Source organism: Galleria mellonella, unplaced genomic scaffold, assembly GCF_026898425.1.
Source record: "Galleria mellonella isolate WM207_F2 unplaced genomic scaffold, CSIRO_AGI_GalMel_v1 utg158, whole genome shotgun sequence".
Lineage (NCBI taxonomy): Eukaryota > Metazoa > Arthropoda > Insecta > Lepidoptera > Pyralidae > Galleria > Galleria mellonella.
The window spans coordinates 2838876-2983054 of record NW_026442003.1 but is presented as its reverse complement, the minus strand read 5'-3'; the positions used below and the strand labels follow the sequence as shown (position 1 = coordinate 2983054).

At 40.3% G+C, this 144179-nt stretch overlaps 11 protein-coding genes across 15 annotated transcripts in view; 3 read left to right on the top strand and 8 right to left on the bottom strand.

The window, feature by feature from the left end:
• LOC128200120 (Kv channel-interacting protein 1-like) overlaps nucleotides 1-10713 on the bottom strand; it is a 129781-nt gene extending 119068 nt beyond the window's left edge. Inside the window, exons 1-2 of the mRNA XM_052892412.1 lie at nucleotides 10666-10713; nucleotides 4485-4562 (exon numbers count right to left, since the gene is read on the bottom strand). Coding sequence (XP_052748372.1) covers nucleotides 4485-4562; nucleotides 10666-10698 — 111 coding nt within the window. The 5' untranslated portion in view covers nucleotides 10699-10713. The remainder of the gene's footprint in view (nucleotides 1-4484; nucleotides 4563-10665) is intronic.
• A 7224-nt stretch (nucleotides 10714-17937) lies between these two features.
• LOC128200133 (serine/threonine-protein kinase ULK3) lies at nucleotides 17938-30903 on the top strand. Its single transcript, XM_052892461.1, has 13 exons — nucleotides 17938-18124; nucleotides 18831-18988; nucleotides 19470-19554; nucleotides 20112-20166; nucleotides 20756-20843; nucleotides 21882-21997; nucleotides 23060-23157; nucleotides 24255-24407; nucleotides 25224-25381; nucleotides 26676-26797; nucleotides 27368-27501; nucleotides 28653-28739; nucleotides 29872-30903. Exons 1-13 carry the CDS (start codon nucleotides 18038-18040, stop codon nucleotides 29953-29955), a joined length of 1425 nt encoding a protein of 474 aa, XP_052748421.1. The 5' UTR covers nucleotides 17938-18037; the 3' UTR covers nucleotides 29956-30903.
• Nucleotides 30904-37110: 6207 nt separating this feature from the next.
• Nucleotides 37111-67098, bottom strand: LOC116412956 (U1 small nuclear ribonucleoprotein 70 kDa). Its single transcript, XM_052892410.1, has 9 exons — nucleotides 66718-67098; nucleotides 57710-57904; nucleotides 56574-56636; nucleotides 55239-55320; nucleotides 49057-49158; nucleotides 47465-47599; nucleotides 46510-46615; nucleotides 42456-42604; nucleotides 37111-37399 (listed from the first exon to the last, which is right to left on the bottom strand). The coding sequence occupies exons 1-9, from the start codon at nucleotides 66859-66861 to the stop codon at nucleotides 37287-37289; spliced, it is 1089 nt and encodes a 362-aa protein (XP_052748370.1). The 5' UTR covers nucleotides 66862-67098; the 3' UTR covers nucleotides 37111-37286.
• On the bottom strand, nucleotides 58146-66711 carry LOC128200118 (uncharacterized). The gene is made up of 2 exons (XM_052892396.1): nucleotides 61967-66711; nucleotides 58146-61442 (listed from the first exon to the last, which is right to left on the bottom strand). The coding sequence occupies exon 2, from the start codon at nucleotides 61435-61437 to the stop codon at nucleotides 59566-59568; it is 1872 nt and encodes a 623-aa protein (XP_052748356.1). The 5' UTR covers nucleotides 61438-61442; nucleotides 61967-66711; the 3' UTR covers nucleotides 58146-59565.
• Nucleotides 67099-70325: 3227 nt separating the features above from the next.
• On the bottom strand, nucleotides 70326-83987 carry LOC113514054 (uncharacterized). Of its 4 annotated transcripts, XM_052892398.1 has the most exons (7): nucleotides 83834-83984; nucleotides 83547-83725; nucleotides 82769-82930; nucleotides 74816-74932; nucleotides 74382-74413; nucleotides 72533-72947; nucleotides 70326-72120 (listed from the first exon to the last, which is right to left on the bottom strand). In XM_052892398.1, exons 2-7 carry the CDS (start codon nucleotides 83709-83711, stop codon nucleotides 72007-72009), a joined length of 1005 nt encoding a protein of 334 aa, XP_052748358.1. In that variant the 5' UTR covers nucleotides 83712-83725; nucleotides 83834-83984; the 3' UTR covers nucleotides 70326-72006. The 4 variants fall into 4 exon arrangements, 3 of the variants coding, with proteins under 3 accessions (XP_052748358.1, XP_052748357.1, XP_052748359.1); XM_052892397.1 differs by having other exon boundaries at nucleotides 83547-83987; XM_052892399.1 differs by lacking the exon at nucleotides 82769-82930 and having other exon boundaries at nucleotides 83547-83987.
• Nucleotides 83988-85452: 1465 nt separating this feature from the next.
• LOC113522065 (zinc finger protein 680-like) lies at nucleotides 85453-89997 on the bottom strand. The gene is made up of 3 exons (XM_052892411.1): nucleotides 89766-89997; nucleotides 88521-89119; nucleotides 85453-86656 (listed from the first exon to the last, which is right to left on the bottom strand). Exons 1-3 carry the CDS (start codon nucleotides 89879-89881, stop codon nucleotides 86460-86462), a joined length of 912 nt encoding a protein of 303 aa, XP_052748371.1. The 5' UTR covers nucleotides 89882-89997; the 3' UTR covers nucleotides 85453-86459.
• Nucleotides 89998-91014: 1017 nt separating this feature from the next.
• LOC113522063 (RNA pseudouridylate synthase domain-containing protein 1-like) lies at nucleotides 91015-93674 on the bottom strand. Its single transcript, XM_026907744.3, has 5 exons — nucleotides 93529-93674; nucleotides 92487-92724; nucleotides 92077-92241; nucleotides 91564-91681; nucleotides 91015-91242 (listed from the first exon to the last, which is right to left on the bottom strand). The coding sequence occupies exons 1-5, from the start codon at nucleotides 93619-93621 to the stop codon at nucleotides 91032-91034; spliced, it is 825 nt and encodes a 274-aa protein (XP_026763545.2). The 5' UTR covers nucleotides 93622-93674; the 3' UTR covers nucleotides 91015-91031.
• Nucleotides 93675-94196: 522 nt separating this feature from the next.
• Nucleotides 94197-101633, top strand: LOC113522064 (dentin sialophosphoprotein). The gene is made up of 5 exons (XM_052892394.1): nucleotides 94197-94551; nucleotides 95326-95502; nucleotides 95856-96069; nucleotides 97179-97316; nucleotides 98322-101633. The coding sequence occupies exons 1-5, from the start codon at nucleotides 94327-94329 to the stop codon at nucleotides 100484-100486; spliced, it is 2919 nt and encodes a 972-aa protein (XP_052748354.1). The 5' UTR covers nucleotides 94197-94326; the 3' UTR covers nucleotides 100487-101633.
• A 1747-nt stretch (nucleotides 101634-103380) lies between these two features.
• LOC113513915 (zinc finger protein 41-like) lies at nucleotides 103381-113663 on the top strand. Of its 2 annotated transcripts, XM_052892401.1 has the most exons (11): nucleotides 103381-103625; nucleotides 104637-104759; nucleotides 106036-106299; nucleotides 107443-107760; nucleotides 108629-108777; nucleotides 109082-109178; nucleotides 109731-109846; nucleotides 111524-111635; nucleotides 111970-112068; nucleotides 112622-112753; nucleotides 113447-113663. In XM_052892401.1, the coding sequence occupies exons 1-11, from the start codon at nucleotides 103521-103523 to the stop codon at nucleotides 113525-113527; spliced, it is 1596 nt and encodes a 531-aa protein (XP_052748361.1). In that variant the 5' UTR covers nucleotides 103381-103520; the 3' UTR covers nucleotides 113528-113663. The 2 variants fall into 2 exon arrangements, with proteins under 2 accessions (XP_052748361.1, XP_052748362.1); XM_052892402.1 differs by lacking the exon at nucleotides 111970-112068 and having other exon boundaries at nucleotides 103387-103625.
• Nucleotides 113664-115055: 1392 nt separating this feature from the next.
• LOC128200119 (mitochondrial ribosome-associated GTPase 2) lies at nucleotides 115056-124614 on the bottom strand. Its single transcript, XM_052892409.1, has 6 exons — nucleotides 124234-124614; nucleotides 121295-121421; nucleotides 121074-121201; nucleotides 120149-120335; nucleotides 118016-118102; nucleotides 115056-116635 (listed from the first exon to the last, which is right to left on the bottom strand). The coding sequence occupies exons 1-6, from the start codon at nucleotides 124501-124503 to the stop codon at nucleotides 116319-116321; spliced, it is 1116 nt and encodes a 371-aa protein (XP_052748369.1). The 5' UTR covers nucleotides 124504-124614; the 3' UTR covers nucleotides 115056-116318.
• An 853-nt stretch (nucleotides 124615-125467) lies between these two features.
• Nucleotides 125468-139722, bottom strand: LOC113516489 (zinc finger protein 311-like). The gene is made up of 14 exons (XM_052892395.1): nucleotides 139465-139722; nucleotides 138766-138879; nucleotides 137154-137486; nucleotides 136249-136429; nucleotides 135988-136139; nucleotides 134768-134896; nucleotides 133472-133560; nucleotides 132093-132215; nucleotides 131672-131779; nucleotides 130705-130825; nucleotides 130164-130364; nucleotides 129025-129129; nucleotides 125938-126072; nucleotides 125468-125698 (listed from the first exon to the last, which is right to left on the bottom strand). Exons 1-14 carry the CDS (start codon nucleotides 139591-139593, stop codon nucleotides 125552-125554), a joined length of 2067 nt encoding a protein of 688 aa, XP_052748355.1. The 5' UTR covers nucleotides 139594-139722; the 3' UTR covers nucleotides 125468-125551.
• Between the last annotated feature and the right edge of the window lie 4457 nt (nucleotides 139723-144179).

Below are 144179 nucleotides of genomic sequence, written 5' to 3'. Positions count from 1 at the left end.
ATATATACAATATACCAGAGGTAATATCAGAGGTATTACGCGCCCTGAAGAAACCTCTTTACCCACTTATTGAAGAACCCTACGCTGATACGCTACGATATAAATACTTCGCTAATAATTTCAATACTTTAAAATTGTTATATTTTTTATGTCACGATGGTGGCAAACAAGCGTACAGCCCGTCTGATGGTAAACGGTCACTGTAGCCTATGGACGCTTGCAACACTAGGGGTGTCAAGTGCGCGTTGCCCACCCTGAACAAACCTTATATACCCTTTTTGAAGAACCCCATACTGTAAACCTCGGCAGGGAGCTCGCTCCACAGCCTGAGCGTCCGTGAAAGAAATTTCCTCTGGAACCGCACTGCACGTGACTATTTAGGAATGTGTGAAGGATAAGCAAGCTGAAGTGGTGATGTGCTGGTCACAAGCTCGAAGAGCCGACAACCGATGGGGAAGGAAGTCTCTAGAGTGGCGACATCGACCCACTAAATGGAGTGATGACTTTAAATGCATTGCAGGGAGTCAATGGATGCAGGTGGCTCAGGACCGTTCCTTATGGCAGTCTATGGTGGAGTCCTATGTCCAGCAGTGGACGGATAGTGGCTGAAATGATGGTGATGGTGATAAAGATTGTGTTCCACGAAAATAAACGACAAAATGAGTTATTTTAATTCCAAAACCAAACTATGGAATTGATTTTATTAAAATTTCTTTAAAACTAATCTGTAAGTATGTCCTTTTAGATAGACAAAGAATTTTCCAAATCGATTCACAACTGACTGAGTTATGGAGGTGACAAACATAACTTTTTGAAGTTGGTTTAACCATTCATTGCGTAATGGTGGAAATTTCCATCATAACATTGAATGTCCAAAAATTATATAAAAGAACATGGTGGGTTTTATTGGAGACAAATCTAGGTGTGGCAGAGATAACAAAAAGGATGTAAGGACTCGCCGTCTTGTCGGGGGCTATCATACGATGTCCTGTGCGGGCGCCTTGATTCCTTCCGTCACTTTATCACCAATGTACACACACAATATTGTCTACAAACACAGCACTTCAAATTATGAAAGCGGTAACCACATTTACAGCACAACAATGTTATTAATATTTTTTTCTACGTAGTTGCTTGTTGATTGCGGACGTCACATTGACGGTTAAGATTGAAGACAGCTCTGACGTTCCTTACAAGCTTCCGGCGTCCTCATTGGTTGTTGTAACTCGGAGGTTGTTTAGTTAATAACTGGTATATTAACTCTTTGTAGGCCCTTTATACAAAAAAAAATGTTTTTTATCTAGCACTCTCGATTGTGACGTTCTTGTACAAATTTAATAAACACATTCAAGATCAAGATTCGACTTTATTTTTGTTCAGAGGTAAAGACGATGACGGTGATTGGAGAGGATAGGATCAAGGGAGATGAATTTAGCACTAGGTACCGATTATTATCATTATTTTTGAACTAGCATACATACCATTATTAATAAGAATAAATTTATAATAATATTATTTAAAAAGTATATAAAATTAAGGAAACGCGCGAACAGAACAAGTTTTACCAGAGGGAGACTTTGTACAGAAGTCGATTGCTTGGGTACCTCTGTCCAATTCGTGTTTCAACCGTGAAGCAGTTGTGTTTGCATGGCTGCGTTTCAGTTTGAAGGGTGTGATATGGCGTGAATTTACAGGGTACAGAGGAATAACACCTGAGTCCTCAGGAATGACAACGCATGGGGAATATCATGGGCGAAACAGTATACTCTGTTATGTGCATGGTACTACTCATATCTATAGGCGACGGTTACCACTTTCCATCAGATGGGCCGTCAGCTTGTTTGGCATTCTAAGTTGTATAAAAAAAAATATTTTCATCTGAAAGGAAATACAGATTGATCTCACAGGAATGTTATTTAAAACTGTTCATTAGTTAAATTTTTAGTTCAAAATAACTGCTTTAGTCATAAGTAAGATTGGTTTATTTTGTGGGACGCAATCTTTAATTAATATACCTTGTATGTAGCCGCGCGGCGCCCGGGGCGGTGAGCTAGTAACGCATATTTTCAATCATGTTATCTCCCATAGACTCCTCGACTTCTTCGCCATCTAATTACCATAGTGCACCGCCTTTTCGTTGTTTCCATCGCATCGTCAAATCGCTGTGAGCTATGATCACTCGATACCGCCCAGACGATCTGACAAAGAGGGCCTACCACTAATATTTATTTTGAAAACTAGCCGTTTCCCGCTGCGCTGCCCTTATATAATATCTTATGAGTTAAAATATAATATATTCGGTTTAAAGGATGGGATATGGTAGTAAATTTACAGGGTACAGAGGAATAACACCTGAGTCCTCAGGAATGGCAACACATGCGGAGTATCATGGGCGAAACAGTATACTCTGTTATGTGCATGGTACTGCTCATGTCTATAGGCGACGGTTACCACTTTCCATCAGGTGGGCCGTCAGCTTGTTTGCCATTCTAAGTTGTATAAAACAAAATAAAACAATGGTAACCCCGCCTGCGCTATCGGTATACACTGGCGGGACACCAGTGAGAGACGATAGGTGACGATGAAAGCAGGTCAGTTAGCTCATCGTGACGAATTCCTCTAGAATTAACCATGATGGTTTCCAGGGGGAACCGCGTGGAGGTCGACCTGACAGAGTGTATTGCTAGCAATGAGGTTGTCAGGAGTTGTCAGATTTTTTAATGGATGATAATGGAATGGTAACCCCGCCTGCGCTATCGGTATAAACTAGCGGGGCACCAGTAAGGGATGATAGGTGAGGATGAAAGCTGGTCAATTTTTAAATGGATGATAATGTAATGGTTACCCCACCCGCGCTATCGGTATACACCGGCGGGGCACCAGTGAAGAATGATAGGTGAAGATGAAACAGGTCAGTTAGCCCACCGTGACGAATTCAACAGGAATTGTTCACGATGGTCTCCAGGGGGAACCACGTGGAGGTCGACCTGATAGGGCATATTGCTAGCAATGTCGAACTCCATTGCTAACAATCCCTTTCCCCCCCGTGCTACCGGGTTAGCGCCTACTACAGTCAACATCCTATGGGACCCTTCACATTTATCACTCTCTGTTTGTACAGAGTAACTTTTAGAATTATATATATATATATATATATCTCATCACCATCACCAGCCGTTAACTGTCCACAGCTGAACATAAGCCTTGGTGGGTTTTACCGATAGTTGCCACGCTCGACAGGCAGTTTGCAAACAGTAGTTAGGCTTTAGAGATGTCTTAAGAAGTACGCTGCTGGCCATCCTTCGTCCTCCCTTAGTCGCCTTTTTTTTAATACAACTTAGAATGGCAAACAAGCTGACGGCCCACCTGATGGAAAGTGGTAACCGTCACCTATAGACATGAGCAGTACCATGGACATAACAAAGTATACTGTTTCGCCCATGATACCTCCCATGCGTTGCCATTCCTGGGGACTCAGGTGTTATTCCTCTGTACCCAGTAAATTCACGCCATATCCCACCCTTCAAACCGAAACACAGCCATGCAAACACAACTGCTTTACGGTTGAAACACGAATGAGACAGAGGTACCCAAGCAATCGGCTTTTGTACAAAGTCTCCCTCTGATGACACCCACGGGCCTATTCTATGCCGGGACCGCATGCCAAATTAATAAATACCCAAATTCAATATTCCTAACGTTATATTTTTGAAAGACGAGTCACGTTAAGGATTCTCATAAATAATACGCGAATAAATAACTCAAACATTATCCGCTGCGGCAAAAATTCGACGCGCGCTCTCTTTAAATTATGATTTGGCCGCGACACGTTCCGCGGCGAAATGAAACGCTGCCGCGTACTGAGCGTGCCGCAGACTGGGTGGTGTGCGGTAGTTCGATTATTTTTTCAACCAATTTTTTTAATCGGTGAAAATTTAATTTCATTTCATTTCATTTCATTTCGCTTCATTTCGCTTCATTTCGCTTCATTTCGCTTCATTTCGCTTCATTTCACTTCATTTCGCTTCATTTCGCTTCATTTCGCTTCATTTCGCTTCATTTCGCTTCATTTCGCTTCATTTCGCTTCATTTCACTTCATTTCATTTACTCTGATTCGATACATATAACACGATTCAAGTGTACACATAGATCTTACACAACGTGATGGCTTAACAACTAGAACATACTAAATCTTAAGATCAGACCAGAAAAATAAAGAAAGCACACTTGTTATTCTGTGAAACAAATAAGTGACAATAGCCACGTAGCAAAGTTAGTTTTTTACATCAAAATAGACAGTACAAAGTGAAATTAAATGTATCCACTTTGTAACACCAACGCCAAGTAATGTGAGGGCAGTTTAGGCAACGCAAAAGTATTATGAATATATTTTATATTTATCGTAACAACTCATAAAGATAAATGGTAGAAGAGAATGGTAATCCTGTTCGCGTAAGTATGACGATTAAAAAGAACTCCTCACCTGGTCGTGCCGCTGCGCCCTCTTGCCCCTGCTGTGCTTCTGGCCAGCCACCACGCCGTACATACTGGCCAGCTCCACCTACACACCCACACACACTGAAAACTACACTTACACTGTCTCTTTAACAGTTCTAACGCTCACTTTACGGATGGCATTATATTTGACTGGCTGTTTTAATGCTCCAACCGATATAAAGGAAAACTTATAAAACAAAGGAAGGAAGGAAAAAATAAAAGAAAAATTCCTTCTTATTTCGAGTTAATACGTAACCTGAGTGGGAAAAGGGATTGTCAGTGATGGAGACAGAATCCCATTGCTAGCAATATACCCAACCAGGTCGACCTCCTGGCGGTTCCCCCTGGAAACTATCATAGTTAATTCATGATGAATTCATCATGATGTGGTAACTGGCCTGTTTTCATTCTCACCTATCACCCTTCACTGGTGCTCCGCCAGCGTATTCCGTTAGCGCAGGCGGGCGTACCATACCATTTTCACCCATAAAAAAAAATACATAGCCTGAATGTATTTTTAAACTGAGCAACTTTTACAGCACAGTTCGTTGACCTATTCATAATTCTATTTAAATAAACTGCAATTAAGCATTTTTAAATAATAACTTTTCATTATTTTAGCGCCCATTTGGAATGCAATTTTAGCTGTAAGCGACGGCCGAGAACTCGACTGTTCTCAAAAAGTTATAATAGAAATAATTTCTCACTATATATATATATATATATATATATATATATATATATATATATTGTTATTGTAAGTAGTTTAATAAATTATATATATTTGATATTTTTGTGCACTACAGGTTTTTGTATTTTATCCACGTAAAAATTATTAATTCCCTCTCGCGCCACCTGCACACTTCTATCTGTTCTCCTTTAACCAAAGGTTGTCTGTAAGAGATCGCCCTAGCGATAACACCGCCTCTTGTACCTTTATGTGTATATTTCAATCTGTATTTATGTTACTGTATTTCACTTGAATTATTCACTTGTCATTGTATATTTTTATTTATGGTGCAATAAAGAGGTCAATAAATAAATAAAAATAAATAAATTATTCAATAAAATTTTCTACATAGATATCTATTTCGATGATAATAATTTAAAATTGCGGTTCACTAAAAAAAACTCGACATCAATTATTTTATTCCATCGTTTTATTTTATTTTTTAAAACTATTGAATCCATTTCAATTAAATTTCCATCAGAAAATATATCTTTCCAGATAAAGAAATAATTTTCCAAATAAGTTTATAAATGACTGAATTATGAGGAAACGAACATAAAACTATATCTCTGAATTTTGAACCTCCGTTTTTTGCAGTTGATTGAATTCCTTAAGTCAATTATTGATTTGCACAAACATAAGTTACATAGATCTTCACCAAAATTGTTAAATACAGTACTAATCATTAATTCAAGAAACACAACTGTTGCTGCACACAACAAATGCACTACCAAAAGGAGACTTTGTACAAAAGTCGTTTACTTGTGTACCTCTGTCACATTCGTGTTTCAACCGTGAAGCTGTTGTATTTGCATGGCTGTGTTTCGGTTTGAAGGGTGCGATATGGCGTGATTGTGCTTAGAAGAATTGTTCAGTATGATGGCCACAGCCACTTTCTATCATCGTACGGCTCGCCATCGACAGGGAGTTTATCTTCATACCCTACAGCCTAAATAGTCTTCTTTCTTCAGGGTCGGCAACGTGCGCGTAATACCTCTGGTATTGCAGGCGTCCATAGGCTACGGTAATCGCTTACCATCAGGAAGGCCGTATGCTTGTTTGCCACCTCAGTGGTATGAAAAAAATATTTTTCACATTTTGATAAAAGTAATACATTCTTTCATCAAGTTCTGCTCAAACCTAGTGTAGGTATGACTCGTTACTCGCCTGTAGTTCGCCAGTACACGCTCTCAAGGGCGTTGAAAATATCTATAATTATCAAGCCAAGATCCAATCGACGCGACCGTATTACGTTGTCTTACCAATATAAAGATTGTGTTTCACAGAAAAAACTGACTTCATTTATGACAAAACCAAAATATTTTGATTTAAAAACTAACTATTCAGGCTGAACCTCCACATATTCCTTGGTTTTGTGGAATTAGAATCAATAGGTACTGTATTAAATTAGCTGTTAGTCTATGATCTGGTCATTATCCGTAAAAAAAATTTGCACATATGATGGGAAAGTCCTTGTCACCCCATTGTCAAACTTGTAATACCATCGATGATGTGCATCATATCCTATTAGAGTGTCGTATTAACACGAAGGAAAGAGAAGAACTCATGCGTCACTTTAACTTAAATAAATTTAATGTTGGTCTTATTCAGTCTATGTTAGCTGAACTTAAACCAGAAATGTTTGAACTTCTCTGTAAACTATCGATGCCCATTAATTCTTCTCTTTCCGCGTCTAGGGAAGGTAGATAAAGTTTTGTTTGAGAAATCAGTTCAGGGTACGATAGGACAGATATACCTGAAGAAGGTAAATGACCTTTAAAAAATTAAAAAAAAAAACTAAACTATTGAATCTATTTTGATAAAATTTCCATGGAACCAATCGGTAAGTATATCTTTTCAAATGGAAAAAGGAATTTTCCAAATCGGTTTACAATTGACGCAGTTATAATTTGGCAAACGTAAAAAAAAATATAAGCGAATTGAGAGCATACTTCTTTTTGAGATCGGTTGAAAATTGTAGCTAAACTATGTAGCTGACGTAAACGTTGTTTTACCATATTACATTATTTCGAGAACTATACATGAAAATTTATCGTACTACAATTATTATATTCGATTGCCGTCTTGTAACCCTATTGCGGCATATAAAAATCGCGATTAAAAAACAGGGGTTGATCGTAAAACGGTGAAAATTTGAAGTTGTATGTATTTTTCAATGCTAAATCATAATAAACTAATTTTTTTTTTTGTTAAAAAGATTAAATAAAATATATTTAGGAGTGGGTCACCCTTATCATTGAGGGGTATGAAAAATAGATGTTGGCCGATTCTCAGACGTAGCCGATATGCGCACAAAATTTCATAAAAATCGGTAAAGTCATTTCGGAGGAGTTTGGTAACAAACACCGCGATTCGAGAGTTGTATATATTAGATTTATTTATTATATTTATTTATTTTATTTGTGGTGTAGTTAAATTTGATAGTTCTCCTACTATTAGGTGTAACAGACGCTTCCACTGTACTTACTATATTTGAGAAATAATTAATTATTTTAAAACAACAAACAACTACTGCCAGCCGCCTGGAATGGCGTCTCGCTTGTGCCACAGACAAAACTATAACAGTACCTAAATTATAATGGTACGGTCAGCATCAAAATTCGATGTACTTTAATACTTCGTCACGTATCATTTATTTATTTATTTAACTCTTTATTGTAACATAAATAAAAATATACAATGACAAGTGAATAATTCAAGTGAAATACAGTAACATAAATACAGATTGAAATATACACATAAAGGTACAAGAGGCGGTGTTATCGCTAGGGCGATCTCTTACAGACAACATTTGATTGTTTGCCATTCTAAGTTATATAAAAAAAATATAAAAAAAAAGGAATATGCTCATTTCTTAAAGGTTATGATGTCCTATCGGTTCGGAAATACTGCTGCTGGATATTGTCTTCAAAGCGCGGTTGTGCGTGGGAGAAAGTGACTTGAAAAACGCACGGTGGAGGACCGCCACTCGTCCAGATGGTTAAAATGAAACTTTAGTTTATGGCGGGTTGTGCTGTAGCGAAAATCAGCAGCAGGTAATCCGAACAATTGCTCAAGACACTCCCCATGGTAAATTCGATAAAAAAATGTGATGGGAGATAAAGAGAAATCTGTTAGTATTCTATGGTTATTGTTGACCGTACCTGTTTGAGGCACTGTGCTGTGGCGTAGCCAAGCAATTCCGGTGTTCTTGTAAGAGTAAGGAACGTTCCAGCGACGCTTAAGAGATAGTTTTTAAAATTATAACATTTCGTGGACTGTGTGTGTTTTGGTGTAATTAAAAAATAACTAAAAGTGTTTAAGATTTTTTAATATAATAATCTGTAATGCTGAATTTTATTAATGTATTAACAATTAAAAATGCAACAACATTATAAATTTGTATTACTTTTAAACAATATTATTATTATGTAAAACAAATATATATAAAAAAAAAAAAACTTAGAATGGCAAACAAGCTGATCGCCCCCCTGATGGAAAGTGGTAACCGTCGCCTATAAACACGAGCAGTACCATGGACATAACAGAATGTACTGTTTCGCCCATGATACCCCCCATGCGTTGCCATTCCTGAGGACTCAGGTGTTATTCCTCTGTACCCAGTAAATTCACGCCATATCCCACCCTTCAAACCGAAACACAGCCATGCAAACACAACTGCTTCACGGTAGAAACATATAACCGTAAAGCTATTGTTTACGCTGTCGAGTTTAGCTTAGATACTGTTTACAATACTATAACTACAAACATATCCTATCTAGGACATAAATTTATAATCTGTGTACACAGGATAATTTAAACACCAATAAAGGCGGGAAATTATATGGTAGGATAGTTAAATACACTGTTAGGTACATATCTTACAGGTTAAATAGATAGTACTCTTTATAGTGCTTACTCTGTGGATACTATCTTGTGTCATTTTAAATCTAAGAACAAGTTCTTTATTGCAATTAAAACATAGAGTAATAACAGTTAGGGTATATTGATAGTAATGACAATGTTAGACCCAATTACTAACAATTCTTTTTCCCTTCATAAAGTTCTTTTTTTTTATGGATAAAAATGGTATGGTAACCTCGCCTGCGCTAACGGAATACGCTGGCGGAGCACCAGTGAAGGGTGATAGATGAGAATGAAAACAGGCCAGTTAGCCTATCATGATGAATTCATCAGGAATTAACTGTGATAGTTTCCAGGGAGAACCGCGAGGAGGTCGACTTGGTTGGGTATATTGTTAGCAATAGGATTCTCAATCTCCATTACTAAAAATCCCTTTCCCCCCATAAAGATGTTTCGTTGTATGTTACTAACCTTAAATGAAACATACAGGATACTTTGTATTCTAATTCAAGCGAGCAATACCGCGGGATATAGTTAGGTTATATAAATCGTTAATCCCAATTTCACTATCTTTTTAGAATTCCGTAGGAAAATAACTATAACGGAACCTCTTAATTATTGCGTATAATAGGTATGTTTTTTTACACCACTGGTGTGGCAAACAAGCATACGGCCCCCCTGATGGTATGTGGTTACCGTAGCCTATGAACGGCTGCAATACCATGAACATTACGCGTGCGTTACCGACCCTAAATAAACCTTTTTATCCCTTTTTTTTAAGAACCCCACGCTGTAGTCTCTTAGAAAACCCTTTACTAACTTATTATTGTATATTTTATACCTATTACATACATACATACATATCTGTCACGCCTGTCTCCCATTAGGGTAGGCAGAAACAATGGAACGCCAAATGCTTCGATTCAAACAAACCTCTTTCGCTTCCTCCACATTCATCAGTCTTGTCATACACGCTCGCCGGTTACCTATTACCTTCAGATATTTATTCTTTAATCTTTATTGTACACAAAAGCTTATTGAAATGTAAAAACAAACATAATAGTGCACAATGGCGAGGATATCTCCAATAGAGATTTCTTCCAGCAAACCTAATATGAGAAAACTGACAGTTCATTAGTGGTTACAGTCACACATGTGTACCGATCGACTTAAATGTCATAGTTACAAATAAATAAATAAAATGTTAAAATACCATAAAAATTAACGAATCTTAAAAAGGAGAGACAAAGAGTACTGGAATGAGTAGATATGTCTGTGACAACGTTACGGTAACCATAGCCTGTCAAAAATTAACTTAAAACCATAGAAAGTTAAACTTTGTACCTTTGCCTTTCCCGTTATGGATAAACTATTAATAGGTACAACAATTTTTTTTTTATTTTTTTTTTTTTAATTTCATCGCATCTACAACTGTCGCAAAGTCGCAACTAAGATATCCGCTCTAGAAGTTTCCGCGCTAATACGATTTGAATTTCGATTAAAAAGATATTATTTTGCTGTTTTGAATTTTTTAATTATTTAATGTACATAATACAAAAACTTATTTACGTACTTTTAGAACGCTATCATTTTGTGATCCGAGCATAAATTTTAACGCGTATTAAAAAAAAATTATCGAAAATGTATCTGTTGGTTTCCTTTGTGTATTATAAATTAAAAATAAAATTTAAAATATTTGAATTTATTAAATTCGTAGTTTTCTTTTTTTTAATTTTCAATTACCTACTTCTCTTAAGCGCAATGATTAATCTGTACAAATTAATGTTGCCACATTAAAAAATAACGGAATACCAATCAATAGATATCACTGGCTGCGGTTTCCCGCGCTCTACGCGTAAGCGCGCGCTTACACACTGACCGTTCCATTGCAGCATCCCGCAATGGATACGTGAAGTGGAAACACACGGACATATATTGTAGCTTAAATTATAAGAACGGTTCGTATTGATACCTGCTGCTTATTTTCGCCACAGTACAACCCGCCATAAACTAAAACTTCATCCCAATCATCTGGACGAGTGGCGGTCCTCCACCGTGCGTTTTTCAAGGCACTTTCTTCCACGAACAACCACTCTTTGGAATCAACTTCCAGCAGCAGTATTTCCGAACCGATACGACAACATAACCTTCAAGAAAAGAGCATATCACTTTTTAAAAGGCCGGCAGCACACCTGCAATGCCGCTGGTGTTGTGGGTGATCATGGGCGGCGGTAGTCACTTACCATCAGGTGAGCCGCATTCTCGTTTGCCCCCTGTGTTGTGAAAAAAGTATATATATTTTTTTATACAACTTAGAATGGCAAACAAGCTGATGGCCCACCTGATGGAAGGTTGCCATTCAGGAATGGAAAGGAATGGTACAGAGGAATAACACCTGAGTCCTCAGGAGGGCTCAGGTGTTATTCCTCTGTACCCTCTAAATTCACGCCATATCCCACTCTTTAAACCAAAACACAGCCATGCAAACACAACTGCTTTACGGTTGAAACACGAATGGGACAGAGGTACCCAAGCAAACGACTTTTGTACAAAAGTCACCCTCTGGTGAAAATATCATCACATTGAGTTAAATACGTCATTCGATAAAGGTTTAAAAAACGTCAATGAAAATGTTTAAATCATTCACTCCTTTCTATCGCGTAGATGTCATAAGGCGATTAAAGGAAACGGACTTTTAAAGAGTTTTTTTTTAATAGATAGAGTAATTCAAGAGGAAGGTTTATATATATAATACATGCATAATATTGTAGAGAAACACTGATAAATTTAGAGGTTTCTAATGTGATGTGATGTAACATGAACCCATGCGAAGCCGGAGCGGGTCACTAGTAACATATAATAATAATCCACGCGGGCAAAAACGTTGGAAACAGCAAAAAATTTTATATACTTATGAGCACGTTACCGCTCCAAATACCATCCCGTGTGTACACACTGTACAGTAACAAGGCACAGCACGTTAATAAAACTTATTGCGAGGCAGCAAGGTTCAATTTTGAACTGAAACTGTTTATTCTTGCAGGATATAATGAACACGGCTCCTGGGAGCGTGGTGCGATAAAAACCATTGTGCTCAAGTTACGTACATAAGCGAAGTGTGACTAGTTTTACCCGACTGCGACGCGGGAAGAGGTGTGCTGTGTTTCCACGAGACTTTAATAAGGAGTACTATGGACGACACAGTGTGTTCTTGTGTGCCCATGGAACTACTCATACTAGAGGGAGACTGTATAAAAGTCGTCCGCTTGGGTACCTCTGTCCCATTCGTGTTTCTACCGTGAAGCAGTTGTGTTTGCATGGCTGTGTTTCGGTTTGAAGGGTGGGATATGGCGTGAATTTACAGGGTACAGAGGAATAACACCTGAGTCCTCAGGAATGGCAACGCATGGGGGGTATCATGGGCGAAATAGTGTACTCTGTTATATCCATGGTACTGCTCATGTCTATAGGCGACGGTTACCACTTTCCATCCTGAGCCCCGCTGCCATTGCTAGCCAATGAGATTTATTATTTATATTCCAGCCGTTAACTGTCCAGTGCTGAAAATAAGCCTTCCGCATTACGGAAATTTTTCTAGTAGTTGCCATGCTTAGCAGGCGGATTGGCAATCGCAGTTAGGCTTTAGAGATGTTTTAAATGGGACGCTGCTGCCCATCCCTCGCGCTCCCTTAGTCGTCTCTTACGACACCCACGGGAAAGGAAGGGGTGGTCCATTCTATGGCGGGACCACACGGTGATAGCAATGGGATTGCTCATCTCCATTACTAACAATCCCTCCCCGGGGAAAGGGATTGTTAGCAATGGAGTTTGACAGCCACATTGTTAGCAATATGCCTTATTAGGTCGACCTGCACGTGGTTCCCCCTGGAAACCATCGTGAACAATTCATGTTGAATTCGTCACGACGGGCTAACTGACCTGCTTCATCCTCACCTATCATCCTTCACTGGTGCCCCACCGGTTAATACCGATAGCGCAGGTGGGGTTACCATTCCATTATCATCCATTAAAAAAAACCCTCCTTCCCCCCTCCCAATGTGGTGTACGCTTCATCCTGATACGCCATCTAGTGGTCCACTCTATTCGTTTACTTACTTCTGTAATCCACGACGGACAAAGCAGCGGGCTAAAAGCTAGTATATCAATAAACGTGTCCACCCCATCAAACCACAATTCGAAAAGTCATTCTTTGCCCTTTTTTTGTCTTTTTTGCAGTGACCTGGAGGGTCTACCATGAGTTTGTCTTACATTATATAGACAGAGAATAGATTTGATCGTTTGTTTGTTATAGATAAAGTTAAAAACTTGTATGTATGTATATGTATTTGTATATGTGTTAGTATGTATATAATCTTATATATAAAATTCTCGTGTCGCGGTGTTTGTTACCAAACTCCTCCGAAACGGCTTTACCGATTTTTATGAAATTTTGTGTGCATATTGGGCAGGTCTGAGAATCGGCCGACATCTATTTTTCATACCCCTCAATGACAAGGGTGACCGTCCCCAAAAAAAAAAAATATTTTTTGACAAATTTTTCTATTTTTATTTTATTATGATTTAGCATTGAAAAATACATACAACCTCAAATTTTCACCGTTTCATGATCAACCCCTGTTTTTCGCGCTCTTATATAGCGCAATATGGTTGCAAGATGGCAATCGAATATAATAATTGTAGTACGATAAATTTTCATGTATAGTTCTCGAAATAATGTAATATGGTAAAACAACGTTTGCCGAGTCAGCTAGTATATATATATATATATATATATATATATATATATATATATATATATATATATATATATATATGTGTGTGTGTGTGTGTGTAGTGTGTATGTATATAAATATAATAATGAATAGGGATAATATTTATATTATTACACGTATCACATCTCCCATATTTAGAACTAACGGCATGGGAGGTATCACAGGCATCATTATACTCTGTTATGTCCACGGTACTGCTCATGTCTACAGGCGACGGTTACCACTTTCCATCAGGTGGGCCGTCAGCTTGTTTGCCATTCTAAGTTGTATAAAAAAAAACATGAAATAAAATTCCGTTTTTTTTGTTCGTACCAAAATCGGTCCAGGAAATGGAGCTTCGCATTTCATTCGTCATAAATTCTACAATAACAGTCCAAAGGAACGTTATTTTAGCATTTTTTTTTTTTTTATATTTATAAATGGTATGCATCATGTTTTTTTTTCTTTTTTTTTACAACGCAGTAGGCAAACGAGCATGCGTCTCACCTGATGGTAAGTGACTACCGCCGCCCATGATCACCCACAACACCAGCGGCATTGCAGGTGTGCTGCCGGCCTTTTAAAAAGGAATATACTCTTTTCTTGAAGGTTATGTTGTCGTATCGGTTCGGAAATACTGCTGCTGGAAGTTGATTCCAACAATTTGTAATTTTAACATCGAATTTGCGTTTCGTTCGGACCCGAAAATTCGGAAAACATATCATGGTAGACCCTCTGCACACAATAAAGTCCCATTATAATTGATCTCTCTGCGGGTAATGCGGTATCATTCGAACAACAATGGCCTGCAGTGGTTAGCTAAATCGATTAACAATCAAGTGGACTCCTATATGGGTATATTTAGAGAGACCAGTTAATGGTTTTCACGATGCGACCTTAAAATGACTTAATATTGACGTCATTACACCGTCACCGTACGACCTTAGGGTTCTTCAAAGGGGGGGGGGGGGGGGGGGTAAAGAGGTTTCTTCAGAGTGGGCAACGCGCGCGTAATACCTCTGGTATTGCAGGCGTTCATAGGCTGCGGTAACCGCTTACCATCAGGTGGGCCGTATGCTTGTTTGCCACCTCAGTGGTATAAAAAAAACCTAGTATACTGAATTTATTTATCAAGGCACACAAACAGTACATATATCTTTTTTTTTGTAATGGACGATAATGGAATGGTAACCCCGCCTGCACTATCGGTATACACCGGCGGGGCACCGGTGAGGGATGATAGGTGAGGATGAAAAGGCAGGTCGGTTAGCCCATCGTGATGAATACACTTGGAATTCAGCACGATGGTTTCCAGAGGGAACCGCGGGGAGGTCGACCTGGTTGGGTACATTGCTAACAATAGGGTCCTTAGTCTCCATTACTAACAATCCCGTCCCCCCACAGTACTTGTGTCATCTTCAAATACATATACAAAAAAAATTGCCAGTAGTTGCCACGCCTGGCAACGGATTGACCACAGTTAGGCTTTGGAGATGTTTTAACAGGGCCACTGCTGCCCATCCATCCATATATATATATATATATATATATATATATATATATATATATATATATATATATATATATATATATATATATATATATATATATATGAAATAGATTTAAAAAAAATCTATATAAAATTATATCAGACATAATTACCAATAAAAGGCGAGCGTAACATTTATAATTTGACTGGCGTACTTTAACTGCTTAATTAACTCACACACAGTACATAATATCGTTTTCTCAAACATGCTTGGAAATATAAGCATTATTTTGACAATCTTCTTAGAGATAAATCAAAATTGCCGTACTGGCCAGATACACGCGGGCAGCGGCCGGCAAAAGTTGTATGAAAATCCATATCTGTCGTGTTTTGCGGCCAGATAAATTACTATGTAAACTCATATCTGTCCTGCAATTTAAAAATGGAATGACCTTTAACTTCGAAACACGGCTACCAAGGAGTTAACTACTACAAGGTTTTATTTAAATTTCGAACTGGCTTGGAAATAGAAAGCTGTTTATTGAAAAAAAAATACAAAGGAACATTATGGCGCGTGAAAAATTATTATTGTTAGTTATTCGTCATTGAACTTAAAAAGTAAAATTGTGTTTTTGATTTCCGCGCATCGTTTGAGAAAAGTACTATACAAGCCTCGGCCATAACTAGGCATTGATGGACTCACGTATGTGTGCCCCGGCTACGCCTCGGCCCACATTTGCACGTTCGTCCATCAATGCCTCAGTTGCTGGCCGCTGCAGTAATGTACTAATTAATTCGATAGTTACTTCCTTAATTATACAATACTATCATACCTACTTGTACAACAATTACTCCATTACTCTAAAGTTGTCTTGAAGAGATTGCTCTCAGCAATAAGACCGCCTCACTGTACATCTACAACTGTATCGTTACATTTATTAATTGTCTTGCTCATTACCTATATTGTATAATGCAAATAAAGTATACTTGTTCATTCATAATATAAATATGTGTCAATAAAAACTTCCCAAACTCGACACACCGGCCGCCATGTTAATTTGCCGTAACACGAGCACGGGCGCGCCCGCGGGACCCCTTGTGGAAGTTGGAAACTACCGCGCTCAAACTTACTTTATCTACTTATACCATACAGTATTATAAACTCTTTACTAACACTGTATATATTCCTTTTTAAAAGGCCGGCAGCACACCTGCAATGCCGCTGGTGTTGTGGGTGATCATGGGCGGCCGTCACTTACCATCAAGTGATCCGCATACACGTTTGCCCCCTGTGTTGTAAAAAAAAAAATAACAAAAAAAACTTATTATTTTAAATCTATAGCCGTCATTCTTTTAATGTATATAATATCGAATGTTATGCAGAGCAGTTGTTGGAGCGAATTTAATGCTGTTTAATGTAATAGCGGCCCGTCCCGGCTTCGCACGGGTGGACATTTTTACGACATTTTAAAAAGTAGTTACTATGACATAACTATAATAGTTGGACATATATTGGTATTTTCTTCAATATTGTAGAACACACTTTTGTTCTATCACCAATAGTTTCCGCAGCGCACGCGACCAAAGATATTTTATAGCATTTTTTTTACACCTCGAGTTACGTTACTAAAGTTTTAGTAAGGATCCCTAATCTTTTCTAGCAATAAATGTAGCCTATGTCACTCAGGGTGAATGTAGCTTTCTAACGGTGAAAGAATTTTTGAAATCGACAAAGTAGTTTTTGAGTTTATTCATTACAAACATACATACACACAAAAATACAAATCTTTCCTCTTTATAATATTAGTGTAGATGTAGATTTATTTTACTAATGTATTAATCTGTAATCTATTGCCTTGCTATAAATAAAGAACTATAATTTTGTTATAACTCTTCGTCTATATCAGGGGGTCTCCAAACTTTGAAGCCATAATATTTTTTTCAGTATGTTCCAAGAGCCAAAATAGTTTTAAAAATAATGGATATAGTAACAACTATAAGACATTGAATGTCGCGGGCCGGCTTTGGTCCGCGGGTCGTACTTTACAGACCCCTGATCTATACAATAAAAGCGTATATTTCCTATTTTTTTCTCTGCAAAAAAACTAACTTTAAATAAAAAAAAATGAAAATGTGTATTTGAATTTTAAACGAGGAATCGTGTATTTACTTAGGTGTAAATTTTAATTCAAAATAAGCATTTTTTAGTCTACAAAGATAAATGACTGTATTTTTTCGTTACAAAATTAAAATGGGACCAACACAGGAGACCAATAGAGGTTCTATTGATCGCAAAAAAAAATTATACAAATCGATTCGGTAATGACGACGTAATTGTCTATCGTATCAAATCTCCTTCTTTGAAAATCGTTTAAAAAATAACTTACCGCCAGTATTTGACTGATCATTTATAATACTCGACGCTCCATCTAAATATTAATGAGCTAGAGGTAATTAAAATATAAATAATTAAACATTTAAAATTTTTATTTTTTTAAACATTAGATAAAATTGAACGCAACTAATTTACATTTTTTAATAATGCAACATCAGTAGCTGTCAAAAAACTGTCAAACCAAAAGTCAAAACAAAACATGACATTTCTTCTATGCCATGAGAAAATTCTTATCTTTTAATAAAATTAATTAATTTCTTTCACAATAAATGGCTTTAAAATTACGATAATGTCTTTTCCGAAAATAGAGGGTTATGTGGTGACCGAGAAACTCGGTTCGGGGAGCTATTCCACTGTATACAAAGCTTATACGAAGGTTTGTTCAAACCACAATCTATTTCGACACTGTTTACTATTTATTTTAAGATTATAACATTAATATACCAGTTAAAAAAATAATTAAGTCTTCTGTACACACTTTAAAATTGTAGTTATGTAATTATCAAGTCGATTATTCTGAGAAATTAGCACTTACATTAAAGTCTTTTGTTTCCTTTTTTTGTATTTTCTTATGTACACTGGTTTAAAAAAATACTATTTTGGTCAACTAGGGTATTGGATTAATATATAATTTTGTTTTAAGCAGGGTTGCTCACTGGCTCTTGTTTTGGTATTTTTTTTTAATAAGAGAAAATACCCTCCATGTGAAGAAGTCACTAGTCCCCAAAAAAGAGAGGGATGATAGGTGGGGATAAAGTCAGTTAACTGATCGTGATGAATTCAACAATAATCAACCACCTACAATTCCAGAGGGAACTGCATGAAGGTTGACCCAATAGGATATATTGCCAGCAATGGGCTTGCTAGTCCCCATTACTAACAATTCCACCCCCCTCCCCCCCTGTTTTCATTTTCATCTATCACCCTTCACTGGTGCTCCGCCAGCGTATCCCGTTAGCGCAGGCGGGGTTATCATATCATTTTTACCCATCAAAAAAAAAAAAAATAGGATATTAGTAATTAGTAGCCTCCATTACTTTTCAATTCCTTTTGCTCTCAAATATTGTATGGTTATTGCGTAGGTTGGTGCCCGCTCAGTAGTGGCGGTGAAATGTGTTGACAAGTGCAAGGTGAAGCAGTCGGGCACGGCGGTGGACAACCTCATCACGGAGATACGCCTGCTGAAGACCCTCGCGCACCCGCACATCGTGCAGATGAAGGAGTTCACATGGGACGACAAGTTGGTGCACTTATATTTACGGACGTTTAAAAGAAATAGATATAAAATTAAAAACAAGTCAATTTTATTACACAAATAAAAAATACTGTCTTATAAGTCATGGCAAAACCAGTTTGTTTTGTTTTAAAAACGAGGCTATTGAACTGCTTTTGAGAAAATTTCTATCAATCTATCAATCAATTTATCAATTGACTTCAAAAAGAAGGAGTTCTTAATTAGATTGTTTTTTTAATGTGTGCGGCACCGGTGGGGCACCAGTGAGGGACGATAGGTGAGGATGAAGCAGGTCAGTCAGGTCAGTTTTCCAGGAATACTGTTTATATACATATATACATACAACAAAATTACAAAACAATTCAAACATATTTAGAACTTGCTTCTTTTGAAAGCTTAAAAGTAAAGAAAATTAATTTTTTTTATTGAAAATAATTGTTTAAATAGAAAGAGTGGCTTGATGATTCACAAACTGATGATGTTTCAGAAACATCTACATTATAATGGAGTATTGCTGCGGCGGCGACCTCTCCAAATACATACACCGATATGGCAGGGTGCCGGAAATGCAGGTGACTACCTTGTTTCCTTTTTCTTATTGCACAACATCTGTACCACATGAATGTCCACACTATTCTGAGCTAACGTAGACTACATGGTCTATGAATACGATCAACAGAGAAAAGAGAAAAACGTCTGTGTGTGTGTGTGTGTGTGTGTGTGTGTGTGTGTGTGTGTGTGTGTGTGTGTGTGTGTGTGTGTGTGTGTGTGTGTGTGTGTGTGTGTGTGTTTTGTGTGTGTGTGTGTGTGTGTGTGTGTGTGTGTGTGTGTGTGTGTGTGTGTGTGTGTGTGTGTGTGTGTGTGTGTGTGTGTGTGTGTGTGTGTGTGTGTGTGTGTGTGTGTGTGTGTGTGTGTGTGTGTGTGTGTGTGTGTGTGTGTGTGTTGTGTGTGTGTGTGTGTGTGTGTGTGTGTGTGTGTGTGTGTGTGTGTGTGCGCGTGTGTGTGTACAACAGTATTTTCATGTATATGATTAACAGCAGCATGTTTTCAGTATCGTCATAATTCACGTCACGTCATACATAACAGAAGCGACATATTGTTTTCACTTGTCTCCTCTTGTTGTGTCCAGGTGTTATACTTCCTGCAGCAGTTGGCGTCTGCGCTCAAGTTTCTCAGAGAAAAAGGTGAACTGTACTTAATTTATTTACTAGCATCCCGTCCCGGCTTCGCACGGCTGGACATTTTTACAACATTTTAAAAAGTGGTTATTGTGACATAACGATAATAGCCGGACATATAGTATCGCGAAGTTTTTTGTAGTTATTGATATTTTCTTCAATATTGTAGAACATACTTTTGTTCTATCACCAATAGTTTCCGCAGCGCACGCGACCAAAGATATTTTATAGCATTTTTTTAATACCTTGAGTTACGTTATTAAAGTTTTAGTAATCTTTTCTAGCAATAAATATAGCCTATGTCACTCAGGGTGAATGTAGCTTTCTAATGGTGAAAGAATTTTTGAAATCGGCAAAAAAATATTCATTACAAACATACATACACACAAAAATACAAATCTTTCCTCTTTATAATATTAATGCAGATTTATTTTATTATTATAATATATGTGTATATTCAATTTTATAATGTTAGTTACAAACAAACAGACTGTAACATTTATAGTATTAGTAAGGTTTTATTTCTCTATTGAAATGTGGTAAAATAAAAAAAAATATATCCATTTTGAAACTCGACTACATATCTTTTCCGCAGGCGTCGTGCACATGGATCTCAAGCCTCACAACCTGTTGCTACACAAGGGATCGGACGGGAAATACATACTGAAAGTTGCCGATTTTGGGTGAGTATAGCGAACAGCTCCCGTCATTATATTGAACAATTGGCAACCGCAGTTAGGCTTTGGAGATGTCTTAAGAGGGACGCAGCTGCCTATCTCTCGCCTTAGTCCACCTTCACGACACCCACGGGAAAAGAAGGGGGGGGCCTAATCTATGGTGGGACTATACAGCCACTATAATTAGCATTGAGTTTTATTTATATGTATTTATTATACAAGAACAGAGTTGGTCAAGCAAACTCCCCTATCTTTTGCATTGAAACTAATCAATGGTATTTTGGAACGGTATCTGAACAAACCCTTGTTAACATGCGTTTAGTTACGTTCTAATTTAGTTTCCAATAAATAAATACATCCTTGAACCGTACCAGATGAGATTTATTGTAATTATGCAATATACTCTCGAGCTTATATAGACAGGTGAGAAATCTTAATATCGCGTTGTAGCACACACATACTAAAATAACAACTCCATCTAGTGGTCAACGTGAGGATTATTTCTGTTGTTGCCATGGTTACAGCGTTTAACTCAATACGGATCATACAGTATCCATAACTGGATGTCTTGAATGCTGGTACTTGCTGGAGTCTCGTCGAGTGACCACATAGTGTTTGTGTGCAGAAATTTAGAATTTTTTAATATTTTTTTTTCTTATACAACTAAGAATGGCAAACATGCTGACGGCCCACCTGATGGAAAGTGGCAACTGTCGCCTATAGACATGAGCAGTACCGTGGACATAACAGAGTATACTGTTTCGCCCATGATACCCCCCATGCGTTGCCATTCCTGAGGACTCAGGTGTTATTCCCCTGTACTCAGTAAACTCACGCCATATCCCACCCTTCAAACCGAAACACAGCCATGCAAACACAACTGCTTCACGGTTGAAACACGATGAAATATATGTTATTGTACTGATGGTTCCCTGGGTGAGAGTATTGGAAGACTGTAAAGCTCACCCAGTAGATGTAATGTAATAAATAAATAAATAATTAAATGTGAAATAAGGAAGCAATATTAAAGGAAGCGTTTCCCAGTTTCGCGCAGCACCTGTCGCTAGAGGGCGCGCGGTCGGTCCGCGGGTCGCCGCTGTACATGGCGCCCGAGATGCTCGCCGGCCGCTACGACGCCCGCGTCGACCTCTGGAGCGTCGGTGAGTCGCACGCACACGACGGCAAACCAGCTGCCGGCCCGCCTCGTCCACACTGCCACTCGTGAACCCTCGCCTGTAGGGGGGAAGGGATTGTTAGTAATGGCAATCGCTGACAATATACCTTGTCAGGTCGACCTCCACGCGGTACCACATGGAAACTATCGTGTCTAATTTATCGTTGAATTCGTCACGATGGGCCAACTGACCTGCCTTTCCATCCTCACCTATCATCCTTCACTGGTGCCCCGCCAGTGTATACCGATTATCACCCATTAAAAAAATACCGTTGCCTATAGACATGAACAGCACCATGGATGTGTCAGAGTAAACTGTACCTGCGTTCTGTACCTCTCATGCGTTACCATTCAGACTACAAGTCTGAATTGTTATAATAATTATAGTACAATTTTGATTTTCCGAATCAAATAAAATCAGCGGTGTTCCGGATAATCGAAAACCCGGATAATCAATCTCAAAGCCAAATAAAACAATACGTAATTAAATTTTAATATTTTTTTTTTTTATTATGTCATACGTGATTTAGACAATACGATATAAAAAAAAAATACGAGATATAAAGATAATACCATTTATATAATATAATACCATAATACCACTTCTAAATTGTTAACTAGAGCCGTGAATAATAAGTCCGGATAATCGAATATCCGGATAATGGAGATTGTACGATATGTAGCTGTACTGTAAGCAAACTAGCTATATTGCTTACTCCGTCCAGTGCGAAGGGATATAATAAGCTACAATGATAATTTATATAGTATAATATATGTATGTATGTATTGTATGTTTATATTTTACGAATATATCAAGTATTGCTTCATTTTTTTGATGAACTACTACTTATTTTTATGATGGACTCACGTATGTGTGCCTCGGCTACGCGTCGGCCCACATTTGCACGTTCGTCCATCAATGCCTCAGTTGCTGGCCGTCGCAGTAATGTACTATAATATTATTATTATTAGTATAATAAATTATCTATTATCGCACAATGGATTAGCGTATGTATGTTCACCAATAGTTTCGGTCGCCGTCCGCCAGGTGTCATCATGTACGAGTGCCTGTTCGGCCGCGCGCCGTACTCGTCCGCCACGCTGCGGGAGCTCGTCGACAAGATACAGCGGAAAGCGCCCATAGAGGTCAGTGCAGTAGCGTTAGAACCGACCACAATAACATTACAACACATTACGTTGTACTTTTTTTTATGTTTGTCACCTCAGTGTTTTTTTTTTTTTGATGGGTGAAAATGGTATGGTAACCCCGCCTGCGCTAACGGGATACGCTGGCGGAGCACCAGTGAAGGGTGATAGATGAGAATGAAAACAGGCCAGTTAGCCCATCGTGATGAATTCGTCAGGAATTAACCATGATAGTTTCCAAGGGGAACCGCGAGGAGGTCGACCTGGTTGGGTATATTGCTAGCAATGGGATTCTCAGTCTCCATTACTAACAATCCCTTTACCGTCTAACTCCATCAGTTGCAGACCTATTTGAAAAATTCCCTTTTTGTCTAAAAAGATATATTTACAGATTGGCCCTATAGATTTTAAAAAAATCGATACAGTAGTTTGATCTTTAAATTGAAATAACTGGTTTTGCTACTACTTTGTACAAAAGTCAATTGCTTGGGTACCTCTGTCCCAGACTAAAATTTTATCCCAACCATCTGGACGAGTGGCGGTCCTCCACCGTGCGTTTTTCAAGGCACTTTCTCCCACGCACAACCACTCTTTGGAATCAACTTGCAGCAGCACTATTTCCGAACCGATACGGCAACATAACCTTAAAAAAAAGAGCATATTCCTTTTTAAGAGGCCGGCAGCACACCTGCAATGCCGCTGGTGTTGTGGGTGATCATGGGCGGCGGTAGTCACTTACCATCAGGTGAGCCGCATGCTCGTTTGCCCTGTGTTTAAAAAAAAAACCGTGTTACTACCGTGAAGCAGTTATGTTTGCATGGCTGTGTTTCGGTTTGAAGGGCGGGATATGGCGTGAATTTACTGGGTACAGAGGAATAACACCTAAGTCCTCAGGAATGGCAACGCATGGGGGGTATCATGGGCGAAACAGTACACTCTGTTATGTCCACGGTACTGCTCATGTGTATAGGCGACGGTTACCACTTTCCATCAGGTGGGCCGTCAGCTGGTTTGCCATTCTAAGTTGTATAAAAAAACATCAAAGTGGGTGTTCTAACTTTTTTCTGTTGGTTTAACAAATGGTGTGTTTGGCGCAGATCCCTCGCAACTCGTCGGTGTCGGCGGGCTGCGTGCAGCTGCTGACGCGGCTGCTGCAGCACGACCCCGACACCAGGATCAGCTACGAGGAGTTCTTCGCGCACGAGTACCTCGACCTGGACCACATGCCCTCCAGGGAGAACTACGACAAGGTACTGTCTTAACTAGTCGATTACCTATATACACATAGAGAAGGCCAGCTTTAGCCTACCTCCAGCCCTTTAATTTTTTTTTTCAACGGATGACAATAGAATGGTAACCCCGCCTGCGCTATCGAGATACGCTGACGGAATACCAGTGAGGGGTGGTGATTGGTGAGAATGAAAAGGCAGGTCAGTTGGCCCATAGTGATGAATTCATAAAAAACAATCAAGATGGTTTCCAGAGAGAACCGCGTGGACGTCGACCTGATAAGATTTATTGTTAGCAATGGGACCTCTAGTTCCATTACTAACAATTCCTTCCCCCCCCCCCTCCCGCAGTCGCTGAGTTAAAAAAGTAGTTTAAAGATGAATTTAAACGTAGTATAGATAATATACTTACATGTAATAATGCCGTGTGGTCCCGGCATAGAATGGGCTACCCCTTCCCTTCTAGTGGGTGTCGTAAGAGGTGACTAAGGGAGCGCAAGGGATGGACAGCAGCGTACCAAATTGGCATAAGTGTTACCAACCTGCAAGCGTAACCACCATAACCATAAACCCCCCCCCCCCCTCCTCTTATGTTCAGCAATGGACAGTTAACGGCTATAATTATAATAAAAAAAAAATGTTTACCCTTGAGCATTTTATTTAAATAACAGCTTGTTACTCGCTGATAATGTAGCTTTCTGTAGGTGAAAGAATTTTGAAAATCGGTTGTATAGTTTTGGAGTTTATCGCAAACAAACAAACATACAAGAAATTAAATTTTTCCTTTTAGTAATATTAGTTCACATATATTGAGCCTCCGTCTCTGTTTGTCCGAAGGCGGTGGGCCTGATCAAGCAAGCGATCGAGCTGGACGCGGGCGGGCAGCTGCGCGCCGCGCTGCAGGCATACAGTGCCGCCCTGCAGCTGCTGGTGCCGGCCGCGCGGGTGCAGACCGACGCGTTACGCAAGGAGGCGCTCACCGCCAAGCTCACCAGGTCGGTGCACGAGGCGGCTATTTGGCACAAACTCGTCAAGTTGTGAAGAACTTGCCAAGATGTTACGAACTTGTCATGTTGTTACGAACTTGTCATGTTGTAACGAACTTGTCATGTTGTGGCGAACTCTTCATGTTGTGACAATCTCGTCAACTTGCTACGGATCTGATTATTTTCTTTTAACATTGCGCTGGTATTTGCCTGTAATGTTTTCTTATATACTTGGTATATATATTAAAAAATGTAATTCTTTCGCCGAAATACTAGTATACTAGCGATGGGCCCCGGCTTATCTTATTTTTATATTAGCTTTATTTATTTATTTATACTTAATTGTACATAAAAATTCTATAGTTAGTCTATCTATACTAATATTGTAAACAGGAAAGATTTGTATTTTTGTGTGTATGTATGTTTGTAATGAATAAACTCAAAAACTACTTTGCCGATATCAAAAATTCTTTCACCATTAGAAAGCTACATTCACCCTGAGTGACATAGGCTATATTTATTGCTAGAAAAGACTAGGGATCCTTACTAAAACTTTAGTAACGTAACTTGAGGTGTAAAAAAAAATGCTATAAAATATCTTTCGCCGCGTGCGCTGCGGAAACTATTGGTGATCCCTTAGTCGGTTTTCACGACACTTACGGAAAAGGAACGGGTGGTCCATTCTATGCCGGGACCACAAGGCATAGAATGGACCACATCATGTATATGTCGTATAAAAGACATGAAATAACGCAATCGTTGAGATTTCGCCTGATTACCTCCACGTGTCGACTAAGTCACACAATCTACACGCGACCATGACCGGTGTTTTTTTTTATACCACTGAGGTGGCAAACAAGCATGCAGCCCACCTGATGGTAAGCGGTTACCGCAGCCTATGAACGCCTGCAATACCAGAGGTATTACGCGCGCGTTGCCGGCCCTGAAGAAACCTCTTTATCCCCCTTTTTAAGAACCCCATGCTATAGTTTTTATGTGTTAATAAATTTGATATTTCATTTTATAAGTAAAAATGTATTAAATATTATGTGTGGGGGGAAAGGGATTGTTAGTAATGGAGACTGAGAATCCCATTGCTAGCAATATACCCAACCAGGTCGACCGCCTCGCGGTTCTCCCTGGAAACTATCATGGTAAATTCCTGATGAATTCATCATGATGGGCTAACTGGCCTGTTTTCATTCTCACCTATCACTCTTCACTGGTGCTCCGCCAGCGTATCCCGTTAGCGCAGGCGGGGTTGCCATACCATTTTCATCCAATAAAAAAAAATTATGTGTAGGTACATGGAACGCGCGGAGGAGATAAAGCAATATTTGAAGTACTGCGAGGACGGCGTCCCGCCGGCCGCGGCCCACCGGCCCACGCGTGGGAACGCCGCCAGCGACGGCACGCAAGAGTTGCGTAAGTCCAGAAGGCAACATTATATCGTCATCGTGACCACCCTTGAGGGAACACTAGGAATTAACCATGTCGGTTTCCAGGGTATACCTTACATGTTATATTGCTAGCAATGGGGCTGATAAATCTTATTAGTAACAATCCCTTTCCCACCAGAAAAGGCAGGTCAGTCTTTTTTTTTGATGGGTGAAAATGGTATGGTAACCCCGCCTGCGCTAACGGGATACGCTGGCGGAGCACCAGTGAAGGGTGATAGATGAGAATGAAAACAGACCAGTTAGCCCATCATGATGAATTCATCAGGAATTAACCATGATAGTTGACCAGGGGGAACCGCGAGGAGGTCGACCTGGTTGGGTATATTGCTAGCAATGGGATTCTCAGTCCCCATTACTAACAATCCCTTTCCCCCAAGACAGGTCAGTTAGCCCATTGTGGTGAATACATCTGGAATTCAGCACGGTGGTTTCCAGGTGGGACCACGTGGAGGTTGACCTGATAGCAGGCTACATTACCAGCAATGAAACTTGTCCACATTACTGACAATCCCTTCCTCCCACTCATTACTTGCAGCTCAGGCACCAAGTGAGTGCGGCCCCAGCAACAGCAAGTCGGCTGATGGCACAGCAAGTGGGGCCTACACGTGTGGGACAGACGGACAGACAGCCGCGCGGAATGGAAGCGAGCCCACTGTGTCCGAACACGAGGTGAGAACTTATGTAGATCGAGATAGACTTGGTATATAATTATATATAGCCGCGTGGTCCCGGCATAGAATAAGCCACCCCTTCCTTTCCCGTGGGTGTCGTAAGAGGCCACTAAGGGAGCGTGAGGGATGGGCAGCAGCGTCCCACTTAAAACATGTCTAAAAGCCTAACTGCGGTTGCCAATCCGCCTGCTTAGTTGCTGCTTGGGTTAGATTTAGGTTATTTAGTTAACATGGTAATCTCCCAGTTTACCATTGGCGGATAACCATGTTCCGTTCTATGGGAAGGCTCTTGTTTAATAGTGGTTTTTTTATACAACTTAGAATGGCAAACAAGCAGACGGCCCACCTGATGTAAAGTGGTAACCGTCGCCTATAGACATGAGCAGTACCATGGACATAACAGAGTATACTGTTTCGCCCATGATACCCCCCATGCGTTGCCATTCCTGAGGACTCAGGCGTTATTCCTCTGTACCCTGTAAATTCACGCCATATCCCACCCTTCAAACCGAAACACAGCCATGCAAATACAACTGCTTCACGGTTGAAACACGAATGGTACAGAGGTACCCAAGCAATCGACTTTTGTACAAAGTCTCCCTCTGGTAATTAATAATTAATAATAATTTGTCTTTCTACCTGCCCATGCGAAGCCGGGGCTCATTGCCAGTGTATTTATAAAAAGAAATGATTGAAGTATGTACATCAAGGCCACTAGACAAGTGGCAAGCGAATTCGTCGATAGAATCGACATCGCTAGCGAGTCCGTGAGACAGAATGAGATAGCAACGCCGGGTGACTCATTCCAACTCACGGACTCGCTAGCTATGTTGATTCCATCGACGAATTCTCTTGCCACTTGTCTAGAGGCCCAGTTATCTTAGACGATATAGCCAGGGGGAAGGGACCGTTAGTAATGGGGAGATTAGTCCCCATTGCTTTCAAAATATCCTATCAAATCGACCGCCACACGGTTCCCCCTGGAAACCATCGTGACTAATTTATCGTTGAATTCGTCACGATGGGCTAACTGACCTGCCTTTTCATCCTCACCTATCATCCCTCACTGGTGCCCCGCCGGTGTATACCGATAGTGCAGGCGGGGTTACCATTCCATTATCATCTATTTAAAAAAAAACGATTTTTCAGCCGCGGGCTGCGCGGGGCGGCACAGACAGCAAGCGACGCGGGCTGCGGCGGCTGCTGAGCCGCGCCGCCTCACACTCACCGCCCGCCGTGAGTATACCCTCGATACTCGACACTTCAACACTCTCACTTCTAATAAATAAATAGCCCATCAATTGTGCATATCGACTGTAAAGAGAACAACAAAAATCTAAATAGATTTGTTATTCAACGATCTCATCAAACTATGGTTTTGTCACTCAGCCATCTCGTCACTCCACAATTTCGTCACTCGGCCATCTCGTCTCTCCACAGTTTCGTCACTCTACAGTTTTGTCACTCAGCTATCTCGTCACTCCACAGTTTCGTCACTTAGTCATCTCGTCACTTCACAGTTTTGTTACTCAGCCATCTCGTCACTCCACAGTTTCGTCACTCTACAGTTTTGTCACTCAGCTATCTCGTCACTCCACAGTTTCGTCACTCAGCCATCTCGTCACTCCACAGTTTCGTCACTCAGCCATCTCGTCACTCCACAGTTTCGTCACTCAGCCATCTCGTCACTCCACAGTTTCGTCACTCAGCCATCTCGTCACTCCACAGATTCATCACTCAGCCATCTCGTCACTCCACAGTTTTGTCACTCAGCCATCTCGTCACTCCACAGTTTCGTCACTCAGCCGTCTCAACACTCCACAGTTTCTTCACTCATACATCTCGTCACTCCACAGTTTCGTCATTTAACAATATTGTCACTAGCAGACAACTCACCTGGTGGAAAATGATAAACGTTACCTATACACATGAACAGTGCAAATCGCAGAGTACACTGTGACGCCCACGGTACCTCTCATACATTCCCATTATTGAGAACTATGATGTTATACTCCCGTACCGTGTAACTTCACTGCCATATTCTAATATGGCAATCAAGTTACAGGGTAGTCACTAGAGTGGGCTCCTAGTATACCAAACCGTTCGGCCTCGGGGGAAAGGGATTGTTAGCAATAGAGTTTGACAGCCCCATTGCTAGCAATATGCCCTATTAGGTCGACTTCCACGTGGTTCTCCCAAGAAACCATCGTGAACAATTCCTGTTGAATTCGTCACGATGGGCTAACTGGCCTGCTTCATCCTCACCTATCGTCCTTCACTGGTGCCCCGCCGGTGTATACCGATAGCGCGGTTGAGGTTGCTATTTCATTATCATCCATTGAAGAAAAAACCGTCCGGCCTATTGCAGGGCGGCAGGGACGTCCCGCCGCTGCAGGGCGAGAGCGCGCTGCCGGTGGCCGCCGACGCGAACGACATCTGTCGCATTACGTGAGCACAATCACGTTTAGTGAACCTGTTGGCTTTCCATTGAAAAGTATTTAATTAGGAATACTGTTGAAAGGAATTTATTGCTGTTTGATTGAACATGTGGAAGCGGTCGGAGTTGGAACACTCACTCTTGCTAAGCTACTGTCTTGTTGAACAGCCGCTTTGATGTTACCGATCTAATGTGTTTACCTATATAATAATTAGCAGAATTAAACATATGTAGCTATAGTAAATTGGATTGTGTCCTATACAGGGTAAAAGGGACAGATTGGTCAAAACGAAAACGGCTGATTCAGATCAATGGTCTGAAACAGATGGCTGGTTATTTTCCCACCGGAAATGCACCGCAGCCGTATAATTACCGATTGTTAGTTTCGATGACGCGCAATGTATTTGAAACTGTACGATCCACGCGACGCGTGATGCCTACAACGCGCGCTCAGTGCTGCTTCCTCGTAGGTAGTTTCCGTACGCTCGTGGCGTTGACTTTACACAGCTGGTTCCGCGCGTCGCGGTAGAATTTTCATACGTATATTACATTGCTGTTTTTTTTTGGTATTTCATAATGTTTCACTATAGAATAATATTATTTCTTCATATTATGACATATCGTAGATTACATGGTTTTAAAGGAAAAATAAATAAATTTTCCGGAAATAATTTCCACTGTATTTCAGTTCAGAATAATGGTCTGAATTCACTGTTTCACTTTTTGCCAACCTGTCCCCTCCACCCTGTATAGAAAGCTAGGTTTAAACGTAATTGGGCGCGCAAATATTGTTAATATTTTTTATTTATACAACTTAGAATGGCAAACAAGCTGACGGCCCACCTGATGAAAAGTGGTAACCGTCGCCTATAGACTGATAAAATAATAATAATAAAAAATTATAAGAATTAAGTTAGTGTTCCCATCTGTTGAAGTTTTGTTACATAATATTTTTAATTTATATATATATATATATATATATATATATATATATATATATATATATATATATATATATATATATATATACACCAAATGATTATTAATTAATAATTAATTAAAATATTTTAAATAATTAATAAAATTATATCAATTTCTACAAGATTTCTGTCTTTAACAATGGCCCATCCGTTGGTTTTCGTCCAACGTCCAATACGTTGGTTTTTGTAGTTGCAGCGTACGGTGGGTCGTCTTACTTAAGACGACCTTTAACAATTAACTTATGGCCTATTTTTGGTATTGCACACTTAGAGTTCTCTCGCACTAGTATGTCGTGGGTTATTCTCTCAGTTTACAACATACTGGGGATGGAAAGGGCAAAGGCGATGAACGCTGTAGGGAGATCCGTGCCTAGTAGTGGAGTATTGATAAGTGATAGTGAGTCTAGTGGATAGAGATATTGTGATACATTTATTATTAGGTATAAACCGAGGCCTTTGAGAGTTAGTGTTGATTGACTTAGAATGGCAAACAAACTGACGGCCCACCTGATGTATAGTGGTAACCGTCGCCTATAGACATGAGCAGTACCATGGACATAACAGAGTATACTGTTTCGCCCGTGATACCCCCCATGCGTTGCCATTCCTGAGGACTCAGGTGTTATTCCTCTGTACCCAGTAAATTCACGCCATATCCCACCCTTCAAACCGAAACACAGCCATGCAAACACAACTGCTTCACGGTTGAAACACGAATGGGACAGAAGTGGTCTAGCAAACGACTTTTGTACAAAGTCTCCCTCTGGTAAGTATCAAATTGGAATATTAATTTTAGAAATGCTGCCCACATTTGATTCCATATATTTAATCCTTTAATTTCTTCGTGCAATACGTCATAAAGTTAATAAAGTACGATACTGAAGTCTGATTATATTATGTGTGTGTGTTAATTTCAAATATTTTTCATAAAAAAAAATGCTTATCGAATTGTAACGTTCGTATCAGCTCGATTGTTCCTACGTGGCCTTGATTGTTCATATTGTAAATTATATTTTTAATAGAAAATATTGTTTTTATACCACATTTCTCGTTTCATTTTATAATTGTATCTCCTGAATTATTTATAATTATTGTGTCCACAAAAAAAAACTGACTTCAATTGTGAGAAAACCGTTTATTTTGATAAAAAAAACTAAACTGCTGAAGTGAATTTGCTAAAATCTCTTTGAAACCAACCTGTAAGTATATCCTCTCAGATAAAAAAGATATTTTCCAAACAGGTTTTTTTTTACAACGCAGGGGGCAAACGAGCATGCGGCTCACCTGATGGTAAGTGACTACCGCCGCCCATGATCACCCACAACACCATTGCAACAGCGGCATTGCAGGTGTGCTGCCGGCCTTTTAAAAAGGAATATACTCTTTTCTTGAAGGTTATGTTGTCGTATCGGTTCGGAAATACTGCTGCTGGAAGTTGATTCCAAAGAGTGGTTGTGCGTGGAAGAAAGTGCCTTGAAAAACGCACGGTGGAGAACCGCCACTGGTACAGATGGTTGGGATGAAACTTTAGTTTGTGTCCGAAGAATTCCTCAGAACACTCTCCATGATAAATTCGGTAGAAATGATGGAGTTATGAGGTGGCAAACATAAAAATACAACTACATCGAAGAATTCCTTTTTAAAGTCGATTGAAAGAACACAATTATACATAGAGAAAGTATATTTACTGGATGCAGTACACTGTACACACATCGCAGTGACTTCACCATCGTATCGATCGTAACCTGTCCACTGCTGCTCACAGAGCTCTTCAAACCACCCGCATCCACCGTGTCCCTGCAATGCATTTGAAATTGTCACTCCATTCTAGTGGTGGGTCTATAAAGTGACACCATATCAGCCGTAAATTGTCCACTGCTAAACATAGGCATTTCCAGGGGGGTTTGTCGGCAGTTGCCACGCTTGACAGGCGGGTTGGCAACCGCAGTTAGTCTTTGGAGTGTTAAGAGGGACGCTACTGCCCATCTCTCGCCATCCCTTAGTCGCCTCTTACGACACCCACGGGAAAGGAAGGGACGGCCCATTCCATGCCGGGACCACACGGCACTTTACGTAAACGAGGTCCAATAGAACATGCTTCTGGTCAACCCATTGCGGATTGTAGTCGTGAACATATTAATGTTGACATCCTCATTCAACCGGACCTTGGCGCGGCGATTAACCTTCGAAACAGACAAACATATTATGGGAAATGATCGATACAAAACCCATCACCGGACTCGAACAATGATCGATGATGTTTTAAGAGAGACGCTGCTTGTTATACACGTATAGTGACTAGAAATGTGTTATAGCTCATACTGCGTAATCAATGGTTGCTGCGAGGATCGAGAAGTGCGGAGCAAATTGCGACGACTTACCAATCAGCAGCTATGTTCACGTCAATCGCCATATTTTGATGATTCTATCTAGATGCGTTATACCGTCGCCTCTTTTTCCAATATATACAAACATATCGTGAATTCATATATACAGTGGTCGCTCGACATGCGAGTTTAATTCGTACCGTAACCTTGCTTGTATCTCAAAACAATTTCCCCCATTGAAATGCCATTAATCCGTTCTAGCTCCCATAAAATCACGTCAGTTGTTTTTGTTAAGTGTTAGCCTGAGGTGGGAGCAACTGTTAGACACCACCATCCACTCCGCATGTTGTGGGGCTCGTGTGCAGCGGTGTAGCGTGCGATTCCTCGCATCTCAAACCTTGCTCTCATCTCGAAGCAAAATATCGCTCGCTCGGCGGCTCGTGTCTCAATACACTTGTATATCGAGGTACCACTGCATTTCATCGTTTCCGTATTAAAACCGCACGCGTATCAAGAACAATATCGTCATTACTGCAAACACAGTAAACTTGGAATTATCCAATCTGCAAGGGCAAGGCAACACACATTTTTTTTTATACAACTTAGAATGGCAAACAAGCTGACGGCCCACCTGATGGAAAGTGGTAACCGTCGCCTATAGACATGAGCAGTACCATGGACATAACAGAGTATACTGTTTCACACATGATACCCCCCATGCGTTGCCATTCCTGAAGACTCATGCGTTTTTCCTCTGTACTCAGTAAATTCACGCCATATCCCACCCTTCAAACCGAAACACAGCCATGCAAACACAACTGCTTCACAGTAGAAACACGTTTGGAACAGAGGTACCCAAGCAATAAACTTTTGTACAAAGTCTCCCTCTGGTGAGACTTTGTACACTCCCCCTACATACCCAGACAGTAGCTACTTATGGCATATTGTTTATAAAGGTAAATAAATGTGGGTTGAAAGGGATTGTTAGTAATGGAGACTAAGAATCCCATTGCTAGCAATATACCCAACCGGGTCGACCTCCTCGCGGTTTCCCCTGGAAACTATCATGGTTAATTCCTGATGAATTCATCATGATGGGCTAACTGGCCTGTTTTCATTCTCATCGATCACCCTTCCCTGATGCTCCGCCAGCGTATCCCGTTAGTACCCGTTAAGTACTAGTAAAAAAGGATTGGTTTTAGTTCGCAATAAACCAGTCTTAAGTCATTTAAAAAAAAAAATTCTGAGCCTGAAATGCCACACCACAGTATAAAGGTAAGTCTGTTTGTTTACCTTAACCTCTCAACCATACATACATACATACATATCTGTCACGCCTGCCTCCCATTAGGGTAGGCAGAAACAATGGAACGCCAAATGCTTCGATTCAAACAAACCTCTTTCGCTTCCTCCACATTCATCAATCTTTTCACACACGCTCGCCGGTTACGGGTACTTTTAATTTGGCCCTTCTTCAGCACGTCGCCTATTTGGTCGACATCCGTACGTCCAGGGCGGCCCCTACCGACATCTCCATTCATTCTTGCTCGATAAATCTCTTTCGTAATTCTTCTTTCATCCATCCTCTCCAAATGACCACACCAATCCTTAATTTGACAAGTAGTAAGAATTCATCATGATGGGCTGACTGACCTGCCTCTTCATCACTCACCTATCATCCCTCACTGGTGCCCCGCCAGCGTATACCGATAGCACACACGGGGTTACCATGCCATTATCATACATTTAAAAAGTCCCTTCCCCCACTATAAACCGGTTATTTCCTAGTCAGAGTTATCTCCTTTGGGAAACACACTCTATACCTTGGGGAGACAAAAAAACATAGCTACAAAGAACATCTTAAAGTTCCTATCACAGATGGGAATTAGCGGCGAACAAAAGATCACGGGAAGGTCGCAGTGTCATGGGTTTTTCTGCCTTAACGAGCCCGTCTTACAGTAAAAACAATAATCGAAGATGGAATGAAACACTTATATTTTATGTATATATTTATTTATTATATTTATTTAACTTAAGTTACAAACAGCCAGACCGTGGACGGCGGACACAACTGTACCTGTCACCTGTCACCTGTCAGCGACTCGCATTCTATATTGCAATATGAACTACCAATTTACAATTATAGACACTTAAATACCGCATACAACCGTATTTAGAGGGGGCCGAGTAGGCCGTGCCCACCTCAGCATCGTCCTGTGCCCACCCCCGAATGAATGAAAGTACATACAAAGGGGCCATCTCTGATCGATGCAGCAAGTGACAAATATAAATAAATCCAATGCAATATATATAATAAAACTAGGTAAAGCAAATAATTTTAGGTTTTTTTTTTAAATACATAAAAACCGGATAATAAATTCAGTAGAAAACCAACTACAGATACGAAAGGCGAAAGGATGCCTGCAAGAGGTCGCTCCTAGCGATAAGGTCGCCCATTGTTCTCTCACTGTGATTTCTTGTAATTGTTTGTATCTATAATAAGTTTACTATTGTAATCTTATGGAGGGAACAATAAAGAGTATCTATCTAGAGGTCTCCGTTACCACGACGCGTCCCTCCAACTGTCTGTGTGGTGCGAGGAGTCGTCCCCAGCTGCAGTCCGCCTGGAGGAACGTTCCACTACTCGGTCGAAGCCTTGTCAATATTTCTAGTTACACAATTGTAACATATTGTACTGTGGAGGGGCGTGACATGTTATCGTAGAAAATGTATGTATATATACATACGCAATACTTTAATTTTACCTTCTTTAAAAACCTAAATCCTCGTTCTAATAGCTGAACGAGGATTTAGGTTTTTAAAGAAGGTAAAATTATCCATTCGATTATCTTCTTTTAAATAGAAAAAAAATAACTAAATAGATGGAGACAGAATACTTTTTGTAGCTGTAATGTTACACTTTTAATATGTTTTTATAAATAAGAGACTTTTTAGTACATTTTGCCTAAAAAAAAGATTCATTAAAATCGGTTTACAAACGCCACTATTCCGTATCGTACACAAAAACACAGTCGACACTAGAAGCGAAATTTTGATGATGGTTAAAATATTCAAAAAAAAAAACATTGTAAAATATTACAGTAGTAAAGAAAAAAAAATCATTTAAATTAAATTTTTAAACCCTTCAATTCGTAACTCTCTGATGATGGGGGGGACACCGTTAACAAACCAGTGCCAGCGGTGAGGCACGTTGCATTCTAATACGCCCGCCAAAATGTAAGTATATCGAGTGCATAAGCATATTTAGAGGAGGACGGGGCCTCGTGGGCCCATGCCCTGCCATGCCATCTCTCGGAGAGGTTAATTAATTATACTTCCATATATTTTTTTTTTCGATACCATACCAATTTCATTCAGTGATGTTCAGACACTTGACACAGAGTATAGTACAATCAGAACAGCAGAACTAAACAAAATAATACAAAACATCGCAGTCGTACTGAATTGGGGAGGAGTGGTCCGTGCCCACCTCAGGGTCGCCTCGTGCCCACCTCGGGACTCGAGTGGAACTTACAGATACGCGCGAAAACAACTCCGAGAGTACACAGTACGCGACGCTTATTAAGAGGGCCCTTGACCTCTTGTCAAATGACCTACTATTATATATATATATATATATATATATATATATATATATATATGTATGTATGTATGTATGTATATATATATATATATATATATATATATATATATATATATATGTATATATATATATATATATATATATATATATATATATATATATATATATATATATATATATATATATAAATGCGCAAGTTTACCCTTACATTATACAGATACGAGAGTCCTCCATACAGATACTTCGAGAAAAACGTAAACTCTCATTTTTTGTTTATTAAATAATTAAACATAGGTACACGTCAAGGTACATCGCGTGAAGTATATAGAACACTGATAGAAAAAGCCGAGCTGGTGCAATGTTGAGCCGCTTTTGCCAGTGGCCGCTGTATCCATATAATGTAAGCATAGAGCGTCCATGGTCGGCGGCCGCCGCTCAGTACGCGTAGTCGTCTCCGTTCGCCTCCTCCGGGTTGTACTTGTTCTCGTCGTCGTGCGGCTCCTGCTTGATCTGCACGTCCAGCGGCTGCAGGCTGAACACCGGGTAGTCTGCCAACCAATGTTACACACACTTACATTACAATACGATTATTTATTTATTTATTTATATGCTTTTATACATTCACTTATAGATCTTAGGGTTATAACAGAAATGTACACAGGCCGACTTGACCCTTGATGGGATCTCTTCCAGTCAACCTTGAGAAGCCGAAAGGAGCAAGTGTCTGTAGGGTTTTTTATGCAACTTGGAATGGCAAGCTGACTGCCCACCTGATGGATTCTCCATCTAGGTAACCGTCGCCTATAGACATGAGCAGTGTCATGGACATAACAGAGTATACTGTTTCGCCCATGATACCCCCCATGCGTTGCCATTCCTGAGGGCTCAGGTGTTGTCCCTCTGTACCGTGTAAATTCACCGCCATATATACCCACCCTTCAAACCGAAACACAGCCATGCAAACACAACTGCTTCACGGTTGAAACACGAATGGGACAGAGGTATCCAAGCAATCGACTTTTGCACAAAGTCTCCCTCTGGTAAGTGAGCTACCTAATAATATGGAAAATTACGTCTAATACAGCATAATGGGTTCGAAACTCGGCGGAACAAAAATCGGGATGACAGGCAAAGAAATTTGCGATCATAAACGAACCGATTCCGGACAGATTTGTACTATCCGCTTTAACATAGCTTGACTCCATTTCGAGAAACTCTTTACACAGCACATATTGGAGTATTTGAGCGATTTTTCTCCACTTTTTTTCAACAAACTATAGGACAAATGACTCGAGAGTACTTAGCGACGTTTTGTTTACTGTATTATGACGTCATGTACGCTCGCATCGATCATGGCCGCTCCATGTCAACCACAGATAAAAAAACTTTAATTAATTTTGCAAAAATAAAATATTTTAATACATTACTGCAGCGGCCGGCAAGAGAGGCATTGATGGACGAACGTGTGAATGTGGGCCGAGGGGAACCCGAGGCACACATACGTGAGTCTATCAATGCCTAAGGCTTGTATAGTACTTTTCTCAAATAATGCGCGGAAATTATTCAAATTCACGTTATGTTTCATTAAAATTGTGCATTTTAGCATTGAATAGATGACCCAAAGCGTTGTAGGCTTCACTTTGTTGGCGAGTTCGCCGAAATAAGCCAGAAAAACATTTTCGGATAAGGATTTCGATTTTCTTTCATTCTTCCATTGAACAAAATCTTCATAGATTTTCAAATATTTTTCTTTAGATTTTGGCGGCAACAAGTTTTCTACTACGGCTCTTGCTGCTTCTTGAATTTCAGGTGGCGTTAAAATAATTTCATTACACTCATTGTCTTCACTTGAACTCATTTTGTCAAATACAAAAGTATTTAAAACCAATGACGAAGTTGACGAACAACTAATAACAATAGTTTTTTACGCGCCAAAAAAAAATTTTTTTTTCACTAAACAGCTTTCTATGTGCAAGCCAGTTCGAAATTTAAATTAAACCTTTGATAAGTTGCCTCTTTGATCGCCATGTTGCGGAGTAGAAGATCGTTCCATTTTTAAATTACACGACAAATATGATTTTACATAGTAATTCATTTGGCCGCTAAACACGACAGATATGGATTTTCATACAACTATTGCCGGCCGCTGCTCGACCAGTACCGCAAGTTCGATTTATCTCGAAGAAGGTTGTCAAAATAATGCTCAAATTTCCAAGCATGTTTGAGAAAATATTTTTTTAATGCGAAATACATACTGTACGATTATTGTTTACTTAAAAGCTACTATAAAAAATATATTTAATATTTTATTGCTTCGACTGTCAAATAGCGAACTGTGATATGTACAGATAGCACGAGTGGTTTACTTTATACAAGATGGATTCCTAGTTTGGACAGCGCGCAATGTATTTGAAACTTTACGATGTACACGACGCGTGATATCAACAACGCGCGCTCAGTGGTACTTTTTCGTAGGTAGTTCTCGTACGCTAGTGACGTCGACCTCGCACAGCTGACTCCGCGCGTAACGGTAGAATTTTAACACGAATATTGTATTACTGTGTTTTGGTATTTCATAGTATTTCGTTATATTATAGATTGCATGATTTTTAATGAAAAAAAAAAAACTAAGAAAAGAAATTATATTTTCCGGCAAATATCTATTTTCCGGAAATCCGGTTTTCAGTTGCGAACAACGGTTTGTATTGACTGTTTCATGGTCGATATAAGTGAAGGTGGTACAGAGTGTGAGAGCGAGTGTATAGTGTATAGTGTACAGTGTACAGTGTATGTAGTGGCGTACCGTCGAGCGGCTCCTGCTTGACCTTGACGTGCTCGGGCTTGAGCTTGTGGTCGCGGCGCTCGCGGTCGATATAAGTGAAGGTGGTACAGAGTGTGAGAGCGAGTGTATAGTGTATAGTGTACAGTGTACAGTGTATGTAGTGGCGTACCGTCGAGCGGCTCCTGCTTGACCTTGACGTGCTCGGGCTTGAGCTTGTGGTCGCGGCGCTCGCGGTCGATATAAGTGAAGGTGGTACAGAGTGTGAGAGCGAGTGTATAGTGTATAGTGTACAGTGTACAGTGTATGTAGTGGCGTACCGTCGAGCGGCTCCTGCTTGACCTTGACGTGCTCGGGCTTGAGCTTGTGGTCGCGGCGCTCGCGGTCGATATAAGTGAAGGTGGTACAGAGTGTGAGAGCGAGTGTATAGTGTATAGTGTACAGTGTACAGTGTATGTAGTGGCGTACCGTCGAGCGGCTCCTGCTTGACCTTGACGTGCTCGGGCTTGAGCTTGTGGTCGCGGCGCTCGCGGTCGATATAAGTGAAGGTGGTACAGAGTGTGAGAGCGAGTGTATAGTGTATAGTGTACAGTGTACAGTGTATGTAGTGGCGTACCGTCGAGCGGCTCCTGCTTGACCTTGACGTGCTCGGGCTTGAGCTTGTGGTCGCGGCGCTCGCGGTCGATATAAGTGAAGGTGGTACAGAGTGTGAGAGCGAGTGTATAGTGTATAGTGTACAGTGTACAGTGTATGTAGTGGCGTACCGTCGAGCGGCTCCTGCTTGACCTTGACGTGCTCGGGCTTGAGCTTGTGGTCGCGGCGCTCGCGGTCGATATAAGTGAAGGTGGTACAGAGTGTGAGAGCGAGTGTATAGTGTACAGTGTACAGTGTATGTAGTGGCGTACCGTCGAGCGGCTCCTGCTTGACCTTGACGTGCTCGGGCTTGAGCTTGTGGTCGCGGCGCTCGCGGTCGATATAAGTGAAGGTGGTACAGAGTGTGAGAGCGAGTGTATAGTGTATAGTGTACAGTGTACAGTGTATGTAGTGGCGTACCGTCGAGCGGCTCCTGCTTGACCTTGACGTGCTCGGGCTTGAGCTTGTGGTCGCGGCGCTCGCGGTCGATATAAGTGAAGGTGGTACAGAGTGTGAGAGCGAGTGTATAGTGTATAGTGTACAGTGTACAGTGTATGTAGTGGCGTACCGTCGAGCGGCTCCTGCTTGACCTTGACGTGCTCGGGCTTGAGCTTGTGGTCGCGGCGCTCGCGGTCGATATAAGTGAAGGTGGTACAGAGTGTGAGAGCGAGTGTATAGTGTATAGTGTACAGTGTACAGTGTATGTAGTGGCGTACCGTCGAGCGGCTCCTGCTTGACCTTGACGTGCTCGGGCTTGAGCTTGTGGTCGCGGCGCTCGCGGTCGATATAAGTGAAGGTGGTACAGAGTGTGAGAGCGAGTGTATAGTGTATAGTGTACAGTGTACAGTGTATGTAGTGGCGTACCGTCGAGCGGCTCCTGCTTGACCTTGACGTGCTCGGGCTTGAGCTTGTGGTCGCGGCGCTCGCGGTCGATATAAGTGAAGGTGGTACAGAGTGTGAGAGCGAGTGTATAGTGTATAGTGTACAGTGTACAGTGTATGTAGTGGCGTACCGTCGAGCGGCTCCTGCTTGACCTTGACGTGCTCGGGCTTGAGCTTGTGGTCGCGGCGCTCGCGGTCGATATAAGTGAAGGTGGTACAGAGTGTGAGAGCGAGTGTATAGTGTACAGTGTACAGTGTATGTAGTGGCGTACCGTCGAGCGGCTCCTGCTTGACCTTGACGTGCTCGGGCTTGAGCTTGTGGTCGCGGCGCTCGCGGTCGATATAAGTGAAGGTGGTACAGAGTGTGAGAGCGAGTGTATAGTGTATAGTGTACAGTGTACAGTGTATGTAGTGGCGTACCGTCGAGCGGCTCCTGCTTGACCTTGACGTGCTCGGGCTTGAGCTTGTGGTCGCGGCGCTCGCGGTCGATATAAGTGAAGGTGGTACAGAGTGTGAGAGCGAGTGTATAGTGTATAGTGTACAGTGTACAGTGTATGTAGTGGCGTACCGTCGAGCGGCTCCTGCTTGACCTTGACGTGCTCGGGCTTGAGCTTGTGGTCGCGGCGCTCGCGGTCGATATAAGTGAAGGTGGTACAGAGTGTGAGAGCGAGTGTATAGTGTATAGTGTACAGTGTACAGTGTATGTAGTGGCGTACCGTCGAGCGGCTCCTGCTTGACCTTGACGTGCTCGGGCTTGAGCTTGTGGTCGCGGCGCTCGCGGTCGATATAAGTGAAGGTGGTACAGAGTGTGAGAGCGAGTGTATAGTGTATAGTGTACAGTGTACAGTGTATGTAGTGGCGTACCGTCGAGCGGCTCCTGCTTGACCTTGACGTGCTCGGGCTTGAGCTTGTGGTCGCGGCGCTCGCGGTCGATATAAGTGAAGGTGGTACAGAGTGTGAGAGCGAGTGTATAGTGCCGTATAGTGTACAGTGTACAGTGTATGTAGTGGCGTACCGTCGAGCGGCTCCTGCTTGACCTTGACGTGCTCGGGCTTGAGCTTGTGGTCGCGGCGCTCGCGGTCGATATAAGTGAAGGTGGTACAGAGTGTGAGAGCGAGTGTATAGTGTATAGTGTACAGTGTACAGTGTATGTAGTGGCGTACCGTCGAGCGGCTCCTGCTTGACCTTGACGTGCTCGGGCTTGAGCTTGTGGTCGCGGCGCTCGCGGTCGATATAAGTGAAGGTGGTACAGAGTGTGAGAGCGAGTGTATAGTGTATAGTGTACAGTGTACAGTGTATGTAGTGGCGTACCGTCGAGCGGCTCCTGCTTGACCTTGACGTGCTCGGGCTTGAGCTTGTGGTCGCGGCGCTCGCGGTCGCGGCGCGCGCGCCTCTTGTCGCGCTCCTGGTCGCGCCGCGCGCGCCGCCGCTCCGACCGCGAGCGCGAGCGCCGTCGCCGTCTGCGTCACATGCAAACGTGGGACTATGTTATAAAGGAAACAAACGATGTGCATATCACGTCCAAGTCGGATAGGGAGCCACTTCAACTAGTTGCGAGAGGCAGACACGTGATCGTGTTTACGAAGACCCAAGATGAACCTAATAGCTAGATCATGTTTATTTACCACACCCAATCAACGTCTCCACCTCCGATTTTGTTGAGTCTCCATCGATTCTCATGAAAATTGGTGAGTACGGGGGAAATAACTTTTTTTTTTATACAACTTAGAATGGCAAACAAACTGACGGTCCACCTGATGGAAAGTGGTAACCGTCGCCTATAGACACGAACAGTACCGTGGACATAACAGAGTATACTGTTTCGCTCATGATACCCCTCATGCGTTGCCATTCCCGAGGACTCAGATGTTATTCTTTTTTTTTTATACCACTGAGGTGGCAAACAAGCATACGGCCCACCTGATGGTAAGTGGTTACCGTAGCCTATGAACACCTGCAATACCAGAGGTATTACGCGTGCGTTGCCGACCCTGAAGAAACCTCTTTACCCCCCTTTTGAAGAACCCCACGCTGTAGTCTCTTGGGAAAATCTCAGCAGGGAGCTCATTCCATAACCTGAGTGTTCGTGGGAGGAAACATCTCTGAAACCGCGCAGTACGCGACCATTGAGGCTATAGGACATGAGGATGAACTCCCTGTCGATGGCGAGCCGTACGATGGTAGAAAGTGGCTATAGGCATCATATTGAACAATTCCTCTGAGCACAATCCATTGTACAGGCGGTAGAACACGCAGAGTGAGGCAAAATCTCTCCTAAGATTTAAGGGTTCGATACCGCCTGTGAGCCTGGGATCATCGACAATTCTCATAGCTCGTCGTTGCAACGAGTCAAAAGGTTCAAGCTGGTATTTAGGTGCTCCGGCCCATAAGTGACAGCAATACTCCATGTGGGGCCGGATCTGCGATTTGTACAGCATTAATCGCTGATCCGGCGTGAAGTAATACTTCGCTCTATTGAGCACACCGAGTTTTTTAGATGCCAGCTTCACCTTACCTTCGAGATGGCCTCGGAACTGTACATCACTAGAGATGTCGACACCAAGGATCCCAATGCTTTTAGAGATGGTAAGAGACGTGCCTTGGAACTGTGGAACCACAGCAAATGGGGTTTTCTTAGCGATGAACGCGCAAGCTTGTGTCTTAGCGGGGTTAAACTGGACTAAGTTTTGTCGGCCCCAATCGGAGACTCTAGTTAACGTTCTCTCGATTTTAGACACAAGCTGTTCACGACTGTCCTCCACGATGGAACGAGGGACATTGGTACGACCCGTATAATGGGCATCCCCAGTACTGTCATCCGCATAACAATGAATGTCACCTAAGGACAACATATCATTAATATGCAGCAGGAACAACGTCGGGGATAGCACAGAGCCCTGCGGGACGCCAGCGTTAATGTCCATGCTTTCGGAGCAGCAACCATCAACAGCGGTTTTTATGCATCTGCCGGACAAAAAACTGGCAAACCCATTCGCAAAGGCTGTCGGGAAGTCCATAGTAGGGCAATTTCGATAGAAGACCCCGATGCCAGACCCGGTCAAAAGCTTTTGCAATATCAAGACTAACAGCGAGCGCCTCATCCTGATTCTCAATGGCTGACGCCCATCGGTGCGTAAGATGTACCAAGAGGTCACCAGTTGAGCGACTATGGCGAAAGCCGTATTTGCGGTCACTCAATAAATCGTGATCCTCTAGGTATCTTAAAAGCTGTGCGTTAACTATACGCTCCATCACCTTAGAGAGAAGGGAGGCGATCGCTATCGGCCTGTAATTTGAAGGGTCCGACTTATCGCCCTTTTTAGGTACAGGATGTACAAGGGTGGTCTTCCATGTCGAAGGAAATTGTCTTGTGGAGTACGAAATCGTGAAGAGACACGTTAATGCAGGACATAGTTCCGGAGCACACTGCTTTAGGACCACTGCCGGTATACCGTCTGGCCCACTCGACTTATGAACATCTAAGGATAGTAACTCCCGCCGGACTTTACATTGTGTTATGGAAATTTCCGGCATAGAGCTTCCACAGTACGGGATGGTAGGTGGTGTAGAATTACCTTCGTCCATAGTCGAGTTAGAGGCAAAGAGATTACCTAATAGATCGGCTATCTCTTTAGCACTGTAGGCCAAGTTACCATTCGGTTTCCGAAGTGGTGGAAAAGACGTCTGACAAAAGTTTCCTTGGGCGGCTTTGGCAAGCGACCAGAAAGCACGATTACCAGAAGGTAGGCTTGATAGTCGCCTACCAATTTCGCCCACAAATTCAAATTTAGCTCTGGCAATAACTCTCTTACTCTGCCTCGAAGCAGCGTTTAATTTCCGCTTTGCATCAGTGATCCCAGGATCCGAGTTAGTGCGAGCCGTAGTCCAAGCCTTGTATGCAGATTGTAGAGCAAATCTAGCTTCCTTACAAGACCGGTTAAACCACGGACGTTTCTTTGATCCCATTGCCACCAGCGGGTTGGGGATAAAAATCTCCATTCCTTCAATGATTGCCTCGCTAACGGCAATTGCACAGACGTTAGGATCATATGATGCAAAACAGAGCCGCTTCCATGGGTACGACGCATAAAATTGTCGCAATCCATCTGTCTGCTGACTTATAGTGCCACACACGATGTCGTCCAATAGGACGAGGTGGATCAAGTCGAGTGTTGGAGACGTCAGCCCGGATGAGACAATGGTCGGATGTGCCAATTGGCGCATCCACTCTGACGGTATATCCATTCGGGTGTGTTGTCAGCAGAAGGTCCAGTAAGGAGCTTGTATGGTTCTCTATATCTGGTATTCTCGTTGGAGAATGAACCAGCTGAGAGAATCCATAGGTCAGAGCAAATTCATGAGCAGCTTTCCCCGCGCAGTCAGTGGACCGAGAACGAAGCCACTCGGAGTGGTGAGCATTAAAGTCTCCAAGTATCACTAACTCCGCAGATGAGTACTGCTCGAGAACTTTGTCAGTCGTCGTTTGCAGGTGCTCAAAAAGACGGAAAGTGTCCAAATCACCGCTGTGAGACTTGTAAAGACACGCATAAATACGAGTGTGGCTCCCATAATCCACACGCGTCCATAATACCGACAGGTCTTCAAGGCCATGGAGACGGCGATAACAGATGTCGGTCCGGATATACATACAAACCCCGACATGACGAGCAAATTTATGCTCGAGTTTGTAACCGGGGTATAGTAAGTAAGATGTATCAGCCGGACATGAGATCTGTGTCTCGGTGAGGAATAACAGAGTCGGCTCCGCAGTTTCGAGATGGTGGTGAATTGCGTTGATATTAGAATGGATCCCTCTGATATTGCAGAAGTCCACTTTAAATGTGGATGAGGGTGCCGCTGTGTATGGTCTATTTTTTTTCTATATCTGGCCATAAAGTAAAAGGGGTATTTGGAGGTTAATAGGGAAAGATTGTGCCGATATCAAAGGAACAAAGTGGTGTCTACTCTGTCCCCGCGCTAAACAAGTTGTGCAAATTGCCAACACGGCGGCCGGAAGGGCCCACGGTCCCCCCCACTGATGCAGTAGCCGGGTCCACTCCGGTCTCCTCCTCCGGCACGACCACTACACACACAACGCTATTAAAACAGCGTTGTTTGGCTGCGAACTTCTGCAAGGTGGAGGTCCTTCCCCAGGCGGGCGTTTCCATTTATGAGCGAGAGTCCCGCTGTGCCCTACCTCTCTTAAATTCCTCTGTACCCTGTAACTTCACTGCCATATCCCACCCTTCAAACCGAAACATAGCCACGCAAACACAACTGCTTCACGGTAGAAACACGAATGTGACAGAGGTGCGCAAGCAATCAAGTTTTGTACAAAGCGTCCCTGTGGTAACGGCGTACTCACCTGTCGTCGTCGGCGTCCCGCGGCCGCTCGCGGCGCCGCGAGCGCGAGCGCGAACGCTTGCGGGAGCGCGAGCGAGACCGCCGCCGAGCGCCGCCAGCGCCTGCGCCTGCGCAAGTACACAACAATACAATAACTGTAATAATACTACCACAAATGTACTTTCAATCGTTTATACATCTACCATTTATTAGTTTAACCCAATTTTTCTTTGACATTAATCGTCAACATTCGTGCTATATCCTTGTTTAATTAATACATTAAGTTTGCACGCATACAATTATAAAACAATTAGAGCAAATGTCAATAAATTCTGTCGCATGGCGTTTATTATGTTAAATTAACTCTTAAATGAAAAAAAGCGAAGAAATGTGAATGGGTGTTGATAATAACAAAAAATAAAGCAAAATAAGCGCTAATTAAGGATTGCTGTTTGTTTGTGTCCTGTGTCTTGTTTACAATATCGTGTCTTATTATTGTTAAAAAAAAAAGCTAATTGTTATGTGTATTTTTGTGTGCGGCAACATTATTCTATTTCGCGCGCTTTTTCACGGCGTCTGTCATTGTATCTATTGTTTATTGCAGAGGTAGCTAACCGGTTGTTCGCGACTATTAGTACAGTTGATCGTGGCAAGGCAAAAAGTATAAATTATTCTGCGCTGACGCTGTGATATATTTCTAAAAACAAGATCAGCTCTAGATTTCTGAGTATTTGGTTTCCAACGAGACATTGCAACTAATTATTGTAAATTATTGTTTTGTTCGTTTTGTAAAGTGCGTGGTGCGTGGTGCGTGTGGTGCGTGTGGTGCGTGTGGTGCGTGTGGTGCGTGTGGTGCGTGTGGTGCGTGTGGTGCGTGTGGTGCGTGTGGTGCGTGTGGTGCGTGTGGTGCGTGTGGTGCGTGTGGTGCGTGTGGTGCGTGTGGTGCGTGTGGTGCGTGTGGTGCGACGTGTACTGACGGTCGGCGCGGTGATGGTGGTCGCGGTCGCGCTGCTCGAGGCGGTAGCGCTCGCGCTCGCGCTCGTTGTCCTCGCGGCCCGAGTGCTTGATGTTCACGTCCGCGCCGCCGCGCCGCGTGCCGCCCAGCCCGCCGCCTGCACCGACAACCAAAACACCCTTATGCCAGTGGCCACTTCCCAAAACAATAACGTCCGCGCCCGACAGCCAACCTCCTATAATAATGGGGTCAAATAGCCCCATTATTAGCAACATACCCTGTCAAGTCAACCTCCACGTGGTTCTCCCTAGAAACCATCGTGGCTAATTCTAATTGATTTCGTCAGGATGGGCTAACTGACGTGCTTTCATCCTCACCTATCCTTCACTGGTGCCCCGCCAGTGTATACCGACAACGCGGGTGGCGCTACCACTCCATTATCACCCATTAAAAAAAAAAACCTCCTGTAATACATTTCCAATTACAGTAGAATCTCGATTATCCGGAAATTCGATTATCCGGACTTAGTATTCACGCCTCTAATTATCAATTTAGAATTGATATTATGTATTAATTATGTAAATAAGTATTATGTAGCCCATTCTCTTTACAGCTCATAATTCCTTTATATCGTATTGTATAAACGACGTATATAAAACATTGTACGTAATAATAAAATATTAAAATTTAATTACGCATTGTTCGATTCGACTTCGAATTCGATTATCCGGATTTTCGATTATCCGGAACACCATCACGTTTTATTTGATTCTCATAATCGAAATTCTACTGTATATGGTTCAATCGTTTTATTTTTATTAATATTACAAATATAAAAATAAAAAGGTTGGGGAGATAAGGGATTGTTAAAAATGGGAATCAATAGCCCCATTGCAAGCGTGGGGAAAGGGATTGTTAGTAATGGAGACTAAAAATCTACTAACTATCATGGTTAATTCCTGATGAATTCATCATGATGGGCTAACTGGCCTGTTTTCATTCTCATCTATCACGCTTCACTGGTGCTCCGCCAGCGTATACCGTTAGCGCAGGCGGGGTTACCAATCCATTTTCATCCAACAAAAAAAAAGCCCCATTTCAAGCAATACTCCCTCTGTCAAGTCGACCTCCACGTGATCCCCTTCTGAAAACCATGGTGCGCTGTTCTACTCCAGGTGTATTCATCACGATGGACTAACTGACCTGCCTTTTTATCCTCACCTATCATCCCTCACTGGTGCATCGCCAGCGTATACCGATAGCGCAGACGGAGTTACCATTCTATTACCACCCATTAAAAAATAAAACAAACTGGAAAATAAATCTAGGGAGGAAGGGATTGTTAGTAACGGAAACTGAGGGCCCCATTGCTAGCAATATACCCCCCAAGCAGGTTGACCTCCACGCGGTCCCACCTGGAAAACATCGTGCTGAATTCCAAGTGTATTCATCACGATGGGCTAACTGACCTGCCTTTTCATCCTTTACTGGTGCCCCGCCAGCGTACACCGTTAGCACAAGCGGGGTAACCATTCCATTATCATCTATTTAAAAAAAAAAACCACAAACGGTTTAGAGACCAAACATCTACTATACAAGTACATCGAAACTCACCAAGTCTCCGCGGCAGCCAGCCCTTCACGGTCCTCGCGCGCTCCACGTCCACCAGCACACGCTTGCCGTCGATTTTCTTACCGTCCGCGTGTTTGTATGCCGCTGCAAGTGTTGAGATACGATTAGAAGAATAGATATACACATTTTGTGCAAGTCTGAATTCGTACAGTTGTCACGATGGGTAAATATAGTTACCCCCACTCAACAACAACAACGGCCATGTCAGATTTTATTATTAACCACCGAATATGTGTAAACGCGGATGAATGTACAAATTTATAATAATTAATTAAAATATACACAGTGAGACAGAAATCAAATGGCATCCTTTCAACACTATTCTATGTCAAAAATTGAAATTTTTCAAAAAGAAACCCATGTTAATAATCGACAAATGTTTAGCCCTTAATAGGCACATTTCTTTGTCGTTCACCAGCCTGTGTTTTCCTTTGGGAAAATATACAATTTTCCTAGTAGAGCATTCGTTTAAAAGTACTTCACCTGATTTACATTTCACCTTACAGAATGATTACTCGTTAAAATAAAAAAAAAAATAAAAAACATTTATTTTAATAAACGTATCAGACATAAGTGTCTGGTATTCAGACACTTTTACACTAATGTATTCTAAGCGTAGAATACAAGTGCGCATTGTATAACGTTTGTTGTACACGTGTGTATTCAGACAAATTGTATTAGTGTGGAATTATATTTTATTAAATCGATTCAGACTCGCACAATTTTAATAATAATAACAATAATATTTAATAAATAAATTTACATGCACTATTTTGTCACTAATGTAGTGACGCACTTGTATTCTAGTATTATTTATTTGTTTTAATTATAAATCTCTCGAACCATAGTGCGTGTAAACAGACTTTGTAACTTACTGTCTTTCGAAGTTCAAATACGATAACCATTATAAATATAAATACTTTATGATAAACAAAAAAAAAAATAATCAAATTTGAAAACACTAAAATTCATGACATTTTCCTTTTAAAAAAAAAAACAACATAAATTATAGTATTTCTAATCTGTCACATTTAATTTCCAAGTCGACTCGGCCGCATTTGTTTTTCTATAATTAAAAAAAAAAATAGAGAAACAAACGTGGCAAAGTACGCATCGTATAAAGCTGTATACATACATACATATATATATATATATATATATATATATATATATATATATATATATATATATATATATATATATATATATATATATATATATATATATATATTTGTTTCATGAATAACTAAATATATAATAATAACATTGATAAATATACATGTAAATGATAAATATACCTACCGACCGAGCCGAGAGAGACCAACAAATTTTATAAACATAATTCAATTTGTATACCCACCATTGTTCGTACCTACCTTTTTTTATTAACTACCACAAACAAAATGGCGTGTTTTACTTACTTTTTAATTTCACATATATAACCGTTACTATCCGTGATTCGAGTGGACTTTACCTGGTGCGCTTTACTTACTTATCCGATGCGCTACTCTTTTTTTTTATATATATATATAATTATAATAATTAAAGGAAAAAGGAATACTAGTAATCGGTGTACTGATAAACCATCAACACTACACTAGTGGCGTCCTTGTCGGGTGACGCGCGTGCGAGGGGGACGGCGACGGTGCTAGTTTAGTACAATGGCGTCAGGTACGTCTCTTACTAGTACGTAAACCACCCGAATTTAAAAGTGGCCCACCGTGGTAGTGTAGCGGCGTCGAAGGCACGCCCTAATTTATATATTACTATAATTAACATATATATATATATATTCAATATTTCATTAAACTAAAATTAATAGCTAATTAATTAATTCTAAAATTTAATCTTTTAGAATTTTTGTTATAGAATAAAATTGCATCCAATTGTATATATTTTTATATATATATATTTATATATATAAAGCTTAAATTCTAAGAATTTATATAATGAAAAAAAAAATCACATGTTTTAAGGTTAAAAAATCTGGTCTAATAGTTTTCAAGAATGTCGTGAATGTGTAATAACTGAATTATTAAATTATGTACACCAAAGCCAACCTAACATACAAGAGCAATGAAATACTGGTTTAAAATTAAAAAAAATAAATAATCATATCACGTTATACGATTACAAATGATCTGATATTTATTTAGATAGAGAAATAATAAATTTAGGAGTTAAATAATTTGCCTCGCTGTTATGTTAACGTGAAACAATCGCTACTTACGAACAGTGTAATACAGTAGAAGTGTAATTTATTAATTTGCCGTGTGATTCAGAAATAGGATAGGTCCCTTCCTTTCCCGTGAGTGCCGTAAGAGGCGACTAAGGCAACTAAACGGTCGAGGGACGGGCAGGAGCGTACCTCTTAAAACAAAGCCTAACTGCGATTGCCAAACCGCCTGTTATGCGTGGCAATTACTGGTAAAACCCCCCAATAGGGGGAGGCCTGTGTGTGTGTAAGCCTGTTATAAACACTCCTAGTCATACCGGCCAGTTTAAATGTAAAATGTCAATTTAAAGCTTTCGTAAACAAATCTTTAAGCTCATTCTCGTTGGAGAACTCTCACGACGTTTGAGAACTATCACTTACGCAGGAGCAAAACTGCTTGATTTCATTTTATTTTATACATTTCAATAGTTTATTTGTTACCTCTCGCTACATTAGTGACTCAACTATTGTAATTTATCTATTAACATTTTTATCTCAGTTAATAACTATAACCCGCAATAACAGACAAAAAGACCCACAAGTATCGGCAAAAAAAAATCCTACACCTACACAAATTGGGGGCAGAATTACCTATGTCCTACTACAGTAGCCTCTCGGGTCGACTTGATAATACGTCACGATATGCCAACTGGCCCGCCTCGATCCTCACCTATCGTCCCTAGCTGGTGGCCCGCGTACCCCCACGTAACAGTTCCAACACCGCCCGACTACCACAGCTGTCGTGTGAGAAAGAAATTTATATACGACACTACTGTCACATTGGTCATTATATTTTAGTTGTATGTTGGCATCTTACCACATACAAACCTATTCAGAATGGCCGGTTTACTCGTTTGTGGCTCATTATGGCTGGGTCTGTGGTGTGAAATAGAAAAAAAACCACTTATTAATTATTAGATAATGTATCCACTATATACTATACCGACGGGAGGTCTACGCCTCGTGTGTAGACCTTTCTGGAGGTGAGCGACTAGTACAGCGTTGTCTATGGTATGTACTTTTGACGTTTGCAATTAACGGCGGACGCGGTAGTCTGTAGATGTTTTACTCGTTGTTTAATTAGTAAGTTAGTAATAACTTTATAACAAAGGGTAAGTGGGAGGGTCATCAGTTGCTCGAATGGATACCTGAGCACCAGATGAAGAAAGGCCATGTTCTTCTAATGTATGGATGATGATTCGAATTTTTAGGGGATTTTAACAGCTTCATTGATAGAATGACATCCACACGTATATAGTATTAAATTAATATTCAAAAAATTTTGAATTTAAACAATTGGGGTTTTATTAACTATCATTGTAAGTCCCCTTGTTTGACCAGAAATGTCATAAACAAGGACCATGGGTCCTGGCTAACCAGGATCATTGTTATCATAGATTAGTAGCTATGGTCTTAAATATACCGATTAAAACAGTGAAGATTTGTGACAGCTGCACCAGTCACATTTGAAAGTTAATTTTATCTGTATTTGTATGTAAACATTTTTTAATGTACACTCAAATATTGCACTAATACATACATTTTAATCAAACTTTCATTAATTAAACATATAAACATTGTTAGTTCCCCAAAAAAAAAGCACTAAGGAAGTTTCAAAGGCCTGTTTTTTTTCACTTTCTAATTATGCTATAGGAGTGAGTAATATATACCACATAATTATAGTATATTGGCCCAATAACAGATATATTGAAATTGAGGGAAATTAAAAAGGAACGTTGCGTTGGTTTGGTCATTTGGAGAGGATAGATGAAAGAATTACGAAAGAGATTTATCAAGCAATAAAGAATGGAGATGTCGGTATGGGCCGCCCTTGACGGACGTATGTCGACCAAATAGGCGACGTGCTGAAAATGGGCCAAATTAAAAGTACCCGCAACCGGCGAGCGTGTATGAAAAGTTGATGAATGTGGAGGAAGTGAAAGAGGTCTGTTTGAATCGAAGCATTTGGCGTTCCATTGTTTCTGCCTACCCTAATGGGAGACAGGCGTGACAGATATGTATGTATGTATGTATGTATTGAAATTAAGAACTCGATGGAAGTGAATTAGACATCCGACTGCTATGTGCAATAACAGAATGGGTGATGTTTTCCATCAAAAATATCTAGAGGACCACTATATATAGATATCAGACCGGTACAGATATTACCCATGCCTACAGAGTATTTTTAATGAAAAAAAAAAGTGTTATGAATTTTAAAAATCTCAATTAGGACTTTTTTTTTATACAACTTAGAATGGCAAACAAGCTAACGGCCCACCTGATGGAAAGTGGTAACCGTCGCCTATAGACATGAGCAGTGCCGTGGACATAACAGAGTATACTGTTTCGCCCATGATACCCCCCATGCGTTGCCATTCCTGAGGACTCAGGATTTATTCCTCCGTACACAGTAAATTCACTGCTATATCCCGCCCTTCAAACCGAAACACAGCCATGCAAACACAACTGCTTCACGGTTGAAACACGAATGGGTCAGAGGTGGCCAAGCAATCTACTTTTGTACAAAATCTCCCTCTGGTACTTGTATTCATAATTGAATCTTGAGTAATTAACTATAATAGAATTCCAGTGTAAACCTAGAGACACCGTGTCCGCCAGGTTTAGATTTAAAACTTAAATGTTCAATAAAAATTAAATATCAATACAAATAAATGCAAAAAGCAGACAGAAATGAACCGTATCGCTGTAGTTTACACTCTCACAATTACATATATTGTTAGTACATAATTTAAGAACATAAACGGTACAGTATAAGGTTCAATTTGCATTGTAATATCAAATAGATACATTCCCCTCCAACAAGGTCTAGATTCTCAACGTCATTTGTTTGAACATTGAGAATAATCATCGTCATAATTGTGTAAATTAACAAAAAAGAACTTTACTACTGTGAAATTAAGGTTGATGTTAAGTAATGGGATAATGTTAACACAAACAATGCATAGACTCATCTACTGTTAAAAAAAAAGCAATAAAAATAAATAAATACATAGATAATCTTAATTAATACACTTTTAAAAATATTTCAGTCAATACTATTAAAAGGGGGAAAAGGGATTGTTAGTAATGGAGACTGAGAAACCAATTGCTAGCAATATACCCAACCAGGTCGACCTCCTCGCGGTTCCCCCTGGAGACTATCATGGTTAATTCCCGATGAATTCATCATGATGGGCTAACTGGCCTGTTTTCATTCTCATCTATCACCCTTCACTGGTGCTCCGCCAGCGTATCCCGTTAGCGCAGGCGGGGTTACCATACCATTTTCACACATCAAAAAAAAAACTATTAAAAAGACATAAAAATAAAAAGAAATAATAATAATAAATAAATAAAAATTATACTAGTTTTAAAACTGTAAATAAATTTCTGTTTTGCCAAAGGTGGGACTGTTACTGGGAGAGAATGCATATAGCGTTAAATACGTCTTTTGTACCAAACATATTTTTGTAATGTGGTCAATAAATAAATAAAGAATTTTTACTTATAAAATAATGAAATTAAACATAGAACGCACATAAAAGCAACAAAAAAAAAAAAAACTTTAGTTACTAAACTAAATACTAAACCAAATTCAAACCGTTGGTTCACAGTAGAATTTAAAATTTAACAATTAACAAATTATGACGATGCTTTTATAAGTATGTACGGTATTTAGGGAGAAATGGCACTTGATTGCTAAACTCACACACACATAGACATGTTAAAACTAAACGTATTCTATTGCATAAGTGTCTGGTATTGAAACATTAATGTGTATACACGTCTGGTATTCTATTAAGGAATACACATAGCTAAGTGTCTGGTATTGAATTTTGAGCGTCTGGTATTGAATTGTACGCGTCTGGTTCGTGAGTTTGTCAAGGCCATTTCTCCCGCAGCGGTGGTCGACCGCACATACGACGCGCCCGCGGGCGCCACTCACAGTGCATGTCGCGCTCGTGCTCGTACTCTATGAAGGCGTAGCCGCGCGGCTTGTTGTTCTCCTTGTTGTATACCATGCATATCTGGAAAGAGAAACGGCGTGTTAATATACGCAACAGCTGATAGTGGAGGGAGAGAGGGAAGGGATTGTTACTGAAGCATTTTTTATGCAACTTAGAATGGCAAACAAGCTGACGGCCCACCTAATGGAAAGTGGTAACCGTCGCCTATAGACATGAGCTGTACCATGGACATAACAGAGTATACTGTTTCGCCCGTGATACCTCCCATGCGTTGCCATTCCTGAGGACTCAGGTGTTATTCCTCTGTACCCTGTAAATTCACGCCATATCCCACTCTTCAAACCGAAACACAGCCATGCAAACACAACTGCTTCACGGTAGAAACACGAATGGAACTGAGGTGCTCAAGCAAACGACTTTTGTACAAAGTCTCCGTCTGGTAATGAAATTAGTTATTTTTTTATACCACTGACGTGGCAAACAAGCAAACGGCCCACCTGATGGTAAACGGTTACCGTAGCCTACCAACGCCTGCAATACCAGGGACATTACGCGCGCATTGCCGAGTTTCGTTAAAATCCGTCGAGTAGTTTTTGTTTCTATAACGAACATACAGACAGACAGACAGACAGACAAAAATTTTACTAATTGCATTTTTGGCACCAGTATCGATCACTAATCACCCGCTGATAGTTATTTTGGAAATATATTTCATGTACAGAATTGACATCTCTACAGATTTATTATAAGTGTAGATTTACAAAGGGGCTATTTAAGTGAACATTAAATGACTCTGAGTGCCTTTGCCGGGCCTCCCCCCACGGGGTCTCACCTGGCAGGCGAAGACCGCGCCGACCGGCCCAAACGGCGTCAACAGTCTAAAGAGAACCATGTTCCTCTAAAGGCAAAGCAAGTCACCGGCAAGTGCCACCCCCAACTACCCTGCACATAGTAATGGGCGGCGAGCGACACCAGCAGAAGGGGGCCCGCGCCCCGGACTGCTGTTCCCCACGTGCCCTCTAAACCACTGTCTGATTAAGGGATTGTTAGTAATGGAGACTGAGAATCCCATTGCTAGCAATATACCCAACCAGGTCGACCTCCTCGCGGTTCCCCCTGGAAACTATCATGGTTAATTCCTGATGAATTCATCATGATGGGCTAACTGGCCTGTTTTCATTCTCATCTATCACCCTTCACTGGTGCTCTGCCAGCGTATCCCTTTAGCGCAGGCGGGGTTACCATGCCATTTTCATCCATCAAAAAAAAAAAAAACACTGTCTGAGTGCAGTGGTGAAAGTTAATTAAGTTACCTTTTTGATTGGTCCATATCCTTCGAACTCTCTCCGTAGTTTCGACTCCGATGTGTCATAATTCTGTTAAAAAAAAAAAAAAATTATTAATATATTAATTGTTGCTAGTCGACGTCTGTCCATGGGAGATGTTTTAGAAAAAAAAAATGCGGTAACAAGATCAATAGACGGAAAGACAATAATTTTTAGAGATTTTGTCTGAATGTTTGTACTGGCTTACAATGCTCTTCGAGTCCAATGTAATAATGCCTTCAGGCCACTGTTGGGGCTACCTCGTCGCTGTAATGCGTCACACATATTTGCACAAGAGTGTACGCAATATGACACAAACGAATTTACTAACATAGGTTAAGGGGGGAAAGGGATTATTAGTAATGGAACTATGGTTCCATTGCTAGCAAGCCCTGTCAGGTCGACCTCCACGCGGTCCACCCTGGAAACCATAGTGAATAATACTTGTTGCATTCGTCACGACGGGCTAACTGACCTGCCTTTTCACCCTCACCTATCATCCCTCACTGGTGCCCCGCCAGTGAGGATAGCCTGAGTGGAGTTACCATTTTATTATCATCCATTAAAAAAAAGACAGATCAAGTATATTATGACTAACAAAAATGGACTTTATGTTGTCTGAATTAATATTATTATCTAACCCGGCTTCACACGGGTGGACGTTTATACGACATTTTAAAAAGTGGTTACTGTACCATAACGATAATAGTTGGACATATAGTGTCGCGAAGTTTTTTGTAGTTATTGATATTTTCTTCAATATTGTAGAACATACTTTTGTTCTATCACCAATAGTTTCCGCAGCGCACGCGACCAAAGATATTTTATAGCATTTTTCTTACACCTCGAGTTACGTTACTAAAGTTTCAGTAAGGATCCCTAGTTATTTCTAGCAACAAATATAGCCTATGTCACTCAGGGTGAATGTAGCTTTTTAACGGTGAAAGAATTTTTGAAATCGGCAAAGTAGTTTTCGAGTTTATTCATTACAAACATACATACACACAAAAATACAAATCTTTCCTCTTTATAATATTAGTGTAGATAGGATGCAGACTGCACAGCTATGTTGTCCGAGGGCTGGTATGTATGTGTATGTGTATGTGTATGTGGTATATACTGACGATGCGCGCGACGAAGAGCGTCTTGAAGGGGTCGGCGGTGGCGGCGGGCGCGGCGGCGGCGGCGGCGGCGGGCTGCCACAGCGCGATGTGCTGCTCGAGCCGGTAGGCGGCGTGCTCGGCGCGCTCGCGCCGCCGCCGCTCCAGCCGCTCCTCGCGCGTCTCCACGCGCGTCGGCGGCGGCGTCTCCGACGGGTGCTGCCGGCACAGGCACAACACCACACGCCTTACTTATTACCATTCTACTCGAATGATTCACATGCTGACAGTCTAAAGTAATTATATATATATATATATATATATATATATATATATATATATATATATATATATATATATATATATATATATATATATATATATATATATATATATATATATATATATATATATATATATATTTGTATTTTAACTTGATAAAACCTAAATAGCTTTCTATAAAGTCTCAGTTTTGCACCACAACTGTACAAACTACAACTGTACATAATAATTTTGTTATATACTGGCCACCAGTAGCTAGTTCGAATTTTTATATATGTGAAATATCTATTTGACATGTGTCACAATTATTCTATTCTAATAAAATAACTTATGTAGATATACGTATTTTACAAACTGGCAACGATGTCAACTATCGATAGAAAAAAAATTGAAGAAAACACGAGCCTCGCTACGGGGTTTACTCACAAAACTAGAAAATTATAACGAAACAATCCCTCAAGAAGAAATTCAGTCAAGACTTCAATCACTTCAAGAAACATTACGAAAATTACAAGAAATTCAACACGAAATAGAAACAGAATCACCAGAGCAACAACTTAATGAAGAAATAGAAACAAGGTACGACTTTGAAGAGAAACGTACAATTTTAAAGACCAAACTTTTGATACTACAAAACAGAAATCACGAACCCACCGCAGCACCACAGCTATCCCCATCACCTTCGAGCACCAATTCACGTCAAGACAGAAATCCCAAAATGAACTTTCAACCATTTCAAGAAAAGGAAACCTTTAAAAATTTTACGAAAAGATTAACAGTAATATTTCTTATTAAACAACATTGAAGACCCTAAAATTAAAGTACACCTATCCCCCGATTTACACGGTAGATACGTTCCTGAGAAAAACGTGTAAATCGAAAATTTAAAATTTTCAAGTCAAAACCGTGTAAATCGAAAAACTTGCAGAAAATGCATAATTTTGCTATTTAACAGTTGTGATTTTTTTCAATATTTTTAGGTGTACACAGAAATAAAAATAAAATGCATTGACAGGTTAAAATATGTAATATATTACGGAAACACTGTTTTTTTATTTAATTACAATACATTAAACGATCCAAAGCGATCCAAAATTTCGATTTTAGTTTCTAAAGAAATAACTTTTCTTTTAACTTCTTTCGACATTATTATAATTATATTATTATAAATATTATTTAATTTATGTTAATTTATAAAAATCTTAATTATGCACTCACTTGTAATTTACGAATATGAAAAATTAAATCTTTCTGACACTGTGAAACTTTCACTCAAATACAATTTTCCATAGATAAAACTTTAATTTTATGCGAAGAAATACAGACACAGTGCGCATGTAGAGATGGGCAATCCACCTGGGTGGGTTTAAAGTCTGGTGGGTAAAAACCGGGTGTTTTGGGTTTATTGGGTTTAAACCCCATAAACACCCAAATTTTTGGGTGTTTATGATTTTGTACTTCATCATCGTCATCTCAGCCGCAAGACGTCCACTATACTGGACATAGACAATATTATTATGCAGCCTACAGAATAAAAAACTTTTAATTTGATTTTGAGTTTATTAAGAAAGAGATGAAAGTAAAATGTAAAACTACAGTCAATCACTGTCAGATTCAGAGTTATTACAAGCGATGAATTGTATAGGTTCGATAGGCTCTATTTCGTCTAAACTGTTATGTTCATTTACTTGCTCAATGAAAGCTTCTAAGGTATTTTCTTCATTAAACTGAATGTCCTCGCATTCAGCTTTATGTTTAAGATTCCAGTTATAACAAATGAATGAAATTTTTTCAGTTCTTTCAGTTGTAAGTCGATTTCTTTTGTTATTATGTATGTAGCCTTGGATACTAAAGGAACGCTCAGTGGCTGCCGAAGTACAGGGAGCTGATAGAATACGAATCGCTACTTTGCTTAACTCAGTGGAACCACAAATACCTTTCCACCATATTAGGGGCTCAATGCTATCTAATGAGCTCCATACAAATCCTCTGGCCCAAAAGTTTTCTTTAGCTTTATAACACGCCAAATCTGCCATTACATTTGACAAACTTAAGTGTTGGCTTAAATTGTAGATAAACTCCATACCCTTAAGTTCTTCCTCTTGAGTAAGTTCGACTCCTAGAGTCCTGGGGTCTAGAATATATGCTGCAAAATGTATTGGCCTCATTGCCATATTGCATCTTGAAGATACTGATGTTAGAATCTGCTGTTTGCTTTCTTCGCTCAATGTCGAAATCTCATTTAATGCAAAACGTATCTTAGCTTGTACATCTCTAAATGTAATGTATGTGCGATGCAAACGATTCTGGTCGCTCTCTAAGTAAAATATGCTTTCAGTGACTGGTTCCAAAATACTTATACATTCCCCTGTCTTCGTCCAGAAATCATCACTTAGAATTAAATCTTTAATATCTCTTGAAATTACCACATCTTCTCTAACTGTTAATATTTGCAAAGCTATCTTATTTGCTTTCAAACTTTTTAACGAAGTAACATGACTTCCCCATCTTGTAGCACAAGGCAATTTTAGTGTTTGTGTAGAATCTTCACCCTGCCTTGATTTTATCAACAAGGAACTTAATCGTTGACTCCTTTTAACAGTTTTTATTATATTTATGGCTTGCATAATAAACACAGTTACTTCTTGTATCTTTACAATATCTTGGCACAACAAGTTAAGGATATGTGCACAGCAACCGAGAGGAACAACATGTGGATATTTGAGTTTTGTTAATTCGAATGCCTTTTGTATATTTCTAGCGTTATCGCCAATAAGTACAAGAAACTTATTTGCTCCATACACTTTCATTACTTTTTCAACTTCTTGGCTAAGGTATTCACTAGTGTGAGGATTACTTTCTGTATTCAAACTTTTAACGTATGCAGGTTGAGGTTTTGATATAAGAAAGTTTATTATTCCTTCATTTCTTAAATTAGACCAGCCATCGCACTGAAGGTGTAAGTAACTACAAGCATTTAGTTCCTCATTTAACTCAAAACGCATTTCTCTATATATTTTATCTAAGTATTTTGTCGCTAAAGCTTTACGTGAAGGTATTTTAAATTTTGGTTGCAATTTTTCGAAAAATTGTATCCATAAAGGATGTTGCACCATCGATAATGGCGTCCCTGTTACAAATATAGCTCTCGCTAATTCTGTTTTTATATGATCATCGGTGTCTTGAAACTCAGCATTTATTGTAGTGTTAGCAGACGACGAGGGGCTTATAAAAGAATCATTTGTCTCTATCTCTGACAGTCCAGACATTTTGGTTTTGGACGAGCTATCTTTTATAAGTTTCATAGAGTCTTTTAATGTTTCTGGAGATTTTGGACAAGTGATAAGATGTTGAAGCATTTTGGCAGCATTACTGAATTTGTAGACCTTATTACAAAGCTTGCAAGAAACAGACTTGTTTGGTAAAGTACGGTAGTGCTCCCATATGCGTAAATCTTTAGGTCTCCCCATTGAACCTAAAAAAATGAACGATGATTAGTTGGTCTGACGAAAATTCAACAATAGAGTGCCTATTTTTTTACAATGATTATTTCTTGTTATTTACAATAAATTTATTAAAAAAATAATAAAATAAATACAAAAAACCTTTGTAAAATTACATCTCCTCGGAGGATTAAACGCAGACGCTAGTTTATTATCGTATTGTTCTGTATTTTTCTCAGCAACTTCTTTAATTCGATTAGGTACTTACGCATATTATGTTAAAAATAAATATCTAGTACACATCTTAGGCTATCCACCATTATTATCCAATGACGACTCTCAGCTAACTATGCACTATCATCCAAAATAAACGTGTATGGAAAATTTTATCCCAGTCGGTTGAGGATTGAGGATAATTGCATCAACATACGAACATACCTACATACTTTTATTTACATAACGCAAGCTAAATAAAAGCTTGTAATAATACATCTAATTTTAAGTTAAAATTGTTAAGTGATCATGATATAATTGTATCATTCAAAAATCCACTTACCTTTAATTATTTCTTGTTAAGTATAAATATTATTTCAAATCTGCTCCCTTAATATGCACTTTTTTACTGCTTTTCCTACCTAACACGTTACCAGGAAGTCACGTTACCAGAGTCAGAGTAATAGTGAACACGTTTGACAGTGATTGTCGTCGCCTCATATTCAGCGTCGACGAATAGGGGAATCCCCAGTCATAATGTATTGCATGCGTGGCGGTCTTACTTCAAATCCATAAACAAAGAGATAATTACAGAACTCGATACTAGATGGCGCTGTTTTTGTTTGAAGAAAGTTTGCGGGCTAAAATACATAGAATTTCATCAATGACTTCCACAAAGAACAACATTTCTGTTTTTTCTAAGTCCGTATCTCTTCCGTATATTTCATAAGATATAAGCTTGGGCTACATTGTTATGCAACGTGATTTTGTCGCTGTCTTGCTAGCAGGGTTGACAGATATACGATTTAAATCGTACTCATACTATTATTTGTCTATTTTTTAATGTACGATCGTAAAGATTATGATCGTAATTCGCACAAAAACATACGACTTTTTGGTTACCTGGCAACATTTTTATTATGAAACGAACATGCTCACATCATCAGTCACATGCAACAATTTATTGGGGATTTCCCCTTCACATCTGGCAGTCCTGCTTGCTAGAATATAGGTAAGTCAGCCACAGTTACTGACGATCGATATTTAAAGGGTATTGTTTTTGTGCTAAATATTTCATAAAAACGTTATTTAATACTTTGTGGATTATTAATTTAGTTGATAATCACTGGAAGTAAAATGGATGCTAATTTGAGAGATCAAGATCTTCGTATAAAACAGTTAATAAAAGAAAATTTACGTAAGTACTCTTTTTATACCTAGGTAGGTAAGGTATAATAAACACAAAAGGTACTTAGATCGCGTGTGTTCGAAGCATTTATTCTAATAAATTTAATTTAAAATTGTAGAAAGAAAAAAATGTCTGCCAAGCCGTAGCCGAAGCCGATCTCCAAATATATTTGGCGATAGTGAGACCCAGTGTCCAGATGATTTACCCAGCGTCGTCGCAACAAAGAAAAAAAACGAGGATAAAGTAAAAGAAAATTTACTGAAAGAAGAAACAAACTGTTCTAAATGCTTAATTTATGGAGAAGAGGATAAAAGAAATGAGTATTTCGGACTGTTAGTGGCTCAAGAATTTAAATATATACGGCCATGTGTGCGAACGAGGTGTTATGAAGAAATTTTAAAGTATCTACGGGAAGCAAAAGGCCAACATGTTGATCAACTGCAACATGAAAACACTGAAAATTAATTACTTTCATTTTATTATATATAGATTTTTAAAATTTCCTGAAATATTATTAGTTAACGTTTTATTTAATATTGTAGAATTGATCAATACAATTTATAAAAATAATTTATTGGTATTACTTACATATTTTCAAAAAAATACGTAAAAACCTATTTTTTTGGGTGATTATGGGAGTTTATGGGTGTTTATTGGGTTTTTACCAAAGCACCGGGTTTAAACCCGGTGCTTTGCCCATCTGTATGCGCATGTGCAGCAAGTCAGCACATAAGCTCGGGATTCCCCGTGAGATGTGTACACAGCGCACGTGTTCAAACACAGAAGCATTTAGTAGAGTGGGATAAAAACAAAAAAAAAAAACTTATTTGGAAAACCGTGTAAAAGCGAAAACGTGTAAAACAAGTACCGTGTAAATCGGGGGATAGGTGTATATATATTACTATCGGCGTTATCTCCTGAACTTCATGAAAAGTTACACGACCTATGCTCTCCTGAGGATCCAATTAATATGAACTTTATAGAACTTACTCGTACACTAGATGACCACATAGATCCAATACCGAGTGTATGGGCATTACAACATAAATTTATTACACGGGTACAAAAAGAGGATGAAACAGTAGCAATGTACGCCTCCGAATTAAAGAAATTGTCCAACAACTGTGAATTCAAATGTCAAAACTGCCATAAACCAACCTTAGAAAGCTTCATATCATTGCAATTTATCCGAGGATTGAAGGACAGTGATATAAGAATCAGAATCCTACAAGACCGAGAAACGCCACCTTTTACGAGATTGGTACAAATGGCTACATACATGGAAATGGGAAAATGTATGCGGGCCAAAATGGGAATTTGGCAATATAGTGAATAGACTGGGACGATTGCACTACGAAGTACAGACCGACCAGGGAGCTGTGTGGCGTAGGCACGTGGAGCAGTTACTACCGGCTCCAAGAGTCCAGCAGTGCAGAATAGCGGCGGAGGACTGTTATATACTGGCCACCAGTAGCTAGTTTGAATTTTTATATATGTAAAATATCTATTTGACATGTGTCACAATTATTCTATTCTAATAAAATAACTTATGTAGATATAGGTATTTTACAAATTTATTTCTACATTATTAATATAGCAATATTAAGGATGTATATAACTATTAAATACTAGCGGCCCGTCCCAGCATCGCACGGGTGGACAATTTTACATTTGAAAAAGTGGCCATTAAGGCCACAAACACGACAGAAGCTTAAAAATGGAGTAACTTCTCCCGTTTTCCTAACATTTCCCTTCACTGCTCTGCTCCTATTGATAGTAGCATAATGAAAAGTATACTATAACTTGCCCAGGAGTATGAAGAATAATTGCACCAAGTTTCGTTAGAATCCGTCAAGTAGTTTTTGTTTCTATAACGAACATACAGAGAGACGAACAAAAATTTTACTGATTGCATTTTTGGCATCAGTATCGATCACTAATCACCCGCTGATAGTTATTTTGGAAATATATTTCATGTACAGAATTGACCTCTCTACAGATTTATTATAAGTATAGATAGAACATAATTCTAATGGGCTACAATTCTTTTTAAAGGAATAGTACCTTTATTGATTAATACTAAATATTAAAATCATAGATAGCTAAAAAAAATTAAGGGATATCTTTCTGCAAAATATTGGTGCAATATTCATCGTGTTGCCATAAATTATGTATCAAAATTATGATATGGTAACATAACTAATGACATGTTTCATGAACGTAGCAAAATGTTTGAAATAACTTCCAAATTTTATATTTCATATTAGCACTCAGCAGTTACTATAAAAGAGATATTGTAAATGGTTAAAACCAGAGTATTCATCATGTAAATCTTAAGTACACCAGAGAAGATTAAGAGATTTATCAAGCAAGAATGAATGGAGATGTCGGTAGGGGCCGCCCTAGACGGACATATGTCTACCTACCCTAATGGGAGACAGGCGTGACAGATATGTATGTATGTATGTAAGTACACCAGTTTATTGCTAATTAGTGTGTTTTACTCTCCGTCAACCTCCATCACAAAATATAAAAAAGTCATTACAAAAAATATTGAATATTTATGCATCCAGATAAATTTAACATAGTATTAAATGGACAAAAGAGTTGTGGAAGAGATCCAACACAATGGACCGATATATTGAAATCAACTTGGCAAAGTATAATAAAAAATATATATAAATTGATAAAGGCCACATGGCTTACACAGCAATGATGAAAAAGTGACGACTATCAAAACGTTTATTACATCTAGACAGAAAAAACCTCAAAACAATGATAGGGACAATAACGGGTCATTGTCCATTAAACAAACATTTATACACAATAGGAGCCACAGACAGCCCTCTATGTCGAGGCTGTTTCAACGCCGAAGAAACGGCAACTCACGTAATCCTGGAATATGAGGCTGTGGCCCATCAACGTTTAGAAATCCTCGGAACGGTGAGGTCGCTCCGTGAGGCCTGTGAAGAACCCAGGAAGCTTCTGCGCTTCTGGACGGAGCTAGGTTGGCTGCACTAGCCACGACTCATACGCACAATGGCCCAAATGAGAGGCTAAGTGCGGAAAATGGAGTCCCTTTCACATTCACATTCACATGATGAAAAGTGACATGCTCACATGGTCATTACTCAGTTTTACAAAACCGATGTAAATAATGTAATTTTAACATTAAATCAGTGGAAAGTAACATGGCAAGAAAGAACAACTTTTTCACTATCATTCCCTAGTCACCATAATATTAAAAACATTTCCTGTTGGGGTAACAGCCTCAACAGAGGGAAAGCTATTTTTAGTTATAAAATCTAGCAGCCTCAATGTTGCTCCTCTTGTAAACCATCATGATTGATTTTTTAATTCGTCACAACTATGTCAACAATGTCACTGACCTGTTTTTATATTCACCTGTCAGTGCAGGTAAGGAACCAGTGAGAACTGGTTTTCAATGAGAACTAGTTCCCCAATAGCTTATATGCCATCATCATCAACATCATTTCAACCATTACCCGTCCACTGCTGGACATAAGCCTCCCCAATAGACTGCCATAAAGAACGGTCCTGAGCCACCTGCATCCATTACCTGCAACGCATTTCAGGTCCTCACTCCATCTAGTGGGAGGTCGTCCTACACAGCGTTTACCCATCCGTGGTCATTGTTATGTTATATAATATATTAAATAAATAAATAAGTAGCATGGGGTCGTGGTTACCCCGACTAATACCACAAATGACGAAAAATACCACGACCGTGGTCGTGGTATTTTTATCTATAATAAAAAAACATTCCACGTTTAGCTCATATCCCGGTAGTCGGACAGCAGTATAAGAGTTTAGATGGAGTTTTCCTCCTTTAGCATTGGTGTAAAACCCATAAAATAAGACATGGCACACGGTACCGAACTAACCTCAAATATATTGAGAAATGCACCAACGCCATCGTAGCCCTTTTGTTTCTTCTCATGCGGGAGCTTCGCTGCCGGCGGCAAATACGGGATAGGGTCCCGCGCCGCGAACAGCGCGAGCAAATTCGGCGGCAAGAACTGAGTCATGTTATTTTTTCACACTCACAACTTTAGCAAACGCATTCCAATAAATACAAGATAAACGTATGTACGGTGAAATAAACACAAATATTTCAAATGCCGACACTTCACTAAAAGCTACTAGTTCAGTTGCAATATAATGAGAATAGATTCTAATGTAGAATACAATTGTAACGCTAAACAATATAACAAGTTCAATATTGCGTAGCGGAAGCCATTTGTATTATAGTTTTTTTTTTTCAGGTAAATAGAGACCACAATATAACCACAGTCTACGAAGACCACAGATATATAATATTGTAATAGATAGGTATTTTTGTGATCATAGATACTATTACTTGGTCTATGTTAGTGATGTGATTTATCTTGGTAAATTAGTTCTAGTTTCCATGACTACTGTCCTTGTTGATTTTGAGACATAGAAAATAAAGTTGTTTAAATTTTATCTCTTTTTAATTATTAAGTTAAACACTTTAGAGTGCATGAATGATCTTATAATCCATTGCGTCTACCTTTGCGAAGTTCTAAACTTTAAATATATTACGAAAACTTAAGTTGAACTATATTTATCGAGACTTCGAAGACTATCATTAATCTATGGCAAGACCTAAATCATCATCTTGTCAACCTTTAATCGTCCACTGCTGAACATAAGACTCCCCTTGAGGGGTTCTGGCAGTATTTGCCATTCTTGACAGGCGGATTGACAACCGCAGTCAAGCTTAAGAGATGTTTAAGAGGGACGCTGCTACCCATCTCTCGTCCTCCTTTAGTCGGTTCTTACAACACCCACGGGAAAGAAAAAGGTGGCCTATTCTATGCCAGGACCACAAAGCAAAACCAAAATGAATAATATATTTACTTCTTAGATTATTAAAAAAGTTTCAATAAAATAAGTCTTATTATCATGTAAAAAGAGTATCTCAGTAATGAAAACTAATTCTGTCCTAATAGGATGTATATCATCCTGGCTCATATTACAATACTTCAAAAATATATATCGTATGCGTGTCAATATATGTCGTATGCGTGTCTATTTATACTATATTTGTGTATCTAGTATGAATCTATAGAATAAAAATTAAACGTGTGTTTTAAAAATAACATAGGACAATAATGTAAGAAATAAATCTACAACAAAACAAAATAAAACACATCTAATTTTATTTTTACTAAACATTTCTATGCATAACGTTTCCACAATATGACAGTAAAGAAAATAACAGACAGTGTAACCAATATACACAGGCTAATCATTATTATAACTTTAAAGTTTCTTCCAAGACAACTTTCTTCACCGTAAACAGAACCTCTTGCTCTAAAAGCATTCTGAAACGCTGGAACAACATGAGGCTTGAGTTTCTCCATTGTGTCACCGCCACTTTCATCAAATGTTTGTCTGTCGATTAAACACTACAAATTATTTATTCCATCTTGATCAGTGGCATCAAACTATTTTATACTATCTAAGGCGTCCAGTTCACTAAACATGTACATAACCTATAACTATGACTTCCATTATATGGCAACATAGAAAATGGCGCGAAATTTAAATTGTATGTATTACGTGTCAAAACAAACCAAATCATTTGCATTTGTCGTTAAAGTCATTGAAAGAAATTTGAAGTCATGATTGTTATCTTAATTTTCATTTAATAAATTTTAATCAATAACAGTGAACAACGATTTACATAATAAAAGACTTTTTCTTTTGAACTTTACTAAAAAAGTCAAATAGCAGGATAACCCTATTGCATTTACTTACATTGCCGGTCTTTGTTTAAATCCGCATTCTGTCATAATTTATTCTTATTTACTCATATTCTCAATTTTAGATATGAACCTAATATAAATTAGTCGGGCACAATTTGTATATAATGAATATTTTTAATTGTTCAGGACATTAGAAATCCTAGGGTTTATTACTGACATCAAAATGGCAATTATGCTGTCATCGTTTATTTAATGCCATATAGAAAACTACATACATATCTGTCAGGCCTGTCTCCCATTAGGGTAGGCAGAAACAATGGAACGCCAAATGCTTCGATTCAAACAAACCTCTTCGCTTTAGAAAACTATAGACTAAGAATAATACCTGCGACAGAAACTTAACCCTTGTTTTTTTTTTGATGGGTGAAAATAAAGTTCACCTGCGCTAACGGGATACGTTGGCGGAGCACTAGTGAGGGATGATAGGTGACGATGAAAGCAGGTTAGTTAGTCTATCGTGATGAATTCCATTATAATTAACCACGATAGTTTTTAGGGGGAACCGCGTGGAGGTAGACCTGATAGGGTGTATTGCTAGCAAGGGGCCAGTTAGACCCCATTACTAACAATGAATTTGTCACGATGGACCAACTGACCTGTCTTTTCATTCTCATCTGGCAGAAGGCGAACATACAAACGAAAAAATAATTAGTTTTCGATATTTCTCAGTCATAAATTTAATTCGACACAAAGTCAAAATTTTTTTAATGTCAGCCAGATTCTAATGAAACCTTTGTGACAACAGTCAGGAGCAAAGGTTCGGAATAGGTTACCTAGCATACCATAGAGTCACGATATTGTATAGATATAAACAATAATTGCCTTATTTCACTGTAATTTTTTTATAATACTTGAATGCATGGCTCTAGCTAGGAGTGGGAGGGCTTTGCCCTTCCTTTAAAGCCAATGCCCTACCTTAAAATTAGATTCGCTTTTTCGAAGTCACTTAATTAAGGCCTTACCACAAAGTTACCAGAGGGAGACTTTGTACAAAAGTCTATGGCTTGGGTACCTCTGTCCCATTCGTGTTTCAACCGTGAAGCAGTTGTGTTTGCATGGCTATGTTTCGGTTTGAAGGGTGGGATATGGCAGTGAATTTACTGGGTACAAAGGAATAACACCGGAGTCCTCAGGAATGGCAACGAATGGGGGATATCATGAGCGAAACAGTATACTCTGTTATATCCATGGTACTGCTCATGTCTATAGGCGACGGTTACCACTTTCCATCAGATGGGCCGTCAGCTTGTTTGCCTTTCTAAGTTGTATAAAAAAAAAGTTCATTTGCCTTACCTTAAACTTGGGTCTAGCTACAGTCCTGCTTGAATGGCAAATAACCTAATGACCCTCACCATAGAAAATATATCTGTGTTAATTATAAAATATACTATATTATGCCCATACTACCCATCATGAGTTGCCATTTTTTTACAACACAGGGGACAAACGAGCATGCTGCTCACCTGATGGTAAGTGACCACCGCCGCCCATGATCACCTACAACACCAGCGGCATTGCAGGTGTGCTGCCGGCCTTTTAAAAGGGAATACAAGAACTATGATGTTACATCACCATGCCCTGTAACTTCACTGTCATATATCCCACCTTTCAAACTGAAATTTATATAGGTTGCTTCACAGCAGAAAGAAGAAGAGTGAAGCAGAAGAGTGGGCCTTCTAATAAATAAAAAAAAAAAATACCAAATAAAACGTTAATTCAGAATAATCTTTACACTTATCATAGTTTATCAAATACAGAAACAATAGAACAAATGTATATAGCGTTACAGAAAGAGCTACAAATTAACTTTAAAAAGTTACAAAACAAAGTTTTTTTTTTGTTTGTAAATTAAAAACATACTGTACCTACTTTACTTACAACAAACAATTTTTTTGAGATACAGTACAGTTATGTAGCTTATGGCCACAAAAGAATATCAGTGTTTTGCTCTTTTTTCTGGGCAAAACAATTAAGTGAATTGTGCCCATTTTGTGTTACTGTGGCTCAAGCACGAAATGTATTTTCCTTTTTCTCTGTATTAGTATTATTTAATTTCTTTTTTTTTTTATATCTCTATTTATGTCTGTTATTGTTTGTGCGTTGTAAATGATACAAAAAAACTATATACAGTGTACGCTCTATATAAGCAACATTCTTTATATTTTATTTATTGTACTCATAGATTAGTTAGTAAAAGAAATAAGTGAAAATATTTTCCAGACGGTAAGTATTTTTATACTCCTTTTTTGCCTACAACTTTTCCCAATAAGATTTATTTATTTTATTGAAATTGGTTTCAATGAGTTGCTTATATAGAGCGTCCACTGTATCTATCTTACAGAATAGATACTCTACAATAGAAATATTTTATATGATTTCTGCCAACATAAAACATGATATAATCTTAGATATCTTGATATAAAATATCTTTAGTCGCTATGTAGATACAATAGGCAGGTTCTGCTAACATAAAATATTTATTAATTAACAATTTAATCTTATACGTAAATGTGCCATCAGTTTTGTCAATACGTAATATTGTAATAAACTATTGCGCACAAAAAAAAAATGTATACAAGGAGTATTTATACAAAATGTGCATATACAAGAGGCAGTCTTATCGCTAAAAGCAATCTCTCACAGACAACCTGGCATAAATAGTAGATAAGTACAGAGAGAAAGGTAGATGGCGCTAGTGAGACACAGTAAATACAAAAAAGTAACCTAATAAAATGCATATTGTTCTAAATATAATTTATATAAAAATAAGACTAAATTACATACTCGTATGTATGTATGTATAAATGAATGTAATGCTGACAATATACACTAAACACAGCACAAGTATTTAATTTTCACCATTACTTTGTCAACCCAAACGAATTCTGCCATATGTTAGACATATCTCATCATTGCCAACACAAATGGGCGTGCCAAGTGGATTCTGCCAAAACTAATCAATGATATATTGATCGATCAATTCCATCCTCTACATAGACAGTAGATACGCCATCTGATTTTTGCCCATACAAAAGATAATGCAGTGTTTGGGCATAAAACACTAAGGGCATTTCGTCCCTATGTAAACATCTCATGCGAGTTCTGTCAATTATTGGGTAGACACCTCAAAACCAGTTCTGCTAAAATAAATCATGGAAATGATTGGTCAATTGCATTTTTACATAGACGCAAGATCTGTCAATATAATGAAGCAATCTGTAAACCAGATTGCACTATAAAGATAAGAAAAGAAATTTATCACGTTCTGAGTGAATTCTGCCCATTACTGTACAGACGCCTTATGCGAGTTCTGTCCGTACAAAAAAAAACCCACATACTGGGCATGTTACATTGCTACGACGCGTCGAGCAGCTTGTGTTAACACAGGTCGATGACGTTGTCGCTCGCCCCTTGCGCGTATTCATCGTTCGTCAATGATCGCACTTGCGTAATTTGGCCTTCCACAATACTGTTGTTTGGCGGCTGTCCTTCCTAGAAAAAAAAAATTTACAACATAAGCTCGTGAGTTCCTTACTATATATTTTCGGCTAAAACAAAAAAAAAAAAATAGCGTGCATTGAATTGTTAAAAACAAAAAAATTCCTATAAAAAAAGTTTTTTTTTATGCAACTTAGAATGGCAAACAAGCTGACGGCCCACTTGATTAAAAGTGGTAATCGTCGCCTATAGACATGAGCAGTACCATAGACATAACAGAGTATACTGTTTCGCTCATGATACCTCACATGCGTTGCCATTCCTGAGGACTCAGGTGTTATTCCTAAAAATAAAACGAGTCAGCTAATTTGACAAAAAGCTGACCAACTTTTGAAGCTCGATGCTCTATCATTACAATCCAAGTGTCTACCATTTAACGTTTCGTAAAAAAACACCATAGACTCACCGTAAAAAATATAACATCCATCGGTATCTTATTCTCCCAATCGACCTTGGACGGGTTCAGGGGCGGGGGACGCGCGTCGTCATCACCCAAGTCTATACTGTCACCATCTGTCGACAGGACAGAGCTTTTTCTCTTTTTACTGGCAACACCACCAATATTATTTCTGATCAATTCTTTGTCAATAATATTGCTACAGTCGTTTAGCAAGTTCGCGTAGTAACATCCGAACTTCGTGTATGGGTTTGGAGCTAGAGGAGGCGTGTTCAGGTAGATCGATTGCCTATTTGACAGTACACAGGTCGACTCCAGATCGCTGGGTGCTGGTTGTACTGGCGTTCGTTTCTCTAGCAAGCGTTCTATTGGCACTAGTGCTGGCGTATCCTGTGTGGGGGCGCTGCAGTCTGTTTCTGGTGCACTGTAAGAAATCATAGAGGTAGACAGAGTCCTCAGGAATGGCAACGCATGGGGGGTATCATGGGCGAAACAGTTATATACTCTGTTATGTCCACGGTACTGCTATGACTATAGGCGACGGTTACCACTTTCCATCAGGTGGGCCGTCAGCTTGTTTGCCATTCTAAGTAGTATAAAAAAAAAAGGTATTATTAAGTTTTTTTTTTTAATGTAATAATAATGGAATGGTAACTTACATAGCCACTATGTACAACGTATGAATGCGAAAGTGCTGAACTGCATTCTCGGGACGGTCAACAATTGACAATAGTAGAGACGTCATGCCATCGATTTCTATAGATTTTTCATTATAATTAAAGACAGACCGGATTTGAACGTCAAACGGACAAGACGTTATTTCTATAATCTTATATTTCCTATCTATGAATGAAATTTGTTTTAATTATAGACTGGTGTGTATTAAAATATCTTTTTTTTAAAGTCCCATCTGACCCACCCCCTATTATTACTAACAATTACTAACAACCCCCCCCCTTGGGGGGGAAGGGATTGTTAGTAATGGAGACTGAGAATCTCATTGCTAGCAATATACCCAACCAGGTCGAGCTCCTCGCGGTTCCCCCTGGAAACTATCATGGTCAATTCCTGATGAATTCATCATGATGGTCTAACTGGCCTGTTTTCATTCTCATCTATCACCCTTCACTGGTGCTCCGCCAGCGTATCCCGTTAGCGCAGGCGGGGTTACCATACCATTTTCACCCACCAAAAAAAAAAAATCAACCCCCCTCCTTTCCTCTTACTTTTAATATTGTTAAACAATTTCCAAAGAAGGAAGTTCCCATAATACTCCTCATAGGTTACCATACCTAGATTATTATTCTTTCAGCCGTTAACCGTCCAGTGCTGAACATAAGCCTTCCGCATTAGGGAAGTTCTGCTAGTAGCCACCAAGCTTGGCAGGCGGATTGGCAACCGCAGTTAGGTTTTTAGAAATGTTTTAAGTGGGACGCTGCTGCCCATCCCTCGCGCTCCCTTAGTCGCCTCTTACGACACCCACGGGAAAGGAAGGGGTGGCCTTGTCGGGTGCCTATGCCGGGACCACATGGCATTACTGAATACGAAATCATTGTGCCCCTGTACCGTGTAATTTCACTGTCATATCCCGTCCTTCAAATCGAAACACAGCCACACAACTGTTTCACGGCGGACACAACTGTTCCTTCAGGGTCGGCAACGCGCGCGTAATACCTCTGGTATTGCAGGCGTTCATAGGCTACGGTAACCGCTTACCATCAGGTGGGCTGCATGCTTGTTTGCCACCTGTGGTATATAAAAAAAAAACACAAATGGGACAGAGGTACCCAGACAGTCTCTCTCTCTCTCTCTACAGAGCTAATTGGTAAACATGTTTAAACAAATTATAAACACTGACCTTCTATTAATTACGGCTGTCGTTTGTTCGCTCTGAAACCAAATTAAATATTAAAAAGTTAAAAAAAAAACAAGCTGACGGCCCACCTGATGGAAAGTGGTAACCGTCGCCTATAGACATGAGCAATACCGTGGACATAACAAAGTGTACTGTTTCGCCCATGATACCGCCCATGCGTTGCCATTCCTGAGAACTCAGGTGTTATTCCTCTGTACCCAGTAAATTCACGCCATATCCCACCCTTCAAACCGAAACACAGCCATGCAAACACAACTGCTTCACGGTTGAAACACGAATGGAACAGAGGTACTCAAGCAATCGACTTTTGTACAAAGTCTCCCTCTGCTTACGATATAAGTAAGATTAAATGAGGGTTTTATGGACCAGATCATTGTCCCATCCCCCCCCCCCCCCCCCATATCTGCAATACTCACCACTTCGACGTCGATATTTATCGTCAACACATCAGTAGATGCATAATGACTTTGTTCTTCAACTATTTTCAATAAATAGTCATAATTTATCGTCGATTTTTTACCCTTTTTGTTCACCTGTAAACATTAAATGGGGGTATTTTGTAATAACATTGTAATGCCACATTACGACACTAGATGTCGCTACTATCCAGCCGTGCGTGCCAAGCCAAGCCATGCCAAGAAGGGAGCAAAAGCAAAGCCGTATATGAGTGAAATGACTGTCTATGTGTAATAAAATATATAATGATTTATAATTTATGTAAATATTTATTTTAACTTCTGTCTTGCACTACTACTGCCCACTCACTACTTCCTACGCCACTGTGTTAGGTTGACTGGAAGAGATCTCTTTTAGAGGTAAGTTCGCGTTTGCTAACATTGTTATTAACTTATTGTTGTTACTGTATGTTTTAGTGCAATAAAGTATATATATGTATATAAAAAAATGTGATGTTTCGGTATGCAATTATAATTTGGAACGTTTACTGGATTTTTTTTATACTACTTATAATGGCAAACAAGCTAACGGCCCACCTGATGAAAAGTGGTAACCGTCGCCTATAGACATGAGCAGTACCGTGGACATAACAGAGTATACTGTTTCGCCCATGATACCCCCCATGCGTTGCCATTCCCGAGGACTCAGGTGTTATTCCTCTGTACCCAGTAAATTCACGCCATATCCCACCCTTCAAACCGAAACACAGCCATGGAAACACAACTGCTTCACAGTTGAAACACGAATGGGACAGAGGTACTCAAGCAATCGACTTTTGTACAAAGTCTCCCTCTGGCAAAGCCCCCAAAGGAGAGGCTTATGATCAGCAGTGGACAGTTAAAAATTAACATGGTGATGATGATGTGGGAAAAATAGTTAATGGTTAAAAATTAAATATTGATCGTGATTGCGTCAGCACACAAACCTTACCTAGTAACAGGTTAAATGACAGAATTGCAAATTTATTAATTCGGAGGTAAAATCTTGTTATAGAATATTTTATAGTAAAAAAATACCATGTTGCAGTGTTGAAAATATAGTTTATAGATGGCATGGAATACAATGAATAAACCTATAGAGAGAAAACATTGTACGCATAGTTGTAAGTCGACAAAATAAATCATTTCTCTTATGGTTTTTTACTATAGAGAAATTTATAGAAAATAGGTATGGGCATATACATAGTTTGATGGTATTCTGTATAGCTTTAGGAAGCTTTGGCATAAATATCCCAGTCTTCTTGCGTCCGTCTGTTTATAGTTGTGTTAAACAGTTCTCTTAATTTCCGACGATGCCTCTCCATGTTAGTACACCACCAGTGTTGCCTCCCTCCATACCATGGCATGATTAGGGCGCAGGAGTGTTCAAAGCTGGACGTTAAGCTGGAGGTAATGTGATCTTGCACAAATGTACAAATCTGCTGCCGCTAAATCGTTTAATAGTGGCAGTTGATTACCAAATTTTTCTCTGACCAGATTAAGAAATTGACGTTGGTCAAACTTTCGAGGTATGCATCCAGGCTGTGGTTTGGGTAACTCCATATTAATGGAGAGTCAGATCCATCTGTGGTCTGAGCATGATATTTCTTCAGATACATGCCAGTCACAAATAGATTCCGGAATACTAACAGACGTTAGAGTTAAATTTACAATATTAGTTTGTGATCGAGCGTTTATAAAGGTAGGTTCGGAACCTTTGTTACGTAAAGTTAACGCTAAAAATACAATGAAGCATTTCCTCACCTCTGTTGTTGGATTTGCCGTTACCCCAGAATTCGCTGCGCGTTGGAGGCGATAACGATGATCAGATCCAGCTCACAAAACTCGACTAGTTAGTTGGGCTCTGATGTTGGTACATCCTCGTCGCTCGGCAGGTATGCGGAAGCAAGGACGATCTCGGAGATACTGTTCTGTCCTAGTTAATCTAACTACTATCAGGTCCCTTGAACAGAATTCGTTAATTAATAATATTGATACATGTTTAGAAATAAATAAAAATGTTCTTGGTTTACTTACGGAGGTGTTCAGGAGTAGTTTTCTTCCGCTGTTTCCAAGACCACATGTCTAAATATTCCTGATCCACGGCTCTTGGATCAAGGATATGGTATGTGTGTTGTTTTCCAGCACTCTGCGTAGAGAGACCGTCGCAGATTGACAGTGCTGGAGGTTATTTTGTATGATTTTAGTCTTCCCGGAGAGGGAAGGAGTAGACACCATCGTTGGTTTCGCATTCTCCTTCCCCTGCCAGAAAACATTCTTCATCAGAGATAAATCTGTAAGGAGGCAAATTTTGCACCTCTATCGCAGACGAGGATTCCACGTGTTCCATAACACTCGCAGCTTCATTTGTCGATAATGTCGACTTAGGTGCTGCGCTCTGCATTGACGCCTGCGTTTCCTCCGGGTATTGCGTGGGATTTGTATTGGGTTGTAGTAAAGTATCTTTATCCAGGAATCGGATATATATGTTTCCCAAAAGGTAATACAGTCTTCTTTCCTGGGCTTTTAACAAATTAGCATCCATTTCCGTCACCCGGAAGAATAGACAGATTCCTGGTGGATCCGGTCTAACCTTCTCGTGTGTCAGTGTCCAGGAGTTAATATTTAGGTTACGATTTTGCCGCGCCAGGAGTTTTCGTAGTGCTGCTGAATCGCCAGTGTATCCTGGGACAAAAAGCAGACACGGTATCTTCTTCGGGATAGCTGATTGTGGTTTCACAACTAATTTTGTGTTAGTTATCGGTGAAGCCATGTTTTGGACGGTCCGATTTAGCCAGGCTAGCGTAAAGGCATCCTCACACCAGGCTTTGAGAACACCATCCGAAAAGTGTGCTCTGCCTCGAAATCTTATGTCGTTTGGTTCCGTTTCAAGAGATGTATCAGGCTCTGCCATAAGCTCATCCAGAAGCCTCGCTTCTATTTCTTGCCGAATACCTTCAGCTTGACCTTGCGTCATGTCAGCGAAAGGTTGGGTCATGACAGCAATGCAAAGGTCATTAGTTATGAAGGTTGCGGCCGCTTCAACGTACGATGCAGCAGTTCCTTTCACGGTCCGGGATTTTTTTATTTTGGGTTTTTTACGCACTCCGGTCGATGTAACGGAATTCCCTAGCCATGTACGTTTCTGCGCCCTCGGCTCAGATTTTGATTGGTCGTTAGATGATTTTTTCTGACCTCTCGGTTTCATGCTGCGCTTGTTTATACCTGTGGAAAGCGCAGCACTCACACCGACAACCGCAGGTGGTGGGGTCTCGCCCACTGTTACCTCCCATATTGGTTCAGTTTCCACTGGGCGAGAGCTCGGCTCAGCGATCTGCCTCGCAGCATCTGTTGTTACTACGCATTGTGCTGCTGCCTTCGCCTTGGCTTTAAGACGCCGCTTCATTGAGGCCGACATCGGTTTGGTTATCGATTTCCGAATTGGATTCGATGATGATTGTTTGGCATCTACAAGAGACAACATACCCATCGTTGAATTGTCTGCTTCAGCTTCCAACACAGACGCTGAAGGTTGATCCTCCGCTACAACCTCGGTCAGCACCACTGATTTTCCCTTGGAGGACACTTCCTCTGACGCAGCCTTAGTTGGCGCATCTCGGAGTGCGTCCTTCCTCGGTACTACCGTTGTGATAGCCGTCCTTGGTTGAACAGAGGGAGCTGCTTTACAAGGCGCATCCTTGGACGTCGACATGGATGGTGCATTTTGAAACGCTGCCCGGGTTGGCGCATTCCATACCTTCCTCATCGTATCCTCGGACGCAGCCAAGAGCGGCTGGAGGTTCGGCGCATCCTGAGACGCAGCCCTTTGTACTGCATGTATAGGCGCATTCCAAGACGCAGCCTGTGTTGTTGGTTCAGTTGATTGATTATTCGTCTCATAATCCATAAGGTTGTATGTATTTTATTCGCCTCAGGAGCTCTCCACCCGCCACGGAGCCCTCACATCGGGGACGTCATTCGTTCTACGAATGATCGCCAGAGCTACTCCCTCGGTATAGGCCCAGCAATTTGAGAGGAAGGCGAACCTGCACGCAGCAAAGCATCAAGAGGATACCTACAATACGAGACAATACCATAGGCCTACCTCAAGACGCCGTGCCGCGCCGACTGCCCCTCCCCAAATCGCCAATCCTCGCTTGACAGCCCGCTTATGGGATGTCGCAGCCGATTGATCGTGGTTAGCTACTCCACGACCGCCCGTTTGAGAGGAAATCCGGACCGAAGAGATGTGTTGTGAGCAGCGTACAACTACCGCCGGCACACTGCTGCACTCAATCTCCAGGACTCCTTCATCCCTCCGTACGGGTCTCCGCGCACGGCACAAACACGCGGGAGGTCATTACTATCCACCATCAGTCTTGTTTGATGATGAACACGCAAGGGCATGACCTCTCCACCCCCGCATTTAATTTTTCCAATAATTACAACTTTTATATTTATTTTAATTCAAATTATCTTTATGCAAATACACTTGTTTACAAACACTTTTAAATCGTCATTTTTTTTTTAATGTACTGCAAGATTCGTAAAATTGTTATCTGCTGAGAAGACCCCACATGGAATTCAAGCGTTACTTTATTTTAAGTCTATGTTAACATATGTATATTATATGTAAGTACACATATATTTATGTAAATGTACTGTTTTTTTTTTTAATGGATGATAATGGAATGATAACCCCGCCTGCGCTAACGGTATACGCTGACGGAGTACCAGTGATAGATGATAGGTGAGGATGAAAAGGCAGGTCAGTTAGCCCATCGTGATGAATACACTTGGAATTCAACACGATGGTTTCCAGGGGAGACCACGGGGAGGTCGACCTGTTAGGGTATATTATTAGCAATGGAAATGATAATCCGCATTACTAACAATCCCTTCTCCCCCAAATGTACTTTGTTATGTCGTTAAAAGCCCATGCATGATCTAACACCATGCACGTTTGTCATTCAAGTGATCGTTTAGTGTATTGTTTTTATTGGCTTTGTTCAATAAGTGTTTTTAATAACAGTTTTAAACTTATTAAAAGGTAGATCCAAAATATCCTTCGGTATCTTATTATAATATTTAATGCCCATTCCCATAAAAGACCTATTAATTTTATCTAAACGACACTTCGCAACAGCAAGTTTGTATTTGTATCTAGTGTTAAGATTATTCAGATCGCTGTTTTTATGAAACAGTTTAAGATGCCTGCTTATGTACAAAATGTTAGCGTATAAAATATATGTATTATGAAGCTACGGTGAAGAATGTTTGCTTCCTTAAATTTCTCTTTTAATGATTCACGACTTGCCGTAGAATAAATCGCGCGAATGGCACGTTTTAGTAATACAAATATGCTTTGGATGTCGGCTGCTTTACCCCATAATCCATAATATTCCATAGGACAGTATACTATGAAAGCAAGTATAATAAACAAATCCGGCAGTCTCGATATTAGTATACTGTTTGACCCGGCGTGCAGCATACGCCCAACAACTTGATTCAGTTGCAAGGCTTTGAATGCGAGGACCCCGCTGAGTTTTATTATCAACAGTGATTCCAAGAAAGACAGTGGAATCTATGAAATCAAGAAATTCATTATTTCATTTTACATAAGTCCAATAGTGATTTTTTAAAAGAACTTTACGCATCCTTTTTTTTATACAACTTAGAATAGCAAACAAGCTGACGGCCTACCTGATGGAAAGTGGTAACCGTCGCCTATAGACATGAGCAGTACCATGGACATAACAGAGTATACTGTTTCGCCCATGATACCACCCATGCGTTGCCATTCCTGAGGACTCAGGTGTTATTCCTCTGTACCCAGTCAATTCACGCCATATCCCACCCTTCAAACCGAAACACAGCCATGCAAACACAACTGCTTCACAGTTGAAACACGAACAGGACAGAGGTACCTAAGCAATCGACTTTTGTACAAAGTCATCTAGAAGTGGTCGTTTTTTTTTTTATACAGCTTAGAACTTTATACAACCTACAAATTGCAAGCACAAGTTAGTCTATGGTATTCTACTGGGAACGGCTTATCCAGAGCCAGAGCCAGGGGACTACAGATATCTTAAACCGCAGGATATCGTTAGGGTAACACATAGGATCTATGAAATGATGGTATAAGGCAGGGGGGAGCACAAAAGATCCGTATGGGTCGACGTGCAACAGCTTAGCTGACCCCATATGCGATAATAAGGTAGTCTATGATATAGAAACAAGTCAAATATACAGGGTAGAAGCGACAGGTTGGCGAAACCGAAAACAGCTGATTCAGATCAATGGTCTGAATCAGATGGCTGGTTGTTTTCCCACCGGAAATGCACCGCAGCCATATAATTACCGATTGTTAGTTTCGATGACGCGCAATGTATTTGAAACTGTACGATCCACGCGACGCGTGATGCCTACAACGCGCGCTCAGTGCTGCTTCCTCGTAGGTAGTTTCCGTACGCTCGTGGCGTTGACTTTACACAGCTGGTTCCGCGCGACGCGGTAGAATTTTAATACGTATATTACATTGCTGTTTTTGAGTATTTCACGGTATTTCACTATAAAATACTATTTTTTCTTTATATAGATTCTTTTTTGATGAGTGAAAATGAAATAGTAACCCCGCCTACGCTAACGGGATACGCTGGCGGAGCACCAGTGAAGGGTGATAGGTGAGAATGAAAACAGGCCAGTTAGCCCATCATGATGAATTCATCAGGAATTAACCATGATAGTTTCCAGGGGGAACCGCGAGGAGGTCGACCTGGTTGGGTATATTGCTAGCAATGGGATTCTTAGTCTTCATCACTAACAATCCCTTTCCCCCCTTTATATAGATTACATGATTTTAAATGAAAAAAAAAAGTGGAAAATATATTTTAAATTGATCAGAACAAATTTTTACTGATTTTCATTTCAGCATAACGATCTGAGTGCACTGTTTTAGTTTTTGCCAAGCTCTCCCTTCCACCCTGTATATGGCATAGAATGTATAGTAAAATTTTAATGAGGAAAGATATTTTTTTTTTTTATTTTTACAGACACTTAAAGAAAGCGATTATCAGCAAGAAACATAAGCTGTATTATATGTATGTATGTATTCTATCCACTCATGCGAAGCTGGACTGAAACACTTGAAGAATTGTCTTGTATAGTGACGTCATCTGGGTATAGGTCTTACGTATCGGAGAGTAAATACATACAATACCTAAAAACGAACGCACACTATGCATTTGATCTTTATTTTATTTTTATAATTTTTTTTTTTAGTTACATTTCACAGATCACTTTTGGCCACAACAGAATATCAGCGTTTTGCTCTTTTTAGGGCAAAGCAAAAAGCCGAGTTGTGGCCATTTTGTATTACTGTGGCACACGCGTGAAGAAAAAAAATTGTTAAAAATTTTATGCATTCTTGTTTTGTTTTTGTTTTTTTTTTTTAATCTTTTATACATGTATCTTTTTTTATCTTTTTTCACTTTGCATTTGTGTCTTTTACTGTTTGTGTGCTGTAAGTAATGCAAATAAACTATTTACCTATCTAAATTAATCCATTACTTCTTTTAAATTGTTATTAATGCCAAGTGTTTCGGTTTGAAAGGTGGGATATGGCGTGAATTTACTAGGTACAGAGGAATAACACCTGAGTCCTCAGGAGTGGCAACGCATAGGGGTATCATGGGTGAAACAGTATAGTCTTATGTCCATGGTACTGCTCATGTCTACAGGTGACAGCTGCCACTTTCCATCAGGTGGGCCGTCATCTTGTATGCCATTCTAAGTTGTATAAAAAAAAAATATTATTATAACTGTATTAGACTTGATCCGATTCCACCATACCATATGGTGGTCAGAAGCGAGCGGATAGAAACACTGAGGCAGGCGTTGGCATGAGCTGGTCTATTATTAGATTAAAGTACTAACAGTTTTGAAGTTCCCGAGCTGGTTGCTGAACTCCTCCTTGGTGAGGCGCCACCTCTTCAGCCGTTTCACCACATTGGTCAGCGTGCGGGCGCAATGCATCGCCCGCAGCAACTTCATTGCATTCAATGCTTGTTCCTCACAAATATAACATACTGTTATATCCTGGGGGGAAAGGGACTGTTTGTAATGAGCAGCCTTACTGCTAGCAATATACCCTATAATAGGGTTTCTTGGAGTGGGAGACTGAGAATCCCATTGCTAGCAATATACCCAACCAGGTCGATCTCCTCGCGGTTCTTCCTGGAAACTATCATGGTTAATTCCCGATGAATTCATCATGATGGGCTAACTGGCCTGTTTTCGTTCTCATCTATCACCCTTCACTTGTGCTCCGCCGGCGTAACCCGTTAGAGCGGGCGGGGTTACCATACCATTTTCACACATCAAAAAAAATTTAATGTGTGCTCGATGTATGGGTAGACTGTGTTTTCCTTTAATATGTTAATAACATCTTAGGAATAATTATAATGTAAATAAATATTTATTCTATTTTACCAGTATTTATTAATTTACACTTTATTGCACCATTTTTTAAATAATAACTTTTTATTAACTTTTACTGACCCTAAGGGTTTCCACTGAGCGTGTAGTTTTTTCTCCTTTTTTTTTTATTTTGCCAAGGGCATTGTGTTTCTTATTACGCCATTATAATTAATGTTATATATTAAAAAGAAATCGAAGAAACAAAAGAAGCTAAGAAGTTATAGTAATAAATTACCTCGGGTCCATCCCTTTTAGTAATCATGCGGAGCTCCCGTATAGCCTTCGGAGCCACCATGCGTCTTTCCTCCTCAGTCCGCAGGCAAACAACGCAGTAGGACAAATTCGAGAGAGAGATATCTTCATATTTTTTGTAAAGTGTATGTAAAGCTATTTCCGCCATTTTTTCAATCACATCTATATAATAAAATTACAGAGAACTATTTATTATATGAATAAAGATGGACTTAATTCAAATAAACAACTGAACGCCGGTTAGGCCTAACAACGCCAAATAAAACGCACAAGAATAATTAGATTTCTTCAAGTAATGACCAACATTATAATAATTTGTTTAAACAACAAAAGCACAGAGTTAGATAAATAAAATATGAATAATAAAGATGGGAAATTAAGAAATTAAACAAATGATGAGCAAACAAGATGCTATTTAAGAGTCAGTAGTGCCTTTGTATTATGAAACTGAAGTGAATCTATGCAATCATTTATGCAGTATTATTACAATAAAAGATTTATACTTTTCTACTTCTAGTTCTACGATTATTTATAATATGTCTCTATTAAAAATATTAATATCGCAAAAGAATTAGTTACTTCGTAGTATAAAATTTTTAAATTCAATATACTGGTTGCATAGATTGCATACAAATGGTTTTTATACGAAATGATGCCGGATAATCGAGACTGGACAGATTCTAATAGGAAATTTAAAAAAAAATACCTATTCTATCTGTGTTGTTTTGTACTCCATTTTTTTTTTATATCTTTGATTTTTTTTTTTTGTTTATTCTTTGAGATTTGGTATTCTTGAGTTGATCACAATTGCAAAAGCCAAAAATATTTGCTGTTAGCCTTCATTGTTAATATTTACATTTTGTATTACCCGAAAGCCGTTGTACGAGAATACCAGGCCCTTATTCTACATAAATCCTTAATCTATGTAATCGAGGTTTGTTAAGGGTGTTTCCACTTCAACGGAATAGTAATAGAAATCATTAAAAAAAACATATCACAATAAGAAATACTACAGAAATGAAAAACACATTAGAATCCATCCTAATCCAATCCATGGGAATTATATTTGATATGTTTGTATATTTTTTTTTATAAGAATTGTTATTACTAATTGTTTTGATCCTCAATCCACACAACATTTATACTTTTGGGTTTTAAATTTTGCATGCCTTGCAGGCGAAATATATGGACATATATTTATTTATAAATATCTATATACTGACCATATTTCTTGTAAATAGATAAAATAAAGGTTGATTTTGGATCACTATCTTTGGGTAATAATTCGGAATGGTAGCATAGGCGTAATTACGGAAGGATGTGGGAGAGAGCAGATGGACCGTGTCTACCCTAGAATTCGATTCAGCTATGCTGTACATATGCGCTTTTTAGGGGTTTGTCCGCACCTAATCGTCCTCGCATTGGAAAATCTACATCTACACTAATATTATAAAGAGGAAAGATTTGTATTATTGTGTGTATGTATGTTTGTAATGAATAAACACAAAAACTACTTTGCCAATTTCAAAAATTCTTTCACCATTAGAAAGCTACATTCACCCTGAGTGACATAGGCTATATTTATTGCTAGAAAAGATTAGGAGTCCTTACTAAAACTAGTAATGTAACTCAAGGTGTAAAAAAATATCTTTGGTCGCGTGCGCTGCGGAAACTATTGGTGATAGAACAAAAGTATGTTCTACAATATTGAAGAAAATATCAATAAATACATAAAACTTCGCGACACTATATGTCCAACTATTGTCGTTATGTCACAATGACCACTTTTCCAAATGTCGTAAAAATGTCCACCCGTGCGAAGCAGGGACGGGCCGCTAGTTGAGTATAAACAAACATCTCAATGGAATGGGTGAAATAAAAACACAATGTATAACAATATCTTAAATTTTATCATAAATATCAGTGGACATACAACGCCATCTAGTCCCGGACTCAGCTAAGTTACAATATAATGATTTTGAAGGTGATCACTCTTTTATAAATATTTACAAATACATAGGTATCATAATTTGTGATTGTTTCTGCAACCAAGAAACATTCAAACATTACTGCTACATACATACATATCTGTCACGCCTGTCTCCCATTAGGGTAGGCAGAAACAATGGAACGCCAAATGCTTCGATTCAAGCAAACCTCTTTCGCTTCCTCCACATTCATCAATGTTTTCATACACGCTCATTTTACCAGAGGGAGACTTTGTACAAAAGTCGTTAGCTTGAGTACCTCTGTCCCATTCGTGTTTCAATCGTGAAGCAGTTGTGTTTGCATGGCTGTGTTTCGGTTTGAAGGGTCGCTAGGGGTCGCTCTAAAAGGATGTATGTCGACCAAATAAGCGACGTGCTGAAGGGCCAAATTAAAAGTACCCGTAACCGGCGAGCATTTTTTTTTCTTTTTTTTTTATACAACTTAGAAAGACAAACAAGCTGACGGTCCACCTGATGGAAAGTGGTAACCGTCGCCTATAGACACGAGCAGTACCATGGACATAACAGAGTATACTGTTTCGCCCATGATACCCCCCATGCGTTGCCATTCCTGAGGACTCAGGTGTTATTCCTCCGTACCCAGTAAGTTCACGCAAAACCCTACCATTCAAACCGAAACACCGCCATGCAAACACAACTGCTTCACGGTAGAAACACGAATGGGACAGAGGTACACAAGCAATCGACTTTTGTACAAAGTCTCCCTCTCCCATTCATCCATCCTTAATCCTCATAAATAAATTTGCATATATACACATTAGCTTATTAAATTTGTGATGTATCTTCAACCCTCTGTCACCCTTCCATCAGCATCAACTGCTTCCAGGAGCTTGTAAGCTGCTCCATAATTTTACAACCTATTTACATCACTCCCAATGTGTCTACATTCAATCACCCTTCCTCCAGCCGTGAGACACTTTCAGGTGTTGCTGCAGGTTGATCCTGGACTTGAACACCTTGTGGGGACAGTGGGGACAGGCGACAGACGCGCTCTGCGGCGGGTGCACGTACTTGGTGTGCTGGTGAACGCACAGCCGGGACTTGAACTCCTTACCGCATACTGTGCACTTGTGGATCTTATCACCTGTATACACATTCACACAGAAGTTTTTTTGATGAGTGAAAATGCTGACAGTGTAAGTTAGAATTCCACAATAGTAATCACAATGGTCCAGGGAGAACATGGTGAACAGAGGTGGATCAGATAAGAGTATATTGCTAGTAATGAGTATCTGGGGGGAAAGGGATTGTTAGTAATGGAGACTGAGAATCCCATTGCTAGCAATATACCCAACCAGGTTGACCTCCTCGCCGTTCCCCCTGGAAACTATCATGGTTAATTCCTGATGAATTCACCATGACGGGCTAACTGCCCTGTTTTCATTCTCATCTATCACCCTTCACTGGTGCTCCGCCAGTGTATCCCGTTAGCGCGGGCGGGGTTACCATACCATTTTCACTCATCAAAAAAAAAAGTAATGAGTATCTTTTTAATGGATGATAATGGAATGGTAACCCCGCCTGCGCTAACAGTATACACCAGCGGGGCACCAGTGAAGGGTGATAGGTGAGGATGAAGTAGGTCAGTTAGCTCATCCTCACGAATTCAACAATAAATCCATCACTATGTTTTCCAGAGTGAACCCACATTTAGCCGAGTATATTAGAATCCACTTGTGGCAGGGAACAAGCTAAGACAAGATGAACAATTTTTTTTTAATGGCTGAAAATGGATAGGTAACCCAGCCCGCGCTATCGGTATACACCGGGGCACCAGTGGAAGATGATAGGCGAGAATGAATGCAGGTCAGTTGGCCCACCATGATGAATTCGACAAGACTTAACCATGACAGTTTCCAGAGGGAACTGCGAGGAGGTCGACCTGAGAGGGTATATTGCTAGTAATGGGGCTGGTAGACCTCATTACTAACAATCCCTTTCCCCTCCAAGAGGAACAATTAATATTTAAGAAAACACCCTGATATACTTTATAGAGCTCTCCTAGGCTGCCATTGTAAATGCACATTAAGAGACGTCTCACATAGTTTTCCTTATTTTTTTTTTTGGAAAATAAAGTGTACTAAATAGGTAATCGCACTCATAGTCCCCAAGATACAGGTCTGGCCTAGTTTGGGGACTGGTATTAATGAATGGTAATGCAGATATTTCCTCGTTGAATATAAATTGTAAACATTGTAAATTGTACCTTATGCAACTGTATCTTTCTTGACTGTATCTTTATTATTATTATATTATTAATTATTATTAATTTAGGGGTTTAAGCATGAAAGGTTGAATGTAAATGCACAATATTATATGTATCACTTTTTGCTCTTGCTTTGTCACACTTTTCATACGTGTGGATTAAAGAAGTAGGAAAACTTTGTACAAAAGTCGATTGCTTGGGTACCTCTGTTCCATTCGTGTTTCAACCGTGAAGCAGTTGTGTTTGCATAACTGTGTTTCGGTTTGAAGGGTGGGATATGGCGTGAATTTACTGGGTACAGAGGAATAACACCTGAGTCCTGAGGAATGGCAACGCATGGGGGGTATCATGGGCGAAACAGTATACTCTATTATGTCCACGGTACTGCTCATGTCTATAGGCGACGGTAACCACTTTCCATCAGGTGGGTCGTCAGCTTGTCTGCCATTCTAAGTAGTATAAAAAAAAAAAAACTAATTAAATATTCTAGTTAGTTGTTCTAGATGGCATATGAAGATGAAACTTACACCAGATTTTAAATTAGACCTTCAAGGACACAAGTGTGAAAACTGCATCCAATTTGATGCAGTATTTTTTGTGTCATACCAAAATAAACATACGGGCACACAAAATTTCTAAATACTCTACTTCGGCTTCTATTGTTGTTACTAAGATGGTAACATCATCAAGATGATGATGTCTGCACATGCTGCATGTCAATTATATATTGATTTTAACTTACCACTAGGGTGAACGTTCCTTTTGTGGTTCGACAAGTACTTTGGGGAGCGAAACTTCTGTCCACATAGTTCGCACTCAACAGAATCCTCTATAGACTCGTGCACGAGCTTGATATGTTCCCTGAGGGTCAGTTTAGACTTGAAGTTCCTGTTGCACTTCCCACAAGTCAATATCATGTCGGGGTTACTGTGCTCCGCTATCAGATGATCCTTTAAACAGTACTTCGGCAGCTCGAGCACACAAATCGGACATGTAACATTCTCAAAATCGTTCCCCGTGTCCTCGGACGTTTCAACCTCTCGTAGGATCTGCTGGAAGGACTTCCGTTTGTGCCGTTTTTGGGGTGGTCTGCATTCCTTCCTATGAACAACTAGTAACTGTCTTTCCTGGAAGATATTACAACATATCTGGCATTTGAAGAGTATTCGACGGTAGTTGTGTGCGTTGACCATGTGGTCAGAGAGGAGGTTGGCATCGACATCCTCGAGGCAGTGCATGCACACCATGAGGCCAGTTTTAGGGTTCATCATTGCGTCAGTTGTGTTGAATTCGATCGGCTCCTGATTAGTTTGGACGCACTGTGCCAGTTCCAGAAGCGCCCTGGGAATAAATAAAAACAGTTACGCTTTAGTGATATTATGACAGAATGACAGGGTAGCAGCATCACCCATCTCTCAGAAAGAAAGAAATATTTTTATTCAAGTAAACTTAGATTTTTTTGAATTGTCTACTTAGCTGTTGCTCTTTAGAAAAACTTTAACTATATAAATAAAAAAATTGCATGAAAACAAACTTCTAAGCCGCATTCGTACATAAGCAACCACAAAATTCCCTTAATAGCCTCTTAGAACACTTACGGAAAAGGAAAGGACGGACCATTCCATGCCGGGACCACACAGCGTGGATAAAATAGTTTATGAAATAAATAATAACATGTTTATACATACAGACAGGATATAGAACAAAAGCTTACAATATGTTAACAATAGTTGTCACAGTAAGAAACATTAAGAAACTAAGCACAATAACGTTTGATACAAAGTGGTTAGAGGTCTGTTTATGGAGTAGTCACAAATTTTTATTGCTTGTTAGCAGTTGCATTTCACTCGAACAAAAGATCAGTTACACAAGCTAAACAATACTTTTATTGATATTACGGCGTCACGGACATCTTTGATTAGCAAGATACACCCACCGCTCCTTTCAAATTGCCGGGATATATTAAATAAATAAAATAAACACAAACATTGTATTGTATCCATCTTCATCGGTGTCTTCCTCTTCCTTTATCTCTGATTTAACAGTAACAGCCAAGTCGTAACTACTGCCTTCAAGCGGATCTCGGTCCGCGGTGTCTGCCATCGTAATTTCAATTTATTGCTACAGTATTATTTAAATAAAAAATAAATATTGTGACTTCGTTTAAATCGATAGAAAGAAAATAGAATGACACTTATTATGTTATTCAAGAGTCAGCACTATCTCTATGTTAACGAAACTGGATATGTATCTATGCAACTATATAGAAATATCAACACTAATAAAAAAATATTCACAGTGTTATACTATTATTTGTGATATATCTTTTTCCAAAATATAGACGTTGATAGCTATCATAAAAAACCAAGCTACTTTATAGTGTAAAATTTTCAAAGTTATTGAACTAGTTGCATAGAATTCCAACAATTAGATTTTTATTCGAAGAAACGTAGGTTGGACAAGAATTTGCTTTCTGCTGTCATACATCAATCAACTGACAATATCAAATTGACAACAATGTATAGTCATAGATAGAGGATAATCAATATGCACGACACACCTCAGCTCTTTCGCCTATAATCAATAACATCCATACACAAACCTATTTAAAAGATTCAATGTGGCTTAAAATAGAAAGAAATGTTTATTTACAGACCTTTATTCAGTTTTGAATAGTTATCTCGATTTAAGCTGCGTTAAAAATTACATAAAAACATACATTAGATCCAGTTCAGCTTTATTTATTCAACAAAGCTTATACAGAATAATATGACCTTGTTGAGACCTTGTTACAACAAGTATATAAAAAATACAAGTCCTAAATATATAAATTAATATTTCCCATTGGATTTGTCGGAAGTTTCTGACATATAACTCCGTAACTTCTATTTCCCTCTTTGTACTGGAACTAACCACCACAAATACTATGCTTAATCTATGAACTAATTGCATTTTTTAAAGAGTAAAAATGAAATGGTGACCCCGCCTGCGTTATCGGTATACCCTGACGGGGCACTAGTGAGGACTAATAGGTGAGAATGAATGGAACAGATCTGTTAGCCTATCCTGACGGATTCACCAGTAATTTACCGTGATAGTTTCCAGGGCGATCGCGTGGAGGTCAACCTGATAGAGAATATTGCTAGCAATAGGGTTTTTAAACCTCATTACTAACAATCTCTTTCCCTCTAATCAACAGCAATTAAACTATACGCTAGGTAGTCTAAAAAAATTAGTCTAACTATAAAAATATTTAATCCGAACAATTACAGTTGAATAGTTTATATTTGACACCAATCTCGTAGGACTCATCAATTATATTACAAACTAATCGAAAGTCCTCTTTACTCCTATATTTGTAGAATACAATTTCAGATTTCCACTCTGCACTGAACTGTTGGTCTTGAAAAAATGGTTCTGTGGTCTGAATATCTAATGGTTCCGTCGATACTGGCAACAGTAACCTGGAAATTAAATAAGAAACTATTTTGAAACCATTTGCGGGTACAAATAATAAAAACATTTTACAATAAATATACAATAATATGAACAAACTTTTTTACATCACAAACAAACAAGCATACAGCCCGTTTGATGGTAAAAAGTCACTGTAGCCTATGGAAACCTGCAACACTAGGGGTGTCACGTACGCGTTGCTGACCCTGAACAAACCTTAATATACCCTTTTTGAAGAACCTCATATTGTAATCTCCAGAAAAAACCTCAGCAGGGTCTCCATAATTCTCGACTAGTTTACTAAACTTTTAACAATAAAATATAAATACCTGGTAGCGTGCAAGAACATCCTGTGTGGAGAGCTATCAGTCGCGTTGCTGTACGTGTAATCGCCCAGTATTGTGTGACCAATGGCCGAGCAATGCACACGGAGCTGGTGGCGACGGCCTGCAAAACGGAAAACTTGCAAATTAGAGATGAGTCATCACCATTGTTTTACCCATTCTCCGCCCACTGCTAGACATAGGTCTTCACCATAGATAGCTATAAGGAACGGTTTTGGGCCATCTGCAATCACCGACTCTCTGCAGTGCATTTGAGGTCGTCACTACATCTATTACAGTACATTGCGTTTGCCCGTACAGGGTCGCCACTCAAGAACCTTTCTTCCTTATCGGTTGTCGGTTCTTCCAGCTATGTGACCAGCCCATTGCAATTTCAGCTTGCTTACCCTTTGGGCTATGTTCGTTATAGGTATTTACTATGCGTTGTTGTCATCGTTAAAAAAAATATAGCTGTTTGAAGACAAAAACACAAACAGCGTCCCATACATAGATACTCACCTGTTATTGGCTTTAATAGCACAACAGACACAGGTTCGTTTTTATAGTAACCCGTCTCTAAAACGAGGAGGCGTGTGTGCGCGTGCCGCGACTGCCCGCTGGCAGACGACTTGTTTGTAAACGCTAACATCTTGTGGCTTGAATTTGCTGTAGCTGGATCGATACCTGATAAAGAATACATGATGTCAACTTCTTAAACGATACTCCTGCGGAATAATAGACGTACAGAATTCAAAGATAAAGTTTTTATCTTTACCGAGTCCTTGAAATAGAAAGAGATAGCAACATACTGTATCTTGTTCTTTTTCTTGCCAGTTCTAATAGATTTTATAAATAGACTCGTTTACCACTTGTTTAAAGGGCCTTAATTATCTATTTGATGGACGCCATAGTTGGAAAGTTCCACTCACCGACATTGTACTCAATATCTGCTCGCTTAAATTTTACATGTCCCCTGACAATCGCCAGATAATATTTTTTTGTTTCCCGCCTCTCGAACAGCTTGCCAGCCGCGGCCGCAGCGGTTTTGTTTTTCGCGATACACAGCACGCCGCTTGTGGCATAGTCGAGGCGTTGCACAAAGTGCAAAGGATAGACAGACGTCGAGAGATGAGAGTCGTGAGACGCTATGTGACAGGTAACTGTGTTCTATAAGATAATTTAGGATTAAAAAAATATATACGTTATACGCCTAGAAAACAACTGAAAAAAAAGTTGTAATCACGCGTAACACACAAAGGCATTTCATGTCTTAGTCAGTTAAACGAAAATGGAGTGAATAAAACAATAAGCATAATAAGTAAATAAATAATAAATGACGCGGCTAGTGTCCATTATATTTGTAGAAGAATATAATACTGGCTGTTTCACGCGGCGTTAGTTAAGTTATAACTTATCTATATACATTTAATTCAAATTCATTGTGTAGTTTTTGCGTGAAAGTGTAATAAACAAACATCCATCCTCACAATATATAATAGTAGTAAGAATTAACTCTTGTAACATCCGCGAGAGGTGGTATTACTGATTTTTAAATATATCCACTTATTCATAAAAACTAAAACCTAGTAAGCACAGATTTATTTGAGCTATTGATATGCTTTGTCACTTTCTTTCAAATTGGGATTGTAACATTGATTTTACAAAGAAAGAGACAAAACAGTTCCATAGCTAAAATAAGTTTATGAGAGATTTGATATTTTTATAATAAAAAGCATAAGTCTCTCTGCAAATAATCATAGGTATGAGTATTCAAAAATGATGCAGTAGATAATCAAATTAATCAAAATTTAAACAATATGATTAATTTAGTTACTTTATCTTTGTCCAAATATTTACACAGAGTATATAAGATCAATTAGATGAATTACTTGAAATTTAGTCAATATCATAACCTAAAATAAGTGTAAACGATTCCTTTAAAGAGAATATTAATAAGAATATATGTCATACCTTTTCAGTTTCGTCGTCAGTATTAATATACATATCATATGGCTTGTTTACTACTATATAATTTTCACTTTCGTATAATTTTTCGATTGCCATGTCTAATGTTTTGTTTACTATATAAAAAAAAAAAGATCATAATAGCTGCGTTCACTTCACTACCAATAAGTAGATAAGAGTATGTACTCCAAAATAGTTGTCTTTTTCAAATTAAAGGAATAATTTGTATAGCTATTTTGGATTGGAGATGCAGGCAAAGATATCTTTGGACAAAAAAGCAACAAGGAGACAGTGTCATTTTGCCCAATGGATATTTTTTATTTATTAATTTATATCAAAATTGCGATACTACTAAAATTATTTTATATATTGTCTGTCAATATATATATTTTTATTTAACAAAAAACTATCGCAGGAAGCCTTCTTGTGATTTTAAAATCTTTATTTATTGTAATCTCATATGCACTGCTAATAAATATATTACTTTTTTTATACAATAAAAAGCTCATTCCTGAAATAAATTAATTTGCATACAAAGATGTATGCAAATTAATTTATTTCATGATTCATTTAGGAATTCATAATAATTAGTCAAATTTACGTAACAAGAATGCATCTCTTTGAGTGTCAATTTTTGACGGCTACCGTCTCTACAGTATAAAGCTATTAATTTACGTTGACCATAACATCTTAACACAATACGTACAAATTAGTAACAATGTTAATGAATAGCATTATATTAAATATATAAATTAAATTCATATGCCTTGGTAAATTTTATTTTTTTATATAAAAAATACAAAAATGAAGCGAATGAAGAGGCATAAAATTAAAAGAGAGAAACCTGAGTCGTCCGCTTCAATATCTCGGGAGCAGGAGGAGCACGATTTAGCGTATTACATACACGATCGCGTGGAACTGGTTCATCAAATATTTTCCTCTATTAAACCGAAAGATCTCAAATCAATGACTCCGGAATGTATCCGGCATCTCTCCACTGATAACGTAAAGGAACTGTGTACTGAGGAGGTAAGACTAACAATAATGATAATTAAAAAGTGGCAATTATGAATGCTCGCTGAGGTAGCGATATAAATTTAATACAAACATACATTTTCCTTAAAGTAAGAAATTAGTATTCGCATCCTGTGTCTCGATAGAGTAAATGTAAATTGGATCCTCTTTTCCACACTAAGAGTAATTTGGACCATTGTGCTTATGATACGTGGCTAATACAGCCACCCCTGCTCTGCACAGATGCACAGATGCTTCCTGGGTTCTTCACAGGCGTTACGGAGCGATCTCACTGTTGCTAGGATTTCTAAACGTTGAGAGGCCACAGCTTCACATTCCAGGATTACGTGAGCAGCTGTTTCTTCGGCGTCGAAACAGCAGACAGTCGACATAGAGGGCTGTCTGTGATTCCTATTGTGTATAAATGTTTGTTTAAGGGCAATGTCGGTTATTGTCCCTATCATTGTTTTAAGGTTTTTTCTATCTAGATATAATAAAGGTTTTGATAGTATAGATAAGGTAAGAAGATTTGTGTGAGTTATCAGAGATGTGTGGTTTTTTTATCAGTAGAATAACCTTAGTTTTATTTTTTTGGGATAAATGTTTTTACACAGTGTAAAAGATCCCCACTGGATGGAATGGACCTGAAATGCATTGCAGCGAATCAGTGGATGCAGGTGGCTCAGAACTGTTCTTTATGGCAGTCTACGGGGGAGGCTTATGTCCAGCAGTGGACGGATAATGGCTGAAATGATAATATAATAAAAAATGAATATACACTTGTTACAGCTACTGGGTATTAGTTCGAAACGGCTGTGTGCAATACTAGATGGGGCAGAGCCTCCCTCTGATACAGAGTCCTCGAGCCCGTCGCTGTCGCCAGAACATATGGAGACCATATCACTGGACAGCATCTCTTCCGATGAAGACTTGCTCAGTCAGACCAGCAGCAAGAAGAGTAAAAAGGTACAGCATAGGTTATCCATTAGATTGTAGCAAAAAAAAAAATTATCTCCGTCATCTTGTTTGCCATTCAAATTTGCACATAAAGGTATATTTTTTTTTATGGGTGAAAATGGAATGGTAATCCCGCCTGCGCTATCGGTATACGCTGATGGGGCACCAGTAATAGATGATAGCTGAGAATGCAGGTTAGGTGGTCCATCATGAAGAATTCAACAAGAGATTAACTATGATGGTTTGGTAACTATGATGGAGGGAGAACAGCGTGGAGGTCGACCTGATAGCTAGAATCCATTACTAACAAGTCCTTCCCCCCATAAGAGCAGTATTCTGTAAAGGTATATTACCGTGTACAGCACAAACACCGGCGCCACGGCTCCAAGTCGAGGAAGAGAAGCAAGAAGCGCAAGCGGGCGGAGGAGGAGGCGCACGAGGGGGAGGAGGAGGAGGAGGAGGAGGAGGAGCAGCAGGCGCGGGCGTCGCGCGCGGGGCTCACGGTGCTGGAGCTGCTGGAGCTGCAGGCGCGCGCCCGCGCCATCCGCGCGCAGCTGCAGCAGCACCGCGCCGCAAGTACGCTGCCGTATACTGTTAGTGCAGGGGGGTTACCATTCCATTATTATCTATTAAAAAAATAGCTAATTAGGGGGGGGGGAGATTGTTAATAATGGGGAAATTCATATACCAGACAGTGACTAGTATTTAAAGTAATCTATGTTAAGTTAGGATCTAACCTATCATTGTACCAAATTTCTTTAAAATGTAATGACCTACCGTGAAATGTTTACCGAAATATTGATGCCGAAAGAAACACAAATTGGGTATTAAAATTACATGGTGCATAACGTTTATAGTACATTACTGCAGCGGCCAGCAACTGAGGCATTGATGGACAAAGGCGCAAATGTGGGCCGAGGCGTAGCCGAGGCACACATACGTGAGTCCATCAATGCCTAGTTGTGGCCAAGGCTTGTATAGTACTTTTCTCAAACAATGGCCGGAAATCAAAAACACAATTTTACTTTTTAAGTTTTAATGACGAATTAAGAACAATAATAATTTTTCACGCGCCATTTTTCCTTTCTCTTCTTTGCCTTTCTATTTACAAGCCAGTTCGAAATTTAAATAAAACCTTTTATTAGTTGTCTCCTTGGTAGCCATGTTTCGAAGTAAAAGGTCATTCTATTTTTAAATTACAGGACAGATAGGAGTTTACATAGAAATTTATCTGACCGCAAAACACAATAGATATGGATTTCATACAACTTTTGCCGGTCGCTGCCCGCATGTATTTGGCCAGTACGGCAATTTTGATTTATCTCGAAGAAGATTGTCAAAATAATGCTCACATTTCCAAGCATGTTTGAGAAAAGCTATTTTTTATACCGCTGAGGTGGCAAACAAACGTACGGTCCATGTGATGGTAAACGGTCACCATAGCCTATGAAAACCTGCAATATCAGGAGCATTACGCGCGCGTTATCGACCCTAAAGAGACCTCTTTACCCCTTTTTTGAAGAATTTTTACTGAAGTCTCTTGGGAAAACCTCGACAGGGAGCTCATTCCATAACCTGAGCATTCGTTGGAGGAAACATCTTTAAAACCCCGCTGTATGTGACCATCTAGACTCTAAGGTAAAAGTTATAAGGTCCTTTATTAAGTAGAAGTTTGTTTTTTCTAGAGAGTTCGAGTGAGCTTGCACCAGCAGCGTCTAACAAGACAGATTCGTCGAGCGATGACGAAGTGGAGGTGAAGGAGGAGCCGGCCGAGGTTGTGGAAATAAGCAGCAGCGAAGACGAAAAACCGCAGATTAACGAAGGTAATATATCCTAATTTTTTTACCAGAGGGAGACTTTGTACAAAAGTCGTTTGCTTGGATACCTCTGTCCTATTCGTGTTTCAACCGTAAAACAGTATTTGCATGGCTGTGTTTCGGTTTGAAGGGTGGGTGGGATATGGCGTGAATTTACAGGGTACATAGGAATAGCACCTAAGTCCTCAGGAATGGCAACGCATGGGGGGTATCATGGATGAAACGGTATACTCTGTTATGTCCATGGTACTGCTCATGTCTATAGGCGACGGTTACCACTTTCCATCAGGTGGGCCGTCAGTTTGTTTGCTGTTCTAAGTTGTATAAAAAAAAAATTATAAATGTAAAAGGGAGTTTGTTTGGTTGATACCACTTAGCATCTTAACAGTATAAACCGATCACTATGAAATTGGGTTATAAATTTACTATTTTGGATGGAGAAGAACATAGGAATTTTATTTCGGTCATGCAGAAAAAGTCGGTGGTAAAAGTTAGTTACAAATAAATACCACACAGTTACACCATTCGCCTAGTCTTCAAGTAAAGATATCCTGTGTTATGTGAAACTGGGACTCGCCTCAGGATTAGAAGCAGAACTTTCAACTATGGGTATGTCTAAGTGCACATATGCACGTAAGGACCATCCCATCCCCGCGGGGAGGTGGAAGAGGTTGTTAATTTTAAATTTGTGTGATTAGGTCAGCCCCATTGCTAGCATTATACCCTATCAGGTCGGTCTTCACGCGGTTCCACGTCATGGTGAACACCGCCAATGTGGAAACCATTGTGGTTAATTCGTCATGAAGGGCTAACTGACCTGCTTTCATCTATACTTATTATTTCTCACTGGTCCTCGCAGCGTATAATGATTGCGCAGACGGGGTTGCCATTAATTTCTCATCTATCGAAAGGAGAAAAATACGCTCTCTCCATCGGAAAATAATCTTAAATATACCAACGTTTATGTGCCATTCATCAGAAAATAAATTTATGTCACATTTAATGTTGCAGTAATACCGTCGTCGTCATGCAAAGAACCCGATAACACGAACACCACGCAAAAAGTAACGAAAAGAATAAACGATCTCATAATCACAGTACCACAAGCGAAGACGACGAAAAAAATTAAATTAAAAAGAAACAATAAAATAACAGTGCCCTCCGTTAAAAATACAAATTGTCCTTCCGATGTAGAAACAACAGATGTGGTTCAAAAATCGGAACATAGTTCAGTGGTTGCGACAACACATACCGTCACAAATACGGATAATAGAGAAGAGAAAGTTAAACATTTAGAGAAAGATGCAAAATCAAAGGAAAAGCAAAAAAAGAAATTAAAGAAAAAAGACAGGAAGAAAAATGTTGAAAAAGATGGAAGTGATCACGACGAGATAACTCTGCAACTGTCTGATAGTGAGAAAATGGATTTACTTGAGGACTTAGACCATAAAAACTTTGACAAAGTTTCAAGTTCAAGTTCAGAAGATTCTGAAAGCAGTAGTTCCGATTCAGAAGATGGAAGTGACTCTGAAACTACAGAAGTGGACGAGAAAAGTAAATCTCCATTAAAAGATAATATTGAAAACAATACAACAACAGTTCAAACTATGAATACGTCGACTGAAACGAGTAAACAATTAGATGAGAAAGCTGAAACAGTAGTGAGTACCTTGACTGCAAATGACAATGCTGAAGAAAATATAGATATACAAATAAATGCATGTACTGAGGTGGAATCGATGGAAATAGATAAGAGATTAGAAAATGACAATAAACAAATTGAAAATTTGTCTGAAGAAGTTGAAAAAACAATTAACCAAATTCAACCCCAAGAAAGTGAAACTATTGTGATTCAAGACGAACGAATAGAAACAACTGATCCTAATATTATAACAGATAACTCTCAAGAATCAGAAGTAAACATTGAAACGCAAAAAGAACTTGAAACTGATAATGGAAATGCAGATTGTGATGTAGATGATGCACATAGTGATGCAGTTGAAGATATACAGAGCACTGAAGCAACATGTAATATTGTTACAATACAACAAGAAAAAGTAAAAGAAATGTCTGATGGTGAAATAACAGATCGAGATAGTTCAGAAGTTGAAGTTTTTGATTTTAAACCTGAAATTGTCTACATATCGGATGAAGAAACAAACAAAAGTCACAAGAAAAAGAAGAACAAAAAGAAAGAGAAGAAGAATAAGAAAGAGAAGAAATCTAAAAAGTCGAAGTCGGATTTTCGTGAAGATTGCGATCAAAACTTTTATAAGAACTCAGTGATCGAAATTCTCGACAATACGACGTGTGCAGATGATAAAAAAGATGAATTGTCTACTGATAATAGAAATAATGTAGCTTTGGATGACAATCAAATAAATATTCAGTCAAATCATACAATTGAACTAAATCAAATTGTAGATGATGAAAAATTTATCATTATTGATGAAAATGATGTTTATGAAATTTTTGAATTGTCCGATGATTCGTCTTGTTATGAAGTAGAAGGCACAGTTCTATCAAAGGAACCTACAGCGGAAGAAATAGAAGCTTTATCTGCCAAAATAGATGAAATAGATAATAGACAAGAGGTTGTCACGGAGGAGGAAATCCGTGAACACGAAAGAGCAGAAGCACAGAAGAATGTATTGTACACAAATGATAACAGTGTCGAGAATATTTCATGGAAAGACAGATATTTGGAGAGTAAAAAAGTTAAAAGGGTACTGTGTACTTCAAACATACTGAATGCTCTGAGAAAGAAAAATAAAGAGTTGAAAAGAAAACTAGAAGAATCTAAGCATAAAGAAGTAGATGTAGATAAAGAAAGACCAGACGTAGATGTAGAAAATAAGAGTAATTTAGAAGAAGGTTCAATAGATCATTACAATACGTTGGAAGGATCAACCAAATATGTAGATCCTGTGAAAGAGACTGTAACTGAGAAGGAGGGAGAAATTGAGGCACATAATAAACAAATATTGGCCATAGTAACTAGAGAAATGAAGAAAGATGCAAAACAAATATTGAAAATGTACAAAAGATTATTAAAATACAATGACATGAATAAAAAGAAAGACCCAAATAAACAGAAAGATCTAAGTAAAAAGAAGAAGAAGAAGCTAAAGAAAAAAAAAGAGGAAAAAACAATAAGTGCTAGTGATTCACAGTAACAATTAATTGATAGTAATATTGTAATAAAATAAATAAAATATCCATTTATAGTCCAACATAATTTTAAGTTTTTGGAGTGTGTCTTCAAATAATTTCTTCCACATATGCCATATTTTGGGCTGACCTCATCCACATTGATCCTTTTTCCATCACTAGCGCATCTACCTACCGTCTGTTTGGTCGATCTCTCTTTCGTGTCTTCTATTTGTCCACCTACTATTGTCTTACATACGAGGTTTGTCCGGAAAGTACGTATAAAAGTTTTTTAAAAATTTTATTTTACAATTATTCAGGTAAATCAATTTTATCCCCTTCAAAGTACTCCCCCTGTGACATAATGCACTTGTGCCAACGCCGTTTCCACTGTGAGAAGGCTCCTTGAAAGTCCTCTGGTTGTAGGTTTCTCAGCTGCCCCGTCGTAGCTTTTTTTATCTCATTTATGTCCCCCAAATGCCGCCCCCGAAGTACCAATTTGGTTTTTGGGAACAAGAAGAAGTCACACGGGGCCAAATCCGGCGAATAGGGGGGGTGTTCGGTCACCGTAATGGAATTTTTACTCAAAAACTCACGGACAACAAGAGGTGTGGGCAGGGGCATTGTCGTGGTGAAGAATCCAACGCCCCTCTCGCGCCAATTCTGGACGAACTCGTGCCACACGAGCTTTGAGGCGTCTGAGCACATCGACGTAGAATTTTCCATCAACTGTCTGGCCTGGAGGGACGAATTCTTGATGGACAATCCCCCGAACATCGAAAAAAACAATCAACATTGTCTCGGCCCTCTCTGAATCTTTTTAGCCACTTGTGGACGGTTGGTTCCTTCACAGCATCATCCCCATAAACTGTTCTGAGATCGGCAAAAATTTCACGGCCATTCTTGCCGAGTTTCGAGAGAAACTTGATTACGACGCGCTGCTCTTCAACGGAAGCGGGCTCCATGCCGACGGGGTTTCGTTAAGAGGTAACTTCACAGATGGCGTGACAAGCCAGTTCGCACCGCACGGCGGTCAGACCAGAACTGAAGCATTGTTAGGGACATAAGGAAGGGGTCCTGCGCTTACCTGGCCTCCCCACTCCTCTTTCTCGCATTCCAGAACACTTTTATACGAACTTTCCGGACAGACCTCGTATATGTCCGGCCAATATTACAGTATTTATATAATAAATTTTCATTTTTTTTTTCTTCATATGTACTATACTTTATGTCCTTACCACAGGCCTATTGTTGGGCTTCGTGTTATTTTTTTTTTTATTTTTTTTATACAACTTAGAATGGCAAACGAGCTAACGGCCCACCTGATGGAAAGTGGTAACCGTCGCTTAGACATAAGCAGTACCATGGACGTAACAGATTATACTGTTTCGCCTATAATACCCCCCATTCGTTGCCATTTCTGAGGACTCGGGTGTTATTCCTCCGTACCCAATAAATTCACTGCCATATCCCACCCTTCAAACCGAAACACAGCCATGCAAACACAACTGCTTCATGGTTGAAACACGAATGGTACAAAGGTACTCAAGCAATCAACTTTTGTACAAAGTCTCCCTCTGGTAAATATATTAGCCATTAACTGTCCGTTGAATATAGGCATCTCCCATAAGGAGGGGGGAGGGGGTTTGCCAATAGTTGCCACGCTTGGCAAGTGGGTTGGTTTTTATCAATATTTCAACTGAATTTGTACTAACACGATGACAGCGTGCTGGCGGGTGAGAAATGCTAAAAAGGTTGATATCAATTGGTCCATTATGGCAAATTCACCATTAGTTGCCCTTGATAGTTGCCGAGAGATATCGTGTAAAGGTCATAACCAGGTTATATTGCTAGCTAGCTAATAGGCTTCTCAGAAGCTCGATCCAATTCCTCCTAGTGTTTTTTTTTTTATTTATTTATATTACTTAATGGATGTAAATGGAAGGGTCACGTCTACGGTATCGTTTTTTTTTTTATTTGGTCTTTTTTTTTTTTTTTTTTTTTTATTGGATGAAAATGGAATGGTAACCCCGCCTGCGCTAATGGGATACGCTGGCGGGGCACCAGTGAAGGGTGATCGATGAGAATGAAAACAGGCCAGTTAGCCCATCATGATGAATTCATCTGGAATTAATCATGATAGTTTCCAGGGGGAACCGCGAGGAGGTCGACCTGGTTGGGTATATTGCTAGCAATGGGATTCTTAGTCTCCATTACTAACAATCCCTTACCCCCCTTTTTATTTGGTCGTATCGTGAATATAAGTGAGAATGAAATTAGCTCTTCGTGGTGAATTCTACAGGAATTAATTGCAATGGTTCGTAGATGGAGCTAAGTAGAGACCGGCCTGTTTGGGGTATATTATTAGCAATGGGACTGTAATACTCCAATATATCTATGAATCTTTTGTCCTCACTTTGTGATATTTTTAATGGATGATAATGGAATGTTGACCCCGCTTGCACTAACGGTATACATTGGCGGGGCACCAGTGAGATATGATAGGTAAGAATGAAAAGGCAGGTCAGTTAGCCCATCGTGATGAACACCTGGCATTCAACACAATAGTTTACAGGGGGTTTATAGTTTGACCTGACAGGGTATATTGTTAACAGTGCGACTCCCCACCCTTCCCCCCTCTTTGTGATCATGGTATGTTAATAGTGCTTTATTAATTTGAATTTATATATAAGAAATGGCAAAAAATCTTTGTCCGGGTTTTTATAGTAGGACGGCGGTGCGATAAAATATAAGTCTTTTCTAACATAGACTTAGTATAACGTATATTAAAAATTTATCTAAGTAAAACATTTACTTAATTTCTTTAAAGAAATTAGAATATTTTTGACTTAGATAAATTACTAAACTTTTTGTACTCTGTGTAAAAATGTCACTGTTAATGTCATTAGTGTCATTTCATGTAGAGACGACGCTACAATAGCCATTTTTGCTTTGTTTGTAAAAAAACATTGCGATCATATCGATTATTTTTATTACAAATGACAAATAAAATATGTTCTAAAACGTTGAATGGGAATATCTACGGTATAATTATAAAAAATGGAGCAATTGTGCTGCGCTTGCCTGCGTACTGGACGTAAATTGTACTTCATCGTACAAACAGGCTTCTACGACCTATATTCACAAATTTTGAATGAAATACATGTAAGTTATGATTGAAATTGAAACTATAAGGATTTATAGAGGTCTCATTATAATTTGATATAGTAAAAATTGTATTTAAATAAAAATAAAATGGTACAAATGACAGTGGTTCAAATTTATTCATTTCACTTTATAATAATGTAAATGCACAAATTTTCCAGTTTAGGTAAGTAATCCTAATAATTTATATACTTATTCGTGGACAGACTTCAGCGGAATCAAAAAAAAAACAACAATTTATAAATTGTTCATTGTTTTTCTATAGGTAAATATTTGGTTCAAATGGGGGAAAGGATTATTAGTAATGGGGACTATCCCCATTATATATATATATACTCAATCAGGTCGACCTCTACGCGGTCTTCTCCAGAAACCAGAAACAAGAATCATCATATTAATAAATTAATCATTAATTTATAATGACTGACATGCCTTCATTTTCATCTATCATTCCTACTGGTGTCCCACCAGCATATACTCATAGTATAGGCGGGGTTACTATTCCATTCTCATCCCATTAAAAAGGATACATAACATCAGAGCAATATTCTTCATTGGTACAGTACAGTTGATCAGTTTTGCTGGGGGGAAAAGGGATTGTTAGTAATGAAGACTAAGAATCCCATTGCTAGCAATATACCCAACCATGTCGACCTCGTCGCGGTTCTCCCTGGAAACTACATACATACATATCTGTCACGCCTGTCTTCCATTAGGGTAGGCAGAAACAATGGAACGCTAAATGCTTCGATTCAAACAAACCTCTTTCGCTTCTTCCACATTCATCAATCTTGTCATACACGCTCGTCGGTAACTATCATGGTTAATTCCTGATGAATTCATCATGATGGTCTAACTGGCCTGTTTTCATTCTCATTTATCACCCTTCACTGGTGCCCCGCCAGCATATCCCGTTAGCGTAGGTGGGGTTACTATTCCATTTTCAACCATAAAAAAAATCAGTTTAGCTGACCATGTCATTTTTTCTTTACATTACCTGTCATTGTTCAGGTGTATAGCATGTCGCAGCTGTGTGTGCGTGTGTGCTGGGAGTGCCGCGCGTCGCTGCAGCGCTGGCAGCGCTTCAAGGACCGAGCTAAACGCTCCTATGCTCTGCTAATGCACATACACAATGTAAGTTTTTTAAAACCATTATATATATAAATGAATCCCTATTTCCCTTATTCAAGCCTTAACTTGAGAATAACATAACGGTTCGGATTTCATGGATTGATTTTTAATATTTCATAGATGGTTCTGATGGAAAGAAAAATAAAAAGATTGCATATAAAATTGGAAAACTTCTGAAAACTTGACAAGGACGTTAGCTTCACGTGTTGGACAGTTCGTGTATTTGACAGAACAATGTCTGTTGAGTCAGATAGTTATAGATAATTTCAGACTTTACAAATACAGTATTCATTCTAATTACGATATCATAATAAATATTTGAAGTACTAGCTTTTACTAACGTGCGCGCGCGCACACACCCACGCACACACGCACGCGCACACACGCACACACACACAACGTCCAGATTAAATTATAATTAAATATCTCTTTCTATAAATTATATTTATTGCATTGAATTCACTTATTATATTACAAGTGCTTAGTAAGTGAGCCTGCGGAGTGAGGCCCTGGTGAGCTGTAATACAGGTATTCTTATACCTATCTCAGGCACCAGTCTCCCACAATTATATTTATAATTTAATATAAGCTATTTATAAGTGATTGTAAGTGACTGACAGCTTTTTACCTGTGACTGAGATAAAAAGTAGCTTTTGTCCTACTCTGTCACAAATACTATGAGAATATCAAATTTCATAGTGATTGGTTAATCCAGCCTTTCCCAATGTGGGTGATAATGCCCCCTTGTGGGTGCTGCAGCCCAAAAGGGGTGCAGTAAGAGAACCAGAAAAAAAATGAGGGTGTTGTATAGAGGCTTGGGGGGGTGATTTGTTGATCTTGAAGTAATAGTGGGTTTTAACTAGGCGAATAAATGGGGGCGCTAAGAAATAATTTATTCTCAAAGTGGGCAGTAGACATAATAAGTTTGGGAACCCCTGGGTTAATCCATTAGAGTATCAAGAGGTAACAAACTCACTTTCACATTTACTATATTAGTGGGGATACATAACTGTATACTGTTGGGGGGGAAAGGGATTGTTAGTAATGGAGACTAAAAATCCCATTGCTAGCAATATACCCAACCAGGTCGACCCCTCGCGGTTCCCCCTGGAAACTATTGAGTTAATTCCTGATGAATTCATCATGATGGGCTAACTGGCCTGTTTTCATCCTCATCGATCACCATTCACTGGTGCTCCGTCAGCGTATCCCCTTAATGAAAGTGGGGTTACCATACCATTTTCATCCATAAAAAAAAACTGTATACTGTTTGTTACAGAACAATCCAGAATTAATAGCGCAACCGTCAAATCTTAAAATTGAGCACGTGACCAACATCAGCTATCCAGCAGTGAAGATAAAAACCGAGGTGCCCTCCGACCAGCTCAGCATGAACAGTATTGTCGTGGAGGACGAGTTCAACACAGAGACCAATGGGCTCTACCATGTGGACGTCGAAGTGAAGATAGAGACGGAGCACTGCGAGCCGGAGACGTTTGTCAACGACCTGCATGTGGAATATGATGATGTGAAGGAACCCAAGGTGAGTACACAAGTTAATTTTATTAATATTTTTTTTTATGACACTTATTATCGCATATGGGGTCAGCTAAGCTGTTACACGTCGACCCATCAGGATCTTTTGTGCTTCCCCCTGCCTTATACCATCATTTCACAGATCCTATGTGTTGCCCTAACGATATCCCGCGGTTTAAGATATCTGTAGTCCCCTGGCTCCGGATAAGCCGTTCCCAGTTGACTCATACGCATACTTGCCAACGAATCGCAGTTGCACATCAAGTGTTCCATGGATTCCGATCTCTCCCCGCACAGTCTGCACAGTGTGTCCGAAGATAGACCCATCTTGTGTAGTATATGCCTTATTAGCATATGTCCAGTTAGGGCACCCATAATGAGTCTTGTCTGTTGTCTGCCACCGCTGTAGATGAGTTCATCCCATCCCTCAGCATGACACTTAGAATGTGAAACAAGCTGAGGAATGATCTGGTTGAAATGGACAGTACCATGGACGTCACAGAGTATACTGTGACACCTGTGGTGCTCCTCATTTGTTGCTATTCCTGAGAACTATTATGGCTTTTATGAGCACGCTTAAATAATAAGTTTTATTACTTTTTACAAGTATTTTCAACCATCTTGAAAAAAGAAGAAGGTGCTAAATTCGATTATTTTTCTTTTTTTCATGTTTGTCACCTCATAACTTCGTCAGTTCTGAACCGATTTTGAAAATTCATCTTTTATCTGGAAGGATATACTTACAGATTGGTTCCAAAGAGATTTTAGCAAAATCTGTTCAGTTGTTTTATTTTTAAACAAATATAAACAATTTTGGTATAGTTGAAATAAGTTTCTTTTGTTATTTTTACTTTTTTGTTATTGTATACATTAATTGCATTAGAGGAAATAAATATACATACATACATACATACATATATATATCTGTCACGCCTGTCTCCCATTAGGGTAGGCAGAAACAATGGAACGCCAAATGCTTCGATTCAAACGAACCTCTTTCGCTTCCTCCACATTCATCAATCTTTTCATACACGCTCGCCGGTTACGGGTACTTTTAATTTGGCCCTTCTTCAGCACGTCGCCTGTTTGGTCGACATACGCCCGTCTAGGGCGGCACCTACCGACGTCTCAATATAATACTTAATTACAGATACCAAAAGAGAAAAATAAAAAGAAACTAAAAGAGAAGTCAGTGAACAAGAAGATTAAAACGAAGAAAAAGAAAAAATTAAAAGACGACTCAAAGAAGAATAGAACAGAAGAATCGTTACAACCGCATTCTGACGGTGTGAGCGACAGAGAAGACTTTAACAACGATAATAATGTTCTAGAAGTATCAGCTCACCTTCTAGAAGAGTCTAGAGATATTCCAGAAGAGAAGATAGAAGAATTTAAATGCAAAGTGTGTGATGTTGTATATAATTTGGAAAGTGACCTGAAATCTCATACTGATACTGTACATAAAGAGGTAAGTTTTTTTATACCACTGTGGTGGCAAACAAGCATACGGCCCGCCTGATGGTAAACGGTTACCGTAGCCTATAAAACGCCTGCAATGTTAGAGGCATTACGCGCGCGTTGCCGACCCTGAAGTTACCTCTTTTTTGAAGAAACCCATGCTGTAGTCGTTTGGGAAAAACTCAACATGTAGGTAACGGTCCAGGGTACTGTTCATGTCTACAGGCGACGGTTACCACCTTTTTTTATGGATGACAATGGAACGGTAACTTCGCCTGCGCTATCGGTATACACTGTCGGGGCACCAGTAAGGGATGATAGGTGAGGATGAAAAGGCAGGTCAGTTAGCCCATTGTGATGAATACACTTGGTAATTAAATATGATGGTTTCCAGGGAGGATCACAAGGAGGCATCTGATAGCAATGGGAGTGGTAGTCCTCATTACTAATAATCCCTTCCCCCCATGGTTACCATTTCCCATCAGGTGGGCCGTCACCTTGTTTGCCATTCTAAGTTGCATAAAAAAAAACATTAGGCTGACCAAAAAAGTTGGGATAAGGATTAGAAAGGCAAACAAGCTGACGGTCCACCTGATGGTAAGTGGTAACCGTCGCCTATAGACATGAGCAGTAGCATGGACATAACAGAGTATACTGTTTCGCCCGTGATACCCCCCATGCTTTGCCATTCCTGAGGACTCGGGTGTTATTCCCCTGTACCCAGTAAATTCACGCCATATCCCACCCTTCAAACCGAAACACAGCCATGCAAACAACTGTTTCACGGTAGAAACACGAATGGGACAGAGGTGCTCAAGCAAACGACTTTTCTACAAAGTTTTCCTTTGGTAAACTAAGATGATTCTTTTATATTCCAGACTGATAGAATAAAGCAAGAGAGTAGAGATAGAGTTAAGAGCAAACAAGAGAAGCCGCCGAGCAAGGAGGCGGGTCGCGACGAGCGGCCGCAGTGCGTCGAGTGCGGCAAGATATTTAGCTCCAGGAAGACGTACAGATACCATCTCAAGTGAGTGCACCCGGCGCTGCTTGTATATCAATACATACTTATAATAAAATCGTGACTGCTCTCTGTCTGGCTTTATGAACGCAATACAACGTAAAACAATGATTTTTGAAATTTTTGTCTGTTTGTCTGTACGTTTATGCGCGCTAATATTGGATTTGGATTCCTTGTCGATGGCGACTGTGGGACTGTGGGCATCATTACAAACAATTCCTCCAAAAGTTGAAACAGGCGCATAGATTAACGTATCGCTAAATATTTTGTTACCACCCTGTATATAAGATGATGTATTGATGGTTGGCGGCAGCGTGCTGCACAAGGGCCAGAACCGCTATCCGTGTCCGCGGTGCGGCAAGGTCTACCAGTGGAAGAGTAACCTCGGCCGCCACATGAGGAGTCACAAGGTCAGGAAATTTACTAACTTATACATTTTGATAAATGTACATTTAGTAACTTATTCGTAGTGCGACATGTACATTTAGTAACTTATTCGTAGTGCGACATGTACATTTAGTAACTTATTCGTTGTGCGACATGTACATTTAGTAACTTATTCGTTGTGCGACATGTACATTTAGTAACTTATTCGTTGTGAGACATGTACATTTAGTAACTTATTCGTTGTGCGACATGTACATTTAGTAACTTATTCGTTGTTCGACATGTACATTTAGTAACTTATTCGTTGTGCGACATGTACATTTAGTAACTTATTCGTTGTGCGACATGTACATTTAGTAACTTATTTGTTGGGACATGTACATTTAGTAACTTATACGTCAAGACATGGACAATTAGTAACTTATTAATTTTAATACGTGATATTTACTAAATTATTAATTGTGACATATGAGTATTAAGTAAATTATTCATCTTGAGACATGGGCATTTAGTGACATGGTCATTTTGAGACATGGACGGCCACATTAGTTGAACGTTACTGTCGGCGGCTGCAGGCGCGCGACTCGGGCGAGCTGTACTGCGCGGCGTGCGACAAGCGGTTCGCGTCCGTCGCCACCTACCGGCAGCACCTGCGGGTCTCGCGCCGCCACGTCGCCGAGGCAGAGTTCAGGTACTGCGCCACGTCCGCCACGCTCGCCACCAATTAAATTGCTCGTGTTCTCCCGCCATACAATAGGGCACCCCTTCCTTTTCCGTAGGTGTAGTAAGAGAGGGCGGGGGATGAGCAGCAGCGTCCCTCTTAAAATATCTCTAAAGCTTAACTGCGGTTGCCAACCCGGAGGGAAATGTTGGGAAAACGGGAGAAGTTACTCCATTTTTAAGCTTCCGTCGCGTGTGCGGCCTTAGTGGCCACTTTTTAAAATGTAACAATGTCCACCCGTGCGACGCCGGGACGGGCCGCCAGTAGACCATAAAGACGTGAGGATATACTTTTTGTCCCCCTTAGTAGTTAGCCATTATTACTACATCAGCTTTTAACTGTCCACTGCTGAACATAAGCTTCCCCCTTAGGGGGGTTTGCCACGCTTGACAGGCAGATAACCGCAGCCAGCTCATCCCTCGCGCTCACTTAGTCGCCTCTTACGACACCCACGGAAAAGGAAGGGGTGGCCTATTCTATATTGGGACCACACGGCGAATTTCAACATTGACTATAAATAATTCCAAATTTGTCACATTAATTCCATTTATTTTTGCCACATATAAATCTACCTTTTTTACAATTTAACTTATCCACTTATGTCTCAATTTATTTTCAACATCGCCACAAATTAATTCCATTTTCATTACAAATAATCCCACTTTTGTCACAAATAATTCCAACCTTGTCACAAAGCGGGAAAGGGATTGTTAGCAATAGAGTTTGATAGCTCCATTGCTAGCAATATAGGGCATATTGCTAGCAATAGGTCTATCAAACTCTTATTAGGTCGACGTCCACGTGGTTTCCCCTGGAAACCATCGTGAACAATTCTTGTTGAATTCGTCACGATGGGCCAACTGACCTACTTCATCCTCACCTATCCCTCACTGGTGCCCAGCCGGTGTATACCGATAGCGCCGGCGGGGTTACCATTCCATTGAAAAAAAAACCTTATCACAAATTCCACTTTCGTCATGAATTATTTCTGTTTTCGTTACAAATAATTATGAATATTTCCTACATTAATTCTATTATAATAAATTTAGAATTAATTAATAATTTGAAATTAAATAATATATAACGTGAAAGACCACGTCGTATTCGCTACAAATATTTCCAAATTCATCACAAATAATTCCGCCTTCGTCACGAGTTTATTCCAACCTCGCCACAAATACCACTGTCGTCACAAGTGATCACATATAATTATATACCTATACCAGCTGACTCGGGCAAACGTTGTTTTACCATATTACATTATTTTTAGAACTATACATGAAAATTTATCGTACTACAATTATTATATTGGATTGCCGTCTTGCAACCATATTGCGGCATATAAAAATTGCGATTAAAAACAGGAGTTGATCGTAAATGGGTGAAAATTTGAGGTTGTATGTATTTTTCAATGCTAAATCACAATAAAATAAAAATGGAAAGATTTGTCAAGAAAATAAAAAAAAAATTTTTTGGGGATGGTCACACTTATCATTGAGGGGTATGAAAAATAGATGTTGGCCGATTCTCAGACCTACCCGACATGCACATAAAATTTCATAAAAATCGGTAAAGCCGTTTCGGAGGAGTTTCGTAACAAACGCCGCGACATGAGAATTTTATATATAAGACATATACGTTGGGCAGCTTCGTGTGCGACGACTGCGGCAAGAAGTTCGTGAACAAGACGCGGCTCCGGGACCACATCGACTGGGACCACCTCAACAAGGTCAAGTTCCGCTGCCAGCTGTGCAACAAGGTGCGTTGCGACCGTCCATCGGACATTTGCATACACATATGTATTTAATTACATAATGTTTTATAATTGGGGGGAAAGGGTTTGTTAGCAATGGAGTTTGACAGCCCCATTGCTAGCAATATACCTTATTAGGTCGCCCTCCACGTGGTTCCCCCTGGAAATCATCGTGAACAATTCTCGTTGAATTCGTCACGATGGGCTAACTGATCTGCTTTCATCTTCACCTATCATTCTTCACTGGTGCCCCGCCGGTGTATACCGATAGCGCGGGTGGGGTTACCATTCCATTATTATGTCCATAAAAAAAAAATGTTTTGTAATTGACCACCTGCAGCCGTTCAAGTGCCACACGTCGCTGTACGTGCACCTGCAGAACGTGCACCGGGAGCGCGGCCGCGACAACCTCTGCCACGTCTGCGGGAAGGCGTACCAGGTACAGCGGGCCGGGGGGAGGTTGCTAGCAACCGGCGCTCGCCGCCCTATTTATTTATTTAATTAAATACAAAAAAATTACAACGCGTGTACATTGGACATTACCAGAGAGAGACTTTGTACAAAAGTCGTTTGCTTGAGCACCTCTGTCCCATTCGTGTTTTTACCGTGAAGCAGTTGTGTTTGCATGGCTGTGTTTCGGTTTGAAGGGTGGGATATGGCAGTGAATTTACTGGGTACAGAGGAATAACACCTGAGTCCTCAGGAATGGCAATGGGGGTATCATATAATACAGGTATATATATATATATATAGAGAGAGAGAGTGGCGACCGCGTATGGGTAAACGCAGTGTAGGACGGCCCCTCCACTAAATGGAGTGACGTCCTAAAATACATTGCTGGGAGTTAGTGGACGCTGGTGGCTCAGGACCGTTCCTTATGGCTGTCTATGGGGGAGGCTTATGTACAGCAGTGGACGGATAGTGGCTGAAATGGTGATATAGACAATATAATAGGTTTTATCACATTTGACATCTGTTTCTGTCTGTGGCAGAACGCGGCCAAGCTGAAGTACCACATAGTGGCGATGCACACGTCGGAGACGCCGTACGAGTGTCCGCAGTGCGGCGCCGCCTTCGGCTGGTACTCCAGCCTCTACCGCCACCTGCGCGAGGTGCACTACAAGGTGGGCGCTGGCTGCTGGCTGCTGGCTGCTGGCAATGGAAAGGGTTTATTAGCAGCGGGACTGGAAGCCCCATTGCTAACAATATACCTCCACGCGGTTCCCCCTGAAAACCCATCTGGATTTATGGGTTCATCACCAAGGTTAACTGACCTGCTTTATCATCCATAAAAAAAAACGGAACGATTGCTCCGCCCGCGCGTATGGTATACGCTGGTGGGGCACCAGCTAGGGGTGGAGGGGATGGGTGACGATGAACAGGCAGATCTATTTTTTTTTATGGGTGAAAATGGTACGGTAACCCCGCCTGCGCTAACGGGATACGCTGGCGGAGCACCAGTGAAGGGTGATAGATGAGAATGAAAACAGGCCAGTTAGCCCATCATGAGGAATTCATCAGGAATTAACCATGATAGTTTGCAGGGAGAACCGCGAGGAGGTCTACCTGGTTGGGTATATTGTTAGCAATGGGATTCTTAGTCTCCATTACTAACAATTCCTTTCCCCCCGCAAAGGCAGATCGGTTAGCCCGTCGTGATGAATACTCATGGAATTCAGTATGACGGTTTCCAGGGGGGACCACGGGGAGATCGACCTGTCAGGGTATATTGTTAGCAGTGGTAGTGGTAATCCGCATTACTAACAATCCAACTCCCCCCCCCACTCCTCCCGAATGACAATATTTTGGATCGACAGATGAAAGCGCAGCCGAAGAAGTCGAAACGCGTGAAGCGTGGCGGCGAGCTGGTGCAGCCGGCGGCCGCGCCCGCCCACTGACCGCCACACGCAGCCACTCGCCAGCTACCCACCAACTGCCCGTCTCGTCACAGTTTTATTTTACACTACTTGTGTACCGTGCTTTTTTTAGTATATGATAATGGTATGGTAACCCCGCCTGCACTATCGGTATACGCTGGCGGGGCACCAGTGAGGTGTGATAGGTGACAATGACAAGGCAGGTCAGTTAGCCCATCATGATGAATTCAACAGGAATTAACCATGATAGTTTCCAGGGAGAACCGCGAGGAGGTCGACCTGGTTGGGTGTATTATTACGATGGGCTAATTGATCTGCCTGTCCATCCTCACCTATCATCCCTCACTGGTGCCCCGCCAGTGTATACCGTTAGCACAGGCGGGGTTACCATACCATTATCATGCATTAAAAGAAATCCAAACGCGTCAAAAATGTAATCTAGATATGACAGTACTTAGCGCCTCTTGAACATTTGCATACAGACACGTGCTGACGACAAACCAGAGGGAAATATTGTATAAAAGTCGATTGCTTGGGTACCTCTGTCCCATTCGTGTTTCAACCGTGAAGCAGTTGTGTTTGCATGGCTGTGTTTCGGTTTGAAGGGTGTGACATGGCGTGAATTTACTGGATACAGAGGAATTACACCTGAGTCCTCAGGAATGGCAACGCATGGGGGGTATCATGGGTGAAACAGTATACTCTGTTATGTCCACGGTACTGCTCGTGTCTATAGGCGACGGTTACCACTTTCCATTAGGTGGGCCGTCAGCTTGTTTGCCATTCTAAGTTGTATAAAAAAAAAAACATTTTGACAACGTCATTTCTCTAAAGTCATTTATTTATTTATACTTGTCTCGTTTACAAAACTGGCCCCATATGAAGTATTGCTGTCACTTATGGGCGGGAGCACCTAGATACCAGCTTGAACCCTTCGACTCAGTGCAACGACGAGCTATGAGAATTGTCGATGATCCCAGGTTCGCAAGCGGTATCGAACCCGTAATTTGCACATATGATGGGAAAGTCCTTGTCACCCCATTGTCAAACTTGTAATACCATCGATGACGTGCATCATATTGTATTAGAGTGTCGTATTAACACGAAGGAACTCTCATACGCCACTTTAACTTCAATAAATTGAATGTTGGTCTTATTCAATCTATGTTAGCTGAACTTAAACCAGACATTTTTGATCATCTCTGTAAATTATTGATGCCCATTAATTCTTCTCTCCGCGTCTAGGGAAAGTAGATAAAGTTTTGTTTGAGAAATCAGTTCAGGGTACAATAGGACTGATATACCTGAAGAAGGTAAAAGTCCTTAAAATAATATTAAAAAAAAGTCTTAGGAGAGATTTTGCGTCTTACCGCTTACCACGCTCCCTCAGTCGCCTCTTACGACACCCACGGGAAAGGAACGGGTGGCGTATTCTATGCTGAGACCATGCAGCGGTTAATATTAGAGATAGGCTTAGAGGAATGACGTATCAGAATCGGTCACACTGGTGGAATGCGTATGAACATTTTTTTTTCGGTTTTCTCTAAAAAAAAAAATTAGAATTGGTAGTACTATAATTAGCTGTAAATTGTGATTCGACTGAAGTGTTGAAATATGTAACAGAACGGATCCGAAATGGAGATCCGATTTTGTGAATTAGTGAATTAAATAGATTTTTTTATAAATAAAAGGCAATCAATTTTATCATATATTTGTTTTATTTACATTATATGTACATAAGGTTGCTATAACCGTACTTCATTTTAATAATTTACTATTCAGTTACAGTTAAACTTCAGTTTGCCACAAAGAAAGAAAGAAATAATTTCATTCAAGTAAACTTGGATTTAAGTATTATTAATAGTACATTACTGCAGCGGCCAGCAACTGAGGCATTGATGGACGAACGTGCAAATGTGGGCCGAGGCGTAGCCGAGGCACACATACGTGAGTCACCATACGGGGTTACCATTCTATTATGGTTATTTCAACACATGGGGGGTATCATGGGCGAAACAGTATACTCTGTTATGTCCATGGTACTGCTCATGTCTATAGGCGACGGTTACCACTTAAAAAAATACCTCTATAATTTGCCACCATTTCTCTTTTGTCATATACCACTTTAATCAAACCCATTTCACTTTCGTCATAAGCGAGTTTTAAAATCCTTTAACTGTCCACTGCTGAACATAACCCTCCCCTATGGGAGGTTTAGCAAGTAGTTGCCACGTTTGGCAGGCGAATTAGCAACTGTAAGGCTTTGGTGATGTTTTAAGAGTGACGTTGCTGCCCATCCCTCGCCCTCCCTTAGTCGCTTCTTGCGACACGCGAAAGGAAGGGGTGGCCCATTCCATGCGGGGAGTACGCGGCGACAAACTAATACATACATACATACATATCTGTCACGCCTGACTCCCATTAGGATAGGCAGAAATAATGGAACGCCAAATGCTTCGATTCAAACGAACCTCTTTCGCTTCCTCCACATTCATCAATCTTTTCATACACGCTCGCCGGTTACGGGTACTTTTAATTTGGCCCTTCTTCAGCACGTCGCCTATTTGGTCGACATACGTCCGTCTAGGGCGGCCCCTACCGACATCTCCATTCATTCTTGCTCGATAAATCTCTTTCGTAATTCTTCTTTCATCCATCCTCTCCAAATGGCCAAACCAACGCAACATTCCCTTTTCGATTTTTGTCACTACATCGTCTTTCGGTGCACACTTCTCTCTAATCACACTGTTTCTTACTCTATGTTTTAATATATAATAAACAAACTATAATATTGGAGTTAAATTACAAATGACTACTGCATTTCAACCTTTTCCGCCTCCCCGCTATCGTACATCTCTCTCACAACCTTCAACAGCTCCCCTAAATTCAACCCCGTCTTCGCCGACACACCTATCACTTGCACGTTCCGTTTCATCCTCTCAAAACTCTGTCTACCCTCTTTTAAATCTATTTTGTTAACAACAATACAAGATGGCCGCTCTGTTAGTTTTTTGTTGTACTGTCTTATTTCGTTGGTCAGCGTCCTATACTGTAACTGGGGGTCACTGGTGCCGTCCAGCAGGTAGATCAGCCCGCGGCAGCGTTCCACGTGTTGCAGGAACTGGATGCCTGGTCGTGAACGGATGAAATGGTAACTAGTCATTCGACCCGGCTTCGCAATGTTTTAGATCAGCTTTTCCCAAAGTGGGCGATAACGCCCAATTGTGGGCGCTGCAGGCCTAAAGGGGGGTGGTAAGAGATCCAGGAAAAAAAATGGGGGTGTTGTTTAGAGGCTTGGGGGGTGATTTGTTAATATTAAAGTAATAGTGGTTTTTAAGTAGGCGAATAAATGGGGGCGCTAAAAAATAATTTATTCTCAAAGTGGGCAGTAGACAAGATAAGTTTGGGAACCCCTGGGCAAGATTATCCATGATAACATGGCACTTCATCCTTTCATCATATCAGCCTTCAACTGTCCACTGCTGAACACAGGCTTCCAAGAGGGGAAAGGGATTGTTAGTAATGGGGTCTAACTGACCCATTGCCAGCAATACACCCTATTAGGTCGACTTATACGTGGATCCCCCTGGAAACAATCGTGGATAATTCTAGTGGATTTCATCACGATGGGCTAACTGACCTACTTTCATCCGTACCTATCATCTCTCACTGGTGCCCCGCCATTGTATACCGATAGCGCAGACGGGGCTAACATTCCATTCTCACCCATTAAAAAAAAACATAGGCTTCCCACTATTGGGGGAGTTTTGCCAGTAGTTGCCACGCTGGGCATACAATTGGCAACCGCAATTAAACTTTAGACGTTTTAAGAGAGACGCTGCTGCCCATCCCTCGCCCTCTCGTAGAACTGATGTGCGAAGCAGCAGGAAATAGATTTCACCAGAAAGAGACTGTCTGACTGAGACACTTCTATCCCATTCGTGTTTCTACCGTGAAGCAGTTGTGTTTGCATGGCTGTGTTTCGGTTTGAAAAGTGGGATATGGCGTGAATTTACAGGGTACAGAGAAATAACACCTGAGTCCTCAGGAATGGCAACGCATGGGGGGAATCATGAGCGAAACAGTATACTCTGTTATGTCCATGGTACTGCTCATGTCTATAGGCGACGGTTACCACTTTCCATCAGGTGGGTCGTCTTGTTTGCCATTTTAAGTTGTATAAAAGTAAAGATAGTAAAATAAAATTTTTTTTAATGGGTGAAAATGGTATGGTAACCCCGCCTGCGCTAACGGGATACGCTGGCGGAGCACCAGTGAAGAGTGATCGATGAGAATGAAAACAGGCCAGTTAGCCCATCATGATGAATTCATCAGGAATTAACCATGATAGTTTCCAGGGGGAACCGCGAGGAGGTCGACCTGGTTGGGTATATTGCTAGCAATGGGATTCTCAATCTCCATTACTAACAATCCCTTTCCCCCCCTAAATTTAGTATTGAAAGTGACATATTTGCAATGGTTCTGCTGGTATAACATAGTGGAACTCACCCAAGCCATAGTTTTTGTGGGAGCCGGGGATCAAGCCGGGCAAGTCTGCTATAGCCACTTGTTCATAGTCGTCGTACGGCACCATGCCTGCAATAGGACATCTTTACTTTATTTATTTATTTATTTAACTCTTTATTGCACCATAAATAAAAATATACAATGACAAGTGAATAATTCGAGTGAAATACAGTAACATAAATACAGATTGAAATATACACATAAAGGTACAAGAGGCGGTGTTATCGCTAGGGCGATCTCTTACAGACAACCTTTGGTTAAAGGAGAACAGATAGAACTTACTTTAGTAACCTAACTATTAAAAATTTAACTGGTACTTAAGAAAAAATACTTTGAAGAAACAGATACAGAATAGTACATTACTGCAGCGGCCAGCAACTGAGGCATTGATGGACGAACGTGCAAATGTGGGCCGAGACGTAGCCGAAGCACACATACGTGAGTCCATCAATGCCTAGTTGTGGCCAAGGCTTGTATAGTACTTTTCTCAAACAATGCGCGGAAATCAAAAACACAATTTTACTTTTTTTTTTAAGTTCAATGACGAATAACGAACAATAATAATTTTTCACGCATCATAATGTTCCTTTGTTTTTTTTTTCAATAAACAGCTTTTTATTTGCAAGCCAGTTCGAAATTTAAATAAAACCTTGTATTAGTTACCTCCTTGGTAGCCATGTTTTGAAGTAAAAGATCATTCTATTTTTAAATTACAGGACAGATATGAGTTTACATAGTAATTTATCTGGCCGCAAAACACGACAGATATGGATTTTCATACAACTTTTGCCGGCCGCTGCCCGCATGTATCTGGCCAGTACGGCAATTTTGATTTATCTCGAAGAAGATTGTCAAAATAATGCTCACATTTCCAAGCATGTTTGAGAAAATAGTAATTTTTTATTTATTTATTTATAATTAAAGATTGTGCTGCAAAAAAGACTTCAGTTGTGGCCGAATCAGTTATTACGATATAAAAACTACTGTACGCATTGAAACGTCTACGGGACCAATCTATAAATATATAATTTCAGATAAAAAAAATTCGAAATAGGTTTAAAACTGAGTTTTTTTTTTTATTTTACTGGCCTAGATGTTTACTCATATACACAACGGCCCAAATGAGAGGCTTAGCGCGGTAAATAGAGTCCAATTTACATTACATTACATTTGTTGGATAAAAAGAAGGGTAAAGGACAAACCTGGTTCACGTAGTCCCCGCGTGTAGGTCTTTGTACGCGTTCTCGTTCTCTCTTCTAAATATCCAACACTTGTGTTGATTTTGCTTAAGTACCACTGTATGTTGCGCGGAGATTGCGGCTGATTGATTAATTCGCAACTAGCGAAGATTTTCGTGATCTTGGCGGAACTTGATCAGCTCGACGCGCAGTTGGATTATAGACTGATTTTGACCGTCTACCCCCCAATGTGATCCCAGATTTCATAGGAAATATGGATAGGCAAGGAGGGTAGAAGGATATTGCGTTCGGAAATGTTTAAAGCATATACAAATGATAAGATTATATTTACCAACATTACTAGACGTTATTTTGCGGGAGCCTACATTCCTGATTTGTAGGTTAGAATTGTTTGAAATCCACCACCATTAGTATGTGTGCGACTGCCAACACTCGAAGACTGACCGCCACTGTTACTACCAGAAGTTCCACAACCTTCCATATTAACCATCAATCTCCGACCGCCATTCCGTCCACGCACTTTTTGCGACACGTATATAAAATACGTGGGTATATAATTCTAAACGAGGCATCTTTTGAAAGGCTATAGTAACTACTAAAATCTACTTTCTATCATTGTACGGCTCGCCATCGACAGGGAGTTCACCCTCATACCTTAATGGTGGCGTACAACGCGGTCTCAGAGATGTTTTCTCCCACGAACACTCAGGTTATGGAATGAGCTCCCTGCCGAGGTTTTCCCAAGAGACTACAGCATGGGGTTCTTCAAAAGGGGGGTAAAGAGGTTTCTTCAGGGTCGGCAACGCGCGCGTAATACTTCTGGTATTGCAGGCGTTCACAGGCTACGGTAACCGCTTACCATCAGGTGGGCCGTATGCTTGTTTGCCACCTTAATGGTATAAAAAAAAATCCTTACCAATATGCGGCCTGAGCGTGGTGAAGGGGTAGGGTGCGACGCTGGGCCGGGCGCGGGTCAACGCCCGCAGCAGCGAGCTCTTGCCCGCGTTGGGGAAGCCCAGCAGCCCCACGTGCGCCATCGACCGCACCTCCAGCTGGTACGTCTTCCACTCCCCGGCCGCGCCTATTTCCGCTATGTCCGGGGCCTGTGTGCGGTGACAAATCAGCAGAAATTAAGGTACTGTAGAACAGGCCACCACTTCCTTTCCCGTGGGTGTCGTAAGTCGTCTTACTGTCTGACTTGACCCACTGAAACTGCGTAGAGATGTTGCATCTCTGTGCATCTTCTACCGAGTTTATCATGGGGAGTGCTCTGAGGAATTGGTAGGTAATTGAGGAGGCGGTAGTCACTTACCATCAGGTGAGCCGCATGCTCGTTTGCCCCTGTGTTGTAAAAAAAAAAGAGGCGACTAAGGAGGGGGAGGGATGGGCAGCAGCGGCCCTCTTAAACCATCACCAAAGCTTAACTGCGGTTGCCAATCCACTTGCCAAGCGTGGCAACTACTGGCAAAACTCCACATATGGGAAAGGTTTATGTTCAGCAGTTGACAGTTAATGGCTGATATGGTCTGCCCTATTAGGTCGACCTCCACGTGGTTCCCCCTGGAAACCATCGTGAACAATTCTTATTGAATTCGTCACGATGGGCTAACTGACCAGCTTCATCCTCACCTATCATCCTTCACTGGTGCCCCGCTGGTGTATACCGATAGCGCGGGTGGGGCTACTAACTATTACTACTAACATTCCATTATTACACATTAAAATAGGATTGTACCTAATATATATATATATATATATATATATATATATATATATATATATATATATATATCTGTAAATGAGAGATATTTAAGGATATTTGATAGAGCCGTGGTACGAGCCTGCTGCGTGTCCGTGAGGAAGAACTTGTTCCCGCGGCCGCCGGCGCCCCCGCGCGCCGCCACGAACATCACGCCCTCCCTCGCCAGGTCCGCCAGCACGCGGCCCGTCTCGTCCTTCACTAGGGTGCCTGCCACATTTACATTTTATCTATATCTTAAAGGTTAAAGTTAAAGGAGGATTATACCCAAAACGGGGCTCCTATACTGGAATAAGTACATACCTAGTGGAACAGGCACTATGATGTGTGGAGCGTTCTTCCCGTTGCAGTCCTTGTTGTACCCCTTCTCGCCGTGCTTCGCCGTCACCACCGTCTTGCAGTGGTTCAGACTCTTCACTGTGTGTGTTGCCTGTTTCATTTATTTATTTATTTAATTATTTTTAAAAGGTACATCAACAGTGTAAATACAGAGATTAATTGTAATTGATATACACAGGGCTTGCATCTTGCATTCACACCAATTACAGATGTGCACAACATTCTCTTATGTCATCGATTACATATTAACAAAACTGACACGAACAAAACAATAAAAAAATACATACATACAGGTAACAAACATAAGAACACATAAAATATACATTTATTGGTTTTTTTTTTAATGGGTGATAATGGAATGGTAACCCCACCCGCGCTATCGGTTTACACCGGCGGGGCACCAGTGAAGGATGATAGGTGAGGATGAAATAGGTCATCATAGTTAGTCCATCGTGACGAATTTAACAAGAATTGTTCACGATAGTTTCCAGGGGGAACCACGTGGAGGTCGACCTAATAGGGCATATTGTTAGCATTGGGGCTGCCAAATTTCATTGCTAACAATCCCTTTCCCCCCTGCCCGTTGGTTTAAAGACTAATTAAATTGTACACACTACACAAAGAGATTTATTTATTTTTATTTATTTACACTTTATTGCACCAAGTAAAAAGAGAAATAACAAATACAATAAATATTAATAAGAAGTGATACAAAAGGCGGCCTTATCGCCAAGCAATCTCTTTCAGACAACCTTTGGGTGGAGGACATTGAGAAAAAGACAAAGGGTAGGTGGCGCACCATGATTCCTGTAGAGAATATTTGAAAAGCTCACAATTTTAACCGCTCCAAGTCTCTATATACTTTTTTCAATGGATTATAACGGAATGGTAACCCCGCCTACGCTAACGGTATACACTGGCGGGGCACCAGTGAGGGACAATAAGTCAAAATGAAAAGGTAGGTCAGTTAACCCATCATGATGTGGGGGAAAGGGATTGTTAGCAATGGAGTTTGACAGCCCCATTGCTAGCAATATTTATTTATTTTATTTATTCATTAGTACATATATGTGTACATGGCGGACTTAATGCTAAAAGCATTCTCTCCCAGTCAACCATAGGGAAGTGTCAGAATACTCGAATGCGGTACTACTAATTATTGATATACATACATACTAAAATTACATATATAAACGAATAAATATATATGAATAACAAATATACTTACACATATATTATATTATACACGAAATTGAGAATAATATAAAGTACTTACTGCTCGGATAAAAATAAAAAGTGAGCGCGAACGCTTTTTTTGAAAGACGGTTTAGTCGGTAGTCTCTTAATGGCATCAGGAAGCGCGTTCCAGAGTCGTGAAGAATGTAGGAGAAAAGAGTTTGAAGCGTAACCAGTACGGTGAGAGGGGAAAGATAATTGGAGAGTATTATTGGAACGAAGGTTACATTCGTGAGTTAAAAAAGATAATGGAATTTACTCCTTAAGTAGTTAGGAGACTGGGGGTTTCGAAGAAGAGGGTAGAGGGTACAAAGAGTTCTAACGTTTCTGCGTTGACGAATGGAAAGCCATTTAAGCTGAGACCGATATAAAGAAATGTGATCGAATTTGCGGAGGTTGAAGATAAAGCGTATGGCTTGGTTGAGGAGACGGTCCAGCTTATCGAGAAGATCTTCATTAAGATCTGGATAACACACATCAGCATAATCAATAATCGGAATAATAAGTGCGTAAACAAGATTAATTTTGTAGATTAATATTAGGTCGACCTCCACGTGGTTCCCCCTGGAAACCATCGTGAACAATTCTTGTTGAATTCGTCACGATGGGCTAACTGACCTGCTTCATCCTCACCTATCATCCCTCACTGGTATACCGATAGCACGGGTGGGGTTACCATTCCATTACTATTCATTAAAAAAACCCATCATAATGAATACACCTGACATTCCTCACAATTGTTTTCCAGGGGGGACCATGTGGAGTTCAACCTGACAGGGTATATTGCTAGCAATGGGGCTGGTAGTCCACATTGCTAACAATCCCTTTACCCCTAGATTCTATATATAAGATGTGCACATTAATTTTGTAAAGACTCTTCTTAAAATTGAAACAGAACATGATAGAATAAATCGGAAGGTGGAAGAATATTATAGACCACATTTCAAGCAAATAAATTATAATATATATATTTTTTATTTTAAATTTAGTTTTTTTTTTATACAACTTAGAATGGCAAACAAGCTGACGGCCCACCTGATGGAAAGTGGTAACCGTTGCCTATAGACATGGGCAGTACCGTGGACATAACAGAGTATACTGTTTCGCCCATGATACCCCCCATGCGTTGCCATTCCTGAGGACTCAGGTGTTATTCCTCTGTACCCTGTAAATTCATGCCTCGGCCTGAATCTGGATTTACAGGTAAGCACGGTTCTAAGCCAAGTGCTTAACTGTGTGTTATCTGTAATCACTATATATACAAATATAATCTGTTAACTGTCCACTGTTGGACATAGGTCTCTCCCATAGCATGGATTTAAATCTGCCATAAGGAATAGTCCTGAACCACCTGCATCCATTGACTTCCTGCAATGCATTTGAAGCTGTCGGTCAGTGGACACCCTTAGGGTAGCTACATTTAATGGAGGGGTCAGCCTACACTTCATTTGCCTGTCAGCACTCGAGTACCATTTTTCCCCACTGCTTGTAAATTCTTGAAACTATGTGACTAGCACATTGTCACTAAGCTTGCTTATTCTTCAGGTTGAGCAAGCCGAAGTGGTATTATTGAAAATAGACCATATCCTAGATTAATACATACACTACTATTACTAATTCTCACAGACAAAATCACGGTATATAGCTAGTAACATAATGAATACTACCTGAAATATAACATGGCCCCCGTGTCCCCCATCGCCGCCGTCGGGCCCAGCGTGTTCCTTACACCACGCACTAAGGAATGATATGCATCCATTACCCCCATTTCCCGCCACAGTTCTCACTCTAAACGAATCTACATAAAACTGCACTGTATTTCTTGTAGATTTTGCTTTCAAACTTCTTAACGGTTTCGGTACGTATTCTTGAGAGTAATTGCGCGTTGTTTGTGTTATAGTGATACGTAGCGCTTTTAATAAGTTTAGTACTTGCATTTTTAATGTATATAAGTTTAATTAATTTAGTTTTAATATGAAAATATGTTTTTTTTAGGTTAGGTTTGTGTTATGAAATGGAAATGTTAATTTTTTTTTTTTTTTTTAGTACGTTTGTTCCGTTTGGAACAGGCTAAGGTCGGAGACCATGCTGCCTAGTCTTCAAAAAGATAATTTGTCTGGAATTGGAAATGTTAAGTTAAATGTCAATGTCAGTGTCAAACGTATATTCCTAGTGCTGACAACTCAATGGTTTTTTAAATATCGTTTAAATATTACACTAAGTGTCACACTCATATAGCTATATCAGGGAACAAATTCTTTGAATATAAGTATTTCCGCTATATACACTTTGCACTATCATAGGTATCAGAATTTTTTTTTAATGAGTGAAAATAGTATGGTAACCCCGCCTGCGCTAACGGGATTCGCTGGCGGAGCACCAGTGAAGGGTGATAGATGAGAATGAAAACAGGGCAGTTAGCCCATCATGATGAATTCATCAGGAATTGACCATGATAGTTTCCAGGGGGAACCGCGAGAAGGTCGACCTGGTTGGGAATATTGCTAACAATGGGATTCTCAGTCTCCATTAGTAACAAACCCTTGCCCCCTCATTAGATAAGGATTAATGCTGTATTGCTTAAAAGCGCTTCATAAATAAGCCATTATTTTTCGTAAAAAGGATATAAAAGATTAAAAAAAAAAAAAATCCTTATCCAATTAAGTATCTTAAATACATTATGCATTTAATAGAGATCCATATGGCCGTATAAAATATTCATTTTAATTACATGCTTTCGAAGATATTACAGATTTAAAATGCAGGGACATAGCGGTTGCGGCGGTACCGGCCGGGAGGCCGGCGGCGGTATTTAGTATCAGCATTGCACCCGTTCGCAGCCGGGGCGGGTCGCTAGTATAATATTATGCTAGTAATGAAAGATAATCAAAAATAAAATCTATTTATTTAAAAAAATAGTGTATTCAATATGAAAATAATTTAATTAGTCTATAGTTATTTTTTTGGGCATGTGATATTGTTGTGCTAGGTGGGACTTCGAGGGCGGCCTTGAAGGTACGAGCCCAGGGGTAGCAGCGGGGGCATTAGTGGTACCGGGGGCTCTAGCGTCGCTGGGGCCTCCACTAGCGGTGCTGCGGGGACTGTGGACGAGGCCTGTCGTCCGCGACCACTCTGTAAAAAGATACTTATGTAGGGGTATTAAGTTTTATTTTAATGGGTGAGAATGAGATGGATTTCAATTTAATTCTTGTCGAAATCGCCAGTGTATGCATATAGTGCTGGTTACCATTCCATTTTCACAGATTATGTAAGGAAAAATCCATTACAGCTGATATTATACGATTGGTCAATAGCCAATTATTTTGAATTTCATCTTTCGGAATAAAGATTATTTTGAATTTCAAGCAAACCTTGACTTTGAGGTGAACTAGTTTGTTGTGGTTATACAGGGCCGCCTCGTAGCCGAAGGTGGAGGGGCACTGGGCGCACTTGAACGGCCGCTCGCCCGTGTGGCTGCGCATGTGGCCTTCTAGAGTCTTTTTTGTCTGGAATAAAGAGATACAGAAGTTGAATGTAAACAAAAAAATCTAAACATGAATACAAGTAGCACCGTGGACACTGCAGAGTACAGCGTCCACGGTGCTAATGGTACTGGTGTGCGGTCCCCGGGCGGCCGCCGGTGCTGTGCCTGTACTCACCGTGTACGCCTTGCCGCACGCGTGGCACACGTGGTTGCGAGGCGGCCGCCGGTGCTGTGCCTGTACTCACCGTGTACGCCTTGCCGCACGCGTGGCACACGTGGTTGCGAGGCGGCCGCCGGTGCTGTGCCTGTACTCACCGTGTACGCCTTGCCGCACGCGTGGCACACGTGGTTGCGAGGCGGCCGCCGGTGCTGTGCCTGTACTCACCGTGTACGCCTTGCCGCACGCGTGGCACACGTGGTTGCGAGGCGGCCGCCGGTGCTGTGCCTGTACTCACCGTGTACGCCTTGCCGCACGCGTGGCACACGTGGTTGCGAGGCGGCCGCCGGTGCTGTGCCTGTACTCACCGTGTACGCCTTGCCGCACGCGTGGCACACGTGGTTGCGAGGCGGCCGCCGGTGCTGTGCCTGTACTCACCGTGTACGCCTTGCCGCACGCGTGGCACACGTGGTTGCGAGGCGGCCGCCGGTGCTGTGCCTGTACTCACCGTGTACGCCTTGCCGCACGCGTGGCACACGTGGTTGCGAGGCGGCCGCCGGTGCTGTGCCTGTACTCACCGTGTACGCCTTGCCGCACGCGTGGCACACGTGGTTGCGAGGCGGCCGCCGGTGCTGTGCCTGTACTCACCGTGTACGCCTTGCCGCACGCGTGGCACACGTGGTTGCGAGGCGGCCGCCGGTGCTGTGCCTGTACTCACCGTGTACGCCTTGCCGCACGCGTGGCACACGTGGTTGCGAGGCGGCCGCCGGTGCTGTGCCTGTACTCACCGTGTACGCCTTGCCGCACGCGTGGCACACGTGGTTGCGAGGCGGCCGCCGGTGCTGTGCCTGTACTCACCGTGTACGCCTTGCCGCACGCGTGGCACACGTGGTTGCGAGGCGGCCGCCGGTGCTGTGCCTGTACTCACCGTGTACGCCTTGCCGCACGCGTGGCACACGTGGTTGCGAGGCGGCCGCCGGTGCTGTGCCTGTACTCACCGTGTACGCCTTGCCGCACGCGTGGCACACGTGGTTGCGAGGCGGCCGCCGGTGCTGTGCCTGTACTCACCGTGTACGCCTTGCCGCACGCGTGGCACACGTGGTTGCGAGGCGGCCGCCGGTGCTGTGCCTGTACTCACCGTGTACGCCTTGCCGCACGCGTGGCACACGTGGTTGCGAGGCGGCCGCCGGTGCTGTGCCTGTACTCACCGTGTACGCCTTGCCGCACGCGTGGCACACGTGGTTGCGAGGCGGCCGCCGGTGCTGTGCCTGTACTCACCGTGTACGCCTTGCCGCACGCGTGGCACACGTGGTTGCGAGGCGGCCGCCGGTGCTGTGCCTGTACTCACCGTGTACGCCTTGCCGCACGCGTGGCACACGTGGTTGCGAGGCGGCCGCCGGTGCTGTGCCTGTACTCACCGTGTACGCCTTGCCGCACGCGTGGCACACGTGGTGCGAGGCGGCCGCCGGTGCTGTGCCTGTACTCACCGTGTACGCCTTGCCGCACGCGTGGCACACGTGGTTGCGAGGCGGCCGCCGGTGCTGTGCCTGTACTCACCGTGTACGCCTTGCCGCACGCGTGGCACACGTGGTTGCGAGGCGGCCGCCGGTGCTGTGCCTGTACTCACCGTGTACGCCTTGCCGCACGCGTGGCACACGTGGTTGCGAGGCGGCCGCCGGTGCTGTGCCTGTACTCACCGTGTACGCCTTGCCGCACGCGTGGCACACGTGGTTGCGAGGCGGCCGCCGGTGCTGTGCCTGTACTCACCGTGTACGCCTTGCCGCACGCGTGGCACACGTGGTTGCGAGGCGGCCGCCGGTGCTGTGCCTGTACTCACCGTGTACGCCTTGCCGCACGCGTGGCACACGTGGTTGCGAGGCGGCCGCCGGTGCTGTGCCTGTACTCACCGTGTACGCCTTGCCGCACGCGTGGCACACGTGGTTGCGAGGCGGCCGCCGGTGCTGTGCCTGTACTCACCGTGTACGCCTTGCCGCACGCGTGGCACACGTGGTTGCGAGGCGGCCGCCGGTGCTGTGCCTGTACTCACCGTGTACGCCTTGCCGCACGCGTGGCACACGTGGTTGCGAGGCGGCCGCCGGTGCTGTGCCTGTACTCACCGTGTACGCCTTGCCGCACGCGTGGCACACGTGGTTGCGAGGCGGCCGCCGGTGCTGTGCCTGTACTCACCGTGTACGCCTTGCCGCACGCGTGGCACACGTGGTTGCGAGGCGGCCGCCGGTGCTGTGCCTGTACTCACCGTGTACGCCTTGCCGCACGCGTGGCACACGTGGTTGCGAGGCGGCCGCCGGTGCTGTGCCTGTACTCACCGTGTACGCCTTGCCGCACGCGTGGCACACGTGGTTGCGAGGCGGCCGCCGGTGCTGTGCCTGTACTCACCGTGTACGCCTTGCCGCACGCGTGGCACACGTGGTTGCGAGGCGGCCGCCGGTGCTGTGCCTGTACTCACCGTGTACGCCTTGCCGCACGCGTGGCACACGTGGTTGCGAGGCGGCCGCCGGTGCTGTGCCTGTACTCACCGTGTACGCCTTGCCGCACGCGTGGCACACGTGGTTGCGAGGCGGCCGCCGGTGCTGTGCCTGTACTCACCGTGTACGCCTTGCCGCACGCGTGGCACACGTGGTTGCGAGGCGGCCGCCGGTGCTGTGCCTGTACTCACCGTGTACGCCTTGCCGCACGCGTGGCACACGTGGTTGCGAGGCGGCCGCCGGTGCTGTGCCTGTACTCACCGTGTACGCCTTGCCGCACGCGTGGCACACGTGGTTGCGAGGCGGCCGCCGGTGCTGTGCCTGTACTCACCGTGTACGCCTTGCCGCACGCGTGGCACACGTGGTTGCGAGGCGGCCGCGCGCCGCGGTGCGCGCCGCGGCTGTGCGCGCGCAGCGCCGCGCGCGAGGCGCACGCCTGCAACGCAGTCGGCGGCTGTAGCTCGCTTGTGATTCGACTATAGTGGGAGTTGAGATGCAGTTCAACTCCCACTATAGTCCACATTAAAAATAATATTATAAATAGAAGAATAGAATAAAAATAGTCTTTAAGCAAATAGACTTATTTACAATCTGTTACAAATTGTTAATATTTTATGATTTTACTACTGAATTCGAGATGATGCTATCTGCTGAGAAAAATCCATGAGAAACTCAACAGTTACTCTTTTCAAATGGTCATGTACAAAATAATTTTACATTTGGATGAGTATTGTGATTATAATTAGCATTGAATTCTATTTATATGTTTTTTTTTATACAACTTAGAATGGCAAACAAGCTGACGGCCCACCTGATGGAAAGTGGTAACCGTCGCCTATAGACATGAGCAGTGCCATGGACATTACAGAGTATAATGTTTCGCCCATGATACTCCCCATGCGTTGCCATTCCTGAGGATTAAGGTGTTATTCCTCTGTACCCTGTAAATTCACGCCATATCCCACCCTTCAAACCGAAACACAGCCATGCAAACACAACTGCTTCACGGTAGAAACACGAATGGGACAGAGGTACCCAAGCAATCGACTTTTGTACAAAGTCTCCCTCTGGTAAATATGTATTTTTAAACGAAAATAAACAAGCAAATATAATATAACCAGACCCGTCCTCACGAACAGCACTTATTTACAAGTGTGATAGATGAGCCAGTCGTGACGTAGAATTTTAACTCGAATTATAGCATTTATATACATATATACTTTTCTTTTTAATCGATACAGGCATGACCTTCAGATAGACAACGTTATAAGCTATTTAATTAGTAGTAGTGCGAGTTGGGATTCACAAAGTTCAACTCGCACTATAGCATATTATTTTTTGTAAATAAATACAAAATCACACCTTAGCACGAGACAAACCACAGACTTAGTTTTCAAATGCAAAACAACATAATTCAAGACTAGTGGTTCATAAAGTTCAACTCGCACTATAGCCTACAACAATACTCACAAACCCGCAGCCGGGCACGGGGCAGCGCACGGGCGTGGCCTTCAGATGGACGGCGGCGCGGTGCTCCTGCAGCCGCGCCGCCTTCGCGAACCGCTTGCCGCAGGCGCCGCACTCGTGCTTGAGCCGCGCCGGGTCGATGTGCCGCAGGTTGTAGCGCATGTGCTGATAGTACGACATGCGGTTCTTGAAGTTCATGTCGCACTATGAAAGAATGAAGAGATGTTTTTTTTAATACTTAAAAAGGTGACTTGTTTTTGTTAAGTTTCGTAAGCACATATTAAATTTTAAAGTAATAACTACAGGTCAGGCTGGCGCAGTCAGGCTCGCGCTCGTATCACAGCCGCTCGTGATTAAGGATCACGAAATGATTCCGAAACTAGTCGAACTTTCTCAATACAATTCTCTAATTACACGTAGGTTAAATTGGTAGTTATTACATCAAAAATATGACAGTTACCAATAGTACTAGTGAGCGATGACAAGTGAGGATGAAGTGAGGTCGATCAGTTTCCTTTTTGTCATTAGTGAATGCAGAGCGCACCTGGTGGCAGTAGAGGTGCGCGGGCGCGTCGTGCGTGACGAGGTGCAGCTGCATGGCCTTCTTGAACAGGAAGCGCTTGCCGCAGCGCGGGCACGCGTGCTCCTTCTCGCCGCGGTGGATGCTGCGCCACGTACACGCTCATAATACAACTGATTTGTTTTAATATACATACATTTGTTGAAAAAAGGTCTTATTTTGCGCAAGTCCATATGTGTTCATTTACAGTTTAAACAGTGAAACAGTGACGTAAAATTCTATTTTAAACGCGATCAAAATTCGCTCTCCTGTTCAAACCCGTATGTAACAGATACTTAATAGCTGCTGTGTAGTGGGTGTGGCGAATCAATCGCAACTCGAAGTGTTGATCCCAACTCGAAGTTAAGTGTTAATCGCAACTAAAAGTGTTGATCGCAACTCAAAGTTAAGTGTAGATCGCAACTCGAAGTTAAGTGTTGATCGTTCGACGCTCAAACTACGACTGACTTAGTAGCTTTTTTTTCGAGTTGATATTGCTGTTGGCTCCAGATGGTTTTGACAGCTTCATCGGGCATGCCGAGCAGGAGCGAGCGCAGATGGCACTCCAAGCTAGAAGGGAGCGACAGTGTCGACTCTTATCGATGCGGATAGAGCGGTTCGGACCTCGGCTCAGGCCATCGCGCTTCAATTCCCGTCGCGAGTTGGTTGGTTGTAACGAAAGAGAGAAAGAGACGCGCCCAGGCGTAAACCTGATCGTGTGCGGTGTGTCAGGGGTTTTCATTCCAACCGGCGAGGACGTTGTGCGGTGTGATCGTTTTGTTGCGCGAGACGATGGTTCCGCGGTAGAGGGGCTGAGGGGGGGGGGGTCATTGCCGGCCATGTTGCTGTATTTATACCCGGACAGAAGAACAGGGGGCTAGAAATATCTTTGGTACATAGAGAATTATAATTGGATATGTACACACTTATTGCCATAAGTGGACATACTTACAAGAGATGCGTCCGTAGCGAGGCGCGGTCTCTGAATGTTTTCCCGCACAGTTCGCACTTCTGGCGTTCCGCGTGATTCTTAATGTGGTTCCGGAGTTTACCTAATGATCTGTAGAGATAAATGCTCTTCTTAATATTGACATTATAAAAAATAACGTGTGTGTGAGTGCATGCATGTGTATATGTGTGTCCGTGCGCACGTGTATGTACGTGCGTGGTGCGGTATTCACAGGCGACGCACATATGTGTGGATGCGGGCATTGCGTGTGTGTGTATGTGTCTCTCTCTCTCTATGTCTCCTTTTGTGTGTGTCTCTGTCTCCTTCTGTATGTGTCTCTCTCTGTATGTATGTCTCTAAATTTCTCTGTGTGTGCGTGTGTTTGTGTATGTGTTAGCGTGTGCGTGTGTGTGCCCGTACGTACGTGGCGCGGTGTCCGCAGGCGGCGCACGTGTGCGTGGGCGCAGGCGCGCCGTGGACGCGCGCGTGGTGGTCGGCCGCCACCGCCGCGCGCGACCACGTACCGCCGCACGACACGCAGCGCCATCTGTACCGCAGGACACGTAACTTTATATCGCCGGAGAACAAATTTTAAAGGATAATGCATTCATTTTTACAGGCTTTACTATCTCCTATTCCTCACGCACTGCATGTTTACGCTATATTATATGCTTTAACTTGTCTAAATCTATTTAGCTCAATTAATCATAATTTATTCCTAATGGCCAGGATCTCAGTTTCTTATAGTCTATGATCTAGTAAAAAAATGTAACTAGGATTGTCGTTGATTCTCGCTCTCTTCCATTTGACACTCGGACAAGAAAGCGTGTCTCTGCGATTATATTTCAACTAATTAGCAACCCACATTTTCATCAGCCTGGTGAATTTACAGGGTACAGAGGAATAACACCTGAGTCCTCAGGAATGGCAATGCATGGGGGGTATCATGAGCGAAACAGTATACTCTGATATGTCCCTATAGACACGAGCAGTAGCTCGTGTCTATAGGGGACGGTTACCACTTTCCAACAGGTGGGCCGTCAGTTTGTTGGCCATTCTAAGTTGTATATAAAAAAAAAGCATCCACTCCCCCAGTCGCTTCACAATTACCGTCCATCCTCCACTGTCCTTAAGAGGTTTAGAGTACTGTTATTGTTAGTAGTCGTATTAGTAATGTATTGTAATAAAGCCGGTCGATACTAAATATTCTCGGCTATGTCAATCTCCACGCGGTACATCTGTGGCGTTTGTAAATATTGTAAATATTCATCTCATAGCCACTTGTCAGCATCATTACTTTCTTTTCCATCAAGTAGGTTAATTTAATTGTACTCTAACCTCTTTCTATCTTTCGCACTGGACATACAGACATGACAGCGACGTTTACTTCTCACATTCATTTCTGCTGTCATTCTCTCATTATATGAAAATCAATAATATAATCAAGTTGGTTGTTACATATTTCCTCCAAATAACTACATCGGTGACCCCGACGTGATTTGAACACGCAACCTTCTGATGACACATCACATCACATCACACATTACATCTACACATTCTCGAAATCATCGGTGTTAATTTCTGGTGAATTTATCATGAGAGGCTGCCGATCTGACTTCGTCCTCGCCGATTATCTCACACTATACCTGGCCAGCTTTTTTTAACAGCACAGATTGGGGTTGCCATTCAATTTTTATTCTGTAAAAAAGTTCCAATTCTCAATCAGCCTTCAGTTTCCCCTGCGTGCCAATATTCCCCCCAGTCCCCATCTGTCAGTCAGCCGTGCGTGCGTATGTCCCGTACCTGAGGCGGTGGCGGCGGCGGTGCGCGGCGAGCGCGTGCGCGTGGCGGCAGCGCACGCCGCACACGCCGCACGCCAGCTCGCCCGCCGCCTGCGCACGCGCACATGCACACTATTAACTTTTCTCCTATTCGTTTGAAAGACGCTTTATTATTAAAAAAAAAAAAAAAAAAAACGATAAATTACGTCTCTCGATGAAATAAAACAGTAGTAATGTCCACGCAACGATTAATTGAAATCTGGAGATATTTTAAAATTATTCTTGTATCAAAAACTAACTTAACAGCTTGAGTTAACTAACTTTTGTCCTGGCCGTACAGTACAATAAGTACATTCCGATTACGCCAACGTTAAAGATTTAATCGTATTTATTTTAGAAATTAAAAAGTAAAAAGAAATATATATGATAATGAATTACACATGTAGAAAACGAGTTAAAACAACAAAACCCAACATAGATACAACATATAACTCATACGGAACCGAAAACTCAGATGTTGATTACGTAACAACCAAAAACTCAGTCGGCAATTTTGAATGCACCCAAAACTCAGTTTAGTCAATGAATTTTATAAAGTATGAATAATAAGTTTGTTATAAAAATTAATTATTTATTGATGAAAACTACTATTATTCTATGGATGACAACGGTAAATAAAATCCGAGTCGATCGAGTTCAGCTCTCGAAGAGGATTCAGAAATTGAAATGACCTTATTTAGATGTAGCTTTATTAGGTTTCTTATATGAAAAATAGATACCTAGGTATTGATATCGTAATTCGGAATTACTTATTTCAGACCATCAAAGTACTTAAAAATTCGTCCAAATAAGTTAGTTTCTGATTTTTTTTTATAATTATTCAAAAAGTTTGTCAGAACAGAACTAAAATAAGAAAGCAAATAAATGAAATATACCGCACTTTTAGATAGTGCATATCAAGATAATTCATATACCAGATTTGAAGTTAGATCTTCAGGAATACAACTGTGAAAACCGCATCCAATTTAGTGTAGCAGTTTTTGCGTGATGCCAGAATAAAAATATAGATAGACAAACTTCCTAAAAAAAATATTGTTCCGGCATTTGTTGGTTCTATAACCTACCATACTATTTTTTCTTAATACGACTCCCCATCTACAAACATTGTCTAGGTAGAATTTTATTATATTAGTAAGAGAGTTGACAATTGCTGGTGATTTTAAGACGGTTCGTTAAAACAATCTATGGAAGTGGTCTCTATTTAGCATTCCTTGCTGCACATAGTGGATAATCAAAGAATAACATGATGAGTTCATACCGGGTCGTGTTTCTTCATGTGGTTCTCCAACTTGAACCTGTAATTGAAGCCGAGCACGCAGTCGTAGCAGCGGTACTCGTGTCGCGTGAACACCACCGATGTCAGAGCCTGCTGACGTTCAGCTTCCACCTATATATGGATGGGCAGTTATATTGATCTATTATAAAGTAATTTATTTATGTAGAACTAGCTATATACCGAGTTCGTTCACGTTAGTTGAAATATACTGGTCTACACGTAACTGGTCACTGTCTGTATATGGAAGATATATAAGGAAAATTATTATGGGGGCCCTCCCCCATAATAATAAGTTTGGACTTTATGAATGCAATACAACCCAAAACAATGAATTTTAGAATTTTTGTTTGTACGTTTGTGCATGCAAATCTTAGAAACAGCTTAACCATTTTGATTCTCACTAAAGCGTTGCGGTTTGCTCCGCCTAACATTTTGGTGTTTGTTTTATTTCAATCGATATAAATAAAAAGTAACACATTTAATTAAATTTCAGTGTTCAGTACTTTTTGTGTGAAAGAGTAAGAAACATCCACCTATCTCCACAATTTTTGCATTTATAATAGTAGTAACATGAAATTTACTGAACCAAATGAATCTGAGAGATGGCAAGAGACCTTTCATCACGTTGTATTCTACCGATGGCTACGGATTTGATTCCCGTACAATGCAGAGATATTTCTCTTATTGATAAACATGCTGAGGGCCCACTAGTTAGAAAGCGGTAAAGGTCGTCTATAGACTTGAATACCATGGACACCACAGAGTACATTGTCTGCTGATGTCTTTCACACATCGTCATTCTCGAGAACTACAGTGTTATTTTTTTTTTATACAACTTAGAATGGCAAACAAACTGACGTTCTACCTGATGGAAAGTGGTAACCGTCGCCTATAGACATGAGCAGTACCATGGACATAACAGAGTATACTGTTTCACTGTTTCGTCCATGATACCCCCCATGCGTTGCCATTCCTGAAGACTCAGGTGTTATTCCTCTGTACCCAGTAAATTCACGCCATATTCCACCCTTCAAACCGAAACACAGCCATGCAAACACAACTGCTTCAACCGTGAAGCAGTTGTGTTTGCATGGCACGAACAACACAAATGGGACAGAGGTAAGTCATTGTGCCTAGTAATTTCACTGTCATGTTATTTATATATTAAGTATTGTGACGTTGCGTGTGAGCGTGTGTATGACCTCCTCCCAGGTGAGCAGCACCATCTCGAGCTGTCCGCTGGGCACGTTGAGCTGCCGCAGCTTGTTGTCGACCCGCGCGTTGCTCACCACGCCCGCCGGCTTTTCGCGCTTCGGACGCGGATGCTTGCGTCTGTCCACTTTCTCGTCTTGATCTGAAAGAAAAAAAAGCTGTAGACATTTTATAGAGCAAAAATCCAATTATTTAAATTTAGATAATAGGTCTTATTTTGTATTAATGACTATTATAGTACAAATATTAACCTGTTTCCTTCTTTTTTCTTCTACCCCTCGGTTTGTATTTTTTATCTTCTGTCTTCTTTTTTAAGGGCTCGTCGTCCGATTCATTGAACTCATCCTCATTAGTTTTCCGCCTGGTTTTTCTCGTTTTTTTAGGTTTATGTTTTGGTTCTCCATATTCAAAAGAGTCCGACTTTAATATCATCTAAAAAGATAAATAAATATTGAAGCTAATAACAAATATATATGACATTATGTGATGTATTTTATTTTGCTTATTTTGTTATTATTATTTATTTATTAATTATACAGTAACTGATGATGAAAAAACTACAGTGAGTTATTCTCAATCTGGCTCTCTGAATAAAAAGAAAATAAATCTATACACAAATACCTTTTCATTATTATATGAGCAAGAAGAAGTAATATGTTGCTATCTTGCTCTCATTTTATGCATATGGTAGGGATAATGTATCTAGAAAACGATTTTATTGTGTAATCCAGTGTTTAGAAATCCTAAATTATAAATAGGTTGAAAAAACACAGACTGAATAGAAGAGACATTCATATGTATGTGAATGCCACTGTATTGTCTGAACAGTAGCCGGTGGTATTTTATCAAACTATTTATAATTTGCGACAATTTATATATCATCATATTCATCATTGCAGTCATTATCTATCGACTGATAGTCACTTAGTTACCTGCTACTGATTTATTGTGAATTTATTTGAGTTTGTCATCCCATCTAGTGAGAGGTTGTCCTACACTAAACTTTATATATAGATAAATTTGACATTTAAGTGGGTACGGAGGGGGAGGCCGTTTGCACTCTGCGACAATACAGAGAAATGCAATGTTATTCAAGTTTAAAATTTTTTGGTATACTTTTTCGCTTACAATTTGAGCAAACATATATTATTCTTACCTCTGTAACTTTCTCATCATTATTTTCTATAACATCCTCATAGTTCTCATCCACGAAGAACCCATTCATATCAACGAACTCATCATCCTGTCTTTCCACCTTTAGAAATGTCAACGGTTGCACTGAGTTTTGAATGCATTCAATATTGCCCACTGAGTTTTTAGTTTTTAAATCAATATCTGAGTTTTGGGTTCTGTTTGGATTATTTGTTGTGTCTGAGTTGTATATATGGTTCTGTTGTTTTGATTCATTTTCTGTCTCTGTGACATCATATATAATGTTATTATTTTTTACAGATAATCTTGTAAGTGGAAGCAGTACCATTTCTTGTAGCTGAAAGTTGAAATAAGAGAATATTATTTATTTATTTATTTAATATTTGTACACACTAATAATACATAAACGTATGACAGAGGTAAGTAAATGTACAAAGGGGAGCTTAACTCTGCAAGAGTTCTCTTCTAGCAACACCCAAAGTGGAAAGGAGCATCAATGTCAACGAGTAGAGTGGTGTACAATATTGGGACAATTTACAAATAAAAAAGAACTAGACAGACTTCAGTTTATACATTAATTATATAATATTTAATTGTATATATACATACATATTAATTGATTAGGAAGTTAATATATTTTTAGAATTATCAGACATTGCAGTGCCTAACATAAGCTCATCGAGGTTACTGGTAACCCGAGAGCTGGTAGCTACTTTGCCCAAAAGATTAGTTTAACAGTCCAAAGAGGTAATGTTGCCAGTATCTTGGGTACGCTGCCTTGGCGTAGTGCATTGGGAAATTATATAATTTAAAAAAAAATTAGGAAGTAATATGGACAAGTTTATATTATGAATTTCAACATAACTTCTGGCCAAGGCATTGGGGAAGGCTAAGAGTGATGATGAATTCCACAATGCCTTCAATCCTTCTCTTTTCATATCCATTAATTTTCAATCACCTTCTTAATATCATTGGTTCCAAGGGGTCCAAGGAAGGTACATCTAAATGGAAGATACCTCATGCTCCATCATCTGGTATTTGGCATCCACTCTCTATTACTAATTTAAATAGTAAAAAATATAAAGGTCTTTCCCTTTAAGAGATTTCTATAAAAGGAACTTAGGGCTCTATTACTAGTAAAATTCTCAGAGTCACTGTAGCCATGTTTCAAAGTATAAGGAACAATCCATTATGGTAATAAAATTATTAGGTATTGAATTATAACAACTTAGTTGTCAGGAATGCATGAGGTGTAATACAGTGCATTCTGACATGTCCATGGTGCTGTTTACATCTATGCAAGATGCAAGTTTATAGATGCAAGTTTTTTTTGAATTGGTGAAAATGGTATTGTAACCCCGCCTACGCTATTGGTATACACTGACGGGATACCAGTGAGATGTGATAGGTGAGGATGAAAAGGCAGGTCAGTTAGCCCATCCTGATAAATTCAACGATAAATTAGTCATGGTAGTTTCCAGGGGGAACCCAGTGGATCTTGACTTGATGGGGTTTTATTGATAGCAATGGGAACTTACCCCCCTATTACTAACACTTTCCACCAGGTGGCCCATTAGCTTGTTTGCCATTTTATGTAGTATTAAAAGAAGTCTCACCATATATCTTATGATGTGGTTTCTGGCCGTTTGCACTTGTCTTCTGAAGTTGAGCATCCTCCTCATATTAGCCATGCATTCCCAGCACAAGAGTACACCATGGTTAATATGGTCCTTGAAACATAACAGATATTTACATAAATCATCATGTTTTAATTTTGGATGTATGATATTAATAACTGAGTGCGATTTAGTTGAGGAAAAAAAAAACAAGTTTGTTAGAAAAAATAATAAATTTTACATGGTTGTTACAAAGTTTAGGAAATTATCCTAAATTTTGTAGAGTAGCTTATTTTTTTTTTTTGGGAAGAGATTGATAACCAGTAGTAAGACATTATTAGGTTAATATAAATCAAAACAGAAGTTTCCAAACTAATATTATAAATGTGAAAGTTTGGTCAGTGGATACCCTTAATTTTTACAGACGTTTGTTACTTGATCATGTTTAAATGCCAGGGCTGGACTGGGTTTTCCTGGCTGAATATTAAGAAAACTTGGAATATATTTAAACTAAATCCTAAACTAACAATTAAAACAAATTTTAAAAGGCGGGCAAAACAATATTTAAAACAAGAGTTATAAACTGTAAATCAACAAAGTACATAATCTATGGCTTTCATAAGGAACTATAAATTATTTTTTATTAATCTGGGATCTGGGTTCTATTTTCAAATAGGAAAAAAATATTTAAAAACTTACCATCTGATCTACTAGGTACGTGTAAAAACTTCGAGTTTCATCATCACAGATTGGTGTCAATTTACGATCTATACTTAAACAGCCTTCACATATCGATCGGCTATTATTTGTACTTAATTCTAGATTCATTTTCTATTTAAGTATTTACAAAGTATTAGACTGTTATTTTATAAATATTTTTATACTAAAGGAAAGCGATTAAACAAATAGTAAAAAAGTTTTTTTAGTGGTGTTGTCAGCATAGTATCAAGTTTTTTGACTAAATGGTTAACGACTAAGTTGTTATAATAGCTATCAGGAATTCAGGAACATGTTTTTCATACAACAGTATTATTCGAATAAAATGCAATACTTAAGACAGATGTACATTTGTTTATATCACAAAAATTATAAATAGATATAAACTATTACAAATAAGACTTATCAGAAAGATGATTACTGACTCCATGAGGCCATTGATTTTTTCCTCAAAAGCTTTAGAAGCTAGCATGATTGAGTGTTATTTCTTTGACATTTTTTCAAATAAATGCTTTCTAGATTTAAAACTGACTTAATGTTAATGGGGGTTAGATAAGAAAAAAAAGCTAGATCAGCCCCAAAAAAATTAAGAGGGCAACACTACTTTCTCAACTGTCAATTAATTTTTTTTCAGTTACTAATTCTTTTTTCAACTTATCATACTTAAGACCAATATTAAAAAAGCCATATTGTTATTATATGCACTAAAAATCGATAATGTTGTAATAAATAAATGGATAATGTTCAACAAAATATGCGCTTTGGATATGGATTTCGACCAGAAAGAGACTGCATAAAAGTTGTCTGCTTAGGTTCCTATGTCTTCTCTATTCATGTTTCTGTATTGAAGCAGATGTGCAGAATGGCTGTGCTTCAGTTTAAAGGCCGAAATATATAATAAAATTATAAAATGCCGAAACATAAAACAATTGTCTTCATATATTATATCATAGTTTGGTAAATTATAAGGCATGCTGGTCATGTCTGTAGATTGCCAGTTATATGTGCGGCATTGCCCGCAACTGGGATGGCTCCACCATATCTCCATGCAGTCGATCGTTTGATGAGATAAGTTTTTTTTTTTAACTATTTCTTTATTAGCAATATACCCTATTAGGTCGACCTCCACGCAGTTCCTCCTGGAAACCATCTTGATTAATTTTAACTAAATTCGACACGATGGGCTACCTGCCCTGTTTTCATTCTCACCTATCATCTCTCACTGGTGTTTCGCTAGCATATACCGATGGCGCAGGCGCGACTGCTATTCCATTTTCACCCATTAAAAAAAAATTGGAGTAATCATTCCCGTAATGTGTTTCATTGATCTTAAAACCTCGTATCCTTAAATCATAGCGTAAAAAAGCGAGGCATTAAGAATGTTAGTAATGAGTATTACTAATCCCAATGCTAGCAATATATCCAGTTAGGTTGACCTCCACGTGGTTTCCTTGGAAACCCTCATGCCGATTTACAGGTGTATTCATCACGATAGGCTAACTGACTTGCCTTTTCATTCTCACCTATCATCCCTCACTGGTGATCCATCAGCGTATACTGTTAGTGCAGACGGGGTTTTTTATGGGTGATAATGAAATAGTAACCCCGCCCGCGCTATCGGTATACACCGGCGGGGCACCAGTGAAGGATGATAGGTGAGGATGAATGCAGGTCAGTTAGCCCACCATGATGAATTCGATAAGAATTAATCATGATGGTTTCCAGGGGGAACCGCGTGGAGGTCGATGCAGGCGGGGTTACCATTCTGTTACCATCCATTACAAAAAAAAAATCGTTAATAGTGGAACGTTGTTATTTCGGTCGATTGCGTTTATAGACCATGTCTCTGACTTCAGGATTAGGAGTCTTCAGAACTATGTTTTAATAAAATAAAAATATGATTCTGTCAGGAATGCCGTCAGCTAGTTTGCCATTTTAACTATCATGAAATAAGATTGCCTCAAATTATTTAGTTTTTAAAACCCTTGGTTCTTTGGATACAGTATCCAATATTTTATGCATGGATTATAGAAGTAAAATTAACAATAAAATAGTTCAAGATAACATATCCCATTCGTGTTTCAACCGTGAAGCAGTTGTGTTTGCATGGCTGTGTTTCGGTTTGAAGGGTGCGATATGGCGTGAATTTACTGGGTACAGAGGAATAACACCTGAGTCCTCAGGAATGGCAACGCATGAGGGGTGTCATGGGCGAAACAGTATACTCTATTATGTGCATGGTACTGCTCATGTCTACGAGGTCTGTCCGGAAAGTTCGTATAAAAGTGTTCTGGAATGCGAGAAAGAGGAGTGGGGAGGCCAGGTAAGCGCAGGACCCCTTCCTTATGTCCCTAACAATGCTTCAGTTCTGGTCTGACCGCCGTGCGGTGCGAACTGGCTTGTCACGCCATCTGTGAAGTTACCTCTTAACGAAACCCCGTCGGCATGGAGCCCGCTTCCGTTGAAGAGCAGCGCGTCGTAATCAAGTTTCTCTCGAAACTCGGCAAGAATGGCCGTGAAATTTTTGCCGATCTAATTCGATAAGACATCCGGGGAACCACGAACAAAAAAATCAAGAAAATCCCGCTCAAATGTCAAGACAATGTTGATTGTTTTTTTCGATGTTCGGGGGATTGTCCATCAAGAATTCGTCCCTCCAGGCCAGACAGTTGATGGAAAATTCTACGTCGATGTGCTCAGACGCCTCAAAGCTCGTGTGGCACGAGTTCGTCCAGAATTGGCGCGAGAGGGGCGTTGGATTCTTCACCACGACAATGCCCCTGCCCACACCTCTCTTGTTGTCCGTGAGTTTTTGAGTAAAAATTCCATTACGGTGACCGAACACCCCCCCTATTCGCCGGATTTGGCCCCGTGTGACTTCTTCTTGTTCCCAAAAACCAAATTGGTACTTCGGGGGCGGCATTTGGGGGACATAAATGAGATAAAAAAAGCTACGACAGGGCAGCTGAGAAACCTACAACCAGAGGACTTTCAAGGAGCCTTCTCACAGTGGAAACGGCGTTGGCACAAGTGCATTATGTCACAGGGGGAGTACTTTGAAGGGGATAAAATTGATTTACCTGAATAATTGTAAAATAAAATTTTTAAAAAACTTTTATACGTACTTTCCGGACAAACCTCGTATAGGCGACGGTTACCACTTTCCATCAGGTGGGCCGTCAGCTTGTTTGACATTCTAAGTTGTATAAAAAAAAAAAACTTTAAATTGGACCTTCAGAAACATCTTTGGTGTAGTCTTTTTCGCTTGATACCGAAACAAACATACATACATTCAGGCAAAATTTATAAAATTGTTATTTTACCTTCTATTGATTTAATTGTTAAGGTGAAAACTAAGCATTAATGGAGGGAAAGGGAGTGTTAGTAATGCGGTCTAACTGATCCTTTGCCAGCAATACTCCCTATCAGGTCGACCTCCACGCGGTTCTCCCTGGAAACAATTGTAGTTAATTCTAGTGCAATTCATCACGATGGGCTAACTGACGTGTCTTTTGATCCTCACCTGTCATCCCTCACTGGTGCCCCGCCGGTGTATACCGATAGCGCGGGTGGGGTTACCATTCCATTATCACTCGTTAAAAAAAAAACTAGGTATTAATAAACTCTTTAGTGAAATTTGAAAATAGAAAAGAAAAATATGATTGCCTAGTAACCTTAATATTTGACGTGTTCTGTAAATTGACTTTTGTCTGAAAAACTGTATTTACAAATTAAACAATATTTTAATATAATGGTACAATACAGTTTCGTGTATTTAGCGTGTGCTGTGTTTATTATAAATAAACTGTCAAGTTACTTGGACTAAGAACTAAATCTATTGCGTACAATACTACTTAGTGCTACTACTGCTTTCACGCTGGTCATCTTTCCATGTATATCTACTCCTAACAAGGTACGTATTCCGCTGCAACTCTAACATTAATAAGTGCAAGAGACTCTCATATAAATTGTCCTTAATTATCTCCCTTGTCTACGACATCGTGAAATCTAGAACTTTGCAAAGATAGACGCGGTAGATTATGAGGTCACTCATGCACTTTACAGCGTTTAAAATTAATAATAAAAAAGATATAAAATTAAAACAACTTAATTTTCTATGTCTCCAATCAACAAAGACAGTAGTCATGGAAATTAGAATAAAATCAAGATAAGTTACATCACTACCATAGACTAAGTAACAGTATCCATGATCTTTATTCTTTATTGTACACAGAAGGTTATTGAAATGTAAAAACAAACATAATAGTGCATAATAGTTCTCAGAAAGAACTATCTATTACACTCGTCTCGTTTTAGGTAAATAAGAAAGTTTTTTTGTAGATACTACAAAACATAACTAATCATTCATTACATTTTTTAAAAGTCAGCACTGTCTTTATATTGAGAAGTCGATAAAAATAAGTGGAATCTATGCAACCATCTATAAGTATCACAATAGAATAAGTGTATTTTTTTTTATACAATTTAGAATGGTAACCAAGCTGACGGCCCACCTGATGGAAAGTGGTTACCGTCGCCTATAGACATGAGCAGTACCATGGATATAACAGAGTATACTGTTTCGCCCATGATACCCCCCATGCGTTGCCATTCCTGAGGACTCAGGTGTTATTCCTCTGTACCTTGTAAATTCACACCATATCCCACCCTTCAAACCGAAACACAGCCATGCAAAC

Excerpts from the sequence above, each read along its gene's own strand:
- LOC113522065 (XM_052892411.1), bottom strand. The coding sequence starts at position 89,881 with ATGGCAGACACCGCGGACCGAGATCCGCTTGAAGGCAGTAGTTACGAC. Across the intron at positions 89,120-89,765 it reads GAAGATGGATACAATACAAT|GGCGCTTCTGGAACTGGCAC; the intron begins GTTTGTGTTTAT and ends ATTTATTCCCAG. Across the intron at positions 86,657-88,520 it reads AAGGAACGTTCACCCTAGTG|GTGATAAGATCCACAAGTGC; the intron begins GTAAGTTAAAAT and ends ATGTGTATACAG.
- LOC113516489 (XM_052892395.1), bottom strand. The coding sequence starts at position 139,593 with ATGAATCTAGAATTAAGTACAAATAATAGCCGATCGATATGTGAAGGC. Across the intron at positions 136,140-136,248 it reads AAGAAAAAAGAAGGAAACAG|ATCAAGACGAGAAAGTGGAC; the intron begins GTTAATATTTGT and ends TTTTTCTTTCAG. Across the intron at positions 130,826-131,671 it reads TCGCTACGGACGCATCTCTT|CATCCACCGCGGCGAGAAGG; the intron begins GTAAGTATGTCC and ends TACGTGGCGCAG.
- LOC113522063 (XM_026907744.3), bottom strand. The coding sequence starts at position 93,621 with ATGGCAATCGAAAAATTATACGAAAGTGAAAATTATATAGTAGTAAAC. Across the intron at positions 92,725-93,528 it reads CTGACGACGAAACTGAAAAG|AACACAGTTACCTGTCACAT; the intron begins GTATGACATATA and ends ATTATCTTATAG. Across the intron at positions 91,243-91,563 it reads ATGTTCTTGCACGCTACCAG|GTTACTGTTGCCAGTATCGA; the intron begins GTATTTATATTT and ends TTTAATTTCCAG.
- LOC128200119 (XM_052892409.1), bottom strand. The coding sequence starts at position 124,503 with ATGCAAGTACTAAACTTATTAAAAGCGCTACGTATCACTATAACACAA. Across the intron at positions 121,202-121,294 it reads CATAGTGCCTGTTCCACTAG|GCACCCTAGTGAAGGACGAG; the intron begins GTATGTACTTAT and ends TAAATGTGGCAG. Across the intron at positions 120,336-121,073 it reads TCCTCACGGACACGCAGCAG|GCCCCGGACATAGCGGAAAT; the intron begins GCTCGTACCACG and ends CACCGCACACAG.
- LOC128200118 (XM_052892396.1), bottom strand. The coding sequence starts at position 61,437 with ATGGGGAGACCTAAAGATTTACGCATATGGGAGCACTACCGTACTTTA.
- LOC113522064 (XM_052892394.1), top strand. The coding sequence starts at position 94,327 with ATGAAGCGAATGAAGAGGCATAAAATTAAAAGAGAGAAACCTGAGTCG. Across the intron at positions 96,070-97,178 it reads GCAGCAGCACCGCGCCGCAA|AGAGTTCGAGTGAGCTTGCA; the intron begins GTACGCTGCCGT and ends TGTTTTTTCTAG. Across the intron at positions 97,317-98,321 it reads AAAACCGCAGATTAACGAAG|TAATACCGTCGTCGTCATGC; the intron begins GTAATATATCCT and ends TTAATGTTGCAG.
- LOC113513915 (XM_052892401.1), top strand. The coding sequence starts at position 103,521 with ATGGAGCAATTGTGCTGCGCTTGCCTGCGTACTGGACGTAAATTGTAC. Across the intron at positions 107,761-108,628 it reads CTGATACTGTACATAAAGAG|ACTGATAGAATAAAGCAAGA; the intron begins GTAAGTTTTTTT and ends TTTATATTCCAG. Across the intron at positions 112,069-112,621 it reads TCTGCGGGAAGGCGTACCAG|AACGCGGCCAAGCTGAAGTA; the intron begins GTACAGCGGGCC and ends TGTCTGTGGCAG.
- LOC113514054 (XM_052892397.1), bottom strand. The coding sequence starts at position 83,711 with ATGGCGGAAATAGCTTTACATACACTTTACAAAAAATATGAAGATATC. Across the intron at positions 72,948-74,381 it reads ACAGCCGTAATTAATAGAAG|TGCACCAGAAACAGACTGCA; the intron begins GTCAGTGTTTAT and ends GATTTCTTACAG. Across the intron at positions 72,121-72,532 it reads TGGATGTTATATTTTTTACG|GAAGGACAGCCGCCAAACAA; the intron begins GTGAGTCTATGG and ends TTTTTTTTCTAG.
- LOC116412956 (XM_052892410.1), bottom strand. The coding sequence starts at position 66,861 with ATGACTCAGTTCTTGCCGCCGAATTTGCTCGCGCTGTTCGCGGCGCGG. Across the intron at positions 55,321-56,573 it reads GATATGGACCAATCAAAAAG|ATATGCATGGTATACAACAA; the intron begins GTAACTTAATTA and ends TTCTCTTTCCAG. Across the intron at positions 49,159-55,238 it reads GCACGAGCGCGACATGCACT|CGGCATACAAACACGCGGAC; the intron begins GTGAGTGGCGCC and ends CAACACTTGCAG.
- LOC128200133 (XM_052892461.1), top strand. The coding sequence starts at position 18,038 with ATGTCTTTTCCGAAAATAGAGGGTTATGTGGTGACCGAGAAACTCGGT. Across the intron at positions 20,167-20,755 it reads CAAGTTTCTCAGAGAAAAAG|GCGTCGTGCACATGGATCTC; the intron begins GTGAACTGTACT and ends TCTTTTCCGCAG. Across the intron at positions 25,382-26,675 it reads CTCACCGCCAAGCTCACCAG|GTACATGGAACGCGCGGAGG; the intron begins GTCGGTGCACGA and ends AATTATGTGTAG.